The 144,179-nt window shown below is 43.6% G+C and overlaps 3 protein-coding genes across 4 annotated transcripts in view; 1 reads left to right on the forward strand and 2 right to left on the reverse strand.

Annotated features, from left to right (window-relative positions):
* Window positions 1-1,959: 1,959 nt before the first annotated feature.
* grin3ba (glutamate receptor, ionotropic, N-methyl-D-aspartate 3Ba) lies at window positions 1,960-82,625 on the reverse strand. The gene is made up of 13 exons (XM_061696226.1): window positions 82,336-82,625; window positions 82,026-82,260; window positions 35,762-36,429; window positions 30,800-31,296; window positions 29,658-29,929; window positions 28,176-28,412; window positions 24,006-24,152; window positions 22,801-22,946; window positions 18,399-18,514; window positions 9,514-9,665; window positions 7,382-7,546; window positions 5,445-5,512; window positions 1,960-4,231 (listed from the first exon to the last, which is right to left on the reverse strand). The coding sequence occupies exons 1-13, from the start codon at window positions 82,623-82,625 to the stop codon at window positions 3,319-3,321; spliced, it is 3,906 nt and encodes a 1,301-aa protein (XP_061552210.1). The 3' UTR covers window positions 1,960-3,318.
* A 36,586-nt stretch (window positions 82,626-119,211) lies between these two features.
* On the forward strand, window positions 119,212-122,575 carry cldn11a (claudin 11a). The gene is made up of 3 exons (XM_061696300.1): window positions 119,212-119,590; window positions 120,527-120,691; window positions 121,641-122,575. The coding sequence occupies exons 1-3, from the start codon at window positions 119,365-119,367 to the stop codon at window positions 121,919-121,921; spliced, it is 672 nt and encodes a 223-aa protein (XP_061552284.1). The 5' UTR covers window positions 119,212-119,364; the 3' UTR covers window positions 121,922-122,575.
* A 4,892-nt stretch (window positions 122,576-127,467) lies between these two features.
* Window positions 127,468-144,179, reverse strand: part of slc7a14a (solute carrier family 7 member 14a) — an 18,602-nt gene continuing 1,890 nt past the window's right edge. The window contains exons 2-10 of one of the 2 annotated variants that reach the window (XM_061696773.1): window positions 139,143-139,567; window positions 138,067-138,303; window positions 134,906-135,123; window positions 133,811-133,957; window positions 132,864-133,072; window positions 131,868-132,015; window positions 130,805-131,291; window positions 129,678-129,914; window positions 127,468-128,520 (exon numbers count right to left, since the gene is read on the reverse strand). In XM_061696773.1, coding sequence (XP_061552757.1) covers window positions 128,249-128,520; window positions 129,678-129,914; window positions 130,805-131,291; window positions 131,868-132,015; window positions 132,864-133,072; window positions 133,811-133,957; window positions 134,906-135,123; window positions 138,067-138,303; window positions 139,143-139,449 — 2,262 coding nt within the window. In that variant the 5' untranslated portion in view covers window positions 139,450-139,567 and the 3' untranslated portion in view covers window positions 127,468-128,248. Of the gene's footprint in view, window positions 128,521-129,677; window positions 129,915-130,804; window positions 131,292-131,867; window positions 132,016-132,863; window positions 133,073-133,810; window positions 133,958-134,905; window positions 135,124-138,066; window positions 138,304-139,142; window positions 139,612-144,179 lie in introns of those variants that run through there. The other variant, XM_061696772.1, reaches the window with a different exon arrangement.

Genomic DNA, 144,179 nt, shown 5'->3' on the forward strand with positions numbered 1-144,179 from the left:
ATTCATATTACTGCATGCCTGATTCGCGGTCCCAACACCACAACATCACTGTATTTACATATATTTGTCCCCACCAAGTGTATAGTTCAACACACAGACACACATGTGCACATGCGCAAACTTCACAGAACAGCTGCTGTATTCATCAGATGGCCTGATTTGTGGTCCCCTTACCATATAACATGACAGTATCAACATGCTTGCTCGTTCCAAGCGTATACCGGAACATGCAGACATACACACTCACAAACTTTACAGACTACCTCCTGCGTTCATTTTATTGGGTACCTGGTTTGTGGTCCCCACATTGCAACACGACTGTGTCAACAAACGCTAGTCCCCATCAAGTGGATACTAAAACACACCCAAACAGACTTCACAGATACCGCCAGAATCACTCCTGCATTTTTCTAACGGGTTGTGCCTGATTTGTGGTCCCCACGCAATAGGGCCCAATGACATGTCTGTGTCAACAAACATTTTACATTCGACACACATGAATAGCATTGTAAGTATTGCCTGACAGCACACCTCAGTGCAGCTGACACATTTACCCGACCACACGTGAAACCGCACACAAAAACGCATACACACAACTGTGCAATTGCCTTGGAATTGATTTCTTGTGTAGGCCATTCAGAATACCTGCAAACAACGCCACCACAGCTACACTGTTTGTTAGCTGACGGGCCGTGGAGATCATGATCATCATCATGATCATCCGTAATTTAAATGCAAAACGCGACACTCCATAATCTGCATTTCCCTGCGCAACCCGCACATTCCCATCCCACTATCCTCTCCGTGTTAAGTCTCATGTTGCATGGGCGCGCTTCATTTTCTGGGCTGTAGAAGATAAAAGTCTCACTTTGCCGTATAATCACGTCACAATTGTTATGACGTCAGGTTAAGAAAACACACATTGCATGGGCGACACTCTGTGGTAAAAATAAGTCATTACAACCTCATTATATCGATTGGCTAACTTTGATAGAACCGTAGATAGATATTTTGGGTCGCCTGATTTGTGGTGCCCTTCACAAAATAGGGCTCGAGAACATGACTGTGTTTGCTCCCATTCAGATATGAATACCAGAAGCCATAGAGTGTACCGACACACATCATAAATACCTGATCTACATTACAGGGGCATGATTTATGGTCTCCACACCGAAATAGGTCCCCATGGGGTTGACTGTGTAAATGAACTTCTGTTCTCACCGAGTGATCAACACAAGAAACCACATACATACACATGTATACCTTAAGAATAGTTCCGAGATTCACCTGATATGTGGTCCCCAACCAGAAATACTGAATGTCCCCCTTGACGTGACTGCATAAACAAGCTTTTATCCTCACATTTCCAGAAATACCAGAACACACATACACAGCTCACAGAAGAGCACTTGCATTCATATTATGGATCTCCTGATTTGTGGTTCCCATGGCATGGCTGTGTAAACAAAACCTTTGACTTTAAACAGCCACCAATATCAAAGCACGCATACACACCTTGCAGAATACAATAGGTCCCAATGATGTGTCATGATGAAAATAAAAATGTGTATTCACTGAGTGATGAACACAGATAGTCTGACAAAGAGACACACACACACACACACACACACACCAGATTAGCCCCCTGCATTCATATTATGGGTCACCTGATTTGTGGTCCCCACGTTGCAATAGAACCCAATGATATGAAGGTGGAAACAAACTTTTGTCTTCACCGAGTGCCTAATACAAGAAAAAAACAGTCACACCCTGAACACTTTCAGAATAGTGCCTGCATTGGCATTACGGGGACATGATTTGTGCTCACATATCCTTAGGCAGAATTACGTTTGTATCGTGCAGATGTACCTAATACAATGATTAATGCCTAAAAGTGAGATATCGTGCACGTTTTGTATGTATATAAATGTTTATTTCAAAACATGGAATGGTCCATATCATAAAATCTTCATAAATGTGGTTACAATTAGTGTGTAATTAGATGGATGAAAAGTATTTTGCGTCAACATTTTAGTACCGCGCGCTTTTGTTTTTGAATGTAAAATGTGTTCTCATCCTTGTGAGTTCGGAGGTAAACAGTTTTTTTCCCACGTTTAAAACCCTTCGAGTGATGTCCTCAGATCCGAACATGGTAGTAGCAGAACTGCAGCGGTATTACACATGGTCAGCTGAAAATGTACTCAAGTGCTCCAAGAAATCCACAAAGGCCTTAAACATTTCACTTATTTTTTTTTTTTTTCCTCTTTAAAAATAGATTGCTTCATAAATGTCCTCAGTCACTTTGCAAGGCGTCCGTAGCCGCGGGAAGGACGGCAAGGGCGCCTTCTAGTGGTCGAATGCAGAGTTGAATGGCAATCCTGTGTTACGTTTGTCAGTAAAAATAATACATTTCATTTTAATACTATATTCTCTGAGAAGATAGCAGAAGAAATTGAGACGTGTGTGGTGTTCAGGGACATGGGCCAAAATTAATACTAGTAAACATTACATTATTATATTAAGTATTGAGAATAAAATTGGCATTATTTAATGAATAACAAAAAAGAAAGAACAATTTATTGTAAATTTTTGGGCATTTACTTAAAAAATATTGTAATAAAATATCATTTGAAACTTTTTATGATTTTGGCTGGGCGAAGTCACGTAAATCGTCATACTTAGTTGGATTGGGTCCATTCAAATCCATTTGCACTCCCCCACCGCCAATAATAAGAATAAGATAAGCATATTTTAAAAGTAAAAGAACCACAATAATTACAATAATCTCCCTGAATGTGTGAAATAAATATTCTCTCAAAGAATAAAAATACATTTTAAAAATACTAATAATTAGAAAAATAAACATGGACATTTGGAGTCACCACATCGCATCCAAGCGGGCATCGCTGCATTTACTTTTCAAGTATTCCAATCGTCAAAAGGCAGATTTTGGCAATTTATGTCATAACTAAAAATCGGGTGCGCGAAAGCACCATTAGCTTAATTAATATAAAGATTCAAATTATGGGAAGAAATATAGAAATGCAAGGGTACATTGAATTGACAGAACTTGAATTAAAAATATTCTTTTGTATTCACCAAATAGCTATGATTATTTTATTACGCTAGCCACATTTGTTTCAAGTGCGCACTTGCTGCTGTGATCAGTGAAAAGTTGGGCGTACTGTATTCGATTTTTTGCACTAAAATGTAGAAATGAGTCTGCTGTTAATTCTTTTCAAGATAATTGTGTAATAATACATAATGTCTTCCCGCGGCTATGCGCTATTTTTTTCCCCCACCGGAGATCAAGTCAAATCAGTTCGCGCCCCCTGCGTCCGATTGGCTGGCTCTTGTCCTCTCCAAAGTGCTGAGAACGGGCGTCGGGCTCGCCTTCTGCCGGTCCAGGCTCAAAGTGTTCCGAGCCGACCGGACGGCGTCGGGCTGGCCGAGTCGACTTCGGTCCAGACTGGCGGAAGAGACGCCGCGCGACTGGCCGGTCCGGTCATCCGTCTGGGGGAGAACTGAGCGTAAGAAGGCGGCTCGCCCTCGGTCCAGGCTGTCGATTGTGTTCAGTTGGCCGCTTCTCCCGGGCGTGAGGTTCCCGGTGCCGGCCGGGCGAGGCTGGTTGTTGAGCGTGTGGCTGGTTCTGTCGGGCTGAGCGGCGCTGCTCTTGTCTGTGCTGATGGTTTGGACCCGCAACCGGTCACGCTCCCTGTCCAGGCTGGTGTCCCGACGCACCGTCCCGCTACGCTCCCTGTCCAAGCTGGTCTGAATCTCCGCCCTCCTGGCCAGAGCTTCCCGGAGCTGGTTCCGGAAAATCTCAATCTTCTCCTGGAGCTCCCGGAGCTCCCCTTCCCACAAGCCGGTCTGGGCGTCCCTTCCCCCCAGAGGAGGGGGAACCAAACCGGAGGATGCCAGCGCCGAGACCGGCCCCCCGTTGGCTTGGAGGCCCAAACTCACCAGGCCGGGCAGACCCAAGCCGCCGAGGCCCAGCCCGGGACGGCCCACCATACCGGGGCGTCCGCGTACCGAGGCGGTGTGGGTACGCAGCCTATAGCTGTGGAGGGTGTCCAGGTCAAAGTGCACCCGCTTCTCCTTGGGCTCGTGGGACGGCGACGAGGAGCTGCCGCTGTCCGCCACCGAGCTGGAGGCGGGGAGGGAATTGGGGGGAGGCTTCTGATGCTGCTTCCTGTGCAGGCTGCAGTTCTCCGAGATGCAAGAGAAGGCGCTGGTGGACGACAGGACGACACCAGATCAGATATGCGGAACACATCACAATACAGTAATGCCCTGCATATTTGCCGCTGGGCATTGGCAAATTCGCATGTTCTCAGATTTGGAAACTGGTGGAAACTTGGTGCCAAGGAACTATTTTGAAGTGAGTTGAGGAGCTTTATTTAGACATGATTAGTGTTTTGCCACCATCTTGTGGCATCTTGGTGCCAAAGAACGTTGATGAAGTGAGTTGAGGAGCTTTATTCAGACCAAAGTAGTGCTTAGCCACCATATTCTGGCAACCTGTTGCCAAGGAACCATGTAAAAGTGAGTTGAGGGGCTTCATTTACACGGAAGTAGTGTTATGTTTCCATCATAGTGAGGTATCGATTATACACACAGTGGAACCTCGGTAGAACGGACTAATAGGCGCGCACTTTTTTTTGGGACGCCGTATGCACCCATATAACTGTATAGTACAAAATTACCGTTTTGTAGGTTTGTGACCTAAAACGCACCCAGTACAGTACAACGTTATTGTCAATAAATATAACAAAAGCTTGACATTGCTTGAAAGTTTCACATTTTATCCAAACTTGCCATGCCGGTGTGCTTGTTCATGGTGACGGCGTTAACGTACAGTACTCACCATAGGCGAGTCCCTTTCATGGGCTGCGAGGAATTAGTGTGCTTCCTAGTTCCAAATCCGTTGCCAAAGGCGAACGGCTTGACAAAAAAACTGTTAATGTACCAAAAATAGCATGTTCAAGACTCCAGAGACGCGTGTTTGTATTTCTCAGAGTTAAAACTGTTGACATGCCGCTCTGCGAGTCTATGTACAATAGACAATACAGTAGATATACTGTATCCATCATGACATGGCCGCCACATTCAACATGGTCGCCGCCACGAAGGCACATCTTTTGGAGTTGGATCTTTTTTTTTTTCTTTTTTCTTTTTTTTTACTTTGTCAACAGCAGTACAAGTGTCAAATGGGAAACTAATTTTATTTTTGTTCAGTCCTGACAGTCCGTTTTAACCGATATCCGATATATCGGGGTCCGTTTTATCAAGGTTCCACTGGTTATTTCTCAAGACAGACTAATGTTATCTCTCGTGAAACAAGATTTTTTTGTTCAAATTGTAAACAATACATAAATGAGGGTTAAAATACGTAGATGTTTAAGAATGGAGTCAACAATGCAGGAAAGTTGGTAGCTTCTTACTTTTGTTCAAGGCCTGTCAGCTCTTTGCCTTCGTCCTCATACGCCGTGTGGAGAGCTCGGTGAATTTTCTGGAAAATTATTTCAAAAAACAAACAAGTTGGATTTAAAAATGGCCTCTGCAAACCAAAATGGCCAACTTCCTGTATCTTTTTGGGCATGGCTTCTTGACACTTTTTGGGGGTCAACTCATGATCAACGTCCCTACCAAATGTCATGTTGCTAAGTGAAACAGGCGTTGGGGGCTGAATCTTCCTAAATTTTCAAGGCCGAGAGGGTCCCCAAGACCACGACTAAATTTTCACCAGGATGAACACGGCTGAAAAATTAGGTGGGAAAACCCCTCGAAACGGCAGTTTATATGGCCTCGAAATAGCAATTTCAAGACGGCCTTAACAGTAGGAGACTGATCGCTTCATCAGCTCGGAAATGAATCGAGAGCTGAATTTATGAATTACGGAGAGCTGTTATTCTCGTCACACAGCCTTAAATGTGACGGCTCACAAAGCCTGCTTTACATTTTAATCAAATTATCCGGCGAGATAAGTCGGGTTTAAAGGTGTGAAGATGTGACGTGGCAGCTTAAAACCTTTCCTACACTATCCCTATGAAGAGGAATGGCAGGATTTCACTTGAGACATCAAACGTGGCGCTTTGATACCGCAGCTGATTATGGGATGGATGCAGGCAGGCTTCCCTGGAGGGGTTGCCCTTTTTTGAGGGCGGCGAAAGCAAGAAGCCTTGATCTTCTTGTCACTGCTAAATTTCTACTAACAACTCAGACCTACTGCCGAAGGCTTCTCATTTGATGGCAGGACATGCGTGACTTTTACAGCCCACATTTTGTTGACGTCGCACTCCATCACTACGGATCATTTTCTCAATGAAAGCCTCAAGAGATGCATTGAAAGTTGGGATTCAAACAAGGAGGTAAATATACAAATGATCACAATACTAGGTGGTCCTCCACCATATAACTAGAGCAGACAAAAGAGCAACAACAAAGTTAATTACTGTGCTGTAGCACGATGACACTAGTCTTTACTCATTTCAGTAAAGAAAAACAAAAAAAAAGCTGTATTTTGAATTCCCTTGCAGGAGTTTGCCAAAGTAAGAGACCTGGAACAAAAAAGGCCTGCTCCAAACCAAAATGGATGACTTCCTGTTTAGTTTAGGGCATGGGTCCTAGAGCTTTTTGCATGTCCTGTTATGATAAACATGCATGCCCAATTTCGTGTCAATTGGTTAAATTGGTGACGGCGGATATATTTGTTTTCTAATTTTACGAGTATCCTTGAAATCATCATCAAATATTGATGCCATGCTAAACCTCCACCTCATTAACATACATTTTAAGTGTTGAGAATAGAAGATAATGAGCAAACGTTTGATGTATTGCTTTATTACACAGTTGTTACATTGTTATTAAAACTTTATTTTTCATGTAATGTATCTGATGAGTGTAGACAGTCGAAATGACTTTCGGCTTTTCCCTATCGAGTTCCTACATTGTTATTACAACTGTTTAGTAGCAATGGTAAATCGTGACCAAAGCCCAACCTCCCCTTTCCCCGAACAGCGGGCAACACTGTACATTGTAAATTACATTTTAAACATCTTCATTCTTAAAGGTATAGAAAATAATGATTATCTAATACTTATTGCATCACACTGGGTACAACATCATTCCTATACTACACTATATTATAATGACTGTTGAAAATGAGAAGAAAACTATCACACCATGTCGGGCTAGTTATAATCCCATTGATGTTACTTATTTGTCTATATATTACTTATAAAATCTAAGGTGCACTGCCAGATTTACGACAGTAGAGGGCGCAACTGACCTTCAAGAATAACTGCAGATGCTGATGACCTTACAGCAGTGTGTGAGCGTGTGTGTTTCATATGTACGTTTGCAGTCTGTGTGTACTCACCTGGCTGGTGTGCAGCCAGTACTGCAGCGTGTGTCTGCGGCGGAGGCGCGGGATGACCAGGTGGTAGAAGGTGTGCTCGCCCGCCAAGGTCAGCAAGGCACCACCCACCCCCATGCACAGCAGCACGAACAGGCCCGAGAAGTGCTGGATGCCCATCTGGAGCGTCTGGAGGGAGGGTTGGAGGGGTGGCGGGTGGCGGGTGGCGGTGGTGGAGGAAGAGCGACATACACATTTATGTAGGAGCGTGAAAGTGCATCAATGAGCATCAATGACAGCTGAGGGGGAACAGAAAGAACCAGTCAGCAGGGAGGCGCTGAAGAGGAAACAATGATTCAGTCTTTTATGAGGAACACTTTGTTGTCTTGGTCTTACACAGCACATGCCTTTGCTTAGTCTCCACCCGCTTCAGTCTTTGGTCTCGACTAGGTCTCAACCTGACTTGGTCCAAGTCTCAACATGATATCCACCCTCCATCGTCTTAGTATAGATTCAGGTTCGACCAATTTTGGTCTTAGTTTTAACTTAATTGGGACCCGCTTTGGTTTTCGTTTCAATTAGGTCTCAACCCGCCTATGTACTCGACTCGAACCGGCCTTGGTCTTAGTCTTGACTTGTTTGCAACACCTTGTGGTCTTGGTTTCAATTTGATTTTGATCTGCTTTTGTCATGGACATGACTCAATATCAAACCTCCTTGGTCTTAGTCCGGATACGTTCTTGACATACCTTTGTCTCAAGCTGCCTCATTATTAGCCTCGACTTGACCTTGATCGAGGCGGGTACTTTGATCAAGTTTCAACTTGATTTAAACCCTCTTCAGACAAGCCTTGGCCAGACCGCCATCGGTCTTAGCCTTGACTTGGTCTAAGTTTCAAATTGATCCCAAACCTCGTTGGTCTCGGTCCGAATTTGGTTTCGACACGCCTTAAGCTCGACTAAGTCACCTTTCAACTCGGTCTTGACCCACTTTGGTCTTACACTACTGGAACTGGTTTTAACACACCCTGGTCTTAGTATTGATTCGGTCTTGACCTGCCTTGGTCTTTGACTCAACTCAGTCTCGACCTGACTTAGTGTTATTCTCGAGTCCTCTTAGTCTTGATTTGGTCCCAGCAGAATACCTGACTTTGTCTCAAGCGGCCTTGGTTCGCAAACACACACACACACACACACACACACACACACACACACACACACACACACAGACACACCTGCCAGCCTTCTGTGACATCTTTATTGGTCGGTGGACGGATGGCAGCATCTTCCAAAGTACTCTCATCAGGTTCCTGTCACCGAGCTAATAATAATATGTGCGACGCCTCTGTGATGCTGGCTGTGCAATTAGGCGCGCGCTGACGCTGCGATTTTGTCAGCCAGGTGCTTAACGCTTTCTCCATCCAGAGGGCAACGTGGTACTAAATCCCAAATTGTTCCTAAATTAGCCCAAACAACAACCTTAGCCCCCAAAGCAACGATAGAGCGGCAAGTTGTTGTTTAAGGTTCAGTTTCCAAAGTCAAGTGCAGTACCTCAGCAGAGCCAGCAAATGACTGTGGTAAAAAATAAATAAAAATCAAAACAAAGTTACTGCTTCTTGTCCTTTGTGATCTAATTGTCGAAATAATGTTGCCAATCCCGCGACCCTCGTGAGGAGAAGTGGCTCAGAAAATGGATGGATGGATGTTGCCAATAGTACTGCTACTATTACTACTACTTCTACTGCCAGTAATAATAAGTTTTAGGATTTAAGATTGCTATAGTCCCTTTCAAAGGACCCCAAGATTCAGAGTGAAAGAGGTGCAGAAAGAGTGCGGCACCACTTGAGCTGAGATGGGGTATAAATATTAAAACACTGGCCTAAAAGGGGCACAGATCGACAAACTGAAAACACAAACAATGCGATGTTGTGGTGCCTGGTTAATTAAGCTCTGGCAGAAGTGTGTGACCCCATCATTGTGTTTGTTCTTCAGGCATTCGTGTGTGTGTCTATGTGTGCGTGTACGCAATTGTGTGTGACAGTTAGCTGGCAGGCCGCGTCCCAAAGAGAGTATTATTTCTAGAAGTGTCGCCTTTAAACACAGCGCACGGGGACGACGGCTGAAGTCCCAGAAGCACCGCGTCATCCTGTCACTTACCTCGGTCACGGCGAAGACGCGCTTCCCGCAGGGCACCACCTTGTACCATTTGTCGTGCAGCATGTCCATGAAGCCGTCTGACTTGTAGCGGCTCACGAATTCGGACACGTTGCGGGTCAGAGGCGAGCCCTGCGGCAGGCCTATGCCATAACCTGGAAGAGACAGACGACAAACGAGATTGCTAACCAGAGCGGAAGGTCTTGAAGTTTTCCAGGAAATGTTGTAGAGTATGCATGAGTCTGAGGAAATTTGGTGAGAATCCAGATAAAATATTCTGCTATTGGTGATGAAGCAGGGAGCGGCCTCCTAACTAACGATCAAGCAAAAGACAAAAACAGACAAATGCGTCATGTCACAAATAGTTTTTGTCTTGTTCTTTGTTTTCACTTGGTCTCAGCTCCTTAAAATCTTGGTCTTGACTTGGCTTGGGCTCCTCAAAGTCTTGACCTTGTCGCTGTCTCAACCCATGAAAGTGTTGGTCTTGGTCTTCAACTGCCTTGGTCTTAGTCTTGATCTGGTGTTAACCCCTCAATTTGGTCTTGACTCAGTTTCAACCCCTTAAAGTTTTAGCTCTGACTTGGTCTAAACTCCTTAAAACTCCTGTCTGGACTCTGTTTCAACGCCCGAAAGCCTTGGCCTTGACTTTTCAAAGTCTTGACTTGGTGTCAGCTCCTCCAAGTTTTAATTTGAAATCAGATTAACCCCTCAAAGCCCTCGTCTTGACTCAGTCTCACTCCCGGAAAGTCTTGGTCTCGGCTCCTTTGGGTCTTTGTCTTGAGTCTGTCTCAAGCCCTCAAAGTCTTGGTCTTGACTTGGTCTCGCCACGTCACGAAATTTTCCAATATATATATATTTTTTAACATTTCGACCTTGGTGGAGGTTTCGCTGTACTGAGTTGTAACTGTAGCATTGCTAAAACCAAATAATGTAATGGCAATCAAAGATTTTTGCACTGTACTATAAGAGGGAATTGTTCAGCCTCGGTGGAGGTTGTTTGTGCATGCGTGTCCGGCGGTGCACTTTGGCCATGTCCTACCAGCGTGTGACAGCGAGGTAGCCGTGTCGAAAGCAGCTGTGGCCTGCTGTGGTAGTTCTTGTGCTGCAAAACCAGTCAGATGCTCGGCCTCAATTAGCTAAAGGGCAGATGCTCTCTGAAAGAAGATTTATTGGCTCACGAAGCTTCAGAATCCAAATCAAGCACTTTGCAGCCAAGTAAGGTGAGCGCACACGCACGCGCACGCGCACTCAGTAAGCCAGTGCAACATGGTGGCCTTTTCTGGAAGCATGCTGGGAGAATACAACATGCTGCAATATTCCCAGGAACAGAATACATACTATTGCCAAGTTCTACACCATTCTTGCTTTTGCACTATTACATGTGTTCTCTGAAGACATTTTGTGCTCAAAAAAACAAACTTCAACGTATGAACTTTAAACTGGTATTAGTCTTGACTCGGTCTTAGTCTCTGCTCAGTCTGCTTGGTCTTAGTCTCAGCTTGTTATCAAGTTGCTTTGGTTGTAATCTCGACCCGCCTTGTTCTTAGCCCAAATCGTAGGACCATAAATAAATACTGACATGCCAGACTTTCTGTGCCATGGTCTTGAAGCGTCCTAGACGCCAGATCGCCAGTCTAAGAGTCTGTCACACTACACGGGGTGACAAAGCTTGTTCTGCGATCAAGGGAACTCATAATTGGCCACGACGGTGAACGTTTGTCTGTCGGGTCAAAATCGGGCTAAATTCGTGCAGTCTGAGTTCGGCATTAGTCTCTACTCCTCAAAGTCTTGGTCCGTGCTTATTGTCACTTCTTTAAAGTCTTGATTTTGACTTCACCTCAATCCCTCAAAGTCTTGATCTCGACTCGGTCTTTGATTAAGTGGTCTTATGCAGTAGAAGAACACTAGTTCTTATGTGAAGAAAAAAGATGCCACAGCAGGAGACCGCCCTCTTTCACAGATGCAAACAAGTGCAGGATGACCTTTCAGTGACGGTCCAATGATGAATGGCTGGACAGGTGGACACCTGGCACGGATGGCAACATGTCTGAGCTACAACAGATAAAATATGAAATAATTAGCAGATGTCGAGGTCCTCTTGTCTGCCGGATCGAAACACGTTTTGGCAGCTTGTTGCAATACCGTCTGAAAGCAACAGCGCGCAGTGTCCTCTGCCGCAATTACCGCTTCTATCTTGCCCATTTCAGTCTGCTGTTTATCGCCATCATTCTTTTGCTTTTTTAAATTCCCCCACTCGCTCTCTTATCTCCCGCTCGCTTTGTCTCGTCTCGTCTCCTCCTCCCGAGTCGTCACGGCAGACAGACGTCGCCGTAATCGTCGTCAGCCTCGGTGCGCCCATTTATTGAACAAATGATGGAGTGCAAGCACGCCGACACTTATCATTCCTTATGGACAATAAAAGCGACACAAATCTCCCCTATGGCTACGCACGCACTTCAGGTTTCAATCTGTAAGACTTATCAGTGTGCTCACTTACGGGAGAGAACATTGGGTACACCTGCATGATCAAATAATGGTGCTCAGACTTGATTGCCACCGTTAATGAGATGTTTTTTGTTGTTGTTGTTGGGGTTATTATTTGGACCCGTCCTGCCCAATTCTTAGGAACACATCTTAGTCTGATGCAGGACAATTATACACAACATGATATGTTTGGGGGAGGCCAGTTGAATCAAGACAGAAGATAACTATTCATGTTTGTATAAGTGACTTGACTTTAGAAGAACAGTTTGACAGACTCTTTACATCAAATTTTTATTCAATTGTCTCTCAAAGTGCTTGTCCTGAGAAAGAAAAAAATCCTTTGACAACAGGATACATATTTCTTGACCTAATACTGTTTATGATGACGTACATGACGAATTCCTGATGACATAAATTGGACGGTGATGACGGCAGTTCCAGCAAAACGTGTGCGGCACTTTCTGCAATGAAACCTTTATTTTTGCTTGCTTTTACATAATAGTTGTTTGGTTTTGCAGTCTTAGCAAATGCTGCATCACACGACGTTGTCATGTAGCTTATTGTACTATATATTATAAACAATTGCGAGTGAAATGTTTGCTTTTTGTTTTTAGAACAGCAAAAAAAGGGTTATAACCCTGCAACTACCCACGCTATTCATTAGCCCGTCTATGGTGTTTCGCATTGTGCGTTAGGCATTAAGCTAGCGGAAGGCCAAGTTGCGTGGTTGTTTTGTTGTTTTCAATTATTTTGATAGTAAAGTTCAACTGGAAGTAGCCAAAAACAGCTTGAAGCCTCTTTTTTGAAGAATTGATTGTATTATTTTTGAAGCAGAACTTACATAGTCTACATACAGTACTCAAAGACGCTTAACAATAATCCCACACACGAACTGGCAAATATTGTGTCGTGTCCAGCAAAGTGTCATTATTCCTGTGAAGGCAGCTCTGTGTATCGAATCTCATTAGATAGTGCAGTTGTCCCGAATGAAGTGTCTGCCAGCGTCTGGCAAACATGGCTCTACGTAAACAAGCACGCCCACCGGGACTCGGCGTTGTGCTACTCCTCGCCGACAATTTATCGACGACGCCGAAGCATCAGGAAACACTTAAAAGGAAGGGGCTGACGGCCAGACACCGCCATCCATTTTCCTTTTTTTTTTTTTAATCTCCGAACGGGGCTTGGCGATGATGTATTGCGACGATCAACATGCAGACTGACATTTCTTACGTTATCAGATAATTGTTTGGGGAATGCAGACCTGATCAGTCCTTTTCAAAGCACTTGTCTTAGTTGGGGTTCCATGTGAGCTGGAGCCTAACCCAGCTGACCTACAATTGAAACCAGAAATGTACAGTACATACTGTACACTATATAAAAAGACACATGCTTTTTTGCCCTCATTGTCTGACATGAAATTAGACTGAACTTTTCCTGTTTTAGGTCAATTAGGAGAAACAAAATTATTTCTATTAGCTAAATGCCAGAATGAATGAGGGATTTTTACTCCGACAATATTTTCTTAGTATTTGGTAGCAATGCCTTGAAATTGTTTGACATTGGTCAAACATTTTGGATATCTTTACACAAGCAGTCCACAATAGTGAAAACAGAAATTTTGGGCCATTATTCCTGACAGAACTGGTGGAACTGAACCAAGTTAGTAGGCCGCCTTGCTCGTGCATGCCTTTTCAGATCTGCCCATAAATTTGCAATAGGACTGAGAACTTTGTGATGGCCACTCCAAAACATTGACTTTGTTTTCCTTAAACCCCTTTGCAACCAATTTGGCGGTATGCTTCGCGTTATTGCCCATTTGCGCCCAAACTTGAACTTCCTGGTGGATGTCTTGAGCTGCTGCTTCAGTATTTCCACATCAAGTTTCATTCTTCATAACGCCATCTATTTTGGGAAGTGCACCAGTCCCTCCTGCAGTAAAACAACCCCGCAATATGATGCTGCCACCACCCGTATTTCAAAGTTGGGCTGGTGTTCTCAGGCTTGCAAGCTTCCCTCTTTTACCTCTGAATGTCACTGCTCATTATGGTCAAACAGTTCGATTTTAGTTTTGTCAAACCACAGGACATTTTTCCAAACATTTGTCCCAATAATGTTTTTTCTGATGTTTCTTTTGGGGTAAGGTCTTCTTCCTGGCCTTTCAGCCCATGTTAGCACAGTACTTGTTTCACTTCATGATAATGACTCTAACCGGTTTCAGTCAGCATCTTCACAAGGTTTTTTGCTTTTGTTCTTGGGTTGATATCCACAAAATGTTTCGTGTGATTTCATGTCAGACAGTGAGAAAAAAAGTGTCTTTTTATATATTTTGTATGTACAGTTTTGGTTTCAACTTTGGAGGCTGGACTGGCCCCAAGACATTCGCAACTATTCACAGCCAAAATGACCACCGATGGACAATTTGAAGTCTGGAAACATTGAAGATTCTGCATTGTCCATTGGTGTCCTGCCCAAAATCAGCTGGGATACGCTCTAGCTCACCCGCGACCCTAATGAGGATAAGTGCTATCGAAAAAAGAATGGATGGATCCCATTTCTCTTGACGCTTGCGTGAAAGTCAAGCGAGCAAAACTCTTGAATCGGCTTTAGATGTGCTAAGCGAGTCTCCAGACAGGCACGCTTGTCTGATGGATGACTCCCTCGCGGCACAAACAAGTGTGACAAAAACATTTCAAACGTTTATATGTCATTTATTTACACAGTGCAGACCCAGCAAACCATGTCAAACGGCCCAATCGATGTCACCGTTTTGCGATGAGATTGGAAATCATTTGTTTTGGCAAAGACTGGATCCACTAAAGCCAGGGTTTTCAAACATATTGGATCCAGCGACCCCTTTCAGCACAGAATTGTTTTCCCCAGAAACTCAGCATAATCTGAATAACATAACTACTATGTCGTTAGCCTAATAGCAAAGTTGGCTGAGTCATAGTTTTCGGAAAAAACAAGAAACAAAACCACAACTAATTCAACAAACAAGAAGAATCCACTTGCCGAGATTTTTTTTTTTTGCGGAATATCATGTTCCGGATGAGTGAGAATTTAGACAGACGTCAAGAAAAAACGCAATTATTAGAAAACACATTTGCTGAGGCAACTATGCTATGAGGCTAACGATGCATAGCTCAAAATGTTATAGGAATAAACAGTTGCCTATTTTCAAGAAAAAAATGTTTTGTGTTGAGAATAAAGCAGTATTTTGTTTCAAGACAAAAAGCCAAAATCTTTGCAAGAACAAACACGTATTTTGCCGGCATGAAAAGTCTCAAACTTGCGAGAATGAAGTTTGTACTTTTTCAAGATAAAGTCGGAATATTAGGATCGAAAACTTTGTGTTTTATTGATTTATTGTTAATAATCGAATTAAAAAGAAGGGGAAAACACAATTTACCTACACATTTAACACAGTTTTTATTTGATTAAATAATGGCTTTCCGCAGCACAAATCATTGCATTAATTCTGGCCGTGTCCTCACCTTCTGTGCTGTCCCTCCTCCCGCTCGGGGTGAAGGTTTGTCTTGATTAGGCGACTGCGTCGGCCGCCTCTTTTATCACTCAAATGAAAGACGGCCCATATCTCCACCGCTTTATTGTTCTCTCGCTCCTGTTTACTGTGTAATCCCCGCGCATTTCCTCTTCCACGTCCTCATCTGCCTTTTTAAGCGGTTAATCAAGCCGTCGTCCCGTTGAGTGGCGCTCGCTCGGAAAGCCGGACGGCTCTCGAGGGACGCCGGGAGTCGGGGTCGTCCCGAGTCCACGCTTGGATCGACAGTGCGCCGCGGTGGTCGCGTGTGATAGCGCCGGTTTGTCCGTTTAATCGTATGAGGACGTTAATGACCTTATTTCAGTGAACCCTCGCTATTCGGGTTAGGGTTAGGATTAGGATTAGGATTAGGGTGCGAGGGACCAAGACAGCTGCGAAAAGCAACAAATGAAATGAATCCCAGCGCCCCTAAAACTCTGATCCTTTTTCCTTTTTACTAATTACTGAGACTGTGAACTATATCGTACTCAATTGTAGAGATGTAGCATTAAATAGTTTTTCACCATTTCAGTTGTCTGAATTTTTGTGTTGCGGCTAAAACGGTGACTAGTGATGCACTTTGGAAGAAGAACTAGAGCGCCTTTGTTCACATCATCGGTTTTACGCCGCAATCGCGGCGTGCAGTTAGCTAGCTAGCTACGCCAAAACCTGGAAAAAGCATCTGGTTGATTTTTCTCCATTCATCATTCATTTGGCAGGTTTGTTCACAACACACTTTTCTGTGGCGTGTCAAATTTAGATGTATATATTTTCCTTCTACACGGACTTTAAAAGAAATATAAATTTGAAAACAAAAAAAAATTAATCCCAATTTTTCCCAAAATGTTTTTAAAATTTTAAACGTTTTTTTAAATGCACACTTTTTTGAAAAAAAATCAACAAAATGAAGAAAGAATGAAGAAATGGACCAACACCTTCGTCCAGAACTACCCAAGCTCTCCAAAATGTGTTTTTTTCCCTTCCCGTAATTCTGCTCCCCACACACGCCTGCCCCATAAACGAGCAACAAATAAAAATGATGAGAATGACGCAGACCTCTGCAAAGGTTATTTGCCGATTTGTGTATTATTGATGGAGAGTTTGATAAAAGAAAATGTCCCAGAGATCAAACTTCTATCTGAACCATGAAGATAATCCTCTGCGCCTCGATAAGACAAAAGCTATCACTTTCTTCTATTTCCAATAGGAAAAAAATATTTCGTATCAAAATAAGCTTATTTATGCCTCGATTCTCAACCTATTGTGTATTTTGTGCTGTGGATGACCCCTACAAAAAACAAAACGGACACAAAACAAACCGTTTTTTTGCTGCTTTGTGCGCACGGACGCTGAAGGTTTGTGCGTTTGTGATTTGTGTGTGAACGTTCAGCACTTTGCCGATGAATAATAGGTAACGCCCCGCGTACTTTTAGCCCGCAGTGCAAGTTCATGCGGCGAATAACTCCCGTCGCTCATGACGCTAACACACGATTCGATCCCCGCCGCCATCCCTCTCACGCGCGTGTGCATGTGTGTGTGTGTGTGTGTGCAGACGTCAAGATGTGTGTTGCATGACACAGGCGGCTTGTGATCTTGGAACACAAACGCGTGTGTTGATGAATTATGTGCAGCTCATGCCACATTACTTACCGTGTGTGTGCGTGCGCTATGCCTATGCCCCACGTTATATGTTATCCAGCCAGTTATAAATCCTCCCATACATTTATATATGGTCACATGCGCTGATTGGATAGAACAATAAGTCTTCCAACCTGCATTTGAAATACGTTCTATCAGGTTCAGGTGCTTCAACTGCACTGAAGTAAAAAAAAAAAAAAATAATATTCAAGCAAGCAGTATGCATACCCACAAGCCACTAGTGGTCGTCATAACACACTTTTGAGAATCACTCTCTTCGGACATTATTCATGCTAACAGATGCTAAAAACATGCCAGGGATATCAGGTCTAAAAGGACAGTCAGAAATTGTACCAAATTGTATTATACGGGCCTTTGCTCAGTGTTTTATTTAAAGTAAAGGAAGAAAATCCTTGTCTTATATGTCAATGAAATTAATAATCCAAACTAAACATTCTTAATATGTAGCATAGAGCTTTGGTACATACTCAAGGACGCTTTTCAGAAAGAAATTGACATTTCCTTTCTCCATAAAATATTTTGAACTGTACATTAATTCAATTATCTAAAAAATGTATCTGAATTCATGTATTTATTCAATTATTTTATTTTCATTATTCATAGCAAACAGTACTGGAAAATGAACAAATCAATACATTTTAAATAACTATTTGAAATCTTGATTATTTATGGCATTGTCCTTGTTTTTATTCAATATTATATATATATATATATATATATATATATATATATATATATATATATAGAATATGTCATTGATTATTTTTTTCCATTATTTATAATAGAACTTGATTAAATATTTCAACTAATTTTAATTCGTAAATTTTACATTTTATTTCATTATTTTGCATTTTAACAATAAATTGTACTTATCTAATATTTAACAAACTGCATTCCGCATGTTGTTATTTGTTGAATTCTTTTTATTTCATTGTTTAGAATCAATAGACTCTTATGGTATGCCACATCTTCTTTTGTATTCGCTATTTTCAATTCTATTTATACATTTCTTCAGTAATTGGTATATTTAGAATGGAGTTTTAAGTTATTATTTGGAATAAGTGACTTTGATATTACTTTACTCTTGGCAACCAAATAAAATTAAAAAAAAAAAAAACAGGCCAGGCACTATTTACTACTCTCAGTACTACTACGAATAATAATAGTGTTTTTAAGTTTGTGTTAAAAGTTTGTTCAATCACACCTTCGATGGCGAACGGCTTTCCCACAGTGAGAAGTTTACAGTCGGCGTCGATGGACACCTCGAAATCCAGCAGGGCTTTGTCCATGATGAAGGCATCTAGAGTAGGGGGATCTGTCCTTCACACACACACACACACACACACACACACACACACACACACACACACACGTACGCACACATGGACACACACACACGTCATAAGAGTTAGACAGGAGCATCTCAAAACATTCCGTTTCCAGCCTCCCATGTTTCAAAGACTCACTGGCCACGCCCCCTTTTGTGTTCAACAATGTCACCGCGCGTCCGATTATCCGATCGCGTGAAGCAGCGGCGGCCATGCGAACTGCGCATTTCGGACGCGGCGGTGGGCGACGTTCCGACTGAAAGGCACAGACGAGTGAAATAAGGATTTCGGAATTCACTTGCCTTCGGATGTTTCTAATGTGAATCTTAGACTTGTGTAGCTTTGACACCACCTTTATATGTTAGAATTTTGTCTTTGATTTGTGATTTATTGATGGTAAATGTAATGCCATTTTGAAAAAAAAAAAAATAATCGAAATTTGGGAGAAAATGTTGTAATTCTATTTATCCACTAAAGTATATTAGTTTCAATAAAAATAAATCAGAACTTAAGGTTTTTAAACACTCCTTTTATGTTTTTAATTTTTCAAACATTTTATCTGAATAAAAAAAGCAAAATACTTTTATTTGTCAAAGTTTGGTCATTTTGATTCATGCATTATTTCAGGGAAATTGACTACAATTTCAGAAAATGTTTTAAAATGATGAATATTTTTTTAACTTTACACTAAACCATTCAAAAAGTATTTTTTCCCAATCCCCAAAAAAAAATAATTAAAATTTTATTTTATTTGAATATAAAAATCATGCACCGCGGCCCAAGTGAGATTAAACGGAACGGAAGATGAATGAATGAATGTATGAATAAAAATCATGCATGCTTAATATACAAAATAATTATATTTTATAAATTCAACATTTTCTTCTCAAATGTAAATATTTTTTCTTTTTTTATTAGCAATTCCCCCCCCCCCAATATTTAAAAATAATTTAATATTTGAACAGAAAAACCCCAATAAAAATAGTGATTTTTCCAAATATTTATTCAAATGTTTCTGCCAAAAATGTATTTTATTAAATCTAAATTATTTAAAAAAAAAATACTCTCAAACGTTATAAATCAACATTTAAATACCTTTGTAATAAATGTTTTTTAATGTGCACTTAAAAATAAAATTGGATAAAAATCAAATCGCTGCCATTTTTGCCCGCGCTAAAGGCATGTATGTAGAGTACGAGGATCTGTCCCTTACCAACGACACGCACACACAAAGACGCATCATAAGGTTTTGATTAAGCGTCTCCAAACATAGCTTCACTAAAGCGTAAATATAAAGTGGTGGACGCCATTAAGTGCATCCTTGTGTAAACACATATATCACTTAGCTAAACTGACAGCCTCCGTGGCAAGCCGATAAGACTTTGGACACACTGCCAAAGACTCTTCTTCTTCTTCTTCTTCGTCCGCGTTCCTATTGATCCGCCTGAACCTAATTGACCTCTAATTATAGAGCGCTCCTCTTTGCCGGCCAACGACGGTCGGCTGGAGATAAGTGTCACCGCAATAAAGTGGATTTAAAGCGTCTAAAATAACAAACAAACTCACAAAAAACAATTACTTGGCAAAGCACAACAACATGAAACCCACGTTGACATTTTCTATAAGGCCATTAATCGTTCTTTGTGTGTCTGCAGGATTATGTAATGACTACTAAATCCATTTCGAAAGCCATCAAACGGTTCAAATGAACACCGTTTGTGTTCAGATATCCGTCGTAACACCGTGACAGCGATGCTATTAGTTAGCTCGCCTATGGCGTATGGCATTGTTTGTTAGCATTAGACTGAAGAGCGATGTAAAGCTATGTGTCTGTTTTAAATGGCGGACGTGTAATTCTCTCAGTTTGAAGTTTAGTTAGACGATTAACTTCCGATGGGAGCGATGAAAGATCTTTTTTGGGGTTTTTGGCGGTTAGCGGCATGCGTCAATAAACCGGCAAATTCAAAATGCGCAACCCGTCACCGTTCAAGTTTGGCAATGTTTACCGGCAGACAAAAGGCTGACTTTTTTTTTTTTTTTTTTTTTTTGCTGCGCTAGCAGAGCAGAGCAGCGGTGTTTGATTGTTTACCTCCAGCGAGGCCTGTCAGCCACGAAGAAGAAACACGGGGGAGAAGAAAGGAGAGACGAGGGTTTCTTGCGGGGACGTAAACACACTGAAGTCGCCCGACGCTCCACCTGAGCGGCGCGCATCGCAGTGCGCACGCTTGACCGGAGGATGCAGGGAAGCCTTTGTGTTGCATTTCTTCCGAGGGCGCGCACGCGCCCGTTTGATGTGAGCCTTCGGGTCCGGGCCGGGGACTCTTTAGGCCTCCAAGATCCGCCGCGCCGTGATCCGATCGTCTCGGTCGTCTTGGCCTTTTTTGGCGCTGCTCGTCAAACTTAACACGTTCGAGTTGTATTCTGGTCCGATACACTTACGAACTGCTTGAAGTTATTAGTCGGTTTAATAGACTTACAGGTTTGAGTTATTCATGATTATTGTTATATTATTCATAAAAAAAATATTTGCATATGAATATTCATATTATCATTCTTTTTCATTTAAATTTTATCAGGCAGGTTGAATTCAGACATGTAATTAATTGATTTATTGTCATTAATATTTTAAGAGACTGTGCTGAAATTATTAATGAATGTATTATTCTTTTATTTTCATATTGCTATTCATATTCACATTATTATCTATTTAAAAAAAGTGTTCTCAAATGTTGGCAGATAATTGTGTTTTCAGGTACAAAATATTATTATTATTATTATTAATAATAATAACAGATGAATAGAAGAAATTAAAACAACTTTTTCATCCCTAAATTGTCCAGACCGCGTTGTTAAAATGTTGACCTTTTAACCTTCAGTTAATTGCTTGTGTGTGTCCCCCGCACAGTCTCGAGGTCTGTTTTATCATTCCAATAGGTGCATAAACGTTAAATAATTTCATTTAACTATTTGCGTGAACTCTGCGATAACCTTTTTTTTTTTTGTGTGTGTGTGTCTCTAAGAAAAAAAAAAAGCGTCTTCGTTTATGATTTGTCAAGTCCTGTCACGGCCAATCGTTTTGCGCTTGCGTCACTTCAAGGTTATATATATATTTTTTTCCTGGCTTTTCATCTTCTTGTCTTTCGGGCTATCTGAGGGCTAATCTTTACACAAAGTTGTTTATTGTGTTTGTCTTCATCCTGCAAACTTTGCACGAGCTTTTTCTACATGTTGTTGTTTTTTTTTTTTTAAACTAAAGATTTCCGTTAAGGATGCGTGCCACTGTGTTCTTCCCTGTTTGTTTTTTGTTGGCAGGATATAAAAATGTAAAAGGAAATTGAATTGTTACGCATGAGAAAGCGGATCTGATAACGTTTGACATACACACAAACGCGGCAACAACCCGATTTGGGGACCCGCTGACAGGGCGGAATTATTGGTCAGTCTATTGCACTTAACAGGTTGAAGTTACTGCTCGGTTTAATGCAGCTTTTAACATATATTGGTCGGTCTAATATGTTTGAGTTGTTACTTGCAAGCAGGTTCAAGTTATCGGTCAGTCTAATAGCCTTACTAACTTGTTCCATATATTGGTCATTTTACTACGCTTACTAACAGATTTGAGTTATTGTTCAGTCGAATATACTTACCAATATGTTCAAGTTATTTGTCCGTCTTATACAAACGTGCAAGTTATTGGTCGGACAAATACACGTAGTGACACATTGGAATTATTGATCAGTTAAATACACGAGTCAACATGTTCAAGTTATTGGTCAGGCAAGTACACTTACTAAAATGCAAACTAACACGTTTGAGCTATTGGCTAGTCTAATACACTTAACAACATTTTAGAGTTATTGGTCGGTCGAATACACATTTTAAAACATTCAGGCTATTGGTTGGTCGAACTTACTAGCATGTCGAATGAACGTGCTAACAGGTTCAAGTAATCGGTCGGTTCAATATACTTACTAACGTAAGTTATTGGTCGTTCTGACTGAGATATGGGTTTTATGTTGTAATAAACGTTCTAACATGTTCAAGTTATGCGTTGTTCGAATGGATGTGCAAGTTTTTTACTGTTCTAATACACTTACCGACAGATCTTACAAAAAAGTTGGTATTATTGGTCGGTCTAATACACTTGCCAACAGGTTGGAGTTATTGGCTACTCTAAAACACATGCCGACATTTTGGAGTTATGGATCCACTGGATAGACTTATATGGCCTGATTGGAGTTACTTTTGGGTGTAATCCAGATCCCCTGCAAGTCTTACTTGAGCATTTGCACGCCGTCGGGGGTGGTGGGCTGGTTGAAGCGTCGCATGTAGTCGTGCATCTCGGGGAAGCTCTTCTTCATGTAGTCCTCGGCGCTGCTCTCCCGCACCGTCCCGAATCGGAAGCCCAGCGAGGGATGGTGCAGCTGCGGGAGGGAGCGAGGCGTCCCAGGAAGTCGTTAGTCACAGAGAAGGTAGTCACAGCGCTTCATTTTGTTGTGTTTTTGGAGTCTTTTCGAATACAACGCCACACGCTTCATGGAGGCTATGTTGTCTTTGAGTTATTGTTCGGTCTAATGCACTTACGAACATGTTGGAGTTATTGGTGAGTCTAATACACTAAATAACAGATTTGAGTTATTGGTCAAATGCACTTAACATGTTTTTAACAAGTCCCCCCCCCTGTCTAATACACTTTTAAACATGCTTCAGTTATTGGTCAGTCTAAGACAAATACTACCACATTGGAGTTATTTGTTAGTGTCATACGGTTCAAGTTATTGTTTTATCTAAGTCACACTTACGAACAGGTTGGAGTTATTGGTTGGTCTAAAACACTTAGACAGGTTGGATTTATTGGTCAGTCTAATGATCTTTGACTTACAAACAGGTTTGAGTCATTGGTCGGTCTAATGCATTTAATAAGAGGTTTGAGTTATTGGTCAGTCCAATCCACTCAACAGGTTAAAGTTATTGTTTTGTCTAATAATTTTACAAAAAGGTATGAGTTTTTGGTCGGTCGAGTACTCATACAAAATTCTGAGTTTTTGGTTGTGCTAAAAACCTTACTAACATAACCCAGCTATTGGTCGATCTGATCCATTTACTAGCATGTTAGAGTTATTGGTCAGTCTAACACACATCTGGAATTCAGAGTTATTGGTTACTCTAATAAACATGCAAACATGTTCCAGTTATTGGTCAGTCTAACACACATATGGAATTCAGAGTCATTGGTTACTCTAATAAACATACTAGCATGTTCCAGCTATTGGTCAGTCTAACACACACATGGAATTCAGAGTTATTGCTTACTCTAATAAACATACTAACATGTTCCAGTTATTGGTCAGTCTAACACACACATGGAATTCAGAGTTATTGCTTACTCTAATAAACATACTAACATGTTCCAGTTATTGGACAGTCTAATACACTTCCTCACAGGTTTGAGTTATGGGTCAGTCTAACACAGCGAGTCTAACCTTTTCGTCGTGGATTCCCGACACCTGCTCGAAGGTTTTTTCGCCAACCATGACGGCGGCCAGGTTTGCCGTGTAGCTGGACAGCACCAGGAGGCAGAAGATGGCCCACAGGTTCATCAGGAAGCGGCCCGTCCAACATTTGGGAGTCTGAAGAGCGGCGGTGACAACAAAAGGCGTTACGAGACTGGTGGAATTTAGTTTGACTGTGGATTACTTCGAGTCATCTTATTTCTGTTGTGCGACGGTGGTTATCTTGAATTACTGGTCGAGAGAAGCCATCGTGTGAATGACATGTTACTAACATTCCGGGAGGCAAATCTTGCAGAAAGTCTTCCAAGAAGAGTAGAAAAAGTGAGGACCATGTTTTTCTCAGTCACATTTTCTTATTTGAAGGACAAATATGTCAAAAAAAAAAAAAAAAAAAAAAAGGGGAGCCTTCCAGTTATTGACACAAGTTGAGTTCCACACTTAAACATCTCTATCCTTTTTACAAATCCCACATTAGCACCCAATTAAGTTAATTGAAAAAAGATGACTTGGCGTATTAAAGGACAGCCCAAAAAAAGGGGGGTTGTTTGGAAGGCACCCCGGAAACATCTCGCCATGAAATTGTCAGCCTGGGGGAGAGAACACCCCCCCCCCCAACACCCTACACCCAATGAAAGCCAATCATTTATTCCACCAATTAAAATCCACCTCACGTAAGAGAAGATGGGACGACTTTCTGTCGTTGTAAAGGCTCGACACTTCACCGTAAAGCCGGGTCGTAATCGCTTATTACAAGGTGAAATGATGGGAAATGTCTCGGAACAGCACAACATTCATCAGCCCCTAACCTCAATGGCGGCCTTACTCTAGTGATGTAACAACAAAGGTCACCTTATCTTCAAAGTACACGAGGGAGTCACGTTTGTTTCCTTTTGTGCTCCAGCACTCTCCCTGTAGAAAATACAATGCAGTGGATTTTTTTAAATTTAATACATTTTTTTAAAAATGTAGATTATTTCAAATAGAGTGCACCCCTCCACACTCGCAGTTTGGCACCTGCATATTCGCCTCTTCACAGATTTAAAAGGGGAGGGGGGAATTATTATTTTTTTCCATTTTTTTTTTTTTTAACTTGTTTTTCTTTTAGTTTTTTGTTTTTTGGGGTGGGAGAAAAGCATGACTTATTCCAAATTAAAATGAGTAAAACATGTAGAGAGAGAGAGAGAGAGAGAGAGAGAGAGAAAGAGAGAGAGACTGTAGTACATAACACCAGACCTCGGTAAATCTCAAACCTCATAACACGATCACTACAGAAGCAGAAATGGGCACTTAGATTTTCATTTTGTTCGCTTGACAGTTAAGAATGTTCAAATGTTGCTGAAACCTTGTCTCAACACTAATACCGTATGTCACTGTAAGTTAGAGCAGCTAATTGGATTTAAGAGCCTTCCTTGGCAGCTTTTTAACAACGTCGCCGGGTCGGCCTCGCTCAGAAAGTGATTGTTTGGCTGCGACGCGGCGCGAGAGACGCTCCGGCGAGGACGTTTTCACGGGTGGCGAGATTGCTAATGGGGGCAAGTCTGTTCATCAGCGAGGATCAAAGGCACGACCTTTCAATTAGGCCAAGGTCTCCCTAATAACTCGGGCCTCTGCTCTCGTTCATCCCTGAGTTATTTGCGAGACTTTCTCTTGGGACACGGGAGGGGATTGTGTGTTTATTATGATGGCTTGCCAACTCACGGCGGGGCGTTCAAGAGAATGACATTGAAGTCGCATATTGGGATTTGTGAACGTGGATAAATTTGAGCGAGCGTATGCTTTTCAAACGCTGAAAATGACCTTGCGTCACTTGAGGTTCAGCAATATGGCTGCCAAGACGAGCTTGACAAGCTTTGAACAAGAATGATCTATTTATCCGTCTGTTTTTCAGAGTGTCGGGGGAGGAAGGCTCTGGAGGACACGGGGGTGTTCCCATCCCGGTGTTGAACATGCCCAGACGTGCGTAACCGGGGAGGCGTCCCGTCTCCTGCCTGGAACTTCTCCAGCGCCATCCGGAAGTTTAGATTCTAATTGCAGAGATTTGAACTAAAACTGGACTAGTTTAACCATTCGTTTTCCTCCGCTTACACTGGTCAGCGTCATGGCGGAAGAAGTCTCGGGAGGTGTTCCGGGGCCAACTGGGAGACATGGTTCCTCTTGAGCACAGGTGTCAAACTGGTGGCCCGGGGGCCAGATCCGGCCCGCCATCTCACATTATGTGGCCCGCGAAAGCAAATACAAATTGCTAATAGTGTTCAAAAGTAGTGATGTTGAGATATTGCAAGCATTTTTGTTTCCAATCCCGCTTTGAAAAGAAATGTAGTAGTTAAAAATATGTTTCTAGAGGCTTCTGATTTCACAACTAGTTGTTCATCAATTTGTTGTGTATATCTAATTGTGAGGTGATAATTCCTTCATACGGGTTCACAGTCATAACGGCCCTCCGAGGGAAGTCATAACTACGATGTGGCCCGTGACAAAAATGACTTTGACAGCCCTGCTCTGCGAGTGTCATAGCTCTACGCCGATGTCTCCTACCGGTTTGACATGCTAACCAGGGTGGGTACTTACAGTAGTTGTCTTTGGCTAATTTCCCCAGCTCCATTGGTAAAATAACGTTAAGATTGACAAGATTTAAGATAGAATAATGCATTTATCCAATCATTTTCCTCCACTTTATACCGGTCAGAGTCACGGGGGAAGAAGTCTCGGGAGGCTACCGGAGCTGTTTCCAGGCCATTTGAGAGACACAGTCCCACAGTTTGGGATATGCCCAGACCTGTCTCTGGCCAACTTCTACAGCTTCATTGGGAGTATAAGATTAAGATTGAAAAGATAAAATAAGATATTTATCCATTCATTTTCCTTCACTGTAATCCTGGTCAAAGTTTTGGGGGAAGAAATCTCGGGAGGTTATTGAGATGTTCCCAGGGCAAGTGAGAGAGATTCCTTCCAGAGGGTCGTAGGTCTAGGCTGACGTCTCCTACAAGGACCTGCCTTGAAACCCCACCAGGGAGGCATCTGCAGATAACAGATGCCCGAAGCACCTGCCGTGGCTTTTCTCTGAGCGAGCTCCTCGCACCCACCTCCAAAGGTGGCTGTTAGACATTACACTTCAAACTGTTACTGACACTCAGTGAAGGAAACTAATTCCTGTCATTTGTATTTGACAGAATTTTGCTTGTGACTACCGGTGAGGGAGGGAATGTATTTCAACCAGTAAATCACGCACGACAGTCCAATATAGCGAAATCGGACATTGCGGCGATCTTCATTGACCAAGTCTACCATAAGATCTCCTTCCAGGTTGACATGGCTGGAGAATTTTCCCAGACAGAGGACAGGGTCACCTCGACAAGCTTCTCGCCAAGTGAATTGACGATCACTACCATTTGCATTTGATAGTCAGCGCTGGGCCAATCGACGTTTGAGGGCCTGAAGTGCATAAAGTTTTACATTACCCACGTTGCTCAGAAGCGCATACTTTTAGGAACTGTGCCGTTTTATTCACTTCGGCCTCAAATCTGTCAGGGAACCTGAGGGCCTGCTCGTAAATAATAACGGCGAGGCATTTTGCAAAGAGAGAGCGGAAAGAAAGTATTGGTCGCTCCCGTTAACACGACCATGACCACCCTCATCGTCACCCTGAGCCAGTTCAGTTTCTCATCTCCGCTTACTCGATTAACCTCTAAACACGATGCGGACAGCCTTCCGTCACCGCTCTCATGGCTCCCTTTGTTTCTTTCGGGACTCTCACCAGTCTCAAACTTTGTGCGACTCTCTCGGTGAGTTGTCCTTCATTGCGCTCCCCCCTCAAGCCCCCTCCTCCCAACTTTTATCCTCCCCAATCATGCCTGTCATAACTCTTCCAATCTCTGTCGAGACACTTACCCTTGCATTATCCTCCCCGTGGCTCCCTACTTCATCACTGCCTAACATCTAACCTCGCCCTCAATCAATCTTCTTTGCTCCCTGTTTATTTGTTTTTTTTGTATTTGTTTTTTTTTCATTGTGCTGCAAAACCCTCCTAAATCCTCTTCTGAATTACCTTAACTGCTTTTGTCCTATTGCTTTTCCTCCCTTCCTTATCCCGCCTGATCTAAAGAAAATTCCCATCGATCAAAGGGATGATTGCAATGTTACCTTGGTGGCGACGGTGCGGCCGAACAGGATGGCGTAGCAGAGGTTGAGTGCGGAGGAATAGGAGAAGACGCGCACCCTGTTGCGCCCGTGGGGGGTCATGCCGAAGGGGCTGTTCCACTCGTACAGGGTGAGGAAGAGTGCGGTGAGGTGCAGCGTGACGAAGATGCCCACCCACATGGACCAGTGCAGGGGCCACATGAAGGCGCCGATGGGGGCGGCGGTGTCCCGACTGCGAACCTGGGAGAACCCGAAATATGTCAAAATCTTTGTTGGGGAGGAAGATGAGTTTGGGACGATATTACATTTTTGGGGTGTAGCTGCGCTTTAAACTATTAATATAAGCAATAACAAACATTTGGGGTGATCGTCAATTGCTTGCGTTTTTTTCTGTATGCGTGGCAGAGCTTGGTCCCTATCCCCAGCGAAAAGCGCCAGTTGATTGTAGTTTTAGTTTAAGTATAAAAACCCAGAGTGCATTCAGACTATTGTTATGCATTTGTGGTCATTTTGACAAAAAGTCAAACTTGTTACCATGATGTTTTCCCACATTCTTTGGCAGTGATTCCAGTTTGTCAGAGCCTTTGCAAGTCCAGTGCTGCAAAATACTCCAGTTATACGCCGAAATTCGTGTTGCATTTTCCTCCAAAATCCTCGAGAGAACCGTTTCAGTATCAGCGTCCTATTTTTACCACCAGCCTGAGATATCTCGTCGGTAAACACAGCCAGCCGTAATTGGCTTGTAAAAACCATACACATAGTTTTCCTTTTTGCACAATTCATCTACTTTGGAAGGGCAAGGGAGTTTTTCCCTTTTCATACAGACAGATGAGTCTTTATTCTGAAATGGGACCCTACTGTCAGATCGTATTATACATTTCTGCGTGTCAGCCGCACGGGGAGATGTTAACAAATCAAACGAATAACGGCGGCGTGCCTCAGGGCTCTGCTCAGACGTCTCCTCCCGCCCGCCTCTCCGAGCCGTTACGGCGTCTTAAACTGCTGCTCGTTTTTTGGAATTTCCATAATTAATAGGCCTGGCGTAAAGCGTAACTAATTATTCACTCGCTAATGAACTCCTGTTGCTGAATGAGCGGGGCCAACGGGTGAAATCAAGCAGCAGGGGGTGGCGGACCGCATTCGCAGAAATGACTGGATGCTGAATCCAGAGGTGGCAAAAGTACACACATTCTGTGAATAACAATCTATTTTTACTTTCGATTACATGTGCCCTGTGACTGAAAAACTATTTTGACAAAAGTAAGTAGCAGGAAGTACTGATATCTGTTTTCAAATGTAAGGAGTAAATGTAAAAAGGCGCAGGGAAATGAATAATCAAGTAAAGCTGAAAAATAGTCTTTGTACCCCCCACTGGCTGGCTGGTGATGGTAGCGCATTGTCAGGACATGCCCTGTATGCCCTCGCCATCGTTAGGACACCAAAAATACCCCAAATTGAACGAATGATGACCGCGGGCCACCGTACCAGGATGCCCAGGCTGGTGGAGTAGAAGGGCGAAGTGAAGTCGATGACTCTGCTCCTGGCCGAGTTGATGGAAAAGGAGGTGACCGCCATGTCCGCCAGGCCGTTCCTCAGGTCGCCCACCAGGCCGGTCCAACGGCCGCTGCCGCTCATCGCCCCGTATTTCCCGTCCCCGACGATGTAGAGGTCAAAAGTAAAGCCCATGTCCTCCGCCAGCTTCTCCAGCAGGTCGATGCAGTAGCCGTAGCAGCACTTGCGCAGGTCGTCTGCAAGGCCTGCAACGGGAAGACGGTGACGTGAACTGATTTCCGATGAAGCTCGGAACAGCGAGATTAATGCCGAATCTCGTGTAATACCCTTTTCACACTCAGCTGGTGCTGGTTAAGTGTTGCGAGTCAAAATAAGTTTTGATTTGTTGCTACACTTGGTGCCAGACTGCGCCACCTCATTGCTGGTCTCGAGGGAAGGCTCCGATTATGTCGTCTATGTTGGGGGTCAAGGGTTGGGATTTCAGGGTTGGGGAAAAGGCTAAGATTTTGGGGTTAAATTGAGGGTTAAGGGTTCGTGTTAATGTTAATCCTAAGCGGATGGTCGGCAGGGGTTATGTTTGAGGGTTAGGAATAGGGTTGACTATTAGGGTAAGATTTAGTGTTAAGGAGTAGTTTCAGGGATTGGGAATTAGTGGTTTGGGTTAAGGTGTTAAGGTTGGCGATTATGGGTTCACGGTTGGTGTTAGCGTAGGGGTATTGAGGTTTCGGGTGGGGGGTTTGGTGTTAGGTTTAGGAATAGGGGTTAGAGTTTTGGTGTTATGGTTTAGAGTTCGTGTGAAGGATTAGAAATAGGTTTCGAGTTCGGGTTTAGGTTAGGATTTGTGACCCTGGTCCAGATCCTCAGTTCAGGAAATCTACCTGAACATCTACAGGTAGTGAAAATGGAAGCACGTATGGAATTCATTTGGACAGGGCTCACTCGTACTACGTCATCCCAACGGTGTTTGATAGTGTTTAGGTCAGGGGGCTCTTCAAATGTCTTGGTAAGATGGAAATTCAGGGGTCAAATTCTAAGGGGTCTTTGGATGCAAATCTGTCCAGTCTGTCAGTGTGTAATCAATAAGGTCTACGGAACCAAGCTGAAAGCAAACTTACTGTTGCCGTCCCAGCCTGTCACTGATGCATTGGGGTTATGCAGCTGGTTGAAGAGTCCTTGTATCACGTCCGACCTGTTGTTCCTGGGGTCCAGGCATAGCTGTCCGGCCGGACACTGCCCGTCCTCGTCCACCTCGCGAGTAAACACAAACGGGTGCTCCACCAGCGTCACCACCCGCAGACGGTGCCCCTCCACGGAAAGCCCGGGCCTCCAGCGTCCCCCGGCGTGAAAATCCCCTTGACCGTCTCCTCCCCTCACCCCGGCGCCGAGACCTTGACCCTGGCTGCTGCCGAAGCCTCCCACCAACCCGTGGACGCCGCCCTCCAACTCTAACCTGCCTCGGGACCACTGGCCCACGGTGACCCAGGCCGGCTGGCCCAGGGCGCCCCTCTTGAGGCTCCAAACGTGGAAGAGCTGTGACGAAAGTACTCTGGAGAGGCCGCCGTCCACCTGGATCAAGCCTGTGGCCCCGGTAAAGGAGGTGTTGGGGAAAAACCTAGACCATAGACCATGAAAAAACAACAATATTTGTTTCAAATTTTACCCCTCCCATATACATATTAGAAATAAATGCGTGCCTAAAATGTATATAAAATACTGTAAACATTGTAGTGTCTGTGTATAGCAGAAGTGCCTTTAAGAGGCGGCGCCTAGTGGGCTGGCATGCGACATCGGCAAGTTTGCTTGTGAGTGTCTGGGCTGTGAGCGGTGGCCAAAAGCAGCTCCTGCGTGAGTTTACTAATGGCACCTATGGGTTTTAATGTTCAACAAAGTGCAAAACGCGACTGTGGCTCTCATTTCCCACATGAGAGGGCATTACAGGCGGAAAGTATAATGGAAAAAAAATGATCGCTTGAAAATGTTTCCATATAGTGAGGGCACGGACGATGAACCATGACATAGCGGGTGAAGACTACTTTATTTATCCCCATGGGGAAATTCGGTTGCCCTTTTAACAGCTTGCATTGCTCACGGATACATAAAAGACATTGCACACACCATTAAAAACGAGACAGATTAAAAATAAACACAAGTTAAAACCTAGTAACATAGTTACAAAAAAGGACAGGGTTCGGCTGAGGTTGAGCCTATCTCAGCTGACTTTGGCCAAGGGTCGGGGCACAGCCTGGACTGGTTGCCCCTTAATCTCGCGCAAGGGGGTTTGAATTAGTGTGACCGCCGCCACACTTGTCGCACTTTCGTTCATTAACATGAATGTTTATGTTTTTGGAATAGAACAGAAGATGGAGAGAACAGAACACGCAAACTCCACACGGGAAGGCCGGAGCTGCTATTCAGCCTCCCGCCAGGAAAATAAACAGCCCAATTTAAACCAAATGAAGGAATGGAAAACTGGGGAAGAGGCAATCAAAAGGTTAAAAAGGATATTGCAGAGGGCCACGCGAGTCATCTCGGTTGGGGGAATTGCATCTCCCGGAAAGTCCGAATTAAAAGTTAATGTGGAGCAGCGCGGGGTCTTCTTCGAATTGGACACGTCCGGCCCGACGAGACATTGTTATGCGCCTCACTCGCCCGGTGGCTTCCACACGGGGCTCTTTACCGGGAAATACATTAGGAGGAGCGATCCCGGTCGCCGCAAGGATCTGCGCTGGCGTCTTGAACCGCGCGGGCAACGTTAGCTCGTGTCTTAGCATTCCATGCTCGATGCCGACGCGTACGAGTAATGTTTGATCAGATCTAGATTAGTGTCGGGCCACCGGAAACCACACAGCGGATTGTTGAAATGTTAAAGAATCACCGCTTCGGATGTCCGCAAAACGATGACCTCGTCTTTCCTTGTTTTAGACTCTCCCGTCGTGGGCTCAACACGGGAATCGACGTGCAGAGAATGTATTCCCCTCCCCATTGATCATGAGATATGCCCGGTGAAATAAAAAGATTAGCTCGATCATAACGGGGTCATTAACCTCAGCGCCGAGCCTTCTTCCCTTTGCGAATTCTTCTGGTTTCCTTGACTTCAAAGGTGCGATCATCAATTTATATCATCTGTCTTCTGCAAAAACCTTATTCCAAATGCACCTGGTGTCATCCCCGTTGCCTGCCGCTTACGTTTCCTCATCAGCCGCCTTGACAATAAAAGCGCGAGCGCTTCCCCGGCCGAGGATGCCGAAATCACTCACGGTAATGGCGCGGCTGAATCATCATATACCAAAAGACCGATGATTCATCGAGGCGGGCCACGCTCTGGTCCCGTATTGCGTGATAGAAATTAAAGCTCACATCTTTTCAAAGTCCCCTTTCTCCACTTTTGTGAGATTCATGAGTGGAAATCCTTTTCTTTTTTCTCACTATGCTTCTGTGCCGGGCCAGGGACAACACTCTTGTCCTGTAGCTAACCAAGAAATGAAAGCGCACGTCTTTCATCCGAGTCCATTCTCTCCACTTTTCGAGATTCTCGTGTCAGGATAAGCGTCGGATCCTCCACCGCGATGTTTTGGTGCCGGGCCACCGCAGGCCACCTTTAATGGATGAGTGCGAGCGTCAGGGCATGTTGATAATTTACCCAGGCGGCGTCAGAGAAAGATGGCTTCCCGTCAAGAACACCTGGCCCGCCCGTCGCCACGCTCAAGAGTGAATGTCAACAAAGCGGCCCTGGTAAGTAATGACTCTAGCAGAGAGTCTCAGGCATTCGTCTCGCCGTCTTATCGCTCCATCTTCCTCCGCGGGGAAAGTCGAATCCCTTCGGGGACGATGCCCGGCCGAGTTTGTTTTCGGGGCTTTCAATCTCTCGCGGGGATGGAATCGGTGTCCGGCGACATGGCAGCGATTTCAGATTTCTCGCCATCAACCATTCTTTCTTTCTTTTTTTGCCCCTCTGGGCTGCTTCGACTTCATTGCGACTTAATTTGTGTTTTTCTTCTTCCCCTTCCGGCTTCCCGTGTCCCCGTGTGTGTATTTTTTCATTACCGCTCTCTCGGGAATAAGCAACGGCGTATTTTTATGATCATCACAGGTAGCTGGAATAGAACAGGAGCCAAACTTTCTCCACTTTTTTTCAAGGCCAGACGTTTATTCTCGGCGTGGTGCCTTGCCCCCCTTTCTTTTCTAGCTTTATATTTATCTTCCCCCCTGCCTACCGTTCCATCCGGATGGAACGGTACGCCAAAGTTCACATTGGTTCAAAGGTCACAGTTTGTTCACATTCGGGACAGTGAGGAAACAAAATGACAAACAACAAACTGTTTGCCCTTTGCGTAAACGAGAATGACAGAATCTCGAATCTTCTTTTTTTGGGAAATGACAGACAAGTGCAACACGTAGTAGCTTGGAACACGAATACACAACATCCCAACGATTTCCTTTTTATAAAACTGCAACATAAATAGTTTGTGTTCTTTTTAGGAAATGAACGACACGGACAAGTTCCGCAGTAACAATTCGAGTCGTAATGTCTCAGTCTTTTCTTTTTAGGAAAGTTCAACATCAGCAGTTTGTCTTCTTTTTAGGACATTAACAACGCAGACAAAAGCGCAACAGTGACAGTTTGAACTGTAATGTCTTCACAGCTTAAATGTTTTCAGGGAGTTTGCCTTCTTTTTAGGAAATGCAGAAAAAGTGCAATACGCAGTGGGGTTGAACAGTAATATATAACATCTGAATTATTTCCAGTTTCGGGAAGCGCAACACGAAAGGTTTCTCGTCTTATTAGGAAACAAAGGATGCAGTCTGTTGTGCGAACAGTTAGTGAGGTTCCACAGAAAAACGATACGACGAGTCGGTGGTTTGCGGGTCCACTTCGAAATGTCATTTCCCGTCGTTTCGTAGACTTCACGGCGGACGACTTATAACGACTTCATCCCCTTCTGGCGACGGAGTCGTCTGCTCATATTGCTTTGTGACCGTAAACACCCTCTTGACTCGTTCTTGCCCGTAGCCTCCGCCTCGAAATTGTTCTGGCGCGACCCGCGCTCGCTTTAACTGCAGAGACGCTGCGGTTAGCGATGATGGCGGCTCAGCTGGCGTTCGCATCACTCCTGATGCAAATCCTCCTCCCTCACCACCCGGTAAAAAAATAAAAAATAAAAAATGGATAGGATCCATTGTGCCTTCTTAAAAATAGCCTCCCTATCATCTGTCAGAATGGAGAGAGTCCACGCGATGTCACGTCGATGTTTCCGCGCGTCACACGCAGCACCGAGAGCTGTGTAAACACGACAGGATGGCAGCTTTGTTCGGGTTTAAGTGCAAAATGTTAATGGCTTAATATGTAGCTCAAAACCGCGTGCGTGCGTGTGTGTTTGTGTGAAAAGACGGCAGCCTGACAGAAACCCTCGGAAGCCGTCAGAGGCTCGCTTTGAAAATCTGCAGGAAGCGAAGACGAAGCGGCCGAAGCGCCGACGACGACCAAAACCTGTCACTCAGAAAGCGAAGAGCTAGCTACACATTTACGCTAGACGCTACTTACCGAGCAAACCGGCTTAAGAACATTATTTTTGGGGAAGAGTTTTTGACATATGGGATAGGATATTAAACATTTTAATTTCATACGGCTGTTGCCAAAAGAAATACAATTTCCTTCAAAATTCTATGAATTGGGTCTAGGCTAGCCCCTTAACCCTGTTACAGTTTCATGACATTTCACAAATCAATGATGATTTTTAGGAAACATATTTTTATATTCATAAAATTGTTTAGCAAGCCAGTTCAACTGGAACACAATTTTGTTGACGATTGACATATTGATCACAGAAAAAAAAAATATTCCGTTCATTTACATTCACTGTTAGTGGAAAAAATAAATGAAAGAAAACTCACATTTCACATAATGTATTGTAAGACATCATCAAACACTTGTATTGAAAATGTTCATACTGATTCATGATAAGAAGAATATATTTTGATGATATGAAAATGGAAAAAAATGCTTTCAGTTTGGATGAGAAATTGTGGATTAATGATGTCATACTTATTCCCCTGTATTTGTATGTGTGCGTGCGTACCTGGACAGGTATTGTCCCGAAGAAGGCGGTTCCCGTCGCGTCGCTTTGTCGTAACAGTTCACCACGTTCTGGATCAACGCCAAGTCGGGTCTGGCCACGGCAGCCGCGGTGACGGCTCGGCCAATCAGCTGCATCGCATCGCGGATGTAGAAGCTGACGGGCTTGCGTCCGACCTCCCCGTACGCCAGCAGGCCGAGAGGACCCCCCAAGGTGTGCAGGGAGTCCGGCGACAGGGGGCACCCCATGATCCACCGCAGGGCCGGCAGCGACGGGGCGAGCCGCCGGGCGGCCCGCAACACAGAGGAGAGACACTCCGGATCCGAGCCCAGCACCAGGACGCTGGAGACGGGCGAAGCGGCCCGCAGTAAGCGCGTGGACAGGATCCTCAGGACCTCTTCCTCCCTCTGGTCCTCCCGCTTCTCCTCGCTGGCCTCGCCGCGCCCGCCGCCGCCCGAGACGTGGGTCAGATTGACCACGTCCCGCAGGTGCCATGCGGCCCCGCCGCGGGTCTGCAGGTGGGACAGCAGCCCGTCGCTGCCTTCCTCCCAGCCGGGGCAGAGCACGGCCGCGCCGCCACGGCCCCCGTCGCCCCCCCGCAGGACGGCCAGCAGCAGGCCGCCCAGGGAGGACGGAGGCACGCGGGCCGACATCTGCAGGTGGAATGCGTTCTGTTGGGGAACAACAACAAAGAGAATTTCAAACATGTTAACAAGTCTTCTTCTCTTCACAGCAGCAATTTAGAGTGTCTAACTCCGCCTCCGATTTACAAGCGGTAAAAACGGTTTCTTTTCGTTTCTTTTGTCTCTTTTGCAACCAAGCATTCGATCCAACTATCCGTTTTCTGTAGCGCTTCTCCTAATTAGAGTCGCGCGTTGAGCTGAAGGCTCTTCAGCGGAAAACCGGAGACGACGTGCAAACTCCTCACTGGAGCTGAGATTCCAACCCTGAACCTGAGAACCGCGAGGCAGGTGAGCAGCCGCAGGAACAGGGCGTTCCGACACGAGCCACGCGCCGCCTCGGCGAGACTTTATGATCACCCGCTAACGTGTAGCAAGCGGCCTGCTCTGGTAAATTGCCATTGCGGACTTCAGAGCATGACAATAAGCACGTTCCAAAGACGAAACCTTTGAGGGCCCAAAGAGATTCGCAGATAAGCAAGAAGACACACTGCGAGCTGAAGGACATCAAATCACATTAACCGCGCTGTTTATGAGCGCTGGTGGAACAAAAAGAAATAAATAAGCAAATAAATCGACGCTTGCCGCAGTTGTTCGTCACAAGGCCCGGCGCAAAAACAATCAAATCAAATGACTCAAATGATAAGTCAATGAGTCACACAGTGGAAGAAAAAAAAATCAGGATGAGGGGAAAATACTCCCACTCAGCCCGGTCATCGGTATGTGTGTAAGATGATGCACCTTTTCACCGTGTTTTCAATCACGGAATCTCGGTGTTGATTTACCATCGTAAAAATTGAACATTTTTCAAATTTATGATGAAGGCAAAATGCTCAAATTGGCCCAATTGTGGGTGCGTGTGCTTAATCCACTTACTAATGGTTTTTGTTCCATTTTACGTCACAACTTGGTGTTAACCACACACATGAGAATCATCAGTATTGAACATGTTTAACGCTTATGATTGTTGGCCTCGACTCTTTTCCAAACAGATAGGTCGGGGGCGGGGGGGTGTACACCTTTAACACATCCCACACCACAGCATAATCACTTTGGATAATCTTTTAGAGACTTCTGATGATCAGGTCTTTGCTGACTTTGATTGCAAAAGAGGCAAAATGCTCAAATTCAGGCCGATCGCCGTGCGCGCACCCGGCTTAATCCGCCGCATCTCAGTCGGCTTGGCAGGGCGACAGTCGCGTGCGCAGTTCTCCACCCCAGCGACAACACTGGCCCGTTTCATACCCTTCCAAACTGGATAACACTGTTGTCCTTGAATGCAGCACACAGATGGAAGCCCCCCCCCCATCCAACAACCCCTTCCTTTGGGGAGGATGACAATATTTCATCCTGTCAGCGCTCCGGGCAAGGTTGATCTTTCATATATGGAAAGTCCAAAGTTCATCTTTACAAACCTTTGGATGACGGGATTAAGCATTCACCGAACGCACATCAACAAACGTCGGCAGACGCATTCATCTGTGAGCGTCCGCGTAAAAAGCCGTGATCGAACGCCCATTGTGTAGATTTGCGCCGCTTGCGTAAACACACGCACACTACTCATATACTCCTATGTCACCTGTGAGTCTTTAAAGATGAAATATCCGCACAAAAAGTGCAGATTGGACACATTCATTCAAATGGAAATGCCCCACACGGGAGTAAACAAAAGCAGCCCACCGCCGAGTCTCTTCAGAGAGAAAAAGTGACTGAAGTGTGCCGAGACACGCTTGATTTAAGGCAGGCGGAGGCATTAGGTACTCCCCGGGTACGCGTGGAAAATAAGGCGGGACGAGATGGACGTCTTTGAACTGGGAACGCCGCCACCGCTTCCAATATTTCCAGTAGTCAAGAACAGAGGCTGAAATCCTCAAGTAAACGTATACGTGCCACATCGCAGGAAACATTTACGAACGACGCGTTGATTTATGCCGATGAATGAAATGCTCGAAGCCCGAAGCTGCCTGGTGCAAACTTCTACCTTTTACCTACATACTGTATAGTATATCAGCCGTTAAAATGAATGGCGCAGGCAGATGCGAGATGAGACGAGCGTTCCGGACCATAACATGAAACACTTGAAGACATTTTTTTTTATAGACATTACAGGAACGTGCAACGAAGTCGATGCAAAAATCGCATATGAGCCTGTAGTTGCTCCACTGGATTGTCACTTTGCCCCAATTAGGCCCCATTTCAAGTGGACTGTAACAAATGTTTATTTACGACACATTTATGACTTCTAAGAAGCCAAACTGTAACAAACGTTAGCAGATGAGCAAGATAGCACACGTTAAATGTTAAATGTCCCTGACCTCTGAGCATCTGTATGCACGCTACCCCTTCTTCTTTTTTTTTTTCCCCCCATCTGCGAGCGCGAAGAATGCACGATCAGCAAGCGAGGGGGAACGTCAGCATTATTCCGGTGTAAAATAAAGTCCAACGCCCTTTCTCACGCAAATTAGCAGCCTTGGATGCGAGCCGTTATTCTGATGAGCTGGACTTCATGCGAGGTTGCTCCAGCATGAGGGAGGCTGCCGCTTTGCAAATATAAATGCAGTACACACACTCGAGAATTTATGTTTACTGTATGTTGAAAACACGTTTAGGCCTTGCGCAAATGCTGGTCGAGAGCCCCTTGAAGTAACAATTGGACGTCATTATCTAATTTTTAAATTGGATTGACTTTAATTTTGTATTTATTTATATTAATTTATAGCTTTAATATTTTTCGGGATGAATATAATACTTTTAATACAACCCCAATTCCAATGAAGTTGGGACGTTGTGTTAAACATAAATAAAAACAGAATACAATGATTTGCAAATCATGTTCGACCTATATTTAACAGAATACACTACAAAGACAAGATATTGAACAGGTGGGTGCCATGATTGGGTATAAAAGGAGCTTCCCTGAATTGCTCAGTCATTCACAAGCAAAGATGGGGCGAGGTTCACCTCTTTGTGAACACGTGCGTGAGAAAATAGTTCAACAGTTTAAGGACAATGTTCCTCAACGTACAATTGCAAGGAATTTAGGGATTTCATCATCTACGGTCCATAATATCATCAAAAGGTTCAGAGAATCCGGAGAAATCACTGCATGTAAGCGGCAAGGCCGAAAACCAACATTGAATACCCGTGACCTTCGAGCCCTCAGGCGGCACTGCATCAAAAACCGACATCAATGTGTAAAAGATATCACCACGTGGGCTCAGGAACACTTCAGAAAACCAATGTCAGTAAATACAGTTCAGCGCTACATCTGTAAGTGCAACTTGAAACTCTACTATGCAAAGCAAAAGCCATTTATCAGCAACACCCAGAAACGCCACCGACTTCTCTGGGCCCGAGCTCCTCTAAGATGGACGCATGCAAAGTGGAAGAGCGTTCTGTGGTCCGACGAGTCCGTATTTCCAATTGTTTTTCGAAATTGTGGACGTCGTGTCCTCCGGGCCAAAGAGGAAAAGAACCGTCCGGACTGTTATGGACGCAAAGTTCAAAAGCCAGCATCTGTGATGGTATGGGGCTGTGTCAGTGCCAATGGCATGGGTAACTTGCACATCTGTGAAGGCACCATTCATGCTGAAAGGTACATACAGGTTTTGTAGAAACATATGCTGCCATCCAAGCATCGTCTTTTTCATGGACGTCCCTGCTTATTTCAGCAAGACAATGCCAAACCACATTCTGCACGTGTTACAACAGCGTGGCTTCGTAGTAAAAGAGTGCGGGTACTAGACTGACCTGCCTGCAGTCCAGACATGTCTCCCATTGAAAACGTGTGGCGCATTATGAAGCGTAGAATACGACAACGGAGACCCTTGAACAGCTGAACATCAAGCAAGAATGGGAAAGAATTCCACCTACAAAGCTTCAACAATTAGTGTCCTCAGTTCCCAAACGTTTATTGAATGTTGTTAAAAGAAAAGGTGATGTAACACAGTGGTAAACATGACCCTGTCCCAGCTTTTTTTTTTTTTTTTTTGTCCCAGCGTGTTTGAGGATTGTGAGGTTTTTGTGTTGATGGTGGCAAAATGGTGGAGGACTCAAATGCGGAGAAGCAGGAAGGCTCGGCAAGATGAATCTCCCTCTCCATTCCCCCAAAAAAGAATTTATTTCCTAAAACAATGCAAACAGGGAACTGGAGAAAAATCTAAATACTAAATTAAAAAAGTCCCAAATTAATCACGACTCAAAGTAACAAAGCAGCAAAGGGAACCAAAACTCTCAACACTAAAAAGTGCAGCGATAACGTGACGCGAGAAAGCGACAACAATGGCTTTACACGATCAGGATTTTTGAGGCCGATCACCGATCAGCAAGTTTAAAAAAACAATAACCGATATCCGATCACAAGATGGAGCAATGTGTCTATTTACATGGCTTGTTCATTTATTGTATGTACTTGTGTACTGTATACTGAGTACTGTACCTTCAGAATGATTCTCTAGCATTTTAGACAAAAGTGAAAACATCAATGACCTCTAGGGGGCATTTAAGGATTGGCCACTGACATAAGTGTAGGTCAGATCAACATTACAACATGACAGAAATAATGGGTGCTAACTTACTGTAGTAAAATTACTTGATCAAATACTGTTAATGACATGCTTACTCTAACTTGCTCACTGTCCCGGCCGGCTATATGGACGGGTGTTGTCCAGCGTTTGCGTCCGTTTGACTTTTGCTTTGTTGTTGTTTTTCCCTCCACGCTGCGTTGCTTGGACGCGGCACGCGCCACCCTCGTGTACATTCTTCAGGTGCCCGATCAAATTTGCTGTGTTGAAGCATCGAGATGACGTTCCCCACAACGTACTTCAGTTGTGCACAGACTGCAAATAACTTACGCGTTGTTTGTCTGAGACACCGTCAAATAGTCACACACCGACGACGTGTTTTTTTCAAGATTGAAAATGTTTTATTGGCTGTCAGATAGTTACAGTACTGCGCCACAAGACACGTGACAAGGCTAAAAATAAACTAGCTTTTGGATTCATACGCGACGAAGACGCGGCGTTAAATGTCTTGTGCGGAGCCGATCGATGACGTCATTGATCGGATCGGCGAATTATGACGTGAAAGTCGATCAGCATAAAATGCTAATTATCGGCCGATACCGATCGAACCGATCAGATCGGCGTAAAGTCTAGCAATGACACAGACATAGACTGAAAGAAACCCGGATCCACAATCTATCTGACGAGACTACGAGGCACACCTGGAGCGAGCTGATTGGTTGACACAAGGAACAGGGCCAACGAGCAAGATAAGATATGAACACAGGTCACAATAAAACAAGAAGTAACGTGACACAAAACCAAATATAAACCACAACAACACATCATGACAGTTACTGATTACACGCACTGAGCCGTGACGTTAAAACCAATCTACAGGCCGAACCTTGATTTTTGGCGTATTGTTACAAAGCTAGCAGGTTAAGAAATGCTCGTGCACAAGCCGCCGGTGTGAGCACGGTAAACCCACGAGGATCTCGGGGCTACGTGGAGCGAGAAGACTGACACGGGTGCGCCGGATCACAACACGAGGGAGCAGCTCACGGTTACTAAGCTCATTCCTTATTTAGGCGTCAGCGCGGAAAGCTTCAACCCGATGCGCGCGCACACACACACACACACACACAAATAGATTTCCCAACACCGGCACACAAAGCAACACGCAGCACCTGCAGTTTGAGAGCTTATTCAAGCTGTGAAGTCGAGGCTTAGCCTTAAGAGCTGGCGCGCGGCAAAAAGGCAGGCCTCAGGTGAGCATCGAGCTCGGGTCGGCTTCTAAGACGCTGACCGCGGCTCCCGAGTGGACGCGGTTCACTTCGACACCGCCACACGCACGCATCAGAGGCGGCAAAAGTACTCACTGTACAAAAAAAAAACAAAAAAAAAAACAATTACGCGATCAGTAGTGCACATTAAGAATATAAATAATTGGTTATTTGCTTGCCATTGTCGTGATAGCCAGTTCAACCATTTGGTAGCAAATGATTTTTATTTATTTTTTTAAAGGGAGTTACTGTATTTAACATTTAGAACACGTTTTGTTGTTGTCAAACTCAAATCAAGTTGTGCTCTTGCTACGTACACAGACGTGATGACAATAGGAATAGTCACTACGGTAATAGTTCGGGTTTTCTGCAATGTCTCCATTGGTTTAAAAAACAAAAAACAGCAATGAAATAATATGAAAAATTAACTTTTCTTCTTTTGTGATGATGATGTCTTCCTTTTTTTTTTTTAACCATAAAGTAACATCTCAACCATACGGTACAGGCTTATTTTCATGATCTGTGTTTGTGGGCTTTTGTATTGTTTTGAATATATTTATTTTCGTTTCATGTTACTGTATGTCTTGTTTCCATATGTCTCATGTTACTGTTTTGTCTTCTCGTTTGGTTTCAGTCTGCATCTGGTCACATCATCCCTGCTCCTTGCGTCAACCAATTAGCTCCCTCCAGCCACTCATGTCTTGTCCAGGTGTGCCTCGTTGTCTTGTATTGAGTTTGTTCAGTGGGTGTCTGCTCGGTTTTTGTGTCATTGCTGTCGTTCCAATTCACCTCATGTTTCATGTAGTGGTTAGCGTTTTTTTTTTAACTTTGAATCTTATTTTGCTACTATGCTAGTTTAGTATTTAAAAATGTCCACGTCTTGTAAGCCTTTTTTCCCACCTCATAAAACCAACATACAGTATTTCTTTACGTTCTCTTTAATCATGTTTTTTTTAAATGGTTTTATGCGATACGCTGGCGCAGAGGTAGTGGACCCCTGCCCGAGCCCGTGAATAGCCGCTTTGCTTCCTCCTCGGACCGTAAACGAAGCTTGTAATGAGGAAGGAGGGATCGGGATTGAAAGCGGGCGAGGCAGCATTCCAAAACAACACTCCGGCGAACACATTCATATTTCGGCAGGTGTCCGTGCGGCGCGACGCGGAAGATAGCGGCTGTAAATATATGTTGGCGATGAAAGACGGGCAAAGAAGACTGATATGTGGGGTTTAATATCCGCACTTGTGAAAAGGGACTGATAGTTTGCAGCTTGAATGAGAACGAGAGGTGTTGCGTGTCTGTGTGTGTGTTCTCTCGGCAGGGTGCGAAATCTGATTTCAAACACCATAAACTCAAAATAATGAAACACGAGATATGCAAGTCACTCTTACCCCCTGAAAGATGATCCTCGGCGATTTTCCTGTGGTGCAGGGTGTGTTAAGCGGGGTACGCATATTCGGCCCGATTCGAGCATTTTTGCTCTCTTGCCAGCAAAATCAGCAAAGGCCCGATTCCCATATGTCTCGAAAAGATAATCCTGAGCGCTTATCCTGCGGTGCGGGTGTGTGTTAAGAGTGAGTTTTTCTTCCCAATCTTGACATTGATTAAAGATGGGTCTACGCATCCCAATAATCAGGCCAATCTTGAGCATTTTCCCTCCGTTACGATCAAAGTCAGAAAAGGCCTGATTTTCGGATGATCCCGAGCATTTATCCTTTGGTGTGTAAAGCAGGGTCCACACATCAACAATCGGGTCCTTCCTTGGTGATCAAATTCGGAAAAGGCACGATTGTTGGATGTTTCTGAAAGATTGTCCTGAGCATTTATCCTTTAGTGTGGGGTGTTAAGAGTGAATTTTCTGACCTAATCTGGGGCTGACAATCGTAAGTGTTAAACCTTTTCACAAATCCTTGTGTGCATGGTCATGATATTTTCTTTCACACCGACGTTCAAACGCAACGACAGACATTTCATGTCTTCATGTCACATTTCAGCAAAGGCCCGATTCTCAGATTTCTTGAAAATATTTCGAAAGTATGAGTTTTCCTCCCTTATCAACTCTGAAAGGAACCAGAAACACAAGTGGATTCAGAGGTAAACTGCAGCGCTGAAAAGGACATTTGACAAAACAATCAGCTCACTTGTGGAATAACAATCTGTTGAAGGAGCGCATTGTTCAGACGATTTAGCACACCTTGAGATGTTAGCATATTTGATGAAGCCGCATGGAAGAGGACACCTCAGTTGACCGAGCAATTGTTTTGTGTCATTGCAAGCAAATAACATTGTTGTTATTAATTACTAAACATCTTCTGCGCGCTCGACTTGAATACTGATGACTTTGTGGAACACACACATGCCAGCATACCCCGAGTATCTGAGAAAATGTACATGGAATGTCAAAACAGTCCATTATGTATTGATGAAATACATTTTCATGCAATAACATCACGTTTTGTAATAAAATCCTTGAACGCAAAATGTCATAAAGTTTGCCAAATTCTTACATTGCATCAGTCATTAGAAAATGTGGGAGAGTTACACATTGTGTAGCTTGGCCGTTCGTCCGCTAGCTCAATGCTAATGCTAACGCATGATGGGTATTGCATATATAAGCCTTTAAGCGACTGATATTTGAACACAAACGGGGCAGCAACACATTTAGACATTCAATGTAACAGTACTCAGCCATATACTCTTTATCGTCTGCGAGGAGCTGAGAGGTCTACACTTGTCGAGAGGTCCATGTACAGTATATCTGTCCGTCTGTCTGTCTTATACCGCCACCAGGTGGCCAAGGCGGGGAGCAGCACAATGGCCATTTCATTAATGCAAAGTGTGACAATTTGTTTAATTCTTTTTCATTCTATTTAGTTTTGTAAGGACTGAATGTTTTTATTGTTGGTACAATATTATAAAGTGCTATTTTTCTCATAAAAAAACACAATACAATTACATTTTGGGGGATTTTGATTTGGGAGGGGGAGATTGTTATTTATTATAAAAGAAAATGTGCTGGAAAGCTACACTAAATGAGGGTTCCTGACAAAATGAGGCCTCCATTTTTTGAGGTGAAAATGTATTACATTATTACATAATGCACCGTTATTACGGGTTACGAGTACTGTGGTGCTACACACAGCAAAAGACAGGGAAGTATGATTTGCACTATTTGGCAGCAGCGCAGGACATAAAACGTTTTTTTCAAAATTATATGTAAAAATTTGAAAATACGAAGAGCAGATTGCGGCGTATGATGTGTGAGAGGTGGCTGCTCGAGGACGGAAAACAGCAGGCGGAGCACGTTAGCGCACGCTGCGAATTACGTTTGATTGGACCGAATGGAAGGGTATGAGCGCGTAGAGTCCATTAAAGGTAAGGAGCCTGTATGGCGGAGGAAGACACGATTGCAATGTAAAAAAAAAAAAAAAGAAAAAAGAAATAAACACGCACACACAACGCTCCCGAGTGATGGCGGATAAAGCCGTAAAATCATGACGGGCTCTCGTTTTCCCCGTGCGGGCACATATTGTACTGTGCACAGGAGCGCTCCAAATTGTGAGAGTAATGCTTGTCACAGAAAGCTACACTGTGGCTAAAACTTCTGCTTGGTAATTGCAATCAAGGCACGCATGTCATTGAGAAAGTATTTGAGGTACTTTTGGTTTCAAATTAATCAAATTACAGTATATCCAATCACTAGAAAATGCTAATTGTGTAAAAAAAAATAATAATAGAAAATGTGCGCACAAATCCACACGAGGTCTCACTGAACAATCTCATGTATGAAAATGTAGGAAATATAAAGGACTTTTGCATTTTGTAACACAGTAAGTGCTAACAGTTGCTATGCTAACATTTAGCGAGACAGACCTTTTTCTACTGAATATCTTGTTTCAACGTCAAGATTGAAACATTCATCAGTTGAATTAAGCGTCATTTCTACGGCAAAAAACTAAACAAAAACAAAAACGCTTGATTTGGGCAGACTGGCTTTTAACGAGCCTCGCCAGCATCCGGATGTCGGGGGAGCGACTGAGTCGGGCCGTCGCGGGCCGCTTCAGTCGGCCGGCGTTAGTGCCGAGCGCGCCGCCGGCGACGGCGAGGGGCTTGTCGTCTCAGCAAGACGCCTCGCCGTCGCTTTTGTCAGGGGCGCCTTTGATCGTCCCCTTCGCACGGATACGAACGAGTCCACAGCTAAGAAAAAGCAAAAAAAATACAAAATAAAAATACTGAATGGATTTGCGTCAACAAACAGCGTCTGACTACGCTATTTATGCTCATAACAGGAACAGGAAATGGAACAGGAACAGGAACAGGAAATGTAGTACAAAATTGTAAATTATTATAATATAATTATAATACATATATTATCTGTTTTAATGACTTGGCACAACAGGAAAAAAAATCCTTCTTTTGATTAACTTAACATAATGCTTATACTTCTGATGAAACAACGTAACAGAAATGGCTCAATCAGATCATTTTGATGTATTGATTTATTGAACCTTTATTGATCCAGGTAAGGCAATTGAGAAAAGATTCCAATAAAAACCAGTACGTTTGTAAATACCTCTCCATATATACGAACTGTACAATATGTCACCTGTGGAAAAAGTAATGAGTCAACTTTGACGAAGTATTTGTGTTTGGTTCCTTGCCGCCGCCGCTATTAGCGAGCGACGGGAAGCCGAGTGATTGATTCCGGTGTACGGAGGAAGGCTAATCTGACTGATGATTGCCACCCGTTAATCGCATTTTCGCTCCCGACTCATCCGAGCGCCGCGCAGCACCGGCGTCCGATTACGCCGCACATCTGTCAATAACGGCCGCCGCGCGGCGGACGTCCCAGACAACCTCCGACAGGTTGGGGGGGGGCTTCCATCGCTGCAATTTTCCAAATCGTAACTCCCCGCTCGCAGCAAAGATGAGCTTCGATCATTGGCAGTAATCATCACGCCATCATGTGAAGGGGGCAGGGGAAAAAAATAAAAAAGCTATTTTGGGTGTTTCTGGGCTGCCGCCGGGATTGTCACGGTGGAAAATAGCCTCTTGCTGGGTTGGAACGGCGAGATGACAACATGATTTAGTTTAGCAAGCAGGATGATACAGAGCTCGGATGCAAAGTGACACCACGTCAAGAAGAGTCAGCCTCCAGGGAAAGCAAAGGGAAGGCGCATCATGCTTGTAATGGGATGTCGTGAGCTTCGGGGGGGGGGGCGCTTGGTGGTTGCACTTCCAAGCCAGTTGTATGCTCGGGTTGGGTACCCGTGGCCACCTGAAGGGTGACTCGTGAAAAAACACAACAAAAAAAGGTGGGAAGTAACATTATCAAAGTAGCAACAGACTCTTCTCTTGACAACAGCGCTGTTAAAGACCCTCATGAAGTGAATTCAGATATTTGTTTCTAAATACATGAGAGATATTTAAAGATAATTGCTGAAAAAGTGTAAAGACTGAGAACTATGTAGTACTGAATTGTGGAGGCATAGTGTTGAATGTTTTTCACCGTTTCAGTTTTGCTGATTTTGACTTTTTGGACTCAAGGTACGCACTTTATAAGAACTGGGCGCCCAAGTTTGCATCAGCGGTTATCCGACACAATTGTGAGTTAGTTATTATTACTCGACCCATTGACAGTTGACAGTTAAGTGTTGACAATTGAGAGTGTCAAAATGATATTTCAAGGCGTGAGTCTTCATTGAAGTTTTTTTCCTTCAAGTCTTCTCTTTAACAGGTAAATATGCATGCTTTATAAGGTTTATGTCGGGAGATTGACCTGGCCAGTCTAAAACCCTCCACTTCTTGCAAATGACAAACTCCTTTTTTGCTTTGGCGATGTGTTGTGAGCTAATACAGGCGGTCCTCGATGTGAGTTCCGTTCAAACGGCGGCAACGTAGCCGGAATTTCCATCACTAACCTAAGCTGACACAGAAGTAAAGTCGTGATTAGAGTAAATTCTGTCCACAAAATTCATTTCTTGTTCATAAACATAAAACAATTGTGTTCTCCGTGCTGACATATTTTTACACCACTTCTCAAACTAATGCCCCAAAACACTATATATCAGTACAGTCATACTCGCGTTTTCCGAGATTTTATTAGGGCTGCAAGTAACGATTATTTCAATAATCTGTCCATTACTTTGTTCAATGAGTCGGATAAAAACAAAACTTTTGATTTACATCACTTTTTTCAAAAACAAGACGTAATTTCCAATTGACAGTGCAGAAAATGCACAAACCTAAATTGATTACGATTCAGTTACTGGTTTGGTCTGTAACATGTCAGACAATAAGCAAACGTTGATCATTGTTTTCCAAAATAAAAGTAGATGTTTGCAATTGTTTGCACTTTAACTAAACACAAAGATAATCAGTCTACTTTATTGGAGGATTACCGAAATCGGAGAATATTTACTGTTGAGAGGCTGAAATTCTAAGGATTTGGACAATTTTAAGTTTAACAAGGCCTCTAAACGATGAATCGGTTATTAAAATAGCTGTCGATTAATCGATTAATTGTTGCACCTCTAGATTGTACATTGATTTTACATCGCTAATTGTATCTTGTGTTCAAATACATTTACGTGTCTTTAAAAAGCAGTTCAAATGTGTTTAAATCATGTGGAAGGGGTATTTCAAGGCTTCGAGTACAAAACAATGTTGCTTTTTTTAAAAATGGCCTCGGTAACTATAGTAGATTTTTACCTTACGTGGGCGGGTCTTAATCTGGAACCTAACTCCCGCGAGGGAGTTATTCTATCGTTAAATGTGCTTCCAAACGCAAACACATCGGACGTCAAGTCAGACTTCTTCTTGTCCAACACTTGAATTTTCTCTCGTGACGCTTCTTTCACCCTCGGCCCCCCCATATGTGACCACCGGGCTCTTCTCATTCATTCTAATAAAAACACTCTGAAGAATGCACCCCAGTTGAGTGACTACAGAGTGGAAGAGATAATGTGGCACGCTCTCGGTTTAAGAGTCTCGCCGCCCGGGGATGGACTCAGACCAGTGAAATGAGACAAGCGAGCGATGGAAGCCATTTAGCGGCGGCGTGTTCGCGCCGCGTCGAGGATGATTGCGGCGCGGGGGCTACGACCCCGGGATGGATGAGGCGGCCGTGACTAAACGACCCGGCGCCTCGATATTCACGGCCACCCCGGCGCGCGCTCTCCGCCCAAGCGGCCGTTCATCCATCTCCATGAGCCCGGCGAATGACGGAAGAAACGCAGTGGCTACTCGTGGACGGAGAAGAGTGCGAATGATTTCACGTACGAAGCGGAGCATAAAAAGAGGGGGGCTAATTAGGGGATGTGGCGGGAAAACATTGGGAGTGAGAGTGACAGAGACGGAATTAAAAAAAAAAAAAAAAAAAAGTCTATTAATCGCTAATCTGAATGCAGGACATAAGACGTTTGACAAATGGCACCCTGTTAGCGGCGGAATTGTCTGACTAATGTGACGGCTAGTTGAGTCAGCTGAAGGGGCCGTCTGGGGTGAACTTATCCGGCGTTACGAAAACATCCAAACGTCTTATCTCCACTGTTTGGTAACCATGGTAATTAGGGTTAGGACCTGGATTAGCGCACATTTGTTTTACTTGTTGAAACATCCAACAGGCAGAACTCCTATCTGTCAATCTGTTTTCTATAGCGCTCGCTTACCTTGTTCAGACGACAACCTTGGACTGGTTGTCAGACAATTAAATGGCACATGCAAAAACCATTGACACTCACTTTCACAACATCACTGAGTAGGAAATGAACACACACCCTACACCCAAGTCAGGCCCTCCAGGAATCATTGTGTTTATTGCAATTCTTCTGACGAATTAATCGCCTTTTGGGGCACGTCAACATTTGCCCCAAAACACACTCGGTAGCACCTCTGGGAAAGTTCGAAAGACAACAGTTTCAGCGATCAACACACAGTTGGGTGGACGTGTCCATCTGGACAGGACGCCCGAAAAGAAACCATGCCCGAAATCGAACAGCGGGTCGGCCATTTTGCTTTGAAGCAGCCTTTTTGGGCACCAGAAATGAAGAAGTCAATTTCTCGTCGTATGTCCCCTTTGAGCAACAGAATAGGGTCAAGTTGTGACTATTTCAATTATAGACTCTATGTCTATATAAGGTTGTGATTATTTTAGTCTGGCTTTGGATTTAGCCTTTTCTGTGAAACCTGCCCATTATTGTTCTTGAATTGTATCCAGGGATGGGCACTTAATAATGGATTAATCGATGCACTGATTAAGAATTCCGCTGTTTGTGTGGACTTGCATGTTGATTAATCGTATCGTGAAGTACCTGAGGGCGAAAATGGAGTGCACTACTTGAATGCAACCAGCAGAGGCGCTGTTGATTCAATAGTGATCAAAGGGCGCTTGCTTTACAACGGCGTTCTATTCCTACCGGCAACGTAGCTAACAAATCGACCGAAGTCGGAACCTCCCGTAATCTGTCACGAAGCTATGTTAACGCAGTAGTCCTCAATACAGTGACTATTTGTATGAGAAACACTTGTGGGCCATAAATATAAAACAATCAAACGAAGAACATTACGTCTGGTGGTAATTGAGCGTGCTTTCTTGTGCCGCATGACAAACATATTCTACCAGTTCATTGCAGGCCATTCGTAGCTTAACTTGGGCCTATAATTGATTGTATTGTTAAGTTTTACTTCAGACCGGCATTACATTCTGTAATGTTTCAGTAAGGTAGTCGATTGGCTAAAGCGGGCTGACATTTAGATGGCAGATGTTTTCTGTTTCGAGTTCTTTCGCAATGCCTGTGCGAAATCTTCAATCAATAAATCCATCAATAGAAAATTGTCATATGATGCGTTGAGCACTATTGATGAATACGCCTTAATATCAGCTTCCAGGTTTAATACATTCAAAGTATCTACTTGTGTTGATTTGTCCAACAACATCTCGCCAGGATTTGGCCCCTGGAAATGTTTTGAATCTTCCTTGAATCTAAATTCATGATTACGTGTGTAACACTGGTGTCCGATAAGCACATTGCAGTGCAAAGACAAAGTTGAATTCCATCACCACGTAGGAGAACGATTCGGGCCATCAACGTGTTAGCCATCGATAACCTCATCCTGGGAAAACCTTTTGGTGTGATGCATAAAACATACGCAAAGGAAATAAAATCCACCATGCAAATGTCCTTGAGGTCTGCTACAGTCTGTTTTTTTTTTTTTCCCCTAAGCAAACCAATCTGTTCCCGTGCAATCTCTCATTTGTTCTCGACACCGGGGTTGCGTTTTTTGTCAGCGAAAGGAGAAAACGGGGCCGACAAGGTGATTTAAAACAGACGCGAAGGGAAAAAAAAAAAAAGATTCAAGTCCTTCTGGTAGAAGACAAATTCAAATAGGAAGCTCTCGTTTGTCATTGGAACGACCGCAGACGCGGCGATGTTAGTTCAACACCGGCGAGGCGAGAAACAGCAAATAAGATGAGCAGATAGAAATATTCCAACAATGCATAATTGATAGCGACCTGTCCTAATTGCATCTTTACATCTATCCCCCCTGTTCGGGCTCGGCGTGCCCATTAAATCAGAGCATCTGCAAAACTACGTCAAAACAGATCAGGAGACAAAACACCAGGGAGGTTCAGGTCCTTCTGGCAGATGTTAAGGGTTGCAAAAAACATGCTAACACGGCACCTGCTTCCGCAGCTGTGGCCCACGATGGTGATAGGACGCACTGCGAGAAAGACATCCAGATTATTACAGTAAACCCTCACCGATACATGCAATTTTTCCTGTCAAAAATAAGCATTCGCTGAAAAACTTAGCGTAGGAATAGCTAGCGTTGACCACCACCTGACAGCAAACAGAAGCGCGATGGAAGACGTTCGGAAGACGTTCGGCAGGCGGGCAAGCTGCTTGACGGGTTAAAACCTGGAATAAACGTCTCAAGATGACGCAGACAAAGGTTCGGATTGTTATTGGCAGTGGTGGAAGTGAACGGCTAACGGCTAACTGGTCGACATAAGTTAACATAAGTGCCCAACTCAAGCTAAATAGTCATTTGCGATACAGTGGAGCCCTTCTATTCTATTAATGCAAATAATTGATGCCCATTATAAATGTCATGAAAAAAAAATGAAATTCTTAAAATGTTTCCCCCCCCCCCCGAGAAAAATTAATTACGCCACGGAGACTTCTCGAAATGTGTCATAGGCGTATTTTTCAGTCGATGTTTTTTTGACTCTGCGGGCATTCCATTATTAGTGTAGTCTGGGTTTTACGACGTAAAAATATTTTTGGTAAAGAAAATGGATGGTTGGATGGTTAATTCATCATAGTTTGTTGTTGTTGTTGTTGTTGTTGTTGTTGGCTGCCCCAAGCACAGACGCGAGGCAAACATCCATCCCGCAGACCTGCCATTTGCCGAGTTTGTTATTAAACTGTGAATAAACTGGGCTAATGTTGTTTCCGATGATTAACTTTCAATGTAAGATTACTTCCAGGGACGGTCTCGGCACAAATTAAAGCGAGTAGGGCTTCTGGAACAGACACTGTTGTAAAAAATAAAAATAAATAAATAAATACAATTAAATAAAATCAACCCAATACAAACAATAAAGGTGATATACAGTATATACGGTTTATTTATCCAGAGGTAATTTGCAGAGTGTGTGTGTGTATTTTTCCTGCATGCAACACGTAGGCTGACATTTACACATTTTCAAATATATCAGGGCACTGCTGCACTCGTATTTACTGCGGCGGGATTCAAACCGGTGACCTTCACGTCACGCCGTGCTTTTCATCACAGCTGCGCGTAAAAGAAAAGGCGCACTAGTTTTGCGGTAAATAGCTCTCGGGAGGCAAATGTTTCGCCCGCCGCCGTCGGTGGAAAACATAATAGCCATTTTTCACAGGTGGCGCCATGATTCTCTCGCGAGTAGAATTGTGTTGGGATTTCTTTTTTGCTGTGTGTGTGTATGTGTGAGAGAGGCTGGCGGAAAACGAGCATTGCAGTCAATTTCCTCCGACCTCCAGTTTCATGTCCTTCATTGTCAGAGTAAAGCTGCTCATTCTGGTTTCCCCTCCAAAATACAAGATTTGCTTGCGTAAAAATGACTCAAATAAGCAGAGGATAATAAGCTGTCGCTCCGCTCACTTAAAGAATCCATTAAATACCCGACTTTTGTGTGCGTGAGTTAAAGTGCCGTACTTACCGTACTCGTGGGGAATTAGCTAGATGAAAAAAAAATGAAAGTATGATTACTCCCCTCGCTAAAAATGCACTTAGCAATAGCCCGTGAGCCCGCGAGCCCGCGCCTCCTTCTCCATGCGCCGTTCGTCATTTTGATGACTCATCTCGCTCACAGAGGTCTAATCGAATTGTTTACGGCGCGCTCTCCACCTTAACGCTGCCGCAAGCGGGAATGTATTCCGAAAGTTGAAGATGCGCTATTGTTTCATTAATGCTCGTGCCGCGCGAGTCCAAAACAAGTGCGTTGAATAAGTGGAAATCTTGCCAGATCTGTTAATACGATTTCTCTGAACTGCAATGCTTGCGTGTAAGCACATTTGTCCACGAAAGCAAATATTTCTTTGTACATCCATCCTCTATTCCTATATGCTGGCGACAGGCAGAACAATTAAATGCTCCTCCACTAGATGGCAGAAGGTACATTCACCATCAATATTTAAGTATACATACAGTATATTGCTGTTCAAAGGTCTGGGGTCACATTGACAATTTCATGTTTTACATGAAAGCACGACATTTAAATGTTTGCGGGTCATATAGAAATGTCCTATTTTTTTGTTGTTGTTTATTTTTCAACCACTAAGAATGTCGTCAATCTTTACCAATTGACTTGACAACGTCGAGACTGTATTTGTGATGAATTTAATGTTATCTTAATGTCTTTTTTTTTTTTTTTTTAAAAAGGACATTTATAAAAGACCAACTTTTCATGCTAGTGCACTTGCAAAATCAGAGAAGGTTTTGCTGTTTTGTCTTTACGGGCGTTCGCTTTTGTACACTTTTTTACTTAACAAAATCCCGACTCACAGTTTATGGGGCGGGGTTGCACGGGCGCTCATTTGCATGAGAAAGAGCAGACAGACATGTTATTAAGACACCTAAGAAATGTTTGAAGTTCTTTAAGTGTATATTAACAACAACGAGCCGCTTCTCAGTTGATAACGGCGTCAGATATTCGCGATAACTTGTTTTTGTGGGAAAGTTGGACGACCCCCGACGAGGAATTAAGATTCCCGGGCAGGCGCGAGACCCCCCATTTCTGCAGAAATGTAATCACAACACCATCATTGGCCATTTGGCCGCCTGCCTTTGGGATACGGGGAAAATTAAGTCTCTAATCTCAGCTTTCCGCTACCTCCGCTTCCGTATTAATTGCGGCATCGAGTAAATGGGGCAAATCTCTGCATTAGGTCCTAATCACTTATCTGCTATTAAAGGCTCCTAGCCAGAGGGTATAATTGGAGGAGTTCATAGTGGTGGGAAATAACTTGGTGTTATCATCAACAAAGGCGCAAAGGGTGGCCCGTATAGAGCGGGGGAGGAAGCGATTGTCATTTCGGAGTTAAATAAAGGGATTAGATAGAAGTTTATCAGGCTCTGGATGTTGACTGTATGCGAGCGAGCATGTACAACTTTGCCCATGATTGGATTGCACAAACGGGGATGAAGTGTTATCTGAGTTCAGGACAGTTCGGCGCGGTTTAAGCATTCATGTTCATACCTGAGCTGGACTCAATTCCCACTCCCAGAATGTAATAAATCCTCTTTCTCAAGGTTTCACATTGTCTATTAATTAGTTTGTCAGCGCTTTTGTTCAGGCCAAATATTGAGCACATATTTCGTTCTACTGCTTTATTATTATTACTTTATAAGCCACCCTTTGTTGTCGTTATTATTTGCTAATTGCAACGCCAACCTAACTTGAACCAGAATCCTAACCGAACCAAAACCAGATCCCAAAACCTGAACCCTAACCTTAAACTGGACGCGAACCCTAACCTGAATGACATCACAATCCTAACCTATCGCTAAATTGTGGGGGGTTGTGCATGTTTTGAGACTGTATTTTAGTCCATTCAATTTGTGCTTTTACGCAAGCGAAGTTTAAAAAAACGATCGTAAACTATCGACTAGGCATGAGCTGGTATCGGATTCTGACGGTAAGATAACCTTGAGCAAAGATATTGCTGTATCATGGTATTGCAATCGCCTTCAAATTGAAATTATAACCAATTTTTTAAAAGAGAATTTGGGTTAATAACAACAGCCTTTTTCCATTGCATTCAATCTATGTAATTTTCGGAGCGACATATAGAATATTTGGTACATTAGTGAACATAAAAAGAAACGAACCAATGATGTTTTCTAAATGAAATATAGACCAGTGATACTCCAAGTGTGGTACGAGTACCACGAGTGGTATAAGGGATCCCTCTAGTGGTACGTGAAAGAATCACTGCCTAAAAACAGTTCAGTTGTATTTAACATTTTACTTGTGCGTTTGTATACTTTTATTTAGGTACAATTTTTATGTATCTTTTATGTGGAATACATTTTAATTGAATCGTAATTTAATTATATTTTCCCCCTATATATTCCTACATAAACTTGCACAACTTAACAATAATATTAAATATACATTATCAGACAAAAACACTTTCTCATGCTCGTGTGGAGGTTGTGTACTTCTTAAAGCCCCAGTCTTGTTTTTCTGATGACCACCTAGGCCAACTACGCTGCTGTATTTTAATGTTGGTCACGACGGTGGTACTTAGAGGGCCAAGTTTTTTTAAATTTTTATTTTTTTTTTCAGTACAACTCGGTGTAAAACGTTTGAGAGCCACTCCAATCGAGGCGTCACCTGTATGGCTAAGCTAAGTGACATTTGGCCCTGCACGCTTCTGACAAAATGAAGAGTAATGATCGACAATTTAAAAACGTAAACCCCGACCCCCCTGACCCCCAGGGCCCCCCACCCCACCCTTTGCCTCTTTATCACCAGCCATGTTTCACTCCAAATCCAAAAAAGAAGAGATACCATTGTAAACGTTGATAGATGCTGATTGAAACGTGTAAAGTCCATCAAAGAGCGGCCAGCGCTGGCTTGTCAGCAAATGTAAATTGCCTTCGCAGCGTGTGTGCGTGCGTGCGTGCGTGCGTGTCCTCTCAGTTAAGCAGGATCACATCACTCACAAAATATCATAGATAATCACGTCCAGATTAACAACCCCACTGTGATTAACGCGCGCTGTTTAATTAACTCCACTTTGGGTCACGGGGGCCTGGATGGATGTCCACCCCCCCCCAACCTCCCTGCGTAGCAAACAGGGAACAGGTGCATCATGGGAGATGGTCGAGGAAGGAAGTGGGTTACGTTTCGTATTAATCTCCCGGAATGCTATTTGCAGGCTTTCAAAAGGAATAAATTATTAATAATATACCCTCCCCAAAAATGAAGAGTATCAAAATAATAAATAGGGGGATGTGTGTGTGCGTGTGTGTGTGTGTAAGCAGCTGCCGAAGCAGCAGCAGATTATGCCAACACTGCTTATAATATGCATGAGCACGCGTGAGCTGTTATTATGTTAGCGATTATACGGCCCTCTCGCTTTCTTTTGAAGCTTACTTTTTTGTATTTGTTTTTTGTCTTGACCTTATGTGGCTATGGTGTCTTTGACGACGAATCGCATTTCAGGAGACTCCGACCTGGTCGGTCCACAACCTTGTGCGCACCCACATCGTTTGGTATCGTTAGATTTTTTCTGCGCCAGGTGAACCGCGATACAGTGAGGCGTTACTGCGGTGGATTTGCGGTAGTAGGCTTTGATTGATTTCAAGGCAATCTTTCAAGTTTCACACCCGAGCCGACCGTTGCAACGTCAAGATGATGCCGCGTGTCATGATACTGTCGGACCACTTGCTCCCGTCACTCATATTTCTTGGAGTGTTCTGACAAAAGTGAGACCCTCCACCCAACTGCAATCTTTGCATCACACTCAATCCTGGCCCGAGGCCAACAGCCGCCATTCTTCTCCCCGTCTCCCGGCCGCTCCCGCAAGCTGACATTTATAAGGAGTCCGCTCAAAGGAGGGGATGATGGGGGATTGGCTGGGGGGATGCTTCGGGCCATCCGTCAGGTTTGGAGAGGGAGGCAGAGAAATCAGTGTCTTTGGCGAGCGTGTCCTCCTGTTTAAAAAGAGAGTGCGGGGATGACACTGGCAAGTGGGGAAACATCTGGGAGGTAAATGGAAGTTAGGAAGCACGTTAGAATCAGATTAAGCGTCCGAGCTAAGGGGGCATCTGGAAAAATGACACCCACCAAAGACGCGTGGAGCCAGCATGGAATTCTGGAAGATGGCCAGCAGATAAAATGACATTCACGGATCAGGATTTCACACATCTTTCATTGTTGAACGTGTGGCGGTCGACGCCTGGCTGCCTCGGTACCGATCCGTTTGCTCGGCCAGATGAAAAACAAAGAAAGAAAATGTGTGAACCCGGAGATATCGGCTCCTTTGTCTTGTTCGACAAGCAAGAGAAACAGATTTCCTCAAATGGCATTCCAAACTTTACACTCTATACCCCCTCCACCATAGACCTCTCCCTTTTTACCATCAGAGAAAACAAACTTGTAGTAACTTCCATCCATCCATTTTCTACGCCGCTTATCCTGTTCAGCTGTGCTCCAGCTCACCCGTGACTGGTGATCCGGGGCCTATCCCAGCTAACCTTTGGCGAAAGGCGGACTCCTTTAGAGAAAGACAACCTGAGTGGGAACTGAACCCACGCTGCCTGCACCCAAGTCAGGCGAAGGTAACACCGCAGCGTGGTAACTTCATAGATTCTAATACGCTAACCCTAAAACGAAGTTGAACCTCTTCATCCAAAACACAACACGAAACCCTAACTTCAACCTGAACCTCAATCCCTAACCCTAACCCTCCTCCTAAACCAATGCCTAACCCTAACCCCTAAAAAGAACTCTAACCCTAAAGCAAATCCCTAACCCCTAACCAGAACCCGAAACCAGAATCTTAAGTACCATGCAATTATATTATGTTCGTTAAACACCCAAACGTAATATGTTTGCATTGAAGTAAAACAATGAAATGGAGTGGCTCTGGTCTACATCACAAAATAAAACATAATGTAAAGGCAACATTTTTGGGAGTGTCAGTGGCCCCAGTTCTGATATTGCTCATGGGTCAGGGATTGGAGGGTGGCAGGATCGAGACCCATGATAAATCAATCATAAAAAAACACAACGGCAGAGGCAGAAAGCAGATTTCCCGCTCGGAAAAAAAAAAGACCCAATCCCATCTGCGGTCACAATAGAGATGCTCTGCTCATGTGCACGTCCAGTGGTCAGCTTTTTGCAGGGACTAAAAATAGTCCCACAGCAGCGTGTCATAAAAGCTAAGCAGACATACTAAAGGAGAACGATAGAGAATCACGCGCATGGCAGTGAACAGTGATTTCCATTTCCCTGCCTGTCACAGTGTGCCTAGATTACTCTGGGAAAAGAGGGATGGTTACTCGTGGCCGGCCCTCCGCGGGGCGCTCTCAGCAGCCGTCCCATGAAGGTGGGGAAATGAGCAGCAGCGAAGCGATAATAGGAATCGAAAGAGGGCGAGCAGGCGTGGAGGGGAGCAAGAGCGCGAGGAGGATGGAGTAACAACAAAGGAGATGGAGAAACACGAGGAGGCAGAGGATGAGGCCTGATAAGGGAGAAGAAAGATGAGAATCAGAGAGTCGGGAAGCGGTTACACTGCGCCCGGCCAAGAAAATTGGAACGATGACATTCCTCACTTTCAAAATACGGAAAAGGGAAAGGGGCGTCCTGGCTGGCGATGTGTTTTTGGTGGTACAGGAAACCCCCTTAGCAATTAGCACATTACCGTTTGCAGTCACCAACTTGCAAATTTTTCTTTTGTAACAACTATTCTCGAAAAAACACACCTATTCGTGCTTATACACATATTTTGGTGCTCTTTCTATAACGCGCTAAGTAGCTAGCATTTGGGGCACCAGCTGTTAGCCAGCCAGCTTGAAGCCAACAGCCGATTCCAGTAGAGATCGCCAGAGAAAGCAAGGCAATAGGCTTCTCAAGATGATGCAGCGCAAGGTCCGGATTGCTATCGGGAGTACAATTTAACAGCTGATTAGCTGCTGACGGCTAAAGCTACCTATTTCTATTCGCATCAGGATTTGCTCTCTCAACTCGGCGAGTAGTGAGGGTTCACTATACGTCAAACTTGCCAAGCTATCACCCAACCCTCCTGGTTTCCGGAGCCGCCAAGGGAATGCTAATGCTAAGCTAACCTGCGGCGGACCTGCTAGAGGTTGCCGTCTGGTAAGCTACTGCGACTGAAGTTCATAATGGCAAATCAACGTCACTTATTACAATTACAGAGGCATACGGCACGGTATCTCTAAATTAGCAACATTGGGGATAAAATAAACACGCACTACACCAAACAAGGGCGGACAGAAAAGCCACGCTAAATTAACTTAAATGTAAAGTATCGAATCAAGAGCAAATGAGCACTTAGGTGATACACTTCAACAGGGGTCTGGCTGGAAACCTCATTGCAGCTGGATACCAACAGTATATTAGAATTCAGGTGGCCTCGGCATTGCTCCACTGGCATCCGTTGGCAATCCCATTCCTTATTTAATGGTCTGTGCGCCTCTAATGAACCACATTTAGACCACACTTTATGGTCTTCGTTTTTCTTTGTAGTTTTGATGGCCCTGTGTGCAGTACATTACTTGTGCTGTTTGGGAATATCTTAATGATTGGCACATTTCCGATCTGTAAGAGGCCTCATTAAGGTCAAGTTTGGAGACCATGTACTCACACCATTAGCTTTGATGACTGCGCCATCATCCTTCCTCCTAAAGTATGCAAACTTTGGATTATGGAGTAAATCAGATAAGGTATGCGCAAGTCAAAAGTTACAGTCTGAACCGTCAAGTTTTTGTCAGCAAGTCCCAAGTTACTGTGGCAACAGTAACTACATCTCCACAGAATTTCAAGCAAGTCAAGTCATTACTTGGGTTAAGCAAGTCACACATCAAGCTATACAATATTGCTTAATTAGAACAGATATTCGAATATTAGCCACTTTGTGCTCAGTATCAGTACTTGTGTTCCTTAACTTAACACATTCACAATCACATACAGTAGTTTTTTTTTATAATGGTCTTAAACCAGTCTTCATATTGCCTATTACCTTATTGTCTTCTCAAACGCAGAACAGACATGACCAGCTATCGGTGAGCTGCACTGTGAAGTTAACGTAGTTTACCTGTCTTTGCGGGTATTATACTGACGGAAGAAGTTAGATGTCCTAATTGTGCCTCTGATTTTCGGGTAGCAAACCTAGCATGTTGCTATTCTCTTTTTTTCCCAATTTTATCGTCTATAATCATCTGCGGAGCTGCCTCCATGTTACTGTGCATCACAGCCTAAAAAAAAAACAAAAAGGCTAACTATATTAAAAATGCCGATTTTCGATTGTGAATGAACAGGCCGTTTTTGTCAAGCCATTTTGTTCAAGTTTCAGCCAAATGGAGTCTCATGAATACCGAGTTATGTTGAGTATTCCGTAGGTTTTAGCCAAGCAAGTCCCAAGTCCTAAAATTGGTGACTCAAGCCCGACTCGAGTCAAGTCACGTGACTCGAGTCCCCCACTTCGGATGGACAAGCTCCAGTATATTCCGAAATCTGTTGCCAAAGTTCTCAAAATCTTGGCAGCACATCACTCCTATACACCTGCACTGGCTCCCCGTCAAGATCCAGATAGTCTCCAAAGATTTCCTAACCACTTCAAGAAATCCCTCCGTGCGTTAGCCACCACCATTCATCACCAATCTTGTGCATCCCTACACCACGGCACCGAAACCGCGCTCATCTGACACTAGCCTGCACCCTCGTGTCAAACACTAAATCCGGAGGTTTGATGACTTCAGTGCAGTCCATTTCATTAACAGCCAGAAATCAAGTGAAAAAATCTTGCCGTGATTATTGACTTGGACATGGATTTGAAACTCCACCTCACAGCTTTGCTCCCACCTGAAGAACATCTCTAGAATCATAAAATCTTCTGTCCAAACAAGACGCACAAAAAGCTGGTTCACACTGGTTCTGGATTTTAGTAGATTGGACTCTTGCCACAGAGATTTAAATAAAAACTCAATCAGCTAGCTGCAACGGGTCTTAAATGTTGCTGCTCGAGTTATTTCAGGTACCTGGAAACCACATCGCACTGGTCTTTAAATCTCTACACTGGCATCCTGTGAGTCAGAAAAATGACATTTTTAAAACTGTACCTTAATAAGTTCAAGACCTTTTAGTTCCTTATGAGACTTCCAGACCAGAACCAAACAAAGAGAAGCAGGATTGTGTTTCTATGCTCTTCAAGTGTGGAAAAAAACTTCCTGACCACACAAGATCTCCAACTGTCGCTACGTTTAAATCTAGCCTGAAAAAACCTTTTCACGGGTACTTTTTCATGAATCAAAAAGATTATTTCTTGTTTTCAAGTCCTTTTCACTTTACTGTTTTGTTGTATCTTTTCATTCATCCTGCTTTTATGACGGGATTCTATCTTGATTTTGCATCTTTTTTTTAATCCGTATTTCTTTGCGTCTGTTGAAGCACTGTCAGGATTTGCCTTGTGTATGAATGGTGCTATACAAATAAACTTGCCTTGACTTCAGTGACGCAGCCCCCCCGCCCCCCCCCCCCCCCCCCCCCCCCCCACCTCTGAAACTCTCCCTACTAAAATCTGTGACGCTAGCGTCCCTGGACATTTCTAAAAACTCCTCAAGCACCATCTGTTCACCAAAGCATACAGCCGATAACATAAACACACATACAGATACACACTGTATGTAGAAACATTTGAATCCCCCCCACAAGTATTGTTAAGCACCCTTGGGTCTCTTAAAAGGCGCTACATAAATCAATACTATTATTATCCAATTCAATGGGATTTTTCTCCTCTCCTTCCACTGCCATGTCTCATATCCAAATGCTGCAACTTGTCTCACTTCAAGCAGCCGAAAAAATTTGCTTTAGCGGAGGTCCAATTTTCCGAAGGCGAGCGTCAAGCCCTTCTTGTTTTGCAGAGGCTAATTAGAATCTTTACTCAGCGATACCATCCTTAGAAATACGACAGATGTTTTCTTTGTTCACCATTTTCTTTTTTTTTTTTAATCCCCCTGTAAAAAGGACTGATCATGGAATTCTTGACCAAGACAATCTGAACCTGAAGACAAACCACGTTTTAAATAAGGTGACCTGGTTAGCAATTGAAACGCATTCGGCTCGTGGCCTTTGCCAAATGCACCTGTGACGTCTGCGTCGGTGTGAAGCACTGTCACTATTCTACCCTATGCTCAGACATTAATGGCTTTGCCCTGCTGGATTCAGTGACAATGTGGTACGGAATTATTATTATTATATTTTTTTTTTGGGTAGTGACAAGCCAAGAGAATGACACTTTTTGCTGCATATTAGAAAGAAAAAAAAATGCAAATTACAGTGGGGACGCAGACAAACAACAGGCTAAAAAAAATTGGATGAATGCATTTGAACTGCATACACAACTGACATCGCTGTTGGATGCGTTCCATTACCAAAATATGCCACTGAATGCAGTTCAGCAATCAAAGTAAATCGTGCCAAAGTTATTGTGCCCATTTAAACATTGCTTTATGAGTATGTTGGAAACTACAGAACTGAATGTAACGGTTCATTTTTATAATGTTAAATTGTTCAACATGTAAGATGTTAATTTATTAAGGGTCGTGTTGACAAATGTTTCGAAAAGGAAACACTTATTTTTAAATTATCTGTACCAAAAACAAAAAAAACAAACAAAAAAATTATTCCTATTATTTCAATAAAAGTTATAGCAAGACACTCCTGGGGAAAAAAAAAAAACATTTCAGAGCTTGTTTAGTTTCAGGAGATTTAAGGCAAATCCCACAAGGGGAAAAGAAAACATGAACACAATGAATCATCAATGGCTTGTGTTTTTCTTTTATAAGCAAAGGGGGCAAAAAGCTATCAAAATCTGAAATCTTTTTTTATGAAAAATTAAATTTAAGGCCATACCATCCAGCCCCGATTCCTCCGATTTGAAACAGTGTACGGTGCTTGGAAACCTGAATCCGATTCAGATTATTTTCAGTCTGCGTCCACACTTGCCGAGTTTGATTCGGTCAAAATGACTTCTGGTGCGACACCGGTCTAATAGTGCATTTCATTTGGTCTAGTGCGAACGCTACCATCCGAACACTCAACAAACAAGAGGAATGAAACCATTCAGGGATATGGTCTCGGCCCACTTCAGCTCTGGTTTGAAAAAAAAATAAAAGATTGAAAAAGAGGAGGGTGGGGGGGAGTTAAGGTACGCTGCTAATTCTTTATTCTTGGGCTATTTTAAAGAATGCTACAGACATGTTATTTAGACACCTGGGAAACTATTTGAAAGTTGTAAAAGAAAATACATGACATTGTATGTCTCCTTTGAATTTCATCCCGTCACTCACAAGTATGGAGCCCCGGGTCAAGAAGCCTTCAAGCGCACACACCGACCGTGCGTCCTGGTGTGGCAGACTGACAGATCAGTACACACCCACACGCACACGCACACGCACAGACACTTCACTTGCAACGCACACAAAAGCGATGGCCGACTTTTCATAGCGAGACATCTCTGGGCGAGGTTACTTCTCCAACGCATTCACGCGTTTGTCAATACAGAGACACAGAAACACACATCAAAAATATTATAGATACAATTTGAAAGATTCCTATGTGTACGACTGCTCCGTGCGCAAGGGGAAGGAAAAGGGCAAATGCCACCGCGCTTTGTTTACTTCCCTTCTGCGGTTCCTTTGAGGACAGCGGAAGCACAACTGGAGCGCCGACCAAAACAACCGTAGCGTGACTTTGTTCAAGAGGTGGTCTCGATTAGGGGCTGAACAGAGCGAGACAGAGAGAATGTTAGCTTATTTATCTGTTATGATATAATAGCTATCTGGGGGGAAAAAACAAAAAAAACAATCACTCTTGGTTACGTACCAGGGTTGGGTTCGCGTTGGATACTTTACGGGAATAAAAAGCTCAAAAGAAACATGCATTTCTTTCGTGTCAAAAGGAACGCATTTAATGGAATGTAAAACGAAACAAAATTTGAAAACTGCTCGCGGTAAATGAGTCAACTAATAGAAGATTCTGAAATAGCTTAAAAGAAAGAGCTACCGCAAAAAATACAGATTTAGTCCTATGTGCAGGATAACAACTGAAATCTTTTCTTTTTATCAATAGTGTGTGACATCTTTATAAGAAACTAACAACGCAGAAAGTGCAACAGTTTGAACGATAAATATTTAACAGCTTATATCTTTTCTTTTTAGGAAAGTGTAACATCAATAATTTGGCTAATAAATAAAGGACGCTGACAAGTGCAACGGTAACAGTAACAGTTACAGTTGTAATAGGTGAACATTTTTGAAATGATCTTAACAGGGAGGGAACGACACAGACGAGCGAAACAGTAAGTAGCAATGTGACAACTGGCCGCCGTCTTTGTGGAACTTTCTAAAAAAAAAAAACGGAATGAGCACTTCAAACGTCTCTAAAATCGGCCATCATCAAAACATTCACATAAATGCAGTTAAGGACAAAAGTGATGATGTTGTGCTTTCCTGAAAAGAAAAGATTCAAGCTGTTGTATGTTTATTTGACTGTTTTATGTTGCATTTTACATGTCAACTGTGTTTCTCTTCACAACATGTTTCACGTTTTGCTATTTTGTACCCTTGATGTGCTCCCTTAAAACCAAGGCGCGTACCGTGATCATTACCATATCGTTACGCCCCCTAGTAATCATGTTAAGTGATCCACGAGACGTTACCGTTGGCAAACTCTGATGACGCCGAGATTACTATCCCCAGTAAACACAGCAGGCCCGAAGCACAGTAGATGAACAACAATAAGGCAGAAGGAATGTTTGCTCATGGAGAAAACCCTCGGGAATTGATTCAAAGGGCAACGCTCGGAGAATTCAAAACGTTTTGGGGACGCGACGCCGGTTGTAAACAGATGCGAGCGCTCGGCTGCCGTTGTTAAAAGGTCCGACAGAACAGACAGGATGGAGAGGTGGAAGCACGGCGAGACACTTAAAAGGTATCACAGCCTTCGCGCCACAATAAAAGTGGATGATCAGAGTCGACGCGGGTTTCAAGGACACTTGATGGAAGTCATTCAAATGAAAGATGACGTGTTGGCACAGTTTCACTGCACAATCTCTCTGTCAACTTCTAATCCCACGGTTTCCCCTTTCGTCCCTGCTCAAAAAAAAGCCTCTCAGTTGAAAAATCTTCACACTGCGACTTAAGTAAGAAGAAGTTGACAGGAGATGTCTGGTTTTTGGCCCAAAATGAAGGGTGACTGTGTGGGGGCGATCGAAACGTAAAGGTTGCGTCCACACAAACAGATATTTTTTGAAACGCAGTCTGACACTGTACCCCTACTTCTCTTGACAAAAATCATCTTCGGTAAACTGAAGACTTAGAATTTTTAGTGGCTGTCAACTCGAGCGCTTGTTTGTCTACAAGCGCCCGCCGTTTGCCCGGTGACGACCAGCCCGGCCCGTCACCCCGCTTCTCTTGCCAAATGTCCGCAAAGGACAACTGACGTTAAACATGTTTGTGTACTTTTGTCATCCTTTGTGTAACAGGCTTTGGGGAAGTCCCCCCAAGTTTTCCACTCCGAAACCGCACCGCCTCTGCGGTCAAGGGAAACGGCGTCGACGTCACCAGTCCGCCGCATTGAACGCATCAGTCGGTACGAGAAACAAACAAAAATGGAGCAGCTTGAGGGTCCCCTGTAAATATTTTACAGAACTACCCGTCTACATATATACGGGCTAAGCCTGACTGTATTTTACAAGGCAGAGGATGTTTTAATCTTAGACAAAAGCAATAAACAGCCAGTCTTTGTGCGAGTGGAGGGGGAATGGAAGTCATCGCTGCTGTCCACTGGCTCATGGTTTAATACCCACTTATGCAAATGCTTCCGCTGCTCCCACGACACACAAGGCGGCCAACGACGACACTTTGGCTGAGTGTGTTTGCACTTTGTCGCGCGCAACCTCTGGGCCATTATGCGGACGTTTTGTCGTGCCGGGTAAAGCGCATGCCGACAATCGGGCCACATTTCTTTGAGCTTTTTGCGTGACCTCGCGATCAAAGTCAGCAAAGCCCCAATTCTTGGACGTCACTGGAAAAGATGATCTTGAGCGTTTATCGTATTTGGACTCCCTGATCTGCTCGCGTAACAGTCGAGAGCTGCAAATTGCAAATGTTAAACCTGTTGAGTATGTAAGATGGGATATCTTTACTGTCCGCTCAGAAACCGGTCGGGGGCTGACAATCGTCAATGTTAAACCTGTTCAATATTTGCAATCCGATTACAAATCCTCATGTGTGTGGTCAACAATGAGCCACAGACTCTGTGATCGTGACAATTTGGCCACTTTAGCCAGTCAGAAGTCTGACCCCAGAACCAAAACGTTTGTGGACCCCATATTTGGAGTACAGCACTTATGAGAAAAGCAGTAAGTACACACATGCTAATTGTTTTTTAGGGTCTAAATCCATTTTGAAAATGCTTCAGATGTTAAAAATCGGTATGCATGTACCCTGTTTCAGCATTTCATATCTGCCTTCACGCCGCCCCTCCAGCTCACCTTTGTCTTTCCACGGCCATCTCGGACAGCTTCCGATCAATCGGGGCCGCTCGGCAGACTTAGTTAGCGAGCGCCCGTTGTGCGTGTGCGGCGGCACGAAGCCGTGCCCTCGAGGGGCTCCGTCGCCCTCGTAATTAACTGGCCCGAGGACCGAATGCCTGGAAAACAGCCGTGTACGCTTCCTCTCCCTCCCGTTGATAATAAGCCTCCACGCGTGGTGCGTGCGCCGCGGTAAAATTAATCACTTAGGCGCGTTCAATCTCAGACATGCAATCATAAGAAAAAATGCAGCAGCGTCATTAGGTTTGAGGGGTGGGGGTTTATGGGGGATTCCACTGTTCACACTAGTGGCAGATAACAAAATGCAATACTCTGTTACTTTCCTTGAGGAAGCCTTTCAGGTATCTGTACTTGGCTTGAAAATATTTTTCAGCCGAATTTTACAGAACAGATAGTTGTGCTTTCTACTCCCTACTTTGTAAAAATATTTTTTTTTTTACGATTGTCAATCCCTACGAATGACGACAATGTAAAAAAAAAGACATTAACAAGGAGGTAAAGTCATCCTCGATTGTGATTTAGATTGATTGACTGAGATCTCGGCGAGTGATAAGGCAGAACCTGAACCGGCGGAGCATTAGCAACGATGACACGGCAAGATATTCATTCATCTTCGGATTTTGGTTTTAATTGCAAAACTTCCCCTTTCGGTCATTGAGTTAAATTAGCACCACTTTTACCAGACTCGTATCTGTACTTCCACAGTACTTAAGTGCAGCCTGAGTGCTTTTGCCTGCAGAATAGAGGAAGAAAGTGTAGCGCGTCTGATGAAGTCGCAGTCAATGGCAACAGACAGCGGCTGGTCTCGGGGATCCTGTCAATCCCAAGGTGATTTACGCAAAGCAGGAAAATAAGTTGTCCAAGCGGGGATCAATATTTCATCCTTCAAAGTGCCAGCAAAGGAATTACAACTGACCGGTGCGCAGCTCGCATCGTATGACCTAGAACCAGCAGACGGCGGTGACACATTTAAGCATGCAATATTTTTTTTTTCTTTTTTCTTTTGGGAGGCAGTTGGACGAGCGGGTCAAAAGCCACGTCGAGCACAATTCAACGACGTTGTCACATTTCTCATTGCCTCTTCACACTAAGCTCTTGGAGCATATTTAGCTTATCGATTTGAGTTTGCATCCTTGAGACTTGGCCATCGACCTTGCTGTCAAGCAGCATCAGGGGTGTTTTTGTAAAAAAAAAAAAAAGAAAAAATGACTCAGAGCTGTTGAACAAAAGCAGGAACAGCCAGGTAAATGATAAGTTTAGGAATAAGTAAAAATATGCAACTGAAACCTGTTCCTGTTTACACAAAAGATAAGAACTTAGATGTTTTCGATTTGTTGATTTTTGCTTGATCCCGTCCTCCTAGAGATAGTGCTTTGTTTTACAGGTTATGTTGAATTTCAGTTAGTCTCTGGTAACTCTGCCACAGCAACCAGAGGCTAAACTGAAAGTCACCTGTTTACGAGACACCTAACCCAAGAACAACTCAAGCGCTCTGTGCGATCTTTTGTCCATTTCTCTAAATTCGATCACCATGTTGGACGGCAGAAGTCCTGGTTCTCAGTCTCTGGTTAGATTGGGGTTAAGGTCAGGTCCAAGCATTCTTCTATGGACCTGTCAGTCAAAGAAAAAGGCCTTCCTCAAACGGTTGCTGTAAAAAAAAAACTTTAATCCGTCAGCTGTTGGCAATACATTCTGTCTGTCACACAGCCAAGCTCCTGTCCTCCCTGCCTTGTGCATTTCCACCTGGGTCCAGCTTTTCTTTAATCCTGGCCTTCTGGTGATTGTGCTTTGCTGCTTTTATTTTGCATGTTTAGACAAGTTTTTATTTTACCCTCCACTACCAGCTATTAAACAAACGCTATTACCAGGTTCCCCTCTTCCCGGACGAATTTTCATGCTATTTCGCCACGGTCAGCTGCAATCTTTCCTCTCGGGACCCGGCAGGAACAAAACAGTGCTTTCTTCAAACTGTTGATGAGCGACGCTTGAATCAATTAACTGCTGGCAGTGCATTCTGTTGGTCTTCCTTCCCTTGCGTTCTCCCACCTGTGTCGAGCTTTGCTTTAACCCAGTCCTTCTTTTCACAGTGCTTTGTTTTGTAGGGTTTTGTTGAGTTGCAAATTTTGCCCTTGACTCCCTGGACCCTTAAAGAAAATGTCATTACCAGCTTCCAATCTTCAGGGATGGCTTTTCTAGTGGTCTGGCAGAACATATGTCCATTTGGCCACGTCCAGTAACCGGAACCTGATCTGTTCCAAATACGAAACATCTGAGGTAAAAGAACGCGTCATTAGGGGGAAGGGTTACGATACAAAGTTTTGGTGAGTTGTCAACTTCACGTATAAATACTGATGTCTTACGTGCAGTACATAAACATCCCACAACAGCAAGTCGTGTCTCTTCAAGAAATTTCTCCATGACAAGGTCTGGGTTTCTAAGTTCACCCAAGCATCGAAGCAACAGAAAATGGCCGTAAAAACGGTCCTAAATTGTCTCAGTAAAGACTCATTTTGCATACAGATAGGCACGGAGCTTTCTGTCCACACCCTGTGTTCGTTTTGCATGTATTTATGTCTGGCCTCCTGGATGGAGCTTATACTGTAGATATGGCCCAAAAGATAGCCTAGGTACAGCAGTGTTGAGATTCTCCCATGCAAAATTTAATTGTTACATGACAGTGATTGATTGGGTTGATTGGGACTGAGGTCAGGGCTCCCAGGTGCATCTAAGGAACAGAAAAAGGGTCTTCTCCAGAAGGTTCCCACCATTTCTGAAGAGAAGAACTGTCTCGGAATAAGCGATTTGAAGCTCTACGTTCGATGCGCGTGGCGAGCCTTCCGTCCATACACTGCATTCGTTTCAAAAGTATTTCTGTTGGGTCTCCTGCAAGATGCCTGTCAATATTCCCACCAATTCATTCTCCGGCCATTGAATCAATTGCAACGAGACTGTTCCAACTACCTTGGTGGCGATGATGCAGAATTACAATTCAGAGGGGGAAGGATCTATCCCAAAATCCGAATGACTATTACACTGATTAAGAGGAGCGCCTCGGTACCTTTGCTGAGATGTGCTGATTATTTGTTTTATTCCTGCTGCCGTTGTGACTACCGGCTTCTGTACCGCTAAACTTCACGAACTCTCCTGTTCCGTTTCGCCGTAGCGCTTCTAATCTCGCAACCTTTGCTTGGAGCGCTCCCCCTTTTGCTTTAATCAGCCTTCATTATTATCGCCGCTGAGCTTGCTTGGCGATGCTACGCGGATAAAAGATATATTTTAAAAACATGACGCCACCTAGTTGAATAACATTTGGAGAGGAGGAAAATCACCCTGACAAAAGGACAAAATGTAAGAGAATGACCTTTCTGAGGTTCTTTTGTGATGCAGAATGACAACACAGCACGGCTAACTTATCCATCCATCCATCCATTTTTTTTAATAGCACTTGTCCTCATTAGGTGTTGTATAACTGGAGCCAAATCACAGCTGACTAGTTCCATGCATTTCGAGTGACATGTACAGTATCCAATCAATTACTAAACGTTGCATAGCATTTAGGTGAGCTGGGATGACTCTTCCCACTTGTGCAATTATTTAGCGCATTCAATGATTGACGTACCTCGAATTTAGCATATGTAGGCAATAGTTAGCGATTTTCAAAATAATAAAATAATAATAAAAGAAAGGTCTTATATTATTATTCATTACAGTTATTATAGGGCTCACCGCCTATCCGCCGCTATTCGCCGGGGTTTACCGTATTCCACCGCGCTGTTCCGCAAATTAAGTTGTCTGTTCCCACAGGGTCGGCGTCTGACAAGCCGGGCACTCCATTAACTGCTTTATGAAACGCAACTCCCATCATCAGCCCATTCCACACCGATGCAGCCATGACAGCTCAACTCTTGTGTCACCAGCAGAATGAGAACCGGCTTCCCCCGGGCAAAAGTCAACCCGACATCCACTTTTTGTGCCTCCGCGACCAACATTAAACAAAACAAAAACAAAAAATCTTCCTTCCGTAGAGTCATTTGCAATGAAATATTAAATCGTCGTTGCTTTCATTGTGCATTATTTTTTTTTTTTTTCTTCTCTTGTGAAAAGTACTTAATAATTGATTGATTCTCCTTCTGTTTGCTCAATACACTCATATTGCCTTGTTTAGCCGAATACTCCTCGTTGATTTGTCGCGTTGTCTTCCACAGCTGGGAAAGCCAAATGAATCTTATTGTCCGAGGCATTCAAGTAATTCATGCAGTTCTTCAACCTCTTTTTTTGTTGTTGTTGTTTTAAAAAAAAAAGCAATGTAATAGAAAGACAAACATACTCTAGTGCACCTGAGTTAAGGTGACGTATTAAGTGCGATGTGCTTTAGCGCTACCTGGAGGGCAGTTTGCCCTCGGCCACGAAAGGTAATAAAGACGGAAAACTCACAGCGTCTCCTTTTTGTCTTTGACTCTTATCCGTTCGTCACTTTGCTCTTATATATCATTGGCACTTTCCTTTGACTTGAACCCTTCCTTCTCAGTGCTTGCTGCCATTTTATTGTCTATCTGCAAACTTGGCATCTGCGGCTGATAAATTGTGTGTATCTGCCGAGTTGTTGCACGTATGAATATCAGATTGTCAGCTTTAGTGGTCCGCCTGGGAATGTCTCTAATTCATGGAGCGGCTCCAATTTATTTTTGTTTCAGTTAACGTGATATTGCTGGGCGATATCTGTATTTGCGCATTCACATTTTTGTTTAGTTGTAATTTATGCTTGTATATAAAAAAACAAAAAACAATCAGGAGTTATTTATTATTTATATGTACAAAACCATGTTTACTTCTCTTGAGAAATCTTGCCAAGTCAATTTTTCCTGTTCTATTGGCAGATAATTTTGCTAAAACTAGGTAACATATCTCCTCCTGGAAGCTGTCACCTGATCGTGTTGGAGGGGTTTGTGCGTCCCAATGATCCTAGGAGCTAAGTTCTTCCGGAGGCGTGGCTCGAAGGCGAGCACCTGGTGGTCGGGCTTGCGCCCGTGGGGCCCGGCCGGGCACAGCCCGTAAGGGTAACGTGGGTCCCCCTTCGGGTGTAGTGCGAGCTGGGCGGGGGCCGAAGGTAGGGACCTTGGCGATCCTCCGATCCCCGGCTACAGAAGCTGGCTCGAGGGACGTGGAATGTCAGCTGTCTGGCAAGGAAGGAGCCCGAGCTGGCGTCTGAGGTCGAGAAGTTCCAACTAGATATAGTCGGACTCGCCTCCACACACAGCTCGGGCTCTGGGACCAGTCCTCTCTCGAGAGAGGGGTTGGACTCTCTTCCACTCTGGAGTTGCGCACGGTGAGTGGCGCCGAGCAGGTGCGGGTATACTTATTGCCCCCCGACTCGGCGCCTGTACCTTGGGGTTGAACAAAAGTCGTATTTGTAGTTCATTTTTTTTCGAGAATAAAGGCCTCTTTTCCAGAATAAAAGGCTAAATAGGTTTATGAGAATAAAGTTGTATTTATCAAATTCACTTGTTAGGTAATGACTTTCTTCCCTCGTTTGACATTAATATTATGATATTATGACTATCTTGGAAAAATACGACTTTATTCTCGTAGCATTGTGACTTTTCTCGAAACTAGGCAACTTTTTCATTCCTATGGCATTTAGGGGTATGATGGCATGATCATGTTTACTCGGTGTTAGGATAACGAGGCGCTCCTTGGAAAAATGTCTCCCCTGGCCTCAAAATGTTTGAGAATCCCAATCGTACAGTAGTTGCCATCACTTGTTGGAATCGGGAGTCGTGATTTAAGCACGCTCTAAACAAACACGAGGACTCCAAAGTTAGCCCAGAGGCGCTACATCAGAGTTCTTTCACTGCGAGTTACTTAAGGGTGCTGCGCTTAAATTTGCACCGGCCTTAATGAGCCTTGGCGAGCTCATTGCAAAGCTCAGCGAAGGTCGATTGAAATCTGACTCTTGTTGGATGGGAGCGGGTGGCCTCTATTATTATTCTGTTTTCTTAATACCCATTAAATCTCAAGCACAAAGTGGCCACGTCATTAAGTAGGGCCTACTAGCTGCCTTAATTTGGCGCTGGTAAACATTTTGGTGCATATTGACTAAATCGCAGGGAACACTTTGGACTCTGTCGGAATAAAATTAAGTACACTTTTTGTACAGCTCAAAATGTCGTTTGTCCGTCCTGTGATTGGTTGGCCAAAGCAGAATTTACAGCCAACTAGTTTCTATAGTTGTCAAGTGATCGCGGTGGTATTAGGAGATGGATTAAGTTTGGTAAGTCCCTACTGAAGGGCCAGGTATGAAATGCATCGGCAGCCACTGCTTGGTTGCTACCAGCAGAGGCGCTGTTGAGTCAGTCTGAACGGGTTACACGGTGACGTCAGCTATTCAAAGTTGAACTACGGTATGTTATGGCAACATTATTCTTCTCGATTTGGCAGTGGAATTAAAAAGGAAATTCAGAACATTCAGCGAGAGATCCATCCCACAGTGTTTACAAATAACCATTCATCCAATCATTGGGCGTTAATTTTCCTCATAATGCCCATCGGTTGTTCCCCAGTCCGGAGTGTAGCTGTTTTGAGTGGCATGCCAAATAAAGTGGACGTTGACTTTATTGTTGCGTGATTCAGCTCGAGCGTGGGTGTGATCGTCTGTTTGCGTGCTTGCTACTGACTTCGGCTTTTGACATGCATCAGACTCGATTTTTCACGATGGGTCGGCTTCAACTCACACATGACCCTGATCAGAATAAGCAGTAGAAAATGGACGGCTGGATGGATAAATAGCTATTCGTCCATGAATGTTCCCCTTTGAATGTAGAAAATCCTATTTAACATTTTCACCAGCTTCGACTCTTGTGTTGATATTCATCTACACAAGTCATGTTGGGATGTCTCGCACTAAAGCCGATGTGATACAAATCGGGATATAATACGATATATTCATAATGTGTTAAAGCAACACTCAGTGCGATAAAAACTCCAACGGTTGAGACCAAATACAATTACGATACATTCTGTAAATTCTATCGACTCCCCCTGAAAGAATTTTTTTTTTAAACAACGCTTTGCTGTTCTATGCCAAATTATATCCATGATGCAGTTTTACCAAATTCTACTGAAAGCTATTACAGTATGGTAGAATTGACTCCAATTACCATTGATATAGATACTTAATATCAACGACCCAGGAAACAGAATCGCTTGTAACGACGTTTAGTCTAGCTCAAATGATGTCCGTTACAATTATGCTGTCATACGTGCACTTGATATCAATTAACCCAGAAAGAAAATCAGTATTTTACCGATTTCAGTGACATTTAAAGCCATCCATTGCTATTCCATCTCAAATTATGTCCGCATTACAGTTTTTCCAAAGTGGGCAATATGACTGATGCTTTATTTATTTTGAATGCCAAAGTCTAGTACCTGCGCAATGCGACTCATCCGAATTAGCCCAGTACAAGTGCCCTACTCGTCAAGGTACTAGAAGGCCTGCCAGAACTCCATTTTGTAACTTCTTGTTTAAGGGTTTCTTCTCAGTAGCCAGGAGTTTTTCTTTCACGACATGATTCTTTAGTGTGAAGGAACACGCTTTTTAACCCACCCCAAATAAAAAGTACCTTAAAATCTCGTTTGTTTTTCTTGATTTTGTACTATTCAAGGGTACCTTGAAGTTTGAATGGCTGAAAACCCGTATCCCTAACCCTAATTCATCTCCTATACGAAAGGTGAGTTTTTCAGCAAATAGCTGAGAATGGATTGCACAAAAACAAACGCGCCGTATATAAGAATATGTCGACGAGAGGCTATAAATCATCCCTACGTTTGGGTTTGCGCCTTCTTTCTCTTGCATTTCTTCCGCACAACTTGCTTTCTGGAGCCCTAGCCCACTCTCCCGCCTTCCCCCTCGGGCTAACCCGCCGTTTTTCGGGCATTCGCAGGATGACGGGTCCGTCGCCATCTGCCGGTATCTGTTTAATCCCAGCCCGGCGCACGTCTCCATCACCTGTCCTACCTCCCCGTCCGCTCGCCTCTGACCTGTGACCTGCGGGAGTCGCGGTTTCGTGCCGCGCTTATCGCGGCACGCCAGCTGGCCTCCAGCGCCGGTGTTGCGTCTCGGTTCGTCGCTCACGAGGCCGCTGCACAAAGTCAGGACGGGAAGGGAATTGTGGAGAAAATGCGAGGGAGGGAAGTAGAGCACAAAGTCCACACGGGTGTGTGCGTGCTGTATGTGTAGATAGCGGCCAGGTTATCAGCTGCTAAGCCTTTAAAATGGCACATTTGGAGGAAACACCTCAACGGAAGAGAAACGTCGAAGCGTTACGACTGCTTCCCAGCATTCCTGCGATAATTTCCATCAACGTCCTTTACTGCCCACATCCTGATTCCTTCCTATACTGCCTATTTTTCCGTCACCTGGACAAGGAAGAATCCGGGAAATTGCTTCTACTTTTAAAATTGTACAAGAGGACAATAGTTTCCTTAAATCGACAGTCAATAATACATTCATTAGCTCTTTTGCCGGAGACTGGACGGAGCCCCAAAACCGACTGATTCCAACAGGTTGGTTGAAAAGAGGGTGCGAGCAGTACTGTCATTTTTGAATTTTGACAGAAGCGCAACAGAGGCAGACACCTGGGAATTGTTTTAAATGGTGGGAAAACAATGCCTAATTTATCCAGTCGTTATGCATAATCTTGGCCATCGTTTATTTTCAACACCTCAGAGAATGTCATCCCAGGATCAGTAACACTGCGACCATTTTCTTTCACTGGACAAGCGTGCTCAAACAATGAAGACGTCGATCGGAATTTGAATCGTTCGGCTTTGTTCTTTCGTCAATATCGTCAGCCGTGCCTTCCCTTCCTCTGTCGCTTTCTCCCTCACCTGATCTTATCAACTGATGAGATCTTGACTTGTTTCCGAGCCCCGTAATCCCCATTATTATTCTTCATTTCTCCTTTTACTTGGTGTGGACTGTGGTGATGATTTCCTCCTACCCAAATCCTCGGCTCCCTTCCTAATGCTTCATTTCCTCACACAGCAGTACAGATCCCTCCACGTGCTCCGGACGTCGTTCTTTCCCTCGTTTGCGTTTTCATCATCGCGTCCCTCATTTCCCGCCCGGCTCCTCCAATGTGATTTAATCCTATTCCGCTTTTACGATACAATGAACACAGATCAAATAAAGTAAAACTACTCATCAATTAATTTGTGTTTACCTTGACGTATCTTGACATGGCTAACACGGCTCCTAGTGGCAGTCGTGGCATGGAGGAGCGAGAAGCTAGGGAGCTAGGAAGCTAGGAAAAAGCGTCACGCTGGTGTGGAACGACTTCGGACGTGCTCCGCGGACCAGTGGCACAAACACGATGCAAAAAAAAACAGCCTACATGAATCAACCCAGAAAATTGAACTAAGGGGTTCAGGCAGCCTCAAATATGCGGTGCCATTAACGCCGCATAGACGCCGCCGAACTGTCACCGCGCCGCTAATGAAGACGAAGACGAGGGGGGTAACAAAACAAAACAAAAAAAAGCAGCTTTGAGCTGTTTGCAGTTAAGTGGCTAGCGTGGAGCAAACTGTCACTTGGCTCTGGCTCTGGCCTGACTTTTTGGGGTCTTCCGCCCCCAACCCCCACCTCCCTGGGCGCTTACTGGGCTGCGGAGCAAATCCCCGCATCATCCGAAAGAAAATGTGAAAGGCGGCAGGCTTGCAAAGCCTCATTAGGCTTAGTAACTCATAGCGCCGCACAGCACTCAGCGTGTTACATGCAGATATGCAACAGCGTGCGACCGCGTGTGTCTACCTCACAGCCACAATGAGAGTCTTTTTTCTGCGGGGGTCAGGGATTAAAATGTCATTTCATTCAAGGGATTCCCCCCCCAATAATTGTCATTTTACTAGTGAAGGGATGTCATTAAAGAGCCTATAATAATAATAAAAGAATGAATGAATGAATGGAGGGACACACGCGAGGGGGGGCGAGCAGTTCCCAGATGAATGATAAAAATCCGAATTATTACATTCAAATAAAAGACAGCTGTGTGAAAGGTGACCGGTTAAATCACAGGTCGGGAGCCATTTCAGTTTTTAGCGAATCCAGGGCCATATTAAATTTAGCACCTTAGTGCAAAACGTGTTGCAGTCGGCACGTTTGAGAAGAGGAAATTGAGATTAGATACACTTTTTCGATGCGATGACAACCCAAAAAGACACGTGGGCTTCTTTCACAGAGGCTGGAAACGCAGTGTCACCTGATGTCTGCACCAGGTCGTTTCAATTTGTTGTGGCTCTTGTGTCTTTCAAGTTTTTTCCAAATCGGAGCCTCCGTTACTGGCGCGCACGCACGGGCTGAGGAGGTTGTAAAAATATTTCGCAGAGGAAGAACGGATTGACGCATCGCGGATTTGCGCTCGATTCAAGCAGAAATGTGTGCGTACGAAGTGTTTGTGAATGGCGCCCATTGGGAGGGCTTTAAATCGTCATAAAACGTTCACGGCAGTATCTCGGTGTTGGAGTTTTGCATGTTCTCCCCTTGGTTGTGTGTGAGGGCTTTGTTTTTTTCCCAGGTACTCCAACTAGTGTAGGAACTGTCTGTTGTCAAATGCACATCAGGAACATAACTCCAGCTGCGTTTTCTCATCTTGGCAATATCGCTAAGGTGACGCGGACTACACTCCGTGCATTTCTTACATCTTCCCCTGACCATTGTAACATGCAGCTTTCTGGTGGTCTTCCCATGTCGAGGATTAAAAGCCTCCATTTAGCGCAAAACGCTGCGGCAAGATGTAGCGCACAAACAACAGACGCGCTAAACGAGCCACAAAGGCAAATAACGTGCGCGGTATAGCGAATTAAGACTGTGAAATGAAGCCTTGTGAAGAATTCCGAGGATGGATTTCAATAGTATTAAGTGCGGGTGTGGGCGTAAGGAGATGGTAAAAGAACGCATCCTCGGCGGTAAAATAATGAATTCTCGCCACCGCGGCCGCCTCGCTTAATCACATTTAGTGAATCAGGAAGAAGCTTGTCCGCCCTCCCTCCCGGCGCGTTCTGGCCGCCACAGAAACGATTTTAGCCGATAATATCGGCGAGTCAAAAGGTGTTCGGCGAGGCCACGCTCCGAAAGCGGCGAGATTGCAAAGATATTCGTCGTTCATTTCAAGCGACGCACACGCTGTTTACACACCGGCGTGGAAGGTCGATTCTAAATGCGGTTTCATTCACTCGGGGGGATTAATAGAGGTTACATTAGCTTGAACGTCAAATCTCATCACGTTGCTCAAGTGGGAATTTAGAAGGCCTTATTGTGTTTCCGCTTTCCCCCTCCTCACTTTTTCACACTCATCCGTGTCCTCTGTGTCAAAAGATACACAGCAGAGATTTACAGTCGGGGGGCGGGGGGGTCACACACTGCTTTTAATTAGCTTAAGTAGAAAGCGAGGCTTTGCGAGCCGCAATGCATCGCTCAGACCGCAGACTGAAAACAGACCAGCATCATTCGCCGTCCTTTTCAGTATTTCCCCGAGCTTGACATTTACGAGAACTTTCCGCATCAGATTCCCGATAACAACTCGAAAAGTGGTGGTGGAACAAAAACAACAGAAATAACTCCAAATCTTTTCAACAAGCAACATTCCTTCAAAAATGATCCATGCTCTGATTTTCTCCGGACGTGATTACTAAACTTAGCTCCTCCCCGACATACAAAGAAGAGATGGATCACTTCAACGTAGTTCCTTGACACCAATGTACTACTTTCCCATTTGGCAGGGCTTTGCCCTTGGACCTGAGCCACAGGGCCACAAGAATCTTGGAGCGGATATCTGTCAAAATAAAACCGGTTCTTGATGTGAGTAACTCTACCGTTACGCCACCAATTCGCACCGGCAGGTCGTGTGAAAGGGGGCTAATCGCACACTGGGAGGGCGGCGCCCGGTGTGTTTGCTCAACAGAGGACGCCCATTGTTGTTGCGGTGTGATTGAATACGCAAATGGAAGACCATTTACATTTTCGAGGATTCTCCCAGCGGAGGGAGTTTGGAGCGGAAAAAACAAAACAAACCCATCTGCCAAAAATCTGCTCGGTCGCAGACTCGGCCAAAAACGAGTTTTCCCCACGGTTTTCTGTGGGGTTTTTTGTTGGATGAGGAGAGGATCCCCCGGGATTTATGGAAATGATGGAGATTTTTTTTTTTCTTTTTGGGCGAGAGCGGAGCCCGTGTTTTTCAGGCGTCCATCCCCACAGCGGAGAGTTCCGCTGTTTAAACGTGAACTTGTTAAGCGTGTCGACGCACATGGGACGACTGGCAAAAAGCGGCTGACTGCGGGGGGGGGCGTCCGTGGCAAGACACCAGGAGCGAATGTGTCTTCCATTGAATGGTGGAGCAAGAACCCTGTTGATTTTAAGACACTCCCAATTGCACTTCCCCTTTTTAAACAACTGAGCAACTTGCGCTGTTATAAACCTTGGAGCAACAAATGAACACAAACGGTGGAGCAACACCGGTGTAGACAGACAATAATGCAATAATCAGAGGCATATATTCTTTATCCTCTTCCAAAAAACAACTGATGTTATTACAAATCACTGAGAGTAGTGGTGACTCGTCTTCATTTGTGTTTGTATGACAGTATTTTGCTGGGCCCCGGTGGGCACAGCAGAAGGAGCAGCGCGATGAATTGAATTCATGGATTAAATCATGATGCGCAAAATCCTTTAAAGGCCTTTTCACATTGCACTCAGCAGAGCGCATCGACCCATTCATTGCGTAAAACGACAGAACGCTGTGTCGCGTCGCCAGGCAGCGATTCCCAGTATGCCGAGATTTGGGACACAATAGAAATGACGTTCCATGACGTGGTTAATGAAGGTACGGCGATGGAGGTCCAAACCAGCAGGTAAAGCCTCCAGGCTACTTCCTGGTAGGTCACTAAGCAACCACTTCCAAATATGGGCCAGCTTGCACCAAGGCGCCCTGCCCCGCGGTGAAAACCAAGTGCAGTGTGAAAGGGCCTTAAGACTTTTGCATAAAGAAGCAATAGCCATGTTGATTTTGAATAGCAAGTCAGCAAGTGTATTTCCAACAATTGATGTGGGGAATTAGTATATAATTAAGCACTACATGTTGTTGTTTTTTTTGTCAATTTGACAACATCACGGTGTGGGGGGTGGGGGGGAGGGGGGGGGGGAGAAAAAAACTGCTTCGATGCTTTCTAGAGAACATGGCAGACATGCTGTGCTACACTTTGCCACCCAGAAAAAAAAGGAAGCCTAAAAAAAAAAAAAAAAGGCTGATGCATACAGAAAGTGAAAGAGTGATGGTGGTTTCTTTTGCCCTGTGGCTCTATGCCAGAATCCCGCAGAGCTCAAAGTCCTCCTTGCAGCTGGGGGAAGCTCTCAGCTGTGTCCTGGCTCACCCTTTGCCGTCTCTTTCCCCTCTTCCACCTCTCTCTCTCTCTCTCTCTCTCTCTCTCTCTCTCTCTCTCACGGCCTCGCCAAGTGACCTCATCGTCGCGTCGGGGGTGACTGTTATTGAAATCAGATACGACAATAGTTCATCTTGAGACGTTCTCATTCCGCTTTCTGTCATCTTCTCTTGCCTCTCCCGTGTGTGTGTGTGTGTGTGTGTGTGTGTGTGTGTGTGTGTGTGTCTACAGCAAAACTGGGTTAAAAATGACTACTTTTTTTTTTTTATGAGCCATTTTATTGTTTTTGACTCGGTGATACATAGGCGCTCTTTATTTAGACACAGTCGTTGAAGTTGGCTGGAAGACGTTTCTTTCGCTCTGACCAACCAATCAGAGGATGGATGACGTCATGGAATTTGAAAATCTGATTGGTTAAAGAAACAGTCCCGTTGCGACTGAGACAAGATCGTCAACAACAAATATTAGAATTGAGGTCACAGGTGTCAAACTCGAGGCCCGGGGGCCAGATCTGGCCCGCCACATGATTTTATGTGGCCCGCGATAGCAAATCATTTTGCGTCACTGTCAAAAACATCTATTAATTGTACGTGCAATTTCTATAGTGATGTTTCATTTCTAACCGTTGCCCAAGTGTAACAAAGTAAAACAAAACTAACAAAGTGTCTTGTCGCACTTGGCCGTCACGCACATGCAGTCAAGCCTTTGCAGAGAAGGGAAAAATGAGAATGCTGTAAATAAAAACAGCTTCCGCTTGGGGGTGCTTGATAGTTGAGTCCAAAGTGAAAGTATTGAACACGCATGCGCAAGGGGCCTACAGGTTCGCCCAGCACTGAAAGTACACGGAAGTCGACGTCATAAGTTTCACAACTATATTTCCCAACCTTCATTGAGACAAGGGGCGTGTTGTACATTGGGACCAAAAAAAATTAATAAAATAAAAAATTAATCTCACGCAACACCGCAGGAACAAAGAAACGTTACAAATAGTTTGATCAAATGAGCTCAGTTTACTCTACAAATAGTGTGAAATGTGCTCCTGTTTATTTGAACACCAAGTTGTTATTTTGATTTTTAGTATTAATGGCAACAGGTGGGCACACAGGTGAATTGTACCTTCTGCCATCTAGTGGAGGAGAATATGGTTGTTCTGCCTCAGTCTACGTCGCTGGCATAGATAGACCAACTAAAATACACTATTTGCAGTAAATAATCATTTTCCTTTTAATTCAGAGAAATGGGAAGCACTGCCTTTAAAAAAAACCCACAATTATTGATGTTAAGATGTATTCCGTTTGCTTATTTATGTTGCAATTTTTTCTATAAACACTCGAGTGCGTTGATTTCACTGACATTTCGTGCACGTTTTTATAAAAGAACACCAAAAAAAAAGACAGTTTGGAGCGGAGGGCCACAGAGGTGCAGCAACAAGCAGCATGCAAACGAAAAAAAACCAAAAACAGTTTTAGATGTCGCATTGTCTTAAAAGAAGACACGCGCACGCATGCACGTACCTTGGTGACGAGAGGCTCCGTGTCCTCCAGGATGGAGACGAAGGGGGTCTCCAGGAAAGAGGAGAGGAACTCCACCTGGACCAGCTCCTCGGTGGTGCGCGGAAAGGCGAGCACGGCGGACACACCGCGCACCACCAGCTCCTGGCAGGCGCACCGGGATAGCGACGCCGGGTCCCATCCGGTCGGGGAGCGAGCCACCACCTCCAGGCTGAGGTTGTAGGGAAGCAGCGGGAGGCTCCGGGACGGGTTGCCGCCGCCGGGGGCGGCGGAGGTGGAGGTGGAGGTGGAGGTGGCGGTGCTGCTGCCGGACGAGTCCGAGGCGGCGGCGGCGGTGGCGCTCTGGTGGCGGAGGCTAGCTAGGGCGCGGTTGAGCGCGTTCTGTATCCGGGCTGGCTGGCGGGCGGGCAGCAGCGCGCCGAGGCGCACGGTGTGTCCGATCCGGGCGAGGACGTGGCACGACGGCGGCGGCAGCAGGCAGGGCTCCGGCGACGACAGGGCGCCTACCGGGAGCAGCGGCAGCAGCAGCAGCAGGAGGGGCAGGTGGCGCGGGGGTCTCCCGGGGGCGAGGCGGTGGGTCCAGGGTCCGGAGAGGGGCACCATGCTGCAGCTCCGACACGCGACGCAGGAGGACTGGGCTCCACTCTGCGGGAGATGGCATAGCTCCCCCTTGGCTCCCGGCTCCAGCGCTTTACCGGGACTTGATGCTGCTTCTTCCCCCCCACCCCACAACCCCTCCTCCCCTGAATTTCGATCTATTTGGTTCTTCTTTCACACTCTGTCTATCCTGCGTCTCAAAGTTCTTTAAATGAACCCCCCCCCCCCACACACACACACACACACACACACACACAACAAAAAAAAAACAGACTCGAAGCTCGGAGCAGCCCCTCTTTTTTTCTGCTGCCGACTGGAGTCAGGCACACCAGCTGCGTGCGTGCGTGAGTGCGTGCGCGCGCGCGCGCGTCCGCCAATAATGTAACCTCTCACGGAGACTGCCTCTTGTTGAATTTTAATGGCAAATTCGGAGGCTAACAGATCAGTGTTTGTTCATTCCCAACCACACGCTGCCCCTTTTTTTTTTTTTTTTTTTTTTTTTTTTGGTGCGTAAATCGAAACGCGCAGAATACACTAACGCAGTAGTGAAGTCATACTTGCAGTCAATGTTTTGATAAAACATTTAGCAGGGAGGTTCGATACCAGACCGATACCGGTTTTCGCCGATACCAAGTACCGATACCACTAGTTCTTTTGACGCATACAATTTCAATTAACACAATGACATATAATTGCAAAGAAAGAAATGTCTTTCATTCCGACGCACATGATCATTCACTGATATGTCGAACCACCCCAATGGAGCGCCAACTACTGGCGAGGAGGACTTACTCGGTGCTTTACGTATCGGTGGCTGGTATCGGCAGCCTTTGCGAGTACCCAATGCTTGGAAATAACGTCAGTATCGGCCCCATATCGATACCTGGTATCGGTAGCCCTAATTTCGAGGAAATACAACAACAAAAAAACAATCAAATGAAAAATAGTAAGTTTATTATGGTTCAACTTTAGCAGGTAATAGGGGTGGAAGGGCTCGAGAGATTTTTTTTGTAGTTGACTATAATGTGATGAAAGTTGGGTTAGTCAATTCATCGGCGATGTCGTTGATATTTTTTGAGCATACCTTTTTCGCATATGTAACATACGTCGGCCACATACACTGAACGTACACCGTCACATTCGGTGCTGTATTCTGTCCACTGATGTTTTTGCTGTCGTCACGACGTAACTCAAATGTCCGCGTAAGTCGGAACTCCTCTCGCCTTTGATTTCGTGACAGTAGTTAACAAAGTTTTACGCTTGGAAGAAAAAAAGGAATGCCCAAATGCACGACACGTGTAGTTTACTGCTTTAAGCAGATCTCCTTATATGCTATGCATCTCTGCTACGTTTTCACTGCAGCACCCAGCATAGCTGTAAAAAAAAAAAAATCTACCTAAGCTTGGAAATTGATCTTAAAACTGGTTTGAATTTGACCTGTGCAAAAGGTGGATGCACACACACAAACACACACACACACACACACACACTGGAGTATTGGTCGTTCAACCTAACCCAACTTACTGATGTTATATTACATTGTATTTCATAGCCAAGTAAAAAAAAAAAAAAAAAAAAAAATTACAGCAGTGCTTTGACATTAATTCATTCGCGTAACGCAAAACACTATCTCAAATCATTTTCCCCCATTGAAATGAATGGAAGCACCATTAATCGGTTCCGGGCACCCAAAAAACACCAACCAAATTTTTTGTAACAGGTTTTGTTAAAAGGAAAAGTACTACTCTACACAATATTGTACTCTACAAAAACATACAGTAATATAATCATTAAATGATCATGATTTCATGCTTTAATTCAATTAATTGTGAAAGTTCCTTCTGGTGTTTCCAGATTGGCCACCAGGAGGAAGTATGATACATACAGACATACTACATGCAGATTTGACGACGAAACACAGAAGCACTAATTATATTAGTAGTTTTCACAGAGGATAAAACATATCGTTAGCATAATTGCCCGAGTCATTTTAACTTCCTTTTACAATATCAATAACACATACCAATGTGCTCATTAAAAAATTTATTTTTTTTCCATTATGCCTGTGTCGATTCTCAGTCATCCAGGTTGACTCAGAGAAACCGACCTCTTCTTGTTTGTTGAATTTTTTTTCTTGTTTTCTGAAAACGCTATTAGGCTAACAATATATCCCTATTCCAGTACACGTAAGTTTAAAATTTGACAATGATCACATCACATGATCACATTTTGTTAACTCATCTATGTTGTGTTGAATTCTGTGTTAGCGTCAAGCGAGCAGATTTTCTCAGACAAAGTTATGTGGTTGGTTCAATACAAAATAAGTAATTTGTTTTTGTTTTATGTTTAGTTTAACAGTAAACTTCAACTATGAGTGGCAATAAACAGCTTGAAGGCAGCAATTGGCCTTTTTCTAAAAATTGTTCAGTTACTGCCAATAGCTAGCTCTCGCAACTTACATTTTTGCTCGCAACTCAAGACAAAAAAAAAAAAAAAAAAATCGTCCGAGTGACGAATCGTCGTTAGTTGGGTTACACATAAGTTGAGCTACTATTTGTTGGTACTTATCAAGGCCAACAACTGTAAACCCACAAAGTAAGGAGGTGTTAAAACGGCATCCAAAACAAAAAGCCTCTTCCTCGCCAGGCTAAGGCTGTATTTTCCTTGATAAAAATGAACTGTGTGTTTTAACTGGCGTCTCCTTTGCGAGATAGCAGCCAACGTTTAAGCACTTGCACGCCACCGCTGCCAGGCTGGCCGCCGTAATGCTGATGGCCGACTAGCATGCCAAAATATTTAGCTGAGATTTATATTCCCACTTCTCCACTGGGCGTCTTTTTCAGCGCCAGTTTGCAACAAAGCTGAGCTGGAGTGTGTGCATGCTAATTCGGGCCAGGGACAGCGCTGGCTGTGTGTGTGCGCGTGTGTGTGTGTGTGTGTGTCTGTGTGTGTGTCCGACCCAAGTCATGAGATCGGAACGTGAAGTCTGCACACAGCTGCCGGCGATTCAGGTGAGGTCCAAATATGAATGTCGGACTTTCATCTGTGCAGGTTTATTTATGCATGACTTCCCGGCTACAGATTTTCGTATAAGGGTGTTTATTTGATTTCGGGGCACGTTTGATTTTCGTTTTTCTCAAAAATAAAATGTCACAAAAACTATATATCCCTACCTTACCTTAATTGTCATTTTTCTGTGAATCTGTTCATGTCGGTATATATTGATTTAAGATTATTTTTTTAATTTGGTCTTTTTGTCATATACCTTCGAGAAATGTCATTACCGCCACAATGGCATATTGATTAAAAATGCCATGTGACGGTAATGACATTTCAAAGTTTTTAGCTAACTATGCTATGCTGTTCTTTCAGCCAGCTAGTCCTGTACAACATTTTATACGATTATCAAGTGTTTACAGGAAAATCTTCAAACATATTGACACTACAAGTCGTTTGGTAATTACATGCAATAAAAAATATTATGTGACTTAAGTGTACAAATGAGGGGGGGAAAAATACTTTTCCAGTTATCAAAATGTCTGACTTCTCTCTGCCCTCGCATGTGCTTGAGTGACAAGACAACATGACACAGGGAATTAAAGAATCCGATTTTGAATCAACTTGATTGATCTGAAAACGGTCAGTGTGGCGGTAATGACAGCAACTTTAAGGGACAGACATATTTTCGAAAAAATAAAAGACAGAATTTGAAATGTTTTGTATACATGATGAGAAATCATTCATTCTATTGTATTGTAAGGAATTTATGGTAAAAGTTACACCATTTTAGCATTTTTTTAGTAGAACGATAGAGCTTCACATATCCAAACCCTGTGCTAGGGACAGGGTGAAAACTGTGAAACATCACCATAAAACCGCTCCATAAAATTCAAAATATTATATTAGCATGAAATTTTAGATGACACTTATAATTTGGCACGCCCACTGCTGGTTATTGAAAAAAATCTATTTAAATATATTTTGTCTTTCAATTTTACATCAAGGACACAAAAAGGCCCGTAATCAAATGAACACCCATATATACTTGGATTTTGTCACTGATGGTGTAGTGGTGCAGGCAGCGTGGCTTCAGTTCCCACTCAGTGACGGTGCGTATGTGTGCGAATGGTTGTCTGTGTCTATATGTGCCCTGTGACTGACTGGCGACCAGTTCAGGGTGTAGTCCGCCTTTCGCCCGAAGTCAGCTGGGATAGGCTCCAGCGCCCCGTGATCCTAACCAGGATAAGCGGTGTTGAAAATGGATGGATGGATTTCAGTATACTTGGATTTTTTTTATTTTATATATATAAATGTATGAATTCATTTTCATGATGGATGGGTGGTCTCATTTCGGTGACAAGCAACAACACAACTGCCGGATTTTTGTGGGGCTGGGGAAAAAAAAATCGAATAACTCGGCTAAATTCACTTCTAAAATAGGTCGACACAAAATTTCTGCCTCGCAGCTCCGCTGGGACCAAAAACATAGTTCCGGCCAGAACATGCTTGCGCCACCGGAACCCATATTTCGCTCGCACGGACCTTTATTGAAGACGGACGCAGCTCTGCCCAATGATAAACTGCCGAAATGGAAAAAGGAGCGCCTGTAAATTATTTTTAAGACACTGTTAGATGTGTAATGTACATATAAGGTGATAACTATGAGTGAGCTGAATGGTAGTTAGCGTTTTTTTTACCTAAAATGGTTATCGCTGGCGTGCTAAAGCTAATCCCGATCGCTAACCAGTTAGCATTTACCGTTTTACTGTCTCAAATACTGTACACCAAATTTATACCATACACTCAGTACCAGCATAAGCTGTTTAAGGTTAGAAGTCCATTTTATACGAATAAATTGCATGTTAATCGTTAAAAAAAAAGTAATTGTGGGGGGGGCGGGGGATTATTCGATTATTTGATGAATAATCAAGAGGAAAAATCGATTCTAAAAAGATTAAATAGTGACAGCCCTATAGTTAATTTTATAATTGGTAATAATAAATATTAAATCCAAATAAAATGTTTTTAAAACAATAAATAAAACTTTGGCTTTGTAAAAAAAAATAAAACATTCCAGGATCAACATAAAACCAGCATCTTATCTGTGTCCTACACTCTCACTCACACAAAAACATACTCTTATACACTATCACTCACACACACACACACACATACTCTCAAAGTACTGCACGCACGCACGCACACACGCACACACATGCACTCCTACAAAGTCATTTCACAGCCTGCTGGGCGACCCGGTGTGTGTGCGATAGCGGCCCCCTTCACTAACAAATCTAAGACAGTTGTGGCAAAATGTTTTTTTGTTTGTTTGTTTGTTTTCTTCCTTGCTCCCTGTGCAGAAAAAGGTGAAAAACTAACACAAGAGGTTTTCTGCATGCGGAGCGAAACCAACACCATTAATCTTGAATGGCGCCGCACCAGCACACACACAGACAGACACGCCAAACTCGTTGATGCAAGGTAATATAGTCGTATAAAATTATAAATATAGGTTCTGTGTTGTGCGGTGAAATATTGTAAGGTATATAGACTTTATTACGAGTTGTGTCTTGGAGCCGTGTTAGTCCGCTGTAGCACAAAATGTCAAGTGTGCTGTTGGAAAGCTTTGTGTGAGAGATTCAAAATGTCAGAACGTCGTACAAGCTTGTAAAATTTGGAGTAGGACCCAAAATGCCAGCTGTTAGCACACATCACTTGACTTCCTTTCAGACAGCATCAAAAGAATAACAATCGGTCTTTGCGTTTTCCATTGGCTTTTGGGCCTGAAGTGTCCTGTTACTGGTTTTATTTTGGTAGGTTCCAACTACAACTACAACTGCTACTTTATTGGGGTATTTTTTTCCCCGTAGCTTGACAAGACACTCACCCATTCATCGTGTAGCTTTCTGTAGTCAAACAACTTTAGTTTGGATCTCCGGTGACCACGTTTGTGCATCTGACTCCCATTTTCTGTTGTTGTTCGACAAAAAGGAGCAGTGATTAAAGACGTAGACTGCTACTTTAGCACTTCATGTCAGCTAGCTACTTTGTAGCTAGCCACTGACTAGCTAGCTGCCCTATGCTTGACACTTGTATTGTTTTATGCGTACAATGCTTTAAACGTTTGACAGGTAATGTTTAAAAATGAGGCGTTTTATTTTAAAAAATCGTTCCAACTTCCTGTTTTTGCCTCAGCTGGCATTGAGCAGCTTTTCCGCATTCGAGTTCAATTTGTGCCGTTTGACAAAAATAAACTGCTAACTAGATAGCTAACCGTCAACTGGCTAGCAGCCCTATTTTTGTCACTTCGTGATGAAAACGTAGAACTGTGCGTATTTGAAATATTTGAACACTTACAGGCAATGACCATCAGGATGAGACCGTGTCAAGGGTCATTTATTCCTTTTAGCTGTATAAACTTTGAGTGGTTAAGTTCTGATGACAGTTAATGTTACATTTTGATTTAAAAGATTGCCTGTACAGCTAGGTTTGATGATGGTGATAGTTTGGACTCTGATCACAACAGGAAGTAAAAACTAAGGCCAAATCAAAGGTTCCGTCATTGGATATCAGTACCAGCGCGAAAAGGACCTTAAAAATGCCTGTCATCATTATTGAACCACTGAACATCTTGTGTCCAGTCTTCTGAACCGATGTAAAGCTCACAAACTGCCAACTTCAGCTCCTTTGCCTTGAAACTTTATTTTTTTTTTTATTTTAACGGTCTATGCTGCACAAATTAAGACCCAAGACCAGAAACATTGCTGAGCACCATTAAATGTGCTAGGTTAAATGATACCTGCAGTTTTAGAGGTGAATCTGCATTAGAACGCTCTGTGCTCTCTGGCACATGAGAAAGAGTGCAAAATTACGACTTGAAGAGGGCACAATGGGAGGAAAAAAATATTGGATCTCAACATTCTAGTGCATACGTATTTTTACTCACAAAGTGATGCATTCACGTGGATCGGAAATTGGACGAAAACCAAAGCAGTAAAGGAACTTTGATTTATCCCAGAGATAGTAACTTTTGTATGAAGTTTGTGTGTTCACACTTCAGGAACGCTTCTAAAAAAATGTTTTAAAAAAGTTCCTTGTCATTTTTTGGGGCCGAAATTGAAGAACTACTTGCTGCATTATATTTCAGTCATCATGATAGAAAGGTTTTTTGCTGTCACCCCCCCCCAATACTTTTATGATGATTTCTGCATGGTTGCCTTGTGATTAGCTGGTGACAAGTAAATTGGTAAATTGTTGGTACCGGTAAAAGAATGAACAACCCACAATTGTCCCTGAAATAAATTGAAAGTGATGAGAGTGGAATATATGTAATGCATATTGACAAGCCACAATGCTTCTTGGACAATGTTCTTGCGGTTTTGTTTTTACTCTTCAACCAAAAAAAAGTACCAACAATTTTATGTTTTGGGGTGGCTTTGCCACACACCAACCAAAACAAAGGAACTCTTTGTCCCAGGAACTAAATGTTCCTAGTAAGTTCCTAGTTAGATGTAAAAGTGCCTGATGTTGATTTAGGTGATTTTCGTAACCCTGAGTCCTGGGGAGCACCCACCTTTTTAATTTGACTCTCCGGCTGAAAAAAGGGTAAAACATTAAATTCAGTCATTCGTTTTTGTAAAAAATCCTACTAAATCCTGCTTGACGGCTCACAAACCCGCAAGACGACGTGACGGCCGGCGACTGTTTCGGTTTAGTTGTGCCAAAATGACTCTGGCGTCTTTCGGTTTGTCTTTCCTCAAGAAAATCAAAATCCGCTTGTTGATGAGGCGCAGCGCGGCTTGCTGTGAATATGAGATTTAAAAACAATCAGAACTAGAGAGAAAACAATCATTGCGGTTGTCATTTTCGTTTTGGGGCAATGTGACTTGGTTGCATTTATTTCTCCCTTGCGTGGCTATTAAGGCTAATTGTGTGTTAAATGTCATTAATGTCCAATGACAATCTTCTGTCACATTTGCTCACTTTTTTTTGTTTTTGCCAGGAGTAATATAAACAGTTTTAGAACAAACTAGATGTATGTTCACGGGATGTGTGTGGAATTTTGTGGAGGGGAAAAATGAATTGATAAGGCTGTGATGTGGAAAATGTGAAGTGTGAATACTTTGTGGATGCGCAATATGTCTCCTTTGATGTCAAAAGTCAAAATTGTCGTAAAGGGGACTTTAGAGGATTGTCATTGGAGCGACGATATTTAATTCAGCAGTACGCGACTGTCAAGGAGGTCGCTTATTAGCGCTCTCAAGTGTGATTGCTAGCGCAGCCTCTGGGACGTCACGGCCTTGAACTGTTCCGGAACGAAGGTTGCACTCTACACAGGTGTCCCTTCTCCTCGGATGTATCACTTTCCCCCCTCTTACTACTCCTACGCTGTGTACGTGTTTGGATTGTGTACGGGATTAATAAAAAGAATAGGATTAAGCAGGCATCAGGAAGCTAATGAAAGAAGCTCTTGATCTGCATTCGCGGGGTTGCTGTTGTTGTTGTTGTGCGTGTGTGTACAGAGTGTGTATAGATCTGTGTGTGCGAGCCCTTCTGTTCATTCATCACCTCCTGCCCTCTGTTTGTGTTATGCTTGCCCTGCTCTCACCTCTGGCTCACCCCTTTTTTTTTTATATTGCTTCTGAGCCTTCACCCCTCCTCAACCTGAAAAAAAGAAAAACACGCAACCTTGTAACTTATAGAACACAAAGCTCCCGCCGAGGGGCAAGTCGACAACATTTTTTTAGCGGTCTATAGGTGCATGTGTGTCAATGTAATCCTCTAATCTGTCAGTACAGCCCTCGATGGCAAAAAAAAAAAAGTCATTTGATTCACGTTTTCGCACCGTGTGCACTAACAGGACAGCGGAGGGGAAGGAAGAGTGAAAGATGGTGTGAGGTGCAAAAGGGTTACAGGCGGGTGAGAGCCCGGTTCACAAAAGGGGCGCAGGGGCGGGAGTGTTTTTCTAGGGGGAGGTAGATTTGTCCCGGCCGCTTGCTGTGTCTTTAGTGTTGAGACAAATTAACAACATGAGTTGACTTGCTGCTATTGCTTTCATCCTCTGCTGCCACTGATGTACAAAGAGACTGGTCTATGGAGGGAGACTTATCTGGAGGCGGCAGCAGCGCCGAGTGCGTACGGCCCGACTATGATTGTTGCCTTACATCTCTGCGTGACACATGTCTCAGTAGCTAAGAAGAGGTTTGAAAAGCCTGTTCTCCCAAGGATTGCGTCGTATTTTGCGAGAAATCGTAATGCACTGTATAGCGGAACCAACACATTCGAATGCCATTGAGGTGACCAAAAGCCATCGTGGGTGGCATCGCACGAGACTCGAGCAAGTCTCAGACTCAGCACGTCTCCTGAGGTGTCACTCGTCTCCTGAGGTGTCACTCAGGTTGATGAATGAACACATATAATACATATATATGAACATATACATATATATATATATATATATACATATACATATATATATATATATATATATATATATATATATATATATATGTATATTTTAAAAAGATGTTAGTGTCCTTCTTGTCAATAAAACATAGCTACATTCTTAAACATCACTGAAGGGAAAGACCACACAATCCGAACACACTCTGACGATCACGACAAAGAAATGCTTTTTAGTAGTGAATTATTTCACCCCCAAAAAAATATTTTAACAATTGAATACCGGGATGAAATATTAAAACGTGGCAAAGTAATGTTAAGGCGATGTTGCCTGTTAGTGTTTTAAAATGTATTTTTAAAGATTGTTAATATTTGATTCAATTGTGTGTGCGTGAGCGTGTGTCTGTGTGCGGTGCAGCGATGAATGAGCCCTTGCTGGGGTGTGCAAAATTTGGAAGTTGCATTTAAGTTAGGGAAATCAAAGAATGTTTTTATTTTTTTTTGGGTGAGTTACCAAACTTTAGTGCCATGCGAAATGACAAAAAACAAAAATGACTTGCAATTTAGAGGCACCCTTCTGTCTCCTATACGTGATTCGGTAAAATCTCGAGGAAGGGTTTGTTCCCTGAAATAGAGCAAAAGTTGAACCTTTTCAAACCAAAATGGCAGACGTCCTGTGTCTTTTTGTGAGTCTGCTCATGATACACTTGACAACCAAATTTCCTCTTGCTAAGTGAAACTGACTCTTGATCTTGTGACATTAATAATTGTGTGTTTTGTGGTGATTTATTCGAAGTAAGAATAACAACAAAGAAGGCGACTTTTGTATGTCATGCTCGGGCCCCGACTCTAAAACGCCTGCTTTTGTTACAGCCGTTTCATACGGGCGACCGTCCGCACGTCACTCTCAACCCGCCACAAAACTGTCATCCGCGCAGCGCTGTTGTTCACATGCAAAGTGGCCGCATGCCTCATTAGCATATCGTTTGCATATTAAACATCTTGCGGAGAAAAAAAGCGCATTACCATTTTCATGATTGAGTTCACAAAGCCATTACAGCTGTCAAGGTGAGCTTTAAAAGAACCGCCGTTTCCTCAGAATCGGGCGAGCGAGGCGAAATGATGTTGATTAGCACCAACAGTCTTACGAGGTTCTTGATTATCTGATCACGTTTTTTTCCTTCATTTGAACACGGGTATGGAAAGTGTTTGAACATGTATGTCCTCTCGTCTTTTGGGATGAGGCCTCTTTTGTACACTCATTTGAAATAATATTAGAGGATTAAAGTAGCGATGGAACGGTACGCTGAGCAGGGTACAGTACGCCCTGATGGACTGTGTTTTTTTCTGTATTTGCATTGAAACTGGGAGCATTTGCCTGTTGCGCGTTCACCCTTTCACGATTGCTTCAAAGTACATCTCAGGGACACAGTAACACGTAGAAACATTCCGCACCAGCGGAGGAACTGAGAACTGACACAAATTTGAAAAAGCATTCAAATCTCTGTTGTGAATTAATATCGGTTTCACCTTTGAATAGAACAGCGAAGGAGAGAAAACATTTGACAGAAGACCTTGTACAAGTCAATAGAAATGTCTGTCTTCTGATCCAGAAGAACATTTGAAATATCAATTGTCACTATTTATTTATCTGTTATTATATTTCTTTATCCAGGTAAGGCAATTGAGAACAGATCTCATTTGCAATGCCGACCTGACTGCAGTCAGCAGAAATGGGCGTTCCCCAAACTGTTCCCACAAAGTTTAAAAGCGTACAATTGTCCAACTCTTTCTAGGAGGATCGAAGGCGTCAAGCCCAACCCGACTGATTAATTTCGACTTGTGTCCCACAACGTCTAAGTCCATATATAGTGTGCACAAAAACTCCTCTCAGATGATGGGAAAGACCTTATTTGCCTGGTCTGCCTCCCTCTCAATTGATATTCGGCGAGGGGGGGGAGTCATCCTTAATTAGGTTGGCTCGCACATTCCCAGGTCCGGCCAATCAATGGGCCGCTAATGGGCTGCCAGTCAAAACCACAACTCATGGGACAGGTCAGGGTCGCCCGGGGAATGTTTTTGTTTCTGAGGCAATGTGGCCGAGAGGGAGCGGGAGTGGTGATTACACACAATAATGAGATCGAATCAGAGAAGACACTTTGTAATGATTGTTTGTGTGCTTCGAAGCTTTCTCAAGGTAGAAGTTCGCCAGCTCCTTTTTGTTCTTGGGTCGTATGTTTTGGATGATGCTTGACGAGCGCTATAAGCTTAAGTAACGTTTGAAAAATGAAGTCAACGACACCACTTTCACTCATAGGCAAAAACATTGGTGGACATGTCTGTCACAACAGGACGCACGAAAAAGCCTCACGCCTAAAAGTGACCAGGAAGTCGGCCATTTTGTTTGAAGTCAGCCATTTTGGGTGCGTTCCAAGGCTGGTAACTGACAAACTCCGTCGAGGGAATTTGTCCAAATGGGCCCCAATTGGGTGAAACTAACCCGGACAGATGGAGACAGTAAATTTCAAAGCTTTTTGGCCAACTCCACATAATGTGGAAGGAGCACGGCGTCAAAGTTTGATGTCCTAAATGTAGTTTTCGTTATACCGAGATTGTCTTATTTGCACTATGCAAGGCAAGGCAAATGTGTTGTGCTTGACAGAGGCCAAAAAATAATAATTAAAGACAAAGTTAAGATTAATATATAAAAGTATGTTTTTGATTTAAAAGAAGCAGAAGTGAAAGATGATATTTAAATGTAGTGACAGTTTACATAGCTCTGAGGTGTTCCGGTACTTTGTCCCACAGTTGAAGAGCATAGAAGCCAAATGCTGCTTCATTTTGTTTAGTTCTGGTTCTGGAAACACTCAGTAAGGCTGCACACTCTATTGCTAGAATCCACCAACTACCAGCGACAAATTATTTGGCTGTTTAAACATGCTTGACCATTTAAAATGATTCTGTTGCTGATTATTTAGAGGATTTGTGTGGTGCCGGGCCCGTTCGTCGCTGCTTGCAGCTTTAATTCTTCCATTCATTTATTTATTTATTTATTTATTTATTTTGGGGGGGGACATGGCAAGAAAAACAGATGAAAAAGCAAAACGCTCACAAGGCACGGATCAAAGGGAGCTTTGCGTCATACTCAGAAAGCTAAGCTCCTTGTCGACTCGGCAATTTGTTTGTGTGCAAAAACTGACATCAGTGCTGTTGACATTTACTTAAATTCAGCCTCACTTTGGCACAAACTCGATTTTATTGGCTGGCAGAAATCCCCCCGGTGATTCCCATCGTTGACACTGACGAAACGCTTTATTATTCATGACATATGGCAGGTAGATGGGATGAATTATTCACTCTTGAGCAAGCATAAACAAAAAGGCAAATACGGTTGCGATGACTGCATGAGTAACCAAACAGTTTATTTTCCACCATTGACGATGGGAAACTGTCCACCTTGTTTCTGGCGAGCATCATTAGGAATTCACAGCAGTCGATGACACCGGCTCATAACAATTGTGACTGGCTCGTGAACCCAGTAGCACATTTGGCCATTAAAGAAATGTGTAAATTTGTTCTAAAAGAGCAGGTGGAGCCCAGAAGTAAATGATGCCATAAAAGAGAGTATTATAAATTCTTGGATTATCTTTTCCCCTTTGGATCAGTCGGTCAGCAGTCAAGTTGAGCGAGCAAAGAGAAGCAAAGTGCTGACAGAGACTTAAAAAAAATAAATAAATAAAAATTAAAAAATCACCCCTGCAGAGTTTAAGAGCGGTAGTGAGGATTAATACCTTCACATACTAAGACGCTGTAATCAGGAAAGAATATGTACTTTGAAAACAATTGAGAAAAGGAAACCTTTTCAAACCACGATGCCCAATTTTATTCACGCTATCAGAGAAATATTAACAAAGCAGTGATTTTATTTTTGTGTTGGAGAACAACATTACATCATGCTGAAAATGGTTTCTCATGCTTTGCTAAACTTAGCTCCTCCGCGAATATTTAGTCATCTATTAAATCATTTATTCATGTCCATCCCTTGTCTAAAGGAATTAAACCTAACGTAAAGAGAAATGTCAGGCTTGAGAAAAAGTCATTGGGTGTGCTAAAACCGCTAAACAAGCACTTCAATTAGCACTGACCTAAACGCTTACACAACTTAATTCGCTGCCATTGACGGCTGTTCAATTCAAATATCCATGTTAAGGAGGAGGACTGGCAGTGAATGAGTTTGAAGTTGTTCAGGCTGGTTCACTAATATAATGGAGCACTAAAGTAAGTGACCCAGCAGAGCTAACCCTAACCATCTCAGTGATTTTAAAGCTATTGTCTTAAGGTCAAACGGCTACATATTGTTGAGAGCAGCGAGTGCAAAAGGAATTATTGCTGGAATAACTGGGTCAGAAATTCCCCAAGTCTAACTTGGGCTGACTTGGGTTTCTTCTTGCCTTCTCTTTCTCGAGCAGCTTCGTTTCATTTCATCTCGTCGTCATCTCGTTTCATCATCCTATGCCTTTGATCACCAATATTAGCCCTTTCTCCAGCTTTTATTTATATTTTATTTTTCATTTTTTTTGCGCCTGGACTGGAGCTAAAAGTCACGCTACAGCGGGCGGAGATTTAAATCAATATGGTATGTAGGAAAAAAAAAAAAAACATGCTTGAGTGTGTTTTAATTTCATGCCTTGCAGGTTTGTGTGTTCATATTTATCGGTAATTTACAAGGCAAAAAAACGATTAGCTCCACTTAGATTCTCCAAAATACTCATCGAGCTGTGATGCGGATGCATTGTGGGTGAAATATTCCCAGATCCGGTCGTTCTCGCGGTGCTGCGGAAGATCTAACTTGAGGAGTTCCACAGGTTAACGTGTCCTCGGCTAAATGTGAGCCGCAGCGGCCGGTACTGCCGTTGTCATGAGCTGAGCTAGCAGTGCTATATGTCGGGGATGAACATATATAACATATATTTAATATAAGCCACAATGGCCTCTTTGCGGTGCGTGGGGTGAGCAACGGCAGCAGAAGAGGGCCGCAACCAAAACGCGGGCCGGCTGCCTCGTAATGAGCCCTCCTGTAAGAGGCTAATGGAGGCTCGTCTTTGTCGTCTTTGATATATTCAAATCTAATCAGCCGCGTTTCCCCTGTAGGCCATTTGTCAGTGCATGAACATGGGAGCCGCTAATAAAGCTGGTGACAGGCAGACCTCCAGGCCAAGACCCACTCCAACTGTAGTCTAGCCCCTTGCTCCCACTTCCTTGTCTCAGCTTAAAACAGACTCTTTTTTTTTTCTTGCAGACAGAATATTTTAAATCGCCTCGTCAAGCAGCACAAGTCACACTATGTCCGCATAAGTGCCGTACAGAGCAAATTGTGTTTTCCATCATCCAATATGTTTAAAAGTCTAATAATTACCTTTTTTACCTCTGTACAAAATACATTTTATACCCTCTGCTGGTTCGAGAGAGGCCGTAAATCTACTCAATGATCGTGATCATCAGCCACGAGGGAAATTGAAAAGTTACTTTTATGTATTCGCAGACGTTAAGGACGAATAGACGCGACGCAGATGACGCTCGACTCGAGGTCTACGGCAGGCACAGGAGCGCTTTGGCTTTTCCCGCGGTGTGACCTCATAAAGTTCATTGTGGTGTCACGGTCGCAGTTTTCTCATGTTGACTGGTCGCCAGGGACGAAAAGGCCGTGTCATACCCGATATGAGGGGCTGGGAAATCGGAAGGCTGCTGACCGTGAGGGGTACACACGATAATATCGGAATATTTTCCCAGCGATAATGACAGGTCACGACACCACACAGTACATACTTCGTTTTCATCCGACGCCGGCGATATTGATATTGGATGCGAGCGCATCGATGCTGAATAGTGAGAGATAACAGTGCGTCAAGTCATTAATGATATTTTCTCTACCTCTTATCTCTATAAAAGGCACATTTCATCCAACAATGGCATGATAACGACCGTATTATAAACGATATGGCGAGCGTAGTACTTTAAGAATCATCCGATCTCAGAAGCTAAACAAAGTCAAACCTCCACTAAAACTTCGTCCAAGTAGGGAAAAAGCTGGGAAGAGGAAGATCGGAATGTAACAATACGATACACGCCGATAGCAATGTTTTCTTCCACCCCAGATGAACAATTGTCTTTATAAAGTTGAGGTACATACTTGGTTTTCACTATTGATAACAACACAATACTACCCAGAATCAATATTTTTACTGCCGTTATGACATCGAGTACATAATTGGTTTTCATCCCACGGAGACAATATCAATAGTATATCGTAAGAGAAAATGATATAACACGTGGCCTTTGTGAGGTACCTATTCAGTTTTCATTCAACAGCGTCAGTGTCAGATTCTTTTTTTGAATCCATACTGAGTCGAAAACAAGCTAAATATATATATATATATATATATATATATATATGAAATATGAATTCAAAATGATTGGTTTTCATTCTAGAATTGTACATTCTACAATACATTGCCATATTGCCATTCTACAATATTATATGTATATAATACATGGCAATATTGATATTTTCTCCCCTAAAGATCTGTCTTTATGAGGTGCATACTAGGTTGTTTTTGTTTTTGTTTTTGTTTTGTAATCCCACAGAGGCAATATCAATATTGTATGGTAAGAGCTAACAATTCAATACATGGCTACGTGGAAATTGTCTCGCAACCCTAATGGACAACTGTCTTTCTGCGATAATGTTTGTTGACATAACGACCAGAGATTGTCTGATTGTTTGAAGCAGACTATTCAAGAAACGGAAGGTGAAAAGGTGAAGTAATAGCACCCGTTAAATCCTCAAGGCTTTAGTATCATTTAAAATCCCTTTGTCCCTTCAGAAAATCGACAACAGAGAAAACGATTCGACTGCGCTGTCGCCGAAGGTTTTTGTGCGCCGTCTATTTGACTTTCTCCTTTACTGCGCAACATTGCTCTCCGCTTAAGTCGGCGTTCCCGACGAGACGCATTCACGCCACAAATCGATATTGCCGGCTCAGCTTTTGTCTCGCTTAATCACTGGCCTACTCCGACATTACTCATCGTCTTTTGTCCTTTCGCACCCAAACTCACATTTGAACCTTTTCCCCCAATTTCTCCTTTGAATCCCCCCCCCCACCCATCCTCCCGTCTTCCTTCCAGCCAGGCTTCCTTATGGAATCCCATTCATTTACTGCACTTAGTCTCTTCGTCCTCTTGACCTTTCTTCCTGTCTTTTCCCGCTTATTTGCTCTCCGTTGCCTTACTCATCCCTTTTCTCCTCCGACCCCCCTATCCTCTCGCTCCCTTCATCCATCCTTGTCACTTTGCTTCCTTCCCAACTTCTTTGCCTCAAACGCTCTCGTCGGCAGTTCTCGCCGCAAATGGTACGCTCCTGTGCTGACTTCCTCCTCCAGCTCACATCCATTATTCCGCCCTCTCCCCTCCCATCTTTTTGCTACAATCCCCACTTCTCCTCCTGTACATTTCTCAGTGTCTCTCCATCCATTCTGAGTGATGGCTCTATTGATCCCGTCTGTGGTGATATTGCCCAAGGACAACCACAGGGCAGAGAACCTTTTAGTAAACAACAAAAAAAGTACCCCACCTTGTTCATACGTGCAGTGCCTGTGTGTGTGTGTGTGTTTGATGTACTTTTCCAGTGCCTTCCAGATGCTTCTTGTCAGACGAAATGTCTAAGGGAATTGATGGGGTTGTAGAGAGACCTCTGGGGATGTTTTTGAGTTACCCGCTGAGCCCCAAACATAACTTTACCAAGAGGATGGGGTGCGAGGTGTCTCCTCATCCTGGATCCCTTGAGGAAATGCCCGATTGTTTTCAATGTTTTTTTTTTAACTGCAGAATACATCCACTTTTTCTATCACACCTATCCTGTTGAGGCGGCATTGAAGTGTTATTGAGAGATATTGGGCTGGCTGTGTGAAAGCCAGCTAGGTGAATCACTGCATTATTAATGACATCTTTTACTGCAGAATCTATACAACCATCTTCTATAGCGTTGAGTGTCAGGGAGTTGGAGGCCATCGCACACGCGGCTGCGTATACCCTAAAACTGATGTGGGCCAACTGTATTAAAGACAGCTACGTGAATAATTGGTCAATGCTTCCTTTACTGCAGAATCTAAAGTCTTATCTTCCTTTTTACGGTCTTTTTGATTGCTGAGTGTTTGTTGGGCTATTATGGAGGCATCAGACCATTTACGTGAAGGGCCGATATTAGAATGCAATGTAAATATGACATGTACTTTTCTTGTGCGAGTCAAATATTTTCAGAGGATTATAGGTGAATCATTACATGACAAAGTGTGATTTCCGATGAAACCTTTACAAAAAGATTCTTGCCAAGATGTTTCCCCTTGTGAGTCCTGTGGGTCCATTTTTTTCAAAATCTTGTCTCATATTCTGCTACACGGAAGGCAGCTACGTGAATCACTGCATCTGGTTTTGGTTGCCAGATTTGGCATTCTGTCAGGTTAAATGATGAGCGACACAAACGCAGATCTCCTGTTAAACTCTGTGTCCTCATTTTCATGTGGAGAGGAAGCTTTAAAAAAAAAAAAAATGCTAATAGCGCTTCCCCCAGTTTTTTGTCAGTGACCGCATGCTAAATCTTCCACAGTCCTCATGGCCAGACATCTGAAGCCATCAGTCTGTGCTGGTGATAATTCCTACCTCCTCTTCCTCCTCCTCCTCCTCCTCCTCCTCCTCCTCCTCTTCCTTCTCTCTCCAAGCTCCTGGAATGACTTCTGTACTGCTGGCTTTCACGACCAGGGGGACAAATGATGGGATAGATGCAGATGTTTCCCTGTGAAGCCAGACTGCAAGCTCAGCTTTCCAGCATTTCAGTTCATATATCATATGCACACAACTACTGATGCAAACAAGACCTCGGCGAAAAACACGACAAGGAAAAACTATATGAACGGGTCTTATTTTGCTTGCTCATTGAAAATGTATGTCCCTGACATTGTGAGCGACACAGCCTATCTGTTCGAATGACTGAAAATAAGCCGAAAATAGCGACAGTTATGGAGAAAGCAGTTATTTAGCATGGGATAGCCGCGAGGAACCAAGTGGTTTAGTTCCAGCGTTCTTCACAAGCACAGCACTGGTGCGTAGAACTTGTACATTTCTCCCTCGGTTCACATGGCCTCAATTTAATTTAATGCAACGTGGAGCTATGAAACAACCAACCGTGGAGTCGCGTAAACGTTCGACGACCAAAAAGCTAGGATGAATCCAAATGACGTACACTCTGAAAATGAAGAATGTGTGGCCAGTGAGTGTAGAATAGCCTGTGCTGGACGTGAAGCCCAAATAGAGAGAGCATTTTACAATAACATTTGCTTTAAAAGCAACTCTGAAGTCAGCTTATTTTAAGGAGGCGGTCCTGTCTAATATGAACGGGCCACTGACCAGCCTGCCCCCTCTACAGCCAGGGGCAGAGCTAGATGGTTGCAACGAGGCTGCGAACGAAAACGGGAACCCCACAAGACACTCGAAGTGTGGATTGTGTTTTCATTGGTGGAGGCTGAATTTCATCACCAAGCCGCCAAATTATACTCACCAATTTATATGGTGGCTCCGTCATTTTGGAGAACAAGCGTCGCGCAAAAGATTTACTTGGTTGTTTACTGTAATTTCACAAATGCCGTTGCGTCATATTCTTCTTTTGACCACAAGCTATTTCAGACAAGTAGAAAAGAATCCAATTGCTATTCCACAAAATCGACAGAATTCTTATCAATCAAATAACTGATGTATTAATCGATTATTCTGCCCATTCCTTGATCTGATCATCTCCAGGGTCTGGCTGGAGAATTCCACAAACCCAGCTGCAATTCATGGCATGTAAACTCAGCGGGGAGTCGTATATGGTAAATAAATATGTGAATTAGCCGCTTTGCTAAATCACAATCTGCCAGAATTCAGAACGTCTCACTCACACATGCACGCACACGCACACACACACGCACACACACACACACACACACACGCAGACAAACTTTCGAAAATAAGCAGCTAAAAACGATTGACTTGCTTGTTTAATTTCACACTCGGTGGGTGTGCAGGAACTCCGGAGAACCGAGAATTTGCAATTAAAAAGTCCACTTTTCATAATATGTCCCATTTCAACCCGCCTGACCCACAACAAGCTCCACCGATAAGACCTCCGGAGATTCAGTGCGCACGATAATTGCTCTGAACCACAGGTGACGTGGCTATTTTTCCTCAGATCAGATAACGCTGCACGTTGTAACGGAGCAGCGAGGCGGGCAGGGAGTAGAAAAAGACAAAAAGGGAGATCCCTCCATCTTCACCTTCAAGTCCAGAAGTGCATACAAATGGCGCACACAAATAAGCTCGGCTAAACCAATAAGACAAAGTGAGAGCGCGCATAAATTCTCGTCTTCGGTCCTCGCATGTCCTGTGAAGGTCAACGGGCAGCCGCTTCTTCCTATCTCCATGTGCACCCGGCCCACTTGGCCCTCATTCTTCCTCTATTTCCCGAGTTCCTCTTCATCATCCTCCTCCTCCTCCTCCTGCTGCTATCTGAAGCCACTTCTGTGTAATGTCTTTAAATAAATACACTGTGAGCCTTTGAGCATCCATTACATTTCTCCACTGGATTGCGTCCTTTGGTTATTACCTCTTTTCATGTGAGTTTGTTTTTTTCTTTTCTTTTCAAGCCTCGAGGCGGCGAGGTCAAGAGAGCCAGCTCCATCTCTACAGATCGAACGGATAAAACAGACAAGAGCAAGCCCCCCCCCATCCCCCCCCCCCCCCCGCCGCCCCCCGCGGAGTGTCGATCACATGACTACACACCACACCTACAATAAGTTCCACGTTAATTACCTTTTCTATAACATTAGCAAGCCGGCACGGTTGACGTCACACAACCGCCTCACAGTTCTGGGGGACGAGGTTCAAATCCCGGCCACCCTCCTGTCTGCCGGTGCCTGGGTGGGTTTTCTCCGGGCACTCCTGTTTCCTCCCGCATCCCAAAAACATGCGTGGTAGGTTGATTGGCGACTCTTAATTGCCCGTAGGTGTGATTGTGAGTGCGAATGGTTGTTGTGTTTCGTGTTCCCTGCGATTGGCTGGCGACCGGTTCGGGGTGTACCCCGCCTCCCGCCCGAATATAGCTGGGATAGGCTCCAGCACCTCCGCGACCCTAGTGAGGAGAAGCGGTAAAAGGAGATGGGTGGATGGATGATATTAGCAGTAGATGTCACGACACAATACACAATATTTTTTTCCCCACATTAATGGTAGTTTACAACATTATAATACAGTAATACAATATTAATATATGATACATTTATATCAGAATAAAGTTATGGTTTATTATTATGATAATGTTATCTTTTTGAACTTATTTGTCATTTATTTATTGTTCTGACATCTCAGGTCCTTTTTAAAGAACTCCAAATATCTATTTTGTGCGCATTACTTTTTAGAAAGCCTTTATTTGGCAGATATTGTACAGCCTACATGTGTATGTTTTTTTGCCTTGGTCCATAGCCTATTGCTATTTGACATCCACATTTAGTTTTTATTTTGAATTATTATTCATAATTTATTACTTTAACAGCTCTGGTAGGTTCACGCAGCCACCTGGACTTTGTGCACTTTTCTGCAATTGGAAATAATGTACTGTTTTTGAAAAAAAGGATGGAAATTGAAACCCGTGAATTATAAATAACTCAATAAAAATGTCAAATCCCTTAGCTTTGAACCTTCTCTCTGCACAGCACACTGGCCAAAATGTCTCGCACTCTCTCTCTCTCTCTCGCACGAACGGACGACACGCTTACATTTGTGACCAATGAGAAGAGTTTTAATCCTCGGATTTCACTTTGCGTGTACAGTTTGTGCGTGTGTGTGTGTGTGTGTGTGTGTGCGCGCGCGTTGCGTCTTAGTGGTGCTGCCGTAGTCTTGAAAGCTATGGCCCAAGAAATAAAAATGTTCTATCTGCTTTTAACCTGAGGCTGGTTCTGTCCTCCTGTTAGTGTCAGTAATCCCAAACACACACACACACACACACACACACACAAGGGGGGGTTCAAATAGTGAGTGATGGCAGAGTGAAGGAATAAACCAAACAGCCAGTGTTCATTTGGAAAGTGTCTCCATTCTTCCACAGAAGAACACGAATGTGACCTGAATAAATGAATGGAGGTGCATGCTGGGTAGTAGAAATAAGTACAACCCCAATTCCAATGAAGTTGGGACGTTGCGTTAAATGTCAATCATCACTGGATGTAAGCGGCAAGGCCGAATACCAACATTGAATGGCCGTGACCTTCGATCCCTCAGGCGGCACTGCATCAAAAACCGACATCGTGGTGTAAAGGATATCGCCACCAATTCTAAGTCAATGATTATTTGCTAAAAACAATCAAGTTTATCGGTTTGAACATTCAATATCAATGTCTTTGTAGTCTATTCAATTAAATAGAAGTTGAACATGATTTGCAAATCATTCTATTCTTTTTTTTTTTTTTTTTTGAAGTTTAACACAACGTCCCAACTTCATTGGAATTGGGGTTGTACAAAAACAACAATTCCGAGCGCCTTCATTGAACTGACAAGACGCGTTTGATTCAAACGGGAGGTTTGTATTAATTGAAAGTGTAAGGCAGTGACTGCTGGAATTAAAAAAAAAAAAAAAAAAAGTGCGCTGCTTGTCTAGTGCCACTACATTTTCACAGCTGCGTGTTTTCACCTCGACAAACCGCTGAGTTTTGAATAATCTTCCCGACGTAAACTCATTTGAAATGCATGATCAGGTCTGGGCTACGTGCGTGCACAGACTTTGCATTTTCAATTTTAATACTTTGAATGGCTTCTAATCACTAATAAATCACAAACGAACTGAGCGTGGGAGTATTAGGCGAGGTTAGGGCTGGCTGGTAGGCAGGTTGGCTACAGTAGTGTCGAGTTGGTCGGTAGATGGGAAGGGAGGCGTGCAAGGTACGGTATACAGTGTTGCCTCGTTAATCGCAGTTAATAGAGACCAGAACCCCCCGCGAAAGGTGAAAAACCACAAAGTGGGATTTGCCCCCCCCCCCCCCCCCAAGTGGGTATGTGGGTACCAGAATGTTTAAAATATGTAAACAGTATTTATACTTTACATATTTGAGACAGAGATTACAACAGTACACGTATTTACTTCAATCTTTAATTGTAAAACCTTATACAGTAATTAACATTTGCTTTGTCACACAACAGCGTGGACGAGACTGGCGAGACCCGACAAGGGAAGATGCTGGGTGAGGCTGCGATGATGCGCAGCCAATCGACTCACGGGATAAATCGTGCTCTCATTAGGTAGGTAGGGCAAGGTGGTAGCTACTGTGCCTACTGTAAGGTAGGCATGGTGGAGATGGTCGGTCAGGTAGGCGACTCGGTAAAGTATGATTGCAGGAAAGCGGCTGCACAGTGGATGAGTTGTCAGCAGGACAAAAGTATGGCAGGTCGGTCGGTACTCCATCGATGCCAGGGGAAGTTTGTGTGTGTTCATATTCTCAGTGGTACTTTTCAATCACCTGGTTGCACCTTAAACCATCGGCGTTCACCGCGCGCCCTCGCCCGCGCCATCGCCCCATGCCGTCTAGCAGCAGACTGAAAAGAGTCCAACCTCGCGGAAATATTCCAAAAGCATTCAGGAATGCCGCACGGGCGCGTCACCTGCGGGCCTCGCTCCATCTCGCGTTGAAGACAATTGAGATCATTGATTAGCCGTCAGTCAGAAAGCGACGGGAAATGCACCACGGGGCTTGAGGGCCTTCAAAAAAAAAGACATTGCGCATTCATGGTACGCGACATTAATTCCCAAAAATAAGAACGATTTATCTCTTAAACTGACAACTAATTAATATTGATCGCTGCAGCATTTTCCACAAATAAACATGTATTCTTCCTGAAATCAATAACTTTTAACTGGCCTCACATTCTCCTCTTCTGCTGCGTCAAGGTCAACCCTCTTGAAAAACTGAGCTAGATGAAACGTCTCGACGCGCTTCGTTTCCGTCTCAACACTGCAAACGGCAACCGAGGGCTATCAATAAAGTTATAATCAGACCTGCGGCCAGGCGGATTATGTTTATGATGCGTTTTGACCGACGTGAATTGCTTGTATACATAGCGTTCGGTGTCTGGAGCGCCCGCCTTCCCATCGCGAGCGAATTTCGACGACCAGATACAATAAATCTTGAGTGATCCGCCTTTCCGCCCCGCTGTTACGTATTAGTTGAGCGAATTTGCCTAATAACCCCACACAGTTTCTCTGCTTATGAACTGATCCGTTAGGGTTGGTGAAGATCCAGAGCCACTTTCAAGCGACGGCCCTACTGTCTGAAACACGATCTCACATCCCCCACTGCTGGCTTCTGTCATGTCGAAGCTACAAGGGTAAGCAGAGCTGCATTACGTTTTTGTTGAATTGACAGGTTTGCGTGCGCCGACAATTTTAGTTTCTGATAAGTACTCGATTGGTCTGTGACGTTGATGCGGTGGCGGCGGGGGCGGGTGGGTGTTACTGTTTGGGTATGTGTCCATGCGCCACATACACGCAGTTTAGTGCTGCCGCCATTAGTTCAAATGCTGTTATTACGCCATCTTTCCCCCCCCCCTCGCACGCTGGGCTTGGCTTCGGCAAGTAGAAGCAAGCATCCGGCCGTAACGTTGACTCGCCTGGGAGAGGACGAGACATATTTCGGAAAATTGACTTTTTAATATCTTGTACCAAAATAAATGGGTGCCCACACGTCAAGTGTGAAATTAGACAACCAAGTTAATCTTTTGTTATTGGCCCATTTGTGAGAATGTGTCCGTGGGCGAGGCCTTCTGCACTTCCTGTCCTCTCAAATCATCACGATGCACCGATGAGCATTAGCTGCTAATGAGCTGCACTTGATTGATTGCACAGGCTCACTATTGAGGGCTGGCGAGATGAGGGCCGGCTCACTTTACGGGCTGATTTCAGCAAGACAAGGAGTAGGGTGTGTTACAAAGTCTGCCGTCATTCTTGATCCTTGGGGTCTGCTTTGACGAATCGTGCGACAGGCATGTTATGAAGACCTCTTCGAACTGTTTGAAATTGTGAAACTCCTTTTTACCAAGTTCCGTTATTCATTCATTCATATCTCCTCCTCGGGGCCTCCCGTTCGCCGGCATGGAATTAACGGGAATCAATAATCCCCCCGCGGAACATGTCGGCATCAAAGAGAGGAATTTCTGCCACTGTAAAGAATATCAAATGCACTTTTTTTTGACTGCCGCATGCCAATTAATTGCTGCAGAGTCAGACGTGGCACGTCGACCCACGCTTTATTAAGCGCCTACACGCACGCGTTTACAATATTCATATTTGATTAATCACTCCATAAACTTATTAAGGGCCATAAATGTTAATTTAGACGTCATAATAACATGAATTATTCCGCAGAGGTTGAGCAGACTTTGGGTTTTTTTAATGGATCTGAATGGAAAATAAACAAGATTTACAAGTGCTTCGTAAGCAATCAAGTGATTGTCCTCAAGCGGCATAAAGGGGAGGAAAAGTTGAAATCATCTAAAAGCAATATAATGTGGTTAGCGCCATTGCGACTCGAGGAGGAGCTGACCTCTTCGTCTTCGACTCCCTCCAAATGATTGTTGCTCTTCGCTCGTCTCTTTGTTGCCTCAAGTACTTTCTCGAATAAGGGGACGGGACAATTTCATTCGGAGAATAGTTTAGCATACAAACATCCACTTTCATTTCTCGCACCTTCATTTAAACACATGAGCAGCTTCAATAGAAAAGTCAACGGGGAAATAAAAGACAGCTTATCGTAGCAAACACGCACGATCCCGATGCAATGCAAATATGCGCCAGAGAGGCTGTGAGCGATAAGATATAAGAAACCAAAAAAGAAGTGCTACGATATTCTGCTGCCGTTAAGCTAATGACCCTATACCTAAATTTCAAAAAAAAGATGTCAAAACTCTAACAATTTGTCATTTGCATTTAGTTTGGCAAATACCGTAAAACGTACCGAACGCCCGTTTATTCCCAATTCTACTCACAATTTGTTTTCTGAGAAACTCACCGACTTGCAGTTTCTGTAACACACTGAGATGGCGCTTCAAACGCCGTGCTCCTCCTAAGGCGCCATGTTAGCAGAGGAATAGCTAGCGTTGGCCACCGGCTGATCGCATGTCAGCTCGACAGCGAACAGCAGCGTGACGGAAGATTCTAGTAGAGGTCCGACAATCAGGCGAGGCCCCTTGTGGGATTGTTAATAAAAGAAGAAGCAGGGTGGTAAACCTCTTAAGATGATGCGAGAAAAGCTCCTGATTGCCAGTGGAAGCTAACAGGTGGTCAGCTGCTAACGGCTAGCTGCACCATGTAAGGTACAGTAAGCGCCCAATAAAAGATACTTGTTTCCGATACAGTGTATAGTTAAGGAGTATCTTTATCTCGCTGAGTCAAGTAGGAAAGTAGTAATTGGTATTTTAACGTGTTGCGAAATCAACAGTAGGCCACATTTTTTGGGGGGTGAAATGTTGTAAGATGAGTTTGAAATTGTATTTAAGTGTTTTATGAGAGTACTTTTGGGTTTATTTGGAGTTTAAACTAATATTATAGGCAATTCTACACATGGTGTCCACTTGCAAATTTCCACTTTTCGGTTTCAGCAAAAAAGTCCAAATAGCACGTGCATGACTCGAGTCAAAGATGCACATAGCTTGGAATATTGCAATTGCGGGCATGCATGCATCAGCACGCACAGCTCAGCAGCTGGTGGCCCTCGGCTCATCTTTATCAGCCTAAGCCGGTGCTGACTTAAGCGGAGGCGAGCGAGAAAATCACTGAAACTGACACTTTTCATCGATTTCGTATGAATTTCTGCTGGTCATAAATGATTAACGCTGCTGTTTCACATTCTGTGCATCGTGTTTAAAGTTTTCTCACACAAAGTCTTCGCGTTGACTCATCATAGTGCACACATGTACTGCGACTTCACACAGGCTCTCTTTTTTTTTTTTTTTTTTTTTTTTTTATGACGACGGGTGGTGCAAAGTTATTCTCTCCCCCCGAGGTCTTAAAAAAGCTGATTGCATTTGTGTATTACATTTGCCTTTGGATTGAATTAAGGGGAGTTTAAAAAAAAAAAAAAAAAAAAAAACTGGCAAAATCCAGCCCGCTGTTACGTACGATGACGAAAAATGATTTTCATTTGAACATTTTGGATAATTGTAGCCTGTAAGCAGTTTCAAAAATGCTTGCAGACGTTTGGCGTAGAAGAACCTTAAACCGTTCACTCACTGGTGTCAAAGTCTAGGCCTGGGGGCCAGATCCAGCACACCACATCGTTGTACGTGGCCCGCGAAAGAAAATCAAATGCGTCACCTCCCATGATTCTTGCTTAAATCTGTACTGACGTTCAAATAGTCATATGTAATGATCGTAATAAATTTTAAAAAACGACAATTGCAGTCCGATGAAAGATCTAAAATTGTAACTGAATTTGATATACTGAAAAATATAATCACATTTATTTGATGATTTAGAATTTATTTTATTATATATTTATTCCAATAATAAAATTGTAAAATTAATATACACAATTTATTATTTTATGATTATTTTTATACCCATTATATATTTTTCTTTAGTTGATGCTCATGCTCTGTTTATACATCTGAAGTTACTCACCAGTTACTCAGTACTTAGTCGTTTTGTTTCCACTCAATACTTAATCATTCTTGCAGAATAAATTATTTGGACGACTGGTTTTGACTTCATATTATTGGAATGTAACTACTCTGTTTGGGTACAATTTGTGGCTACTTTCCTACCTTTGCACACCTTGTATGCTGACGCAACGTGTTCTGTATTTCTGTAATAAACACTGGGTCACCAAGTGCGGGCAAAAAAAGCTTTGCAAGGACAACGATAAGGTCTCGCGTAGTCTCATTAAACATCAGTGGTAGTTTCCTCTGCACAAACTTGAATGAAAACATCTCCACCTGCTATTTTTGGGGGGACGGGGACGGACGGGGGGCACCTATTGTTGCTCTGCATCGCGCCCCAATCCATCTCCTCTTCCTCCCTCTCACTTCAGTTCATCTGAGTTCAACAGCTCCCCGCCTGCCTTTCAGCCTCTCCGAGAAAAAACTCCCCGCGGGCTCGGATCAAACGGTGAATCACAAAAAAGTCCTTGAGAAAGCCCCGACTCAGGGCGGCGGTTCCGTGTCAGCGCTGTGGCCCTCTCGCATCGTTTTGTCATCCTCTCCCGTCCATGTATTACTTCCTCTTCAGACACCCACTTCAGCTCTTCACTTCCAAAAGTCTACCCCAGGGTGCTGAAGGCGTGCGCGCAATGGCCGGGAAGTCACATTATCGGAGCTTGCGTGTGAGAAATGTTAGGACTCTCATCTCCTCGATTCTATAGAAGCGCTTAATTTTCATTGACATAAAATAAGATAACCCTATTATCGCTTATAGTGTGTCCCACACTGGCGAGATGGACACGCGATAGAGCAAAGAATGAACGCAGAATGGTCGCGACAGTTAAAAGTATTAGGCTGTCAACTTCGGAGGAAGAAGAGAAAGCTGCTTTTATATGAATAGATAGTACGATGAGCCCTCGCTATTGGTGGACGTGAGGGAACGATAACCTTGGGCGAGAGTCTCCGCCCCAGGTTTACATTTTTGCTGGTGCAGTTTTTCGAAAACGTGATCGTCGGTAAGCCGCTTATTTGTAAGCGTAATTGTTTGGGGATCTTAGTTTGGGGTTAGTTTAAACTGTTAATGCTGTATAGGAAATTATAAAACACTTTTTTTGGGGGGGTTCCATTATTTACACATTTTTGCTATTCATATCGCGGCTTGCCCCCCCCCCCCCGAATAGCGAGGGTCGACTGTATATGTTCCCCTGCACTGCAACCAATCAAAACAATGACACAAAACAAAGTACAGTACATGACGAGTTCCTGTCCCAGATGTATTTTTCCCAAAAAACTCTTGTTTTCCATTTGCCCGGTGTGTTTCTTCTCCATCCCGGGGTAGTCGGCTCAGCACTAAATATCTTCAACACTTTCCTTTTCGTAACAATGAAACTGTCATCTGAATAATTACTACACAGGAAATACCACCTCCGGTTCGCTTGGGGCCATCTTAAAATGAACCAGGTTTTTTTTTATGATTATTATTGTTCTTTGAAGACCTGCAACTTGTGACATTAAAGATTACTTAGGGATAGAACATTCTTCCAGGTTTAATCCAATACGCGTGTGCGTGCGTGTGCATGTTCGTGTGTGTTATGTGCTAACTCAGACCTCAATCCAATGCTCATCATCTGATCTCTGGAGGGTTTTAACTGTAAATAAAAGTGACAAGATGGATGAGGGAAACTTATGTACACGCACTCTCACACAACCACACACTGTCTCTCGCACGCACACGTACACGCGCACGCCTCGAGATACGCAAAGGCCGCGGCGCGCGTCACAAGGCCCCGCCGCGGCCGACTGGCCCGCTGACCGGCAGGGTCACGCAGCTTTTCCGATGCCGGCGAGAGCGCCGAAAAGGCGTAAAAGGTTCAAGCGCACACTCGCGCATACACGCACGCACGTATGCACACGCGTTCAGTCACTGCCACGTGGATCTGAGTAACTTGGATTACTTAAGAGCGCATGTATGTATTTTTTTTTAAAATCAAATCAGTCATTTCTTCAACTTCAATGGACACTTTTCAATAAGGTTTCCGACCTCATCTCAGTAGAGAATCATCTCTTGTCAAAATGCTAAATGATATAAGGTTGAACACTGACTCGGGAGAGGTGTCAGTTCTTGTCTTGTTGGATCTGAGTGACAGTCGATCATAACGTAGTGTTGAACGGGTTGGAAACGTGGATGGGACTCAATGGAATGCTCCTTAAATGGTTCAGGTCCTACTCAGAGTTTCTTTTGTGACCGTTGGAAATTTTGAAGCCGACTGACTAGCTATGACATATGGGGTCCCTCATGGCTCAGTTCTTGGACCCCCTTTGTTCAGCCTGTATATGCTCCCAATGGGTCCCAAAAAAAAATCTGACTTTTGAAGTCAATATTTTTTACTTCTGAGGCATATTGTCTGATATTTTTAGCCTATTTTTCTACCCTTGGAAGTATGTTTTTCTCCAACTTTTTGAGGCAGTTTTTTTGCAGTCTTGGGAGCCATATATTTTTCATCATTTGTGGCATTGTTTTTCAAACGTTTGAGGAATGGTTTTTCGAGTTAGAGGCTCATTTTTGAGCGATATTTGAAGGTAAATATTTCCAACTGAGGCATATTTTTCAGACTTTGGAAGCGTATCTTGGAGGCATCTTCTACTGAACTTTTGAGGCATACTTTTCTTTTAAAACAAAATTTTCAGAATCTGTTTATTTTGAACATTTCAAAGCACCTTTCCTGAGATTTCAGCCACATATTTTAAAAACATTTAATGTATAACTGTTCTGACTAAGGATCTAAGGATACATTTACATGTAACAACCAAAAAAAGAGACCCCATCCCACACAAATACATCCGAAAAGTGTACACGGAGCTGAGAGACTTGTCTGTTTGACCGCATTAGCAGAAACAATAGCGCACTCAATCTTCTCCACGCTCCGTGGAACTGAGGGACGAAAGTTTGACTTATCAAAACATGGACAAGGGGGACGCCGAGGCTTTTGTTTCGACCTGTTTTATAGGCGTCTGTCCTCCGTCAGGCCCCCTAATTGAGAAATAGCGAAGCGCGGCACATGAGTAATGATCGTCCCGGGTCGTTGAATAACTCCCCTCACCACGCTAGTCCATTAGCGCTAATCTTATCTGGGAAATATAAAAAAAAAAGGGGATCCTGCTATTTGGATCAGGCACACTCGACGGGCCTTAAGCGTCAGCACTCAAAGAAAAGTCGATTGGCTTCTTTTAAAAAAGCGCCGCAGAGCAGCAAGACCTGTCAGCCTTGTGTGTGTGTGTTTATGTGTGTGGAAACTGTATTGATATTACATCATCGCCCGCAATCGATGCGACGCAGGCCAATAGATGCTCACCAACAGGGAGGCCCACAGCGTAAACCAAGTTTCCAGGGTTTAGTCGGCTCCCATTTGGATGCACAGTTGGCAAATTCACCGACTCAATCATTTTTCTGTTCAACATAAATTATTTGCTGAAAACTCACTTATTCGTGACTGACGAATAACTGACGACCTATGAGGCATATTTTTTTAGACTTTTGAGGTAGAGTTTTTTTTTTTTCATCGTTTTTTCCAACCTTTGAGGCATTTGTACTGAATTTTTAGGCATAATTTTCAAGGTGTATTTTTCCTCACTTGTGGAATATTTTTTCTACTTTTCAGTTACATTATTCAAACTTTTGAAGCATATTTTTTCAGATTTTTTTTAAGACTTTCTTTTGAGGTTTTTTTACTTCCAACTTTTGAGATGTATTTATTGACTTTGAAATTTTTCAGACTTAAGGCATATTTTTCTGTCTTGTGAAGCATATTTTCCCTACTTTAAAAGCATATTTTTCATTTTATTTCATATTTCATGAGACATATTTCTTCTGACTTTTAAGACATATTTTTCTGACTTGATTTTGAGAAATATTTTTCAGAATTTTGATGGACATTTTTCTGACTTTTGAGGTATATTTTCCCCAACCTTTAAAGTTTTCTTTTGAAGCATATTTTCCGACTTTTTAAACTTACGTTTGAGTTTTTGTTTTTTTTTTCAGAATTTTTATGCATATATTGGAGTGATCTTTTACCTACTTTTGAGGCATTTATTCTGACTTTTGAGGCATATTCTTTACTACATTTGAGACATACACGCCAGCGTAATGTTCGTAAAAGGCTATTTAAAAGCTTCGGCTTTCCGTCGCAGCATTGAGTGTTTGATGCGTCCGTTGCCACGGTGACGCTTGTCATCGTTGGCATGCGCCGTGTGTAAACAATGCGAATGTTTGAGGCCATTAATAAAGCTTTAATGAGTTGACTTCATTAAGTGCATAATGCGTGAAACGCAATTAAAAACAACACGTTGCTCCGCATTTACACGTACACACGCGCACATTTTCAGCAAAGATGAGGTCATTTGGAAACGCATTAACTGAGCGCATATTTAACTGTGCAGTGTGTTGCCTCCCGCAAGCTGCATGGCAATTTATGGCACTGTGAAAGAAAACATCTGTTTGTTTGTTTTCCGAACTAGAGCTATAGCATCGTGATTATTTAGTCTTCAGCTTAGTAACTCATTTGGAATGCGAATGTAGTAGAATTGTCCTTCTGTGGTCGCTGGTCCGCAAGACATATTTTGCCACGTTTTGAGGCCTATTTTCAGACTTTTGAGGCATTTTATTCCTACTTCTGAGTTATGTTTTTCAGATTTCTTTAGGCATAATTTTTTTTCAAACAAAAACCCCCCCCCCAAAAAATCAGAATTTGGGGCATTCTTTTCCAACTTTTGAGATGCGTTTTTCTGATTTATAAAGCATATTTTTCAATAATACAAATATTTTCAAAACTCCCGGGCCAAATTTATTTCACAATTTCAAACACAATTTTCCAAACTTTCATGGCAAATTTTTCCAAACATTTGTGACATAGTTTTGCAACTTCGGGGGATATTTTTGGTGTTTTTTTTTTTTTTTTTTTTTTGGGGGGGGGGGGGGGGGGGCGCCAACCTTTGAGGCATGTATTTCCCAGATTTGAAAAATCTAGCATGACAGCTAGCAGCGTTTGCCGCCGTTAATTGATACTAATGCCCGACAAGGCGGGAGGGACGCGAGCGATGGCCGCCCTGCGTATACACACAAACACACGCACACACGGGTGAGGCTGGAAGCAGCCACAAATCAAGAGGACGACTTGGCTAGCTAGCTCTGCAGCAATATGCAAGCGACACTGTGCGTGCGTGCGCGTGAGTGTTGTAAAGTCACACTTTAGACGCTTGTTACTGCAGATGTACATTTTTACGGGAGCTTTTTCTCAAAGTGTCAGCAAAAACATGTGCCAAATGACTATAAAATAACTCTGCCCCGTTATTTTTTTATTTTTATTTTGTCATTCTCCTCAGACATCTGCTCGTCCAAATGTCTTGGAAAGTAACCGCGATGTCTAATGGTTGGACCCCCCCCATGAAAAGGAAAAAGAAAAAGAGTTGAATGAAAGTCATTTGGATGAGTGCTGCTACGATATTTGCAGGCCGGCCGGCGGGCGCGGCTCTTTTGCAATAAGGGACGGCGCAAAGCGGGCCCTCGCGGCGCCCGCGATGGCGCTCATCCGATCTCCCGCCGGTAAATAATTTGTGGCGGCGGCCGCACGCTCGCTGTCATGACGCGCATCTCACGGCACGTTCGCTTTGGATTGACAAGCGGTGCGGTCGGACGATTGATGGGTGACAAATGCGATAGAAAATCGATCTCGGTCAGGCAACTACGAAAACTGCGCTGCAGTGAACGTATCGCTTAGAACCAGAAACGACGATGAAGAGAAAGAACAAAGGTCTCCTGTGTTTTGCTACAAAGCAGGCTGTGCGACTCCAGTCTCCATTCTGCTGCCCTTAGTCTCCTCTCGGATGACATTTGTCTCCTCTGAAGTCAGTTGAAGCTAATGTTAGCTTAGCCTGTACCTTAGGTCTGAATACCGCAGTATTACACTCCGCAGTTTCCACTTTGCTGCAGCAGCCCTTCGTCTTCTCTCGGGTAACATCTGTCTTTGAAATAAATACATGCTAACTTTAATTTAGCCTGTGCCGTAGCTCTGCTTTCTGCCGTATTATAATTCACAGTCTCCACTTTGCTGCAGCGGCCCTTAGTCTCCTCTCATGTCAAATGCGTGCCTTAAGGCTGGATGCCTCATGACTATACTCCTCACTCTCCACTTTGCTACAGGGGCCCTGAGTCTCCCCTAGGATAAAATCTATCTTTTTTAAGTCAGTACAGGCAATTTGTCATCACAGCATTGTAACATCTGAGAATGCACAGACAAATATTAGCTTAGCTGCCTTGTACTCCACAGTCTCCACTTCGCTGCAGGGGCCCTTAGTATCCTCTCAAATAACTTTTTTCTCCTTGACCTTAGAGAAACGCGGGTTAACCAGGCACCAGAAATTCTGTCCCTTGGAAAAAAATACATCCACAAGCCTACATGTTTTTAACAATTTTTTTATGATTATGTGGTTGTTGTTTTTTTTCACTGAAAGCTAACAGTTAAAGCTCATAACCTAATGCTTGAACTGCAGGAGGCTTTGAAGTCACGTTAGCGACATTAGCTTTTAAGACGTCCCTCAGTGGCGCGTTGACATTGCAGCACACATTATTTTATCGGCTCGCGGCCTTTTATGTAAATAGATAATGGTTTCACGTGTGGAGATTTAAAGACACGCCACGGATCAATGCGCTAGACCGTTCAAAGCAGTCGGCCATGTAAGTACGCCTCGTGTCACACTTCACCTCTCCCGCCGGCCGCCTGTGTCACGCCCGCGCGCGCACACGCACACACGGGGATAAGTTTGGCAGAAGTAAGCAGGTCGTACCCCGCTATGATTCCCGCTGCAGTTTGTCTGATGCGGGAGGAGTGAGGCGGCAAGGGAATGGGAATATTATGCAAATGAGGCCGGGCGGGATTGTAACCGTGGTGACGACATTGACGGAAATGGTGGGATTTAAGACCTCCCCCGCAGTGGTAAAAAGATGATGAGAAGGCGTCGGAGCACGAGGGGGCGGGGGCGGGGGGGGGGGGCACCGAGTTTAAGACCATACCCGCGTCGGTAATTAAGTGTGTAGTTTTCCACGCGTTTGGTTCATATGCAAGCGACGACGTTTTAGCTCAGTCCAATATGAAACATATACCAGGTAGGCCAAAAGTATGGAGCTATTTTTTGACACTAATTTAAGGAAGGAAGGAAGGAAAGAAGGAAGGAAGGAAGAAAGGAAGGCAGGGAGGAAGCCAAGAAAGATGAATGAAGGAAGGATAGAATAGAATAGAAGGAAGGATGGAAGGAAAGAAAGAAAAGAGGAAGCATGATTGAAGAAAGCAAGGAAGGATGAAGGAGAGAAGATTGAGTGAGGCAGGGAGGAAGGAAGAGGGAATGGAGGAAGGAAGGAAGCACAGAAGATCGGAAAGGAGGAGGAAGGAAAGAAGGGAGGCAGAGGAAAGAAAGATGATAGAAGGAAGAAAGGAACGATGCGAGGATAGAAGGAAAAGAGGGAGGATGACGGAAGGAAGAAAGGAAGGATGAAGGAAAGAAGACAGAGAAGGAAAGGAGTGAGAGAGTGAGGAAGGAAGAGGGAAGGAAGGAAGGAAGGAAGAAAAGAAGACGGAGCGAAGGGAGCTACGCCGAAAGGAAAGAAGGAAACAAGTAAGGAGGAAGGAAGAAAGTAAAGAAGACAGGAAAGGAGGGAAGGAGGAAAGACACCTTATTTTAAAAAGCCTAACTTTGAATTTTTGTTTATGGGGCAGCAACGATTGCGCCCCAGGAAATCTGCCTGGCAACCGGTGGGTCCTGCAAGCCAGATTGCGGTGGTCTCAAGATTTCAAGAAACTTTCACACCCCAAAAAAATGTTCGTCCCCTTCGGACGCGTCTGTCAGACATCACGACGTTGTGGGACTGAACGTTGGATGTCAGGAGGAAGCCGGCGTCACAGACGGATTGGCGGCCGCACCGGATGAGTCAGCCGGCGTGACGCGGGCGGCGAGGCGGGCCACTTTTTGGTTTCCAAAGTCGCTGATTAACAAAAGAGGAGGAGGAGCGCACGGCAGCCGCGAACCAAAAACAACGCGTCGCGTCAAAGAGGAAAATGGATGAATTCCAGCGGCGAAATGAAAAGCCAGCGCGTAGACTCGTCCCGCTCACGTGCCGAGAGGAAGACTGAAAAAGATGGATGTCTTTTTCGAAGCATCAAAGCCAATGTCCTCTTTGACAGTCACGTTTTCCTACGTGACACGACCGAGATGATTGAAGCGTGCTTCTTCATCTTGACCGAAAAAGAAAAAGAAAGCAAAAAACGATGGACTGCCACGCCCCCTCCTGGCAGCGGTGATGCCTGCAGTACACTCAACATTCTGGACCACGTGCAAACCAAACTTCAATCGTGATTATTTAATTATATATCACGTGATTTGAGGTTTTTTTTATATTATTATTATTGTTCTGCATTGGACATAAGAAAATAAGATGATTAAGCCAAATCAGACGTTCGGCAAAGTACGGCCCGTGGGCCACATCCGGCCCGCCTTGTGCTTACATTATCAAGAGTGCTGTATATTCATTTAGCTGCTCTATAACATTGGTAGTTAAAATTCAAATTGTTATTTTATCTTCGTAAATAATGTAATTTATTTATTGTAAATAATAACGAAACACCACATTAATAAAATATTTTTTTTTACATATTAATATAACTTTTGGGGGGGGGGTATTTTTAGATAATAATTGGTCTATTTATCAATTGAAAAAAAGTAAAACAGAATATTTTACATATGTTTAACTTTATTTTTATTAAATAATTGGTTACTTTATCGTAAACAAAAAAACATAGGAAAATAAGATTTTTTTTCATATACATAAATATGCAAAGATTGACTAAATAATTAATTGATTAGAAGCTAAAAACGTATACATAATTCAATTGGGAGTGAGAATGACTCCTTCTATTAAAATAATGTATCATTCTACTATATAAAGCAACCTAAAATTATTATATTGTAATAGATAAGACACACTAAACAATTATGAATTTACAAAAAAAAACTACATGATTGAATAACTAATTATTAACGCCTATTTTATGTACACATTTAATCTGTTTTTGTATTTTTTAAATAATTTACCAATGACCTGGGCCATCTTTTTGTTTGAAAAATCAAATGTAGTTTCTCGAAAATATCACCTACCGGTTTAAAAAAAATAAATAAAAAAGAGAGAGAGAGAATTTGACCAGCAGGGGGCAGCGTACCTTTTGGGTGAGAAAAAAACAATCTCTGCTTATGATGTGCAAAAAGGGGATGGTGCATGACAACTCGCGGATGAATCACTGATTGGCTGAAAAGTTTGGGGAATGTCTTTTTTTTTTTTTTTTTTTTTTTTTCCTCACTGAATTCTCCGCTATATAAAAAAACGAATCCTGATGTGAGAAGTTTTACTCTCCGCAAGCCAGCGCCGGATTTGGGATTTCGCCCGGACAACTTGGAATAGCGGCGTCGGATTTGGACCACTTTTCCTCCCCCCCTTTTTTTTTTTTTTTTTTTGTTTTTAATTTTGTCGCGCACCATGTCCAATTCTTGCGTGCAGCTGTGTGGCTTTCTGCTCAGCTGCCTGGGCTGGCTGGGCATCGCGATCGCCACGGCCACCAACGACTGGGTGGTCACGTGCAAGTACGCCCCGCACACCTGCAAGATGATGGAGCAGCTGGGCGTCAGGGGGCCGTGGGCCGAGTGCGTCCTCTTCACCGACCTCTACCAGTGCTCCACGTACTTGCAGATCCTCGACCTGCCCGGTAAAAAAAAAAAAAAAAAAAAAAAAAAAGAAAAAGTCGTTTTAAATGAAACAATTTGTAGTTTGTATTTAGATTTCTTTAGGATACTTTTTGTGATTATTTCAAGTGATATTATTATTTCATTGAATAAAATATTTGCAAATATTTGATATTTTTTTAATGTGCAGTATATGAGCTCTAATGTTAATGTTTCATATGATTTAGCTTTTTTTTTTTTTTTTTTAGCAATTTGCTATGTTTGATTTATGTTGTATTATTTTTTTAAATCTACGTGGGTTATTCGTCACATTTATGCTATATTATTTTTATAGTATTTTATCTGGCAAAATTATTTATAATTTAGTTCAATTTCTGTTTACATTTTTCATCCAGAGTGTAATTTCCCCTCATGATTGAGTTTTTTTTTTCATCACTTTTTAAAAATTGGATATTTTTCCTTTAAAAAAAAAAAAAAAAAAACATACAACGTAGTTGTTCTTTTCAATTTTTTTCATTTATGATTTGGACTTATTTAGTATTTATATTTTTGAAGCTTTGTGCAGTCTACATTGATTTTATTTAGAAATTACACTTATATTGTATTTTTATGCTTCCTATTTTATTAACTAGACATTTTTTTCTTCATTTGATATCTTTATGTATATTTGTATATTTATTGGATTTTGCAAAACAAATTAAAGTACATTAGTCATTTATATTCCATCATATTGTTTCCAAATCTACACAATAGTACTTAGGGGGATTTTATTGAGTCATGTATTGTGATTAGTATTATATTGCTCTTTGTATTTATTGAATGAAACTAATTGAATACGAGTCAATATTTCCTTGCTGAATTTTGCGCTTTTAGTTTCTTTCTATGGACGTATTAGTTTTGTTCTTGAACTGTCCAATAGGTGCACTAACGTGAGTTTTCCTCGCGTTTGTGTCGCGCAGTCTACATCCAGACGACCCGTGCCCTGATGGTCACGGCCTCCATCCTGGGCCTGCCCGCCCTCGGCTTGCTCCTCATGTCCATGCCCTGCATCCGCCTGGGCGACGAGGCCCAGGCCTCCAAGAACAAGCGCGCCGCCATCGGCGGCTTCGTCATGATCGTCGTCGGTGAGCACTTTTGCGACCTTGCGCCCAAAGTGTCCCAGAGGGCGTCGACGCCTATTTCCTCCTCCGGGGCGGCGCCGCATTCAGCACTGCGCTTAAACTATAGAACACAACGCGAAAGCTGTGTGCGCAATTTTCCGAAAGTCCACAAACGCCATTTAAACAGCAGGCGATGTCAGTTGAAAATGTCCAAAACAAACCATTGAAGCTAGTGTGAAAAAGCCCCAACGTTAGCGACGCCTAATGAGAAAATAGCATGAAAACGTTAAGCGTGATCCTGCGGTAACGCCATGGCATGCTTTTGCTAGCATCATACGCAAAGCCAAGATTTGAACAGAGCCTCGTTTCACGAATATTGGTGAAATAACACAATTCTGCCCCAAGAAATTGCCTGAGATTAACTTTCTTTGTTGCATCACGCCAGGACAGTCATTGAGTGTTTAGCAGTGCTGAGGTTGTGGGTTCAAATCTGGGCCCTGTTCTCGCTGTGCCTGGATGGGTGTTTATATCAGGGTGTCCATACTGCGGTGGGGGGGAATTTGTGGCCCTTGCACGACTCGTGGAACATTTCACGTTAACGATGCTAACGATGTAAACATTCCTTCCTTGGTAACACTGGGTTACAAAAAAAAATATATATGTACATTTTTTTTTTTCCCCAACTGATTTCGGAACATTTCGCATCATTAAATCCGAAAATGACATCCGTTTCTCTTGTTCAGATCAGTTGATTCATCAAATGTTGCAAACTTTGCTTACTTGGAAATTGACGAGTCGACGTTGAGAAAAGTGAGAAGGTGTAAATAGAATGTTTTTGTTTTCCATCCACTCTCTGAAGCGCTTCTCCTTTTCATCTGTCATCATGAAAAAGCTACTTCATTGGGGTTAACGCCAATGCTAAGCGCGAAATGCTAATCGCTGTTGCATTTTGCCGATGTTTGTGGCCCATCAGGACTGTGCGGGCTGGTGCCCACCGTGTGGTTCCCCATCGGCGTGCAGCCCAGGGAAGATCTGCTGTCGTTCGGCTTCTCGCTGTACGCCGGCTGGGTGGGCGTGGTCTTGTCCCTTTTGGGCGGCGCCATCCTGACCTGCTGCTCCTCGCCGGCGTCGCCCCGCCCGTACCAGGACAACAACCACTTCTACTACTCCAAGTCGGGTGTGGACAACGTGCCGGCAGCCGCCCCCGCGGCCAAAGCCGCCTCTTCCAACCACGCCAAGAGCGCCCACGTCTGATGGACCTTTGAGTTTCCTAAGCGTCCAGGTTTTTTTCAGGGCGAGAGCCTTTGGACTTCCTCTCCGTGGACAAATTTTGATTAATCAACTAGAATGTTAAGAAATGTTGAGAGTCGCCAAGCTGAAACGCCCCCCCAAAAAAAAATGCTAGTTACTATAACTGCAGCCCCTCTGAGAAAAATCCTCGGCCCCAGGCCACCCCCGACTAAAATTGGTCTAGAATCGCCACTGTTTGCGGCCGAGGAACTGTGTTGAAGTGAAAAACTTCATTTTGTCAATAGAAAATGTGTTTTGCTGCCATCTTGTGGGATCTATAATCAATCACAAACATTTTTGCACGGGTGTGAATTACTCCCCCGCCCCCCGGAATTGTTTAGAATGACCTTTATATGATCCCTTTTCAAAGTCATCTGACGGCAAACATTAGCCTTCAAAATAAATGCCTTTTGATATACATTCATTAGATTTGCTATGATATTTGAGTATGGTATATATAGATGAACATATCCTTTTACTAACGCACAGTTTTACATTGTATTAGGTCAGCTCTCTCAAACGTCGAGTCAGTATTCCAAGACTCTTTCTTTGCGGCTATTTATTGTTTGTATGCACTCTTGTTTGGATTTTCGATAATAAACGATTTCACAAAGCAAATCTGAGCGGCTGTGCTTTTTTTTTTTTTTTTTTTTTTTTTTTTTGGGGAATGTTTGCTTCCGCAGGAACGAGATGTTTTGTAGTGAATGTCTGGAAATGTTAGTCAGAGACCTTGACTTTGATAAGAAAACACGCACATGTAACGATATAGTGTGTGTGTCTGTGTGTGTGTGTGTGTGTGTGTGTGGTGCGCATTATGTGACACAATGTATCCTGAGCAGGTTGTGCATTTTGCTGACTCAGTGACCTCTCAGAATGCGAGATTTCGCATTCAACAACCTCAAAACTGTGAGGCAGATGCGTTAACCACTGGTGCAAAGTGCTGTCAAAAAAAAAAAAAAAAAAAGAAGAAATGAATAACACAATTTGAAAAAGGCTTTTGATATCGCCTGTGCTTATCCAACGCTAAATAAATGTTTATTTTGTATTCATTTCTATACAAAACGTGCTTCATCATTAATAATGAATTAATCATTCTGATATCACTGAATGCTTATGGATCAAAAGATAATCTCTAAAGTTTGTTAATATTATTTTTTGGTTTTTTGGTTTAGTAGGATTTTATACAAAAGGTGCTTGGTAATTAGTCAAATATAAACAGTATACGTTTTCATGAGATCATATCACATACTTTTCAACCCCCCAAAAAAGTTACTTTTGACATTTTTTCATTTTATATGATTGGATGAAAAAAGTTATTTGTTGTTAATGAAACAAAATATATGTTGATGTCATCTTGTGCTTCTCAGCCCCAAAATAAACTATCAAATGTATTTCTTCTTTTATTCATCAGCATGTTTTGCAAAATGTATACTTCATAAATTGTGATACAATGTTATCAGCTCCCAATCAAATCATTGGATATTTATTCATTAGAATTTCTCACAAAATGTGCTTGATAATTAATATAATAAATACAGTGTATGTGTTTGTGTTTTTCATCCCCCAAAATAAACTGGTCGTGTTACTGTTCATATTTTTGGGTGTAATATTATTAAAAATAATAATAATAAAAAAGTGCTTTATCATAAATAAATCAAGGATTGTGATATGGATAGGAATGTTGTGTCTCTTACGTAATATGAAGTATAGATGACCTTTTCACCCCATCTATGAAGAGATTTGGTCCCTGTAAATTGAGTGAAAGCGACTTGTACGTAAAACGGGATGAGCGTCCCGGTGGTAAACGTCAATAAAAGAGCGAGGCCGTAACTTGTTCCTTTTTCTTCTCTCTTTTGTATTGGCAATAAATAACTTTCCTTGTTGCAGGAAAACAACAACAGCACAACTCAGCAGAAGAAAAGTGCACCCCGAGAGCAAGTTAACCATTTCCACACGCCCGCACACACACAATTACAAGAAATTAACAATACTATTCATTTAAAAAAAAAAAAAAAAAAAAAACATTTTCCACAGTGGAGGACCCAAAACAACAGCAGAGAAAAGGAATACGGGATATCTATTTGTTACTGCGGGAAAAGCCAACAAGCACACGAGCGCAGGAAGAACATGGGGGGGCGGGACTTATAGTTTGTTGCAGAATTGTATCAAATGATTCTTTGCACGTCTTCCTGCTTCTCAACTGTCTTTTATCTCGATTTTATATATATTTATGTGTATATGTAGTGAGATGAATCCTTCCACTGTTGTTAAAAATGGACTTTTATAGCGTATAGTCAGGCCTCGTTGTGATGAAAGTGGCACAAAAAAAGTGATCGTTTGGCGACCGCTTCGCTTGTGCGCCCGTGGAGGACCTGCACCTCGCGGGAAGTAGCTGGAGAAAAATACTTGAACAGAGTTTCAAAATGCTTAAGCGGGGCACGATGAACTCGTCGTGATCGACTTTGTCGCCGCAAACATGGCCGACTTTGGCTCGGCGGGACATACCGGAAGCAGGAAGCGGGCGGGGCTGACAGTGTTTCTTAGTGTTTATCGTATTCTGACTTCGCATCCGATTTGAAACCCGGCTCTTCACATAGAATTTGTAAAGTGCTCTTTTCCAAATTCTTCTCGATGCTGAATTGTTCAAAAATATTCAGTGTTCGCGGTTGACTTTTCGATTGGCCACTTTAGCGGGTCACCTTTTTTTTTTGTGTGCGTGGAATTCTCAAGCAGCGCATCAACACGTGTGGCCGTCGGGACCTGGCGGAATAAATGGAGAATACTTTGATGTTGCTGTTGTTACAACCGCATGCAGTGCAACTGTGACAGTCTCATGCATGAATAGCATGCGTGATCTGCGCGCGCACACACACACACACACACACACACACACACACACGCGCGCGCACACGATTTTTACATTCCAGCATCTCAGGCTCGGCGATGCCTGAATCTGTCGTGGTGATTTTGGCTGAGCTGCGAACGCCTTTAGCTGAGTCGGGAGGTGATTAAGGTACGCAGGTGGAGTGAACGCGAAGCGTCTCATTGTCCGTTTTTCAGCACTCTATGAAATGGGAAGTTGGGGGGGGGGCCCATCGTGGGATGTGAGCGGAGGTAAGGCGGGGGGGTCGGCGTGGCATCCTTCGATTTAGTGCATTAGACAAATAAGGCTTCAGGGAACAGATGCAGCAAAGACGGGCGCACGGGGGGCGAGTTGCAGGGACCGCTATCGCCCCCACCCCAAATGTGAACACAAGGCCGAATCTCCCACTTTGAGTTGGTACTGTACATGCTCCGAATTTATAAGCTTTCGCTTCGGCGATGCATCATTGAAGGTTGGATTACAACACTCGAACGTGCAAAGGTCGGGTGGGTGGGGGCGGGGGGGGGGGGGAGTCCACATGTGCGCGGGTATTTCAAAAGAAACGTATCAAATAGCTACGAGCGCTCACAATGATTGTTTTTTTTTTTTTTTTTTTTTTAACATTAAGCAAAAAATGCCTTGTTGGTGCATTTGGAACCTTTGTGACCGCTCATTGCCACCGAAGTTGCTGTTCAGCAATGTAGACACACAGTGCCATGCGATGGTGCCTTGAGATAGGAGTTTAATTCGTTCCGTGGCCATGCTTGTAACTCAAAACAATCAAATCATCTTTCCCCACTGAAATGAATGGGGATGTCATTCATCCGTTCCAGCGTTGTAAAAACATAAAGTAATGACGTCATTCAATAAAAAGTAAAGAGAGAGTTTTTGTTACGCGTTTCGCTTCAATTGAACGGACATTGTGCTGCTCCTTCTGGTGAGTGCACTGTCGCCAGTATATACATACTTTTATACTTGGCGATAGAGACGTCACAATTCAGCAGTAATTTTTGTCATTCTGCGCGGAGGATAAAGAATATATGCCCGCGAGTATTGTTATATTATCTGCCTACTGTCTTCAATCGTTTGTGTTCAAATAGCCGTTGCCTAGAAAGTTATAACAGTGCCACTTAGATGTTTCATTAGCCCGTCTATGTCGTTTCCCATTATGTGTGAGCATTAAGCTCGTGGACCTCAAGGCGAAAGGTTATGAATTGCTGACTAATTGTATCTGCCAAATTGTTGCTTGTCGTGAGGTGAGTTTGAGTTTAGTTTCAGCAAAGCGAAAAATCATCCGAACGACAGCTCGTACCGAGAAAAACGTATCGTAAGTCGAGTCACTCGTATCTCGAGGCACCACTGTAGATTTCTATTTTTGGCCTAGTAGCGTTTTCATTACAATATTGACAGCGATTATGACTTTACGACTGCAGTAGGAGTGAAACGGCGGTAAGTGGTGGAAAGTTTGCAACTGGTCTAACCAATCCCCAGATTTAAACCCCACAGAGTTCACAGTTGACCAACGAATGATGATACCTGAAGGGAGTAACTCCCCCGAAACAATATAAACACATTGTGATCCATTTCGAGCTCTTTTGACAATACCCGTGACCGTGGCGTGTGGACAAGAATTGTTCTTTGTGTCACAAAGCCAAGCGTAAACGCTTATGAAGGAGTTGAAGTGGTGGTGATGCAAAAATGCAACCAGGAAGCATCAAGAAGTGTACAGTATCTCACAAAAAGGCATGCACACACAAAAGACCGGAAAGAACCAAAAAACCCCAGTGACATCAAGTTTTCAATAAAACGTCGTCTTCTTTTTTTTTCCGTTAGGAAGCGCGCGCAACATGCAGAACGGAACAAACGCCGACACATCGAACTCAACGGGAACAAACGGTAAGTGAAAAAAAAAAAAAAAAACATCCCCACACGGAACACGAAGGCACAATCGCAAGCAAAGTCCGAGTACAAAGTGTGAGAACGTCAAAGCCTGCCGTTCTTGCCTTTTGCTCCTTTGGGATAAAGCGGGGCTGGGCAAAACGATTCTTTCTTTCATATCACCCAGCGCGATAAACTTGACAACATTCGAGACTCCGGCGATATTTCTTGCATTCATTTTGCCCTTTTCGTCCCAAAGCCATCTTCCGATTCCATTTTCTAATTGATCTCATGAAGCATTTTCTAACGTGAACGATGCCAGTGAAATAAACAATTAGACATACAGAATTCAAAAATATGGAATGAAATAATTGGTTCATCAATTTATTGTAAATAATCAAGTGAAAACATATTCATATGTTTCTGTATACATTTCACTTTTTTTATTTAAATAGAATTGAATTAATTCTACATATTTAGATAAAAAGGAGTAACCATTATTTTTTCCCCAAAATTGGCTAGTTAAAGTATATTTATTTATTTTAGTCGTTCATCTCATTAAATAGTTTATCGATTTATTTTTAATAATCCATTAAAGATTGAGCTACAGTGCAAAAAAGAAAGAATTTGCAGTACATTTATTTTTTTCTAAATCAAATAATTGCTTCATTCATTGTATTTCAATTATTTATAAATATTTAAAAAAACAGTATCAATAATTTTACTTCTAAAATGAATTAAAATGTATCAGTTACTTTTGTATCTACTTTTGCATGAACTTATCTCACAATTGATTATTATACCTAATAAAATACACAATAATAGTAAAAAAATAAATAAATACAGTTTACAAATACATGTAACATTTCTGCATTAAATATTTGGTTAAATAATTACAAATGAATGAATTCTAAATAATGAAACAAAACAATGAACATGAATTATCCTGTTCTTAAAACTGGTGAATTAATATGTATTAATGAATCTATCTATTTTTATATTCAATCGTGTCATTAAATCATTTGTCAATTGATTTATTGTAATTGATTGTTGAAATTGGTGAATTCATTATAATTTCATTAATTATAATTGTAAGTATTCATTTATTCCTCAAGTAACATTTCAAATGTTCTCTCTCTTTTTTGTCTTTTCTACAACTTCATACAATTTGTCCAATTTACCAATCGAATGCCCAGCCCTGGGTGAGACGCTTTTTTGATTTATTTTGTATTTTTCTATGAACATATTTCTTACGATAAAAAGACGTGCTGACTTGTCGTCGTCGCCGCTGACTAGCGAAGCGAGCGTTCCGATCTGCGGCGTTGCATCACGCCCGCCCGCTTATCTCTCCGCTACGTCTGCACTTTGCTATCAGGGGCCGAAACCGCGAAGGACGTAGCAAGGGGGGTCGATTTTGCCCACGGAGTCCGCACACACAAACAGCAACCCGCCCACACGCTGGCATGCACGCGTACCCGCCGACCGCTCGCTCGCTCGCCCGCCCGACGCCCGGCGCTCAAGACGGTCCCCCCCCAAAAAACGGGGAAAATTCAATAATCCACGGGGTCCTCCTCCCCCTCCGGGGCGGCGCCCGGCCTCCGAACGGGCGTCCCGTCGCTCTCCGGCCGGGCCCGCGGCGCTCTGCCCTCCGGGCCCGACGACGTGACCTCGGCCGGCGGGTCGAAGTCGTCGTCGAAGCCGCAGAAGCCCTCGTCCACGCCTTGGTCGTAGCGTCGGTAGGTGGAGGCGTGCGCCTCGTTCTCGCGGGCCCTGATCTCCAAGGTGCTGTTCCGCATGCCGTAGCCGAAGTAGATCAGCACGCCTGCCGCCCGAACGGGAAGTGCAGTTATTCCACATCCAAAGGGATTTTCGATAGCGATGACCAGTCCGACTACTCACACCTGAGTACTCGCCGATACCGAGTACTGATACCACTAACACGATGACATATAATTGAGAACAAAGACCTTTCTTGCTTTATGAACTACATGAGGATTTGCCAATGCGTAGCGCCGACTAGTGGCGAGGAGGACTTACTGCACGTCATATTTACGGCTTCAAGTATCAGTGGCTGATATCGGCAGCCTTCACGAGTACCGGATACCTGGCAATAAGGCCGGTAACGGTACCTGCTGTCGGTACTCGTCCATCCCTTCTTTTGGCCTACTAGTATGCGATTAAACCTCACTAGCAGACTACTGTGCTGCATTAGTAAAACAACTACCAGGGACAAATTCCTTGTGTGTTTTTCGACGTATGATGATTCTGATTCTGATTCGGATTCTGATTCTGAAGTGGCAATGAGTCACGCGCTAGTAGAACGACTGCGTGACTGTCGGACTAATAACTTTTTCGACTGCCAGCACCACTTTTTGACTTCTCGTGCGCAATTAATGCTGACTAGTAAAATACCGTGCTGAATTAGCAACACTACTCGATCCAACGAGTAGAACAATTGTGTCTTATAACATTTTTTTCCCGACTATTAGTGCCACTTTTGGCCTACTAGTATGCAACTAAACCTCACAAGTAAACGACTGTGCTGTACTAGTAACACTACTAGCCCCAACTAGTAGGCATGTGTCATGTACTAGTAGCCTCCTTCATCTCGCTACATCTGCACACTCCTAGTACTACTAGTGAAGTGCATAGATGCTAACTAGTATAATCGTATAATGTCACTTATCTTTAAATTCAATATATAAAACAATATTTTTATATAACGTATTATACAGTATTTCCATGATAAAATTAAAATGTTTGTCTTGGATTGTTTTTTCTTGAAAGATTAACATAAAATAGCATTAAATAATGCCATTAAGTTCTGAGAATAAAGTCTTAATTGCTAGAATAATTACTACTAATACTACCAAAATTATTTTCAAAATGTCATGTTTTCGTCCTCTCTAACATCAACAAACTAGCACTAAATAATATATAAAAAAGCCGGCACACATTTAAGCAAACAAGTTGACTGACCCACGAGACACCAAATGGAGAATCGTATCCAGGTGATGGCGGACAGCTTGAGCATGAGGTAGATGTTGACCAGCATGGCGGAGGCGGGCACGAAGGGCACGCAGGGCGCCATGTAGGGCAGCCGCTTGGGGTTCTCGGGCTGCTGCAGGATGACGACCACCAGCAGGGCCAGGACCGCCGGCAGCAGGATGACGAGGAGCAGAGCCCACCAGCGACCGGCCGCGATGTTGCTCGCGCCTGCACAACGTCAAAAACACGTCCTGACTTGGTTCGTTACTGAGTTACTTCGCGAGGAATCGTAGCTGGAATATGTCAAGAAAAAAGTCAAAGGTCTTGAAGGAATTTGAAATAAACACATTTTCTGACAAAACATGTTCGATTTCATCTTTATTCTAGAAATTATGACTCATATTTTTGGGGATATGAAATGCTATTTTATCGATGAAAATTACAAGGAAAAGTCACAATTCTTAATTTTTCCCCACCCCCCCAAAAAATCCCATAATATTTCAACCGGCGTAGCACCTTCTTCACCACAACGGACCGCTACAAAGTCCGCATCGCTGCAGACGATCTCCCGTTCCGTTCGTCCCTCACTCGTGAACAAGACCCCGAGATATTTGAACTCCTCCACTTGGGGCAGGATCTCCCCCTCCTGGAAGCCGTCACCTTATCGGGGCGGAGGGGTTTGTGTGTCCCAATGATCCGAGGAGCTAAGTTGTCTGGGTCTTAGGAATAATATTTGTAATATAATATTGTTATTTTATAGAAGAAACATCACGAGAAAAGAAAATCGAACAATGTAAAAGTCGGAAAAAAAAAAATGTAATTTCAAATTTACTCCGGAAATCTTGCGAGTTAGTGTAATCCGCCCTGAAAAAAAAGAGCTTCAGATAAGAAAAAGATAATCCCGCTTGTTAGCCGCTAGCAAGTCTCCCGGTTCGCGCGAGGTTCGCGCTCTCCGTTGTCGTTTAAGTGATTCACTAATTTCACTGTGACCAGCTACGTAAATACGCATAGTGAGGAAAGTCAGTTTTTCAGCCAGGAAAAGGAGCTTAGCAACCTAAAAAGCCGAGTTAGCCGCTAGCAACCCTGCTGGCGGACGACTCCGGTGAGAATGTCCTTACCAAATATGATGAAGGAGCAGAAAGCGAACATGAAGACGAAGAGCAGCAGCACACACACGGTGACCGTCTTCCCCGTGGCGGCGGTGGGCCGGTCCATCTTCCCCGGGAGTCCTAGTCGAATCCTCAGGGTGTAGTAGCGGGGCCCCAGCAGTTTCTTGAGCCGCCGCATCACGCCGCCCTCCGACTCCTCGGCCTCGATGCCGCTGCCCATGTCCACGGTGCCGTAGTTGGGGTGCCCGACGGCGTAGGCGTTCTTGTCGGGCTTGCCGATCAGCATCTCGTTGTCGCCCAGCGACGGCAGGTTCTTGGCGCCGCACGTGTTGGTGGACTCGTCGGCGTCGTCGCGGCCCGGCGAGCGGGTGTCCTTCTCACACTCGGCCAGGACGCCTTCCTTCCTCTTGACGTTCTGCTCCTCCGACAGGAAGTTGACGAAGCCGTGGATGTCGCCCTCGGGCTGGTAACGCAGCAGGAGCACGCACAGGCTCACCTGGAGAAGTACACGACACGTTTTCCGTCACTTTGGCGGCAGGAAAGCGCAAAATCCACGCTCCGTGGAACGCATCGCTCGGAATGAAACACATTTTATCCAGGAGGTGACGTAGGGCGGTGAGAGCGTGGAGACTGCGGAGTTGGATGCTGCTAAGGAACTGCCCGCAGGATACGCTAACATTAACGTGTGTTTATTTTCAGAATTTATGTAGTGTAGGAAACTACAAAATCCATCTGGCATTGAAGGCATCGCCTGGAAAGAAAGACATTTTATCCGAGAGGAGACTGAGGGCAGCGGTTTGAACTGGCTCTGTAGTGCCTTCGAGACGACTTTTTAAAAAAATTCAGCCCCTCAAGCCAGCTTCAATTACACCATGAAATTTGGTAGGCATGTCCATCATAAGTAGACCCAGAAAAAAAGTCTCAGGAACCCATGCCTGAAATGACACAGAAAGTCTGCCATTTAGTCATTTTGCCAATTTCCAGATATTATTCGATGAGTACAAATTGAAAGTGCGGCACGACGGTAAAAATGTTACGACTCGATGAAGACGTTTGTCGGTCTCGTACACACCAGAGTGTAGGCCAGCAGCGTGCCGATGGACATCATCTCGATGAGGTCTCTGAGGCTGACCAGCAGGGACAAGAGCGCCGCCAGGAAGCCCGACACCACGCACGCCACAGCGGGGGTCTCCGTGAAGGACGACACGTGGGCCAAGAACCTGTGTGCAATCACACACGCGTGCAAAACATTCAACGACAGGTTCCACCAGGAGGTCGGCAAACTTTTTGGGTCCAGGGCCGAGACCCCCCCTCATAAAATGAACCACGACTACCGCGCGTGCAGTGAACCCCCGCATATTCGTGGTTCGACATTCGCGAAATCACCGAGTCCCTGATTTGTATTTTTGGGACCTGTCCTCCTGTATTTGCTGAAAAACGCTTGTTTTTGTGCTCAGGTCAAAGCAATAAAAGTGGTGCTTTGGTGCCATTTTGTAGCATTTTGCTAACAAGGAACTAAGGGGAAATAAGTGGAGAGGCTTTATCCAGACAAAAAGTAGTTACAGTTACTCGTGGAGTTTCACTATTTGCTGCAAAGTTCCATTTTGTCAGGATCAAAAGTCGTAATCTTACAAGAAAGCTACAATAGTAACATTATGATATGAAAGATTAACGAAGGGCAAAAGTCATATGGAAGATTCTCGTAAAAAATATTATTCTGGAAAAGACACCTTTATACTCTAAAAGATTGAACCGCATTGAAAAAAAGTGACTTTATTCCTGTACTAAGGCGCTTTTAGTAAAATAAATAAATAAAACGACTTTATTCATGCAGTAATGATACGTCACAATCATATCAGCGCTTATGATTGTCCCAAAGCTAATGTAGGGAGCAATAATTGATTTAATTGGAACGCTAATGGGCCTACATGGACGGTATACACTTTTTGTTTTATGAAATCATGCCACATCCTCGTTTCTTGCAAATTATTTAGCGGACGCCCAAGCTACGGCCCGCAGACGGAGTCCCAAAAACGAGACGTCTCCGGAGAGCGTACGAGGGACTGACTTGAAGAGCAGGCCGTCGCCCGCCATGGCGTAGATGATCCTGGGCATGGGGAAGAGCGAGCCCAGCAGCGAGACGGTGAGGCCGGCGATGGAGCCCACCGCCACGATGTACTTGGCGAACATGCAGCCGTGCGCGCCGAACATCTCCATCAGGGGCGCGTCGGCGTCGATCTCGTCGTACGGGACCATCAGGGTCAGGATGACGGACACCTGCGGGGGGGGGGGCATGTTCATGAATGTTCCATTCAGCCAAGGCTCATATTTGACATTAGGAAAATCGCAGCTCAAGTGTCACAAAGATTATATATAACCATTTCATCGAACTGGATTGTGTTGTATGAATGGCAAACGTTTTATTGCGTCTTCCGCCATCTAACTAATACATTTTTCTGTCTGTCATTTTACGTTGCGGTCATAGACAGATGAACAAGGATCCATTAGTTGGAATAAAATTGGTGAATATTATTATCTAAATATTGATTAAAAAACACATTTTAGTGTCCATGTGATTTCCCTTAAGGGATTCAAACTGGTCAATTACGATGTTTTGAAATTATTCAAGTTGTTGTTCAAATTTTCATTTCAATTTCAATTATATCAGTAATTTGGTGTCAATTTTAGTCCATTTTAAATGACATCAAATTACATTTTAGTTGAAGGAAATCGACTGAATCTGAATTTGAGCATTTCGCGCAGTTTTAAAAATGGTGTTTCCTTTCAGAGTTGAATATAATAAAAACGTAGACAGAAGCATATAGAAAATCCATTTTAAAAAAAATGTATAACCTGCACTGGATGCAGTTTATTGGATTTAGCCTCACAGGAACTTTCATCAGAGGCAGCCGTTGCCCCGAGCAACCATCTCCCAACAAGTCAGAATAACAAACTAAGCTCACAAAGACGCCGCGTCCGGCAGGCTGCGTGGGTGCGGTTTCCGCGGCGACCTACCGACACGTACGCCGTGAGGCACGTGACCAGCGAGGCGGTGATGGCGTACGGGATGGACGTGTTGGGACTTTTGGCTTCCTCGCCCGTCGTGGCGATGATGTCGAAGCCGATGAAGGCGTAGAAGCAGGTGGCGGCGCCTTGCAACACCTGCGGCAAGACCAAAGTACATTCCAATTAAGAATTGCCTTTCGAAATAAAATTCGATCATGCCAAATATTTTGAAATGAAAAATCTGAATAAAAATACTTATTTTACGTCATATCCATAATTTTAAAAATAAAATAAATATGGACTTCAACATTTTAATAGAACAAATACAAAATATCTTTTCTATGAGTAACTACGGACAAACCAAATTTGAACGAGACGTGAAATAAAGTGAAAAAAGAAGCAAATACAAATAAAAAAAATCTATAATTTGCATGCTTCAACATAAATATGTTAAAACTGAATATAAAAATACTGTAAAAAAAAAAAAAAAAAAGAAATGAAAGAAAAGAAAAAACTAAAAACTAAAAAAAAAAAAACCTTGGCCGGCATTTGTATAACACAAAGAAAATCAAGAATTTAAAACATTATAAAACATACTAGCTTTCTTTCGAACACACTTAAATAACTGTACAAAACAAAAGGTGGAAACAAAAATAAAAGATCTTTGCTCACTCAGTTTCAACCTGTTCTGTTTTGTTTTGTTTTTTTTGCATAAAATCAAATAGAAGCACATTTTGGCTGTTTATTTGCCTACCTTTAACCTGGCCTGCATCTACATATGAAAAACACCAAAAATATAACAATTATTTGTAACTAATTCTGGCTAACACATTTTGAAAAATAAAATCCACTAGCTGCCTTTCTAACTCACTGGGAGGGGGAGTACAAAATGCAAAAAAAATATATATATATACTGTATAAATTTAAAAAATTTAAAAAAAAAAAACAACCTCTCTGTCAACTTACTTTTAACCATTGTATGCAAATAAAATCAAATAAAACCGTTTGGCTGTGCAGTTGCCTGACTAACCTGCATCGACGTATGCCAATTAACAAAAAAGAATTCTAATTCTCAGCTGTGTTTGGACCCTCGCGCTTACGCACCCCCGACCAGCCGAAGGGCAGGAACCTGCCGTGGTCCCAGTTGTCCCCGTTGACGAAGAAGAGCCCGGCCACCATCATGAAGAGCCACACCAGCAGGTTGATGACGTTCAGCGCGTTGTTGAAGCCCACCGAGTTCTTCACCCCCAGCGCCACGATCACCGTCACCAGCAGCGCGATGAGCAGCGCCACGAGGTCCGGATACGACTGCTCTCCTTTACCTAATGACGAGAACAAAAAGAACATCCCAAAAAAAAATAAAAAATTTTCCTCCGAGGGCCACATCAACGAATTCTGAAGGATGTAACGGGGTACTTTGAAGTGATATAACTTGAATTCATTAAAGGCGTTTAAAAATCGTCCATCAAAGGAACTGTTGATTTAAGAAGGAAGCTGGGAATTTGGTGTCCTGTAATAATAATAATAATAATAATAATAATTCGGTGTTCAAAAAGAAAGAAAAATGGCCTGCAAAAATGAATTACTGAAAAAAACAATTAGTACTGCTTTCAAGTCTGCCAAGCAGGGAAATGAAAACGTAAAAAAAAGCTTCAACACTTAACAAGCTCCGCCTGTTGACAAATCAATCATCCAAACAAATAAGTAATAATTTGGAACACAAATAAACCATTATGGCATCATAAATTTAGATGGTTGTAGCCTGTCAAAACGCATTTAACGGCAAGCTAAGCAAAACCTCCCCCTTTGTCCTCGCCCAAACATGGTACGGCCCTGGTCACCTTTGCTATAAAATGCTTTGCTTTAGTCCGGTACCGCTTTTGCCAGTTGACTGCGGAACATCCCTGCACCTCTCAGGCCAGTAAACCTCAGCGTCATCTGGTAAACACACTAAATATATTATTACGTTTGCTTCCACCACATGGTGCCATTGTTGAGTATGGACTAAGAATTTCCCGTTAGCACGACTTGAACTGATCACATTCTTTAGCCTAGCACGTGCCGTAGCCTCGCACGTGCCGTAGCCTCGCACGTGCTTTAGCCTAGCACGTGCCGTAGCTTAGCACGTGCCGTAGCCTAGCACGTGCCGTAGCCTCGCACGTGCCGTAACCTCGCACGTGCCGTAGCCTCGCACGTGCTTTAGCCTAGCACGTGCCGTAGCTTAGCACGTGCCGTAGCCTAGCACGTGCCGTAGCCTCGCACGTGCCGTAACCTCGCACGTGCCGTAGCCCCGCACGTGCTTTAGCCTAGCACGTGCCGTAGCTTAGCACGTGCCGTAGCCTAGCACGTGCCGTAGCCTCGCACGTGCCTTAACCTCGCACGTGCCGTAGCCTCGCACGTGCTTTAGCCTAGCACGTGCCGTAGCTTAGCACGTGCCGTAGCCTAGCACGTGCCGTAGCCTCGCACGTGCCGTAGCCTCGCACGTGCTTTAGCTTAGCACGTACTGTAGCTTAGCACATGCTGTAGACTCGCACATGCTTTAGCTTAGCACAGCTCAAGAGGCATGGCGAGCCGAGCTCAAAGCAACTTTCGTGGACCATGTTTTATAATGATATAAAAATCACCCCTCTGCAGTATATTAGATTGGTTTTGAACGACTGCTGGGTCAATATTAGGTCGTCATGAAAATGCAGCAAATATAATGACGCTTCTAAGCGGCCCGTGCAATGATCAGACGATCTCTGAACTTGTTCACCGCCAAGCCGTTTTCAAAGCAGAGTTCCCAATATTGTCAGACCTTTTAGACCTTTTTCATTTTGACTGATATTTCAAAGCCCGCAGGGTTCTCTAACAATATGAGCACATAACCTACCAACGTAGAGTGGCCTTTTTTTTCCACCAGAGAAAAAAAGTTTGTTCCTAGCTTTTTTCGTTCTTTAGTAATCAGCACTATAACACGGGTCGGTTTCACCAAAAATGGCGGTTTCTGACCATAAAGTGGAGAAAAAGAGCCTGTCCTGATCTCACATTTAAAGTGATGCAACGCTGCCATCTATAGGGATCTGTTACTCATTGCTGTGGTTTACCAACCTGAATTTCACAATTAGCCGGGCGAGACCCTCTTCCACGTCTACCCGCTGAAAAACAAACGACAAATTTGTACGTTTGCGTTCCAGTTGACGAATCGAAACATCCGAGGAGAGAGAAAATCATTTTCTTCCGGCCAAACGTTGCTTGTGTGGTCGTTTTCAACGCGATGGCGGGTGTTCCGGCGCTTCGCAGTCGAAGGGAGCCGGGCCGAGCTCAGGCCATGCAATATGCGTGTTGCCAGGCGACCGAGCCGCCTCATGACAGCGCATTCTTCAGTTTTGCGATTAAAAAACATGAAGCGCTCCCTACTCATTTGACCAGCTGGGAAACGATTGCGTCGGTCGTGTCTGCTGTCCTTCTAATATGCTTCTTGCGTGTTATTGTGCTGCTCATTTATTCATTTGCTCATGTGCAACTAAAATAAACTTACAGTAAAACGTTAACGCTAAATAGTTTGCATATGCAAATACAAATAAACAATTTCAAATTATTTCACGAAGATCACAGAGATACAGTATATACCTGTGAGTAATGTTTCGGTGTTTAAAAATTGTTTTTGCACCGGATTTGAACAGTCAAAAATTGTCGCCTCGCCTTGGCCACTGGGAGGCAGTACTCTATAATACAGTCATGCAGACACAAACAAAGAAGAATTGACTTCTACTACTACTGCTGCTCAGTAATTTGCTATAATATTAGTCATTTTTCATAGAGGATAGAGAATATATGAACTTTGAGTATTATTAGCGGTCAGACTCGCCGTCTAAATAACCCTTCGCTAATCACGTGGACGTTGAATGAATGACAAATCAGAAAACGAATCCTTAGTCCTTGTACTATTCCGAAATAAAGACATGCCACTGTCCAACAAATAAAAAATCTTGACAATTTGAAAACTATCAATCGTCCCCTGTTTAAGCCCTGGTCGTCGTTTTTTGGGGTCGCATATTTAGTCAAAACAACGTAAAAGACAGCGGGCGCATTTCCCCTTCACAAAACGCCTTTTTAGTTTAAAATGGCTTACTTTAACCAGGATCCCTCACTGCTTCGCTGTTTTGTTTTCCGTTTTTTTTTGTTTTGTTTTTTTGCGTAGCTGGCTGTGAGGCAGCTATTTTTCAGGATCTTCTGCGAAACCAGCTTATGTCACTCGCCTCCACGAGAACGCACCGACTCACCAAAGCCGTTGAGCGTTCCGACGTGCGTCGTCATGAAGCCGCTGATGCTGTGGTTGGCCAGCGAGTCGGCCATGCTGCTGAGTGCCGAGGCGCCCGCCGCCGTGCCTATCAGGTACTCCAGGATCAGGTTCCAGCCGATGAAGAAGGCCACGCACTCGCCCACCGTCACGTAGCTGTACGTGTAAGCCGAGCCGGTGGTCTTTGGCACGCGCACGCCGAACTCTGCGTAACACACTCCTGCCACGTGGGAGAGAGTCGAAGTTCGGACATCCACTCACGAACGTTAAATTTTCAAACATTCAGGGGGGGGTGAAAAAAAACAACGCTTTCATGTTAGTTATAAAAAAAAATTATCAGTCCAAATTTTGAATTGTGCGCCTTAAGTGTACTACTGTACATTTTGCCGCAACCCAGGTAAGCTCCAGTAAGCTCCGTTGTCCATCGTCACAGAATTTTGTGAATTTGGTTGCATGCGCTGTTTGTATGGGTTGCTGCTCCTTTTGTGTTCAAGTTGCAGTTCTTCCAAGGTTTATAATTGCCGCAATTTGATGCTAATCTCCGTTCGCCCGTCGATGGTATTCCGTTTTACACGTTAGCATAGCGACTTTTGTTTGACAGTTGTTTTTTTGTCAGTGGTGAAGCACTGACCCCAATGTACAACTACAATTGTAATATTTTTTCCATGAAATTTTAGCTTTATTGCCAACAGTCTATTTGCCTTATTTCGCAGGATTTCTATTGGCTGCACTCTTTCCAATACTGTACGTCGATGTTGGATTTTTTTATTTTTCTTTTTTTTCTTTTTTTCTTTGGTCCAACCAGATTTCAGCCTCCGTGTTGCCATGTCAATCTAAACTGCCCAGGGCCTTCAGAATCATTAGTGCTGGCAGTGGAACTTCAACTAAATTAGCTTTGGGACTGCTTTCACATGGCCAGCCCCCTTGATGACATCAGCATGATTCCTTCCACTGATTAGTTGGCCTTCTGGAACATACCGGTAACTCGTTGGTAAATTGGAGAGTGTCTGTATTGGATTGGACTGATGAGGCAGGCTGAAAAGAGAGTGACTCTCTTACCTGACAAAATGGAGGCCACGGCGGCGATGATGAAGGACACGATGACGCCGGGGCCGGCCATCTCTTTGGCGACCAGGCCCGACACCACGTACATTCCCGTGCCCACGCAGCTGCCCACGCCGAGGGACACCAGGTCCACCGTGGACAGCACGCGGGCCAGCCGGGTGCCGTGCGGGCCCGTGCCCGACGTGGCCGAGTCCAGCATGGACTCCACGGGCTTGGTTCTCAAGACGCGGGACGTAAAGGTGCGCCACGTGGCGCCCCATTGGACCCGCCGGGGGTCCAGTTTGCCTGCCAGGCCGCTCATGCCGACCCTTTTGGAGGCCGAGAAGAGATGTGGAAGGGATTTATTCTGTAGATGAGATCACTGTGTTGTCTTGGTTCTCGTTCACTGGATTCTTGGTCCCCGCATGGTGAGATATCACCTAAAAAAAAATAATAATAATTATTTATTTTTTTTAAAATGCAAAATCATGCATCATTCTTGAATCCCAAGTTCAATTTTATTTAACTTTTTAGTACAATATATTTGCATTTAATCTTTCAGGGATTTAGCTGTTTTTAGTTTGGCTTTAAATTTTCTTTCGGTACAATTTCTATTTAACATTTACAGTGTACGTGCAATACATTTTAGTTGAATCATTATTTCAGTCGTGTTTTAATGTTCAAACTCTGCCTAATAATCAGATTTCTACGGTCTTGTTTTGAAATGGCCGACTTCCTGTTCACTTGAGACTTTTTCATGCGTCCTGTTATGATGGACAACGTCCACCCAATTTCGTGTCAATGTAAAAACTGGCGTGGACCCCCCCAATTCGCAATGGTATTCGTCTGTGTGGTCTCCTCTCTCCACTTAACTCACCGAGTCTGGCGAGCAAACCCTTGCCGACGAGCCGCACGGCCACGTCGCCACTCGGCTGTAATAACAACCACTTCGGCGACGGTTGCCATTACAATTTGAGCGCTCCATTTTGTCTGCCACGCAAACATTTGTTTTGTAGCCCTGAGGCAGATTTCTAATTCAGTTAAACGCAGGGAGGAGGTTGAGTTGAGGTCAGTGTTGAGAAATAAGAGGCAATTTCCAGGAAATAGTCAGTGCAGTGATGGAGGAGGGCGAAGTCGGTGCGCTCGTGTGCGTGTTTGAACAGTCGTACGTGGCCCAAACAAGGTGACACAAAGCATTGTGGGCAGGCAGGCAGCAGGTGTTCCATCTACTTCACGCTTTGCCAACAGCGAGGATAAAGGTTGGCCTTGCGTTCAGCACAAAACGGGGAGGATTATCTCCATAACGCCAACAAAGTGTCAATTACAAGGGAGGGACAAAACAGAGCAATATCAATGTATCGCAGTGTGTCATCACTGGAGAGGGGCTAGCGTTTTCGGCCCCTATCCCGAACACTGTTATTCATTGAAGACTCTGAATTATACGTAGTTGTGGATGGGTCTTATATAATTCAATTGCAACATTTATGAAACTGTAATCCATTAGAATACTGGGTGAGAATGTGATTAAATTACAGTTGCTTATGGAAATTTCCACGATTACAATTTTAGTTGCATTTGAAGAATGGCTCCAAAAGCTGTTTTTTTTTTTTATATATATATATATATATATATATATATATATATATATATAAATATCGCTTCCTCCTCCTAAAGTTGTTAGTGATTGGCTCTCTCTGGTCATGTGCCATTCGGCCCTACTCTCAAACAGGACATTTTTCCAAAATAAAACCTCGAAGCGCAACCTTGTGTCGCAATCTATTAGTTTGTCTGAGATTTAGAAGAAGTTCAACTCATAGTAGCGCTTATGAACAAATAACAAGCAATCAAAAGGCCCTCCTTCACATGGCGCGTGTGCTGCACGTCTCTGGTATAGCGAGACCAATGGAGGACGACGACGGCGCCGTCGTTGATCGATCGTCGAAAGCCATCTTCGGTTTCCTCTCCAGACGAGCGACCTGTCAGTCGTGTCGTCTAATCGGCCGTGACTAAGACTCCGGTCTGCCTCCCCGCCACCTCCGGTTTCTTCTAACTCGGCGTCTGAATAACCCAATTAGGGCGTGCGTCATCTGGAGAGTAAAAACCCTGCTGGTGTCTGTGAATAGACCTTCAGTTTATGTGATTGGACAGACCAGGTTGCATGCGAGAAGAAAGACAGACGGCGGTTCGAGAGAGCGGAACAGGAGGCCCCGCTAACGATGAATGGATTTAGTAGTAGTAGTAGTCAGTCATAAAATCCATAATGGACTGAATCCGCAATAGGTGAACCGCGATATGGCGAGGGTAGAAGTGTATTCACAGTCTGCGTATATTTTCGCATTTGCGTATGGCCAGATGCACACCACCTATTTCATACGCCAGTGGTCAAGTGCCACTCATCACTTTCTAATGCACAAATTCAGTCTTTATCCCATCACGCATTTCAGTGCACCAAGTCGGTTTTTGAATGCGAATGTAAACAAGGACGCTAATGGCTGAGGCGCCATAAAACCAAGAATCGACGGCCTTTCTGCTTTGGCTTCTGCGTATGGAGATGAAAAGTGTTGGTTCACACGCGCGCGCACACACACACACACACACACACACACACACATACACGCACGCGCGCATACACTCCTGCAGTGATTCACCGGCCAGTCTGCCTGGCGTCCCATCTTCGTGGCACTAATGCGACCGCAGCGCGGGGCCTGCAGCGACTGGAAGTGTGCCCGCATGCCAGCATAAATAAGACACAACAGCGTACGCTTGCATCAAATGGAAGTGTGTTCAGACGGCATCATAAATAAAAAAAACAAATAAGAAAAACAACAACAACAACAGGTTCCACCGTCCAGCTTCCGTGACTAACTGGTCTATTTTTATGTTCACATCTCTTTTGGAGAAGCTTTACGACACGGTTGGGAAAATACCAATGTCTACTCATTTACAAGTATAGATGTGTAAAATGTAAATATAAACAATACAATGATTTGCAAATCTTTTTCAACCTATATTCAATTGAATGCATAACAAAAACAACACATCGAATGTTCAGACTGATTTGTTGTTTCTTATGCAAATAAATTCTCATTTTGAATTTGATGCCTGCAACACATTCCAAAAAAGCTGGGACGTGGGCAACAAAAGATTGGGAAAGTTGAGGAATGCGCCAAAAAAAAACCCTGTTTGGGACATTCCACAGGTGAACAGGTTAATTGGAAACAGGTGAGTGTCGCGATTGGGTATAAAAGGAAAATCCCCGAAAGGCTCAGTTGATCACAAGCGAGGTTCACCACTTTGAACAACTGCATGGAAAAACAGACTAATAGGAACAGTTCTCACCATAATTTTGCAAGGAATTTAGGGATTTCATCCTCTGCGGTCCATAATATCATCAAAGGATTCAGAGAATCTGGAGAAATCTCTGCACGTAAGCGGCAAGGCTGAAAACCAACATTGAAAGCCCGTGACCTTCAATCCCTCAGGCACCGCTTTAAAAACCACCCTCATTGTGTCAAGGATATTGCCACATGGACTAAGAAACACTTCGGACAATCATCGTCAGTTGCTACATCTACAAAGGCAAAGTTGCTTTGTTGCTACATCTACAAATGCAACTTAAAAGTCTACCATGCAACGCGAAAGACGTATATCAACAACACCCAGAAACGCCGCCGGCCGGCTTCTCTGGGCCCGAACGCTTCTGAGATGGACTGACGCAAAGTGGAAAAGTGTGCCGTGGTCTGACGAGGCCACATTTCCATTTTTGGGGGAAATTATGGACACCATGTCCTTTGGGCCAAAGAGGAAAAGAACCATCCGGATTGTTATCAGCGCAAAGTTCAAAAGCCAGCATCTGTGATGGTATGGGGAAGCGTTAGTGCCCATGGCATGGGTAACACATCTGCGAAGGCACCACACATCTACGAAGGCACAACTGCGAAGGCACCACACATCTGCGAAGGCACCATTAATGCTGAAAGGTACATGCAGGTTTTGGAGCAACATATGCTGCCATCCAAGCAAACCCTTTTTCAGGGACATCCCTGCTTATTTCAGCAAGGTGACGACAATCCACATTCTGCACGTTACAATAATGTGGCTTCATAGTAAACGAGCGCGAGTGCTAGACTGGCCTGCCAGCTGTCCAGAACTGTCACAATATCACAACAAAGACCCCGGACTGTTGAGCAACTGAAGTTGTACATCAAGCACGAATGGGAAAGAATTCCACCTACAAAGCTTCATCAATTAGTGTCCTCAGTTCCCAAATGTTTATTGAGTGTTGTTAAAAGGAAAGCTTATGAATCACAGTGGTAAGCATGGTCCTGTATCAGCATTTTTGCAGGCATCGAATTCAAAATGAGTCCATATTCGCACACAAAAAAACAACACAAAAATTGTTATCAGTTTGAACATGAAATATCTAGTCTTTTTTAGTTTATTGAATTGAATAATGTTTAAAAAGGATTTCCAAATCATTGTATTCTGTTTGTGTTTGTTTTACACAATGTCCCAACTTGATTGGAGTTGGGGTTTGTACATATGCAGTACATTGGTCCGGCAATTGGATACACACGCAATATAATAGAACACAACTATTATAACACACACACACACACACACACACGTTAACGTGTATTTCCATTCATCTCCAGTACACACATAATGTAAACGTCTGTCTGCCCATTCACATGCGCGCACAAACAACATATCATTTCATGTACACACACGTAATGTAAACATTGACATTCATAGGGCCGTTACTTTGCATGTACAGCATGTATGAACTGATGGTTGCGCGTGTGTGTGTGGTGTGGGTGTGCGCGCCCGTATGTGTGTAAAGAGGATGGCATTAGCCTTTAGTTGACGTCAATGCTAACACAGACAATGGCGTGGAGCTTGGCAGCCAGCCAACCATTTATGAATAGCCTATTAAGGTGTGTGTGCGTGTGTGTGTGTGTGTCTCACAGCTACATTGTACAATGAGTGAGTCAGTGACATCACATCTAAACTGTGGGCGGGGGTTGTCAATATTCAATATTCAAAATCATA

The sequence above is a fragment of the Phycodurus eques genome, chromosome 14 (assembly GCF_024500275.1).
Source record: "Phycodurus eques isolate BA_2022a chromosome 14, UOR_Pequ_1.1, whole genome shotgun sequence".
NCBI lineage: Eukaryota > Metazoa > Chordata > Actinopteri > Syngnathiformes > Syngnathidae > Phycodurus > Phycodurus eques.

Excerpts from the sequence above, each read along its gene's own strand:
- grin3ba (XM_061696226.1), bottom strand. The coding sequence starts at position 82,625 with ATGGTGCCCCTCTCCGGACCCTGGACCCACCGCCTCGCCCCCGGGAGA. Across the intron at positions 82,261-82,335 it reads GCCGCCGCCGCCTCGGACTC|CCTCCCGCTGCTTCCCTACA; the intron begins GTCCGGCAGCAG and ends CCCGTCCCGGAG. Across the intron at positions 9,666-18,398 it reads AAAGCCGTTCGCCATCGAAG|GTTATGGCATAGGCCTGCCG; the intron begins GTGTGATTGAAC and ends TGTCTCTTCCAG.
- cldn11a (XM_061696300.1), top strand. The coding sequence starts at position 119,365 with ATGTCCAATTCTTGCGTGCAGCTGTGTGGCTTTCTGCTCAGCTGCCTG. Across the intron at positions 119,591-120,526 it reads GCAGATCCTCGACCTGCCCG|TCTACATCCAGACGACCCGT; the intron begins GTAAAAAAAAAA and ends TGTGTCGCGCAG. Across the intron at positions 120,692-121,640 it reads CTTCGTCATGATCGTCGTCG|GACTGTGCGGGCTGGTGCCC; the intron begins GTGAGCACTTTT and ends GTGGCCCATCAG.